General features: G+C 38.3%; 2 protein-coding genes across 9 annotated transcripts; one reads left to right on the top strand and one right to left on the bottom strand.

The window, feature by feature from the left end:
* Positions 1-33,073: 33,073 nt before the first annotated feature.
* LOC115834200 (dynamin-like 120 kDa protein, mitochondrial) lies at positions 33,074-76,756 on the top strand (the record flags this gene model as incomplete). Its single annotated transcript, XM_030808963.1, is given in 23 exon segments — positions 33,074-33,082; positions 33,307-33,403; positions 35,084-35,191; positions 35,688-35,741; positions 36,747-36,814; positions 43,983-44,093; positions 49,195-49,248; positions 53,042-53,146; positions 54,990-55,076; positions 55,741-55,854; positions 60,537-60,617; positions 60,747-60,821; positions 61,148-61,219; positions 61,303-61,402; positions 61,750-61,880; positions 63,328-63,400; positions 63,503-63,575; positions 64,831-64,946; positions 65,836-65,900; positions 66,568-66,644; positions 72,639-72,804; positions 74,845-74,997; positions 76,667-76,756. Coding segments are annotated over 23 exon segments (2,079 nt in total), but the record flags the coding sequence as incomplete, so codon positions are not given.
* Positions 76,757-92,251: 15,495 nt separating this feature from the next.
* Positions 92,252-127,593, bottom strand: LOC100602237 (probable cation-transporting ATPase 13A4). Of its 8 annotated transcripts, none has more exons than XM_030808954.1 (16): positions 127,503-127,584; positions 126,208-126,365; positions 125,095-125,283; positions 122,916-122,977; positions 117,695-117,845; positions 115,993-116,079; positions 115,612-115,765; positions 113,019-113,130; positions 107,155-107,279; positions 101,183-101,346; positions 100,260-100,382; positions 99,397-99,476; positions 97,878-97,920; positions 97,328-97,437; positions 94,570-94,638; positions 92,252-92,810 (listed from the first exon to the last, which is right to left on the bottom strand). In XM_030808954.1, the coding sequence occupies exons 2-16, from the start codon at positions 126,310-126,312 to the stop codon at positions 92,741-92,743; spliced, it is 1,644 nt and encodes a 547-aa protein (XP_030664814.1). In that variant the 5' UTR covers positions 126,313-126,365; positions 127,503-127,584; the 3' UTR covers positions 92,252-92,740. The 8 variants fall into 8 exon arrangements, with proteins under 8 accessions (XP_030664814.1, XP_030664821.1, XP_030664816.1 ...); XM_030808961.1 differs by lacking the exon at positions 126,208-126,365 and adding an exon at positions 99,731-99,787 and having other exon boundaries at positions 92,253-92,810; positions 94,542-94,638; positions 127,503-127,593; XM_030808956.1 differs by lacking the exons at positions 126,208-126,365; positions 127,503-127,584 and adding exons at positions 99,731-99,787; positions 124,447-124,525 and having other exon boundaries at positions 92,253-92,810; positions 94,542-94,638; positions 125,095-125,186.
* Between the last annotated feature and the right edge of the window lie 10,246 nt (positions 127,594-137,839).

Below are 137,839 nucleotides of genomic sequence, written 5' to 3'. Positions count from 1 at the left end.
CTGTAGGGACCAGCCCCACAGGGTCGGTGGGTCTCTCCCTGTGTGCAGCGACGAGAGTGTAGAAATAAAGACACAAGTCAAAGAGATAAAAGAAAAGGCAGCTGGGCCCAGGGGACCACTACCACAAAGATGCGGAGACCGGTAGTGGCCCCGAATGTCTGGCTGCGCTGTTATTTATTGTATACAAAGCAAAAGGGGCAGGGTAAAGAATGTGAGTCTTCTCCAATGATAGGTAAGGTCACGTGGGTCACGTGTCCACTGGACAGGGGGCCCTTCCCTGCCTGGCAGCCGAGGCAGAGAGAGAGAAGACAAAGAGACAGCTTACACCATTATTTCTACATATCAGAGACTATTAGTACTTTCACTAATTTACTACTGCTATCTAGAAGGCAGGGCCAGGTGTACAGGATGGAACATGAAGGCAGACTAGGAGCATGACCACTGAAGCACAGCATCACAGGGAGACGGTTAGGCCTCCGGATAACTGTGGGAAAGCCTGACTGGTGTTAGGCCCTCTACAAGAGGTGGAGGAGCAGAGTCTTCTCTAAACTCCCCCGGGGAAAAGGAGACTCCCTTTCCCAGTCTGCTAAGTAGCGGGTGTTGTTCCTTGACACCTTTTGCTACTGCTAGACCACGGTCCGCCTGGCAACCGGCATCTTCCCAGATGCTGGCGTCACCGCTAGACCAAGGAGCCCTCTGGTGGCCCTGTCCGGGCATAACAGAAGGCTCGCACTCCTGTCTTCTGGTCACACCTCACTATGTCCCCTCAGCTCCTATCTCTGTATGGCTTGGTTTTTCCTAGGTTATGATTATAGAGTGGGGATTATTATAATATTGGCATAAAGAGTAATTACTACCAACTGATGACTAATGATATTCATATATAATCATATCTAAGATCTATATCTGGTATGACTATTCTTGTTTTATATTTTATTATACTGGAACAGCTTGTGTCCTCGGTCTCTTGCCTCGGCGCCTGGGTGGCTTGCCGCCCACAAATAGTAAGATGACAAGAAAAAACAAGATGATAGCTGTAAAAAATATTGTATCAAATAATAGAAGGAGATCTCATATGCAGAGGAGTAGCCTAGTACCTGGCACACTAAATCAGTATTTACTATGCATGTAATCATAATAGTTGTTACAATAGAAAGATCCAAAGGAAGAGTGTGTCTTTGAATTTATTACAGGGACAAGGAAAAAATCAGACAATAAGTTGGCATCTTCAATACAATGAAAGAAGCTTGACCTCTAAGATACAAGCACAGAAAGCAATAAAAATAAGTAAAGGAAATATTTCAAGCTTTATAATTCAAGAGTAAATCCTTAAAACTACTTAAAAAGCAGGAAAAGGCAAAAGTGTCACTGCAAAACAAAATGAAATTTGTGACATGCAGTAGATTGCAGAAAAGGTATAAAAATTGTTCTTTTAAAAAATGATAGAGGATTTATAAACAAAGATTAGAAGCACAATTTTAAAACTACAGCTAGTTCCAGGTGTGGCTGGATAAACTGATTCTTTCCTCCCCTTTCCCCAACCCATCACACTCACACACTCCATATCAGAAAGAAATCATTAAAATAATTTCACTGGAGCTGCGTAGTACACAGAATAACGCTTCACACAAAGAAGTCTGAATCCTAATCAGAAGCTGTGCATGTGGCAAAGGGTAATTAAGTTTGCTGACCAGTTGACCCTAGAATAGGAAAATTATCCTTGATTATCTAGGTAGGCTGATCAAATCACGCGGATGCTTACATGTGGAAAGCGGAGGCGGAAGGGTTAGCATTGGAGTGATGTGGTGTTAGAAAGGTTTGACCAGTCACTGCTGGCTTTGAAGTTAGAAATGAGCCACAAGCAAAGAAATGTGGGTGGCCTCTCAAAACTGGAAAAGGAAAAATACAAAAGGATTCTTCCTAGAGACCCATTTCTTATTTCTGACCTTCAGAACTATAAATTTGTTCTGTTTTAAGCCACTAATTTGGGGTTATTTGTTACAGCAGCAATAGGAAACGAATACAAGCTGGAATAAATTCTACACAGGACACAAGGCTCTTTGCCTGTTACGCTCATTTTCTGCTCCTCATCTCTATACTAATGAGGCTGCCTTCCGTTGGGTCCATTTCATTTTTCTTCTATATATTTTTTTTTACAAAAAAGATACATTTTAAAATGTTTAATGTAAACTTTCAATACATGCAAAGTGAAGAGAAAAGTATAATGAACTCTCATATACCTACTGGCCAGCTTCCATGGTTATTAACATTTTGTGATTCTTGCTTCATCTAACCTCTAACCACTTCCCATCCTCCTCCTGTAATCATTCTTCGTAGCTTTTTAATGTCAAATGTACATATAAAAATCTAAAATTTTAAATGAACGAATCTCCGCTATACATTTTGACAAATGGATGTGTTCATGTAACTGAGACTCCTATCATGATATGGAATGTTTGCATGTTTCTAGAAAGTTCCCCAATGTTCCTCCCCACTCTCCATTATCTATTTTTCCTGGTCTAGAGCATCATATAAATGGATGCTCTAAATCAAGCTTGTCCATCCTGCAGCCTGCAGGCTGCGTGTGGCCCAGGATGGCTTTGAATGCAGCTAAACATAAATTCACAAACTTTGTTACTGTTTCTTAAAACATTATCAGTTTTGACCAGGCACGGTGGCTCACGCCTGTAATCCCAGCACTTTGGGAGGCAAAGGTGCGTGGCTCACTTGAGGTCAGGAGTTTAAGACCAGACTGCCCAACATGGTGAAATGTCATCTCTACAAAAATACAAAAAATTAGCTGGGTGTGGTGGCGGGCACCTGTAATCCCAGCTACTCAGGAGGCCAAGGCAGGAGAATCACTTGAACCTGGGGGGCAGAGGTTGCAGTGAGCTGAGATCGTGTCATTGCACTCCAGCCTGGGCAACAAGAGCAAAACTCTGTCTCAAAAGAAAACAACAACAACAAAAACAAAACAAAAAACATTATCAGGTTTGTTTGTGGGTTTTTTGCAAATTTTTTTTTTTAGCTCATCAGCTATTGTTAGTTTATTTTATGTGTGGCCCAAGACAATTCTTCCAATGTGGCCCAGGGAAGCCAAAAAATTGGACACCCCTGTTCTAAATATTTATATGGTACATTGTTTTTTGAGTTCAGCGCGTCTGTTAGATTCATTCATGTTGTTACATGTATCAGCAGGTCATTCTGTTTGTTGTTGAGGAGTATTTCATTGTGTAAATTTCCTTTCATTTTCTCACTGCTGCACACTTCATTTGGCTTCAGTTTTCAATTACCGTGAAAAAGTCGCTATAAATATGTTTGTACAAGACTTTCCATGAACACGTTTTTACTTCTCCTAGATAAATCCCTGCGAGTGGAATGGTTGGACCAAAGGGGAGGTGTATATTTAACTTTATAAGAAAATGCCAAATATTTTTCCAAAGTGGTTGTGCCATTTTACATTCCTACCATCGGTTATTGACAGTTCTGGTTGCTCCACATCCTCGACAAAATTTTCATTTCTCTGATGACTAATAACATTGAGCACTTTGTGTTCTTTGGCCAAATATATATATAAAATATATATATATCTGTGTATATATACACACATACACACACACCCACACACACACACACACACACACATATCTTCCTTTGTGCAATGTCTGCATTTTTGCCCATTTTAAAATGGATTGTTCATCTTAGTACTGAATTATAAGAATTTCCTATATATCCTGAATATAAATCCTTTGTCAGATATACGTTCTAAAAATATTTTCTTCCAGTTTGAGGTTTGCCTATTCATCTTTTCATTGGTGTTATTTGGTGAGCAGGAGTATTTTAGTTTGATAAAGTCCAATTAATGATTTTTTTTAATTTTATGGTGTTACCTTCTGGGATGTAAGAAATCCTTGCCTATTCCTCTTGGCAAAGATACTGTATTTACTTCAATAAGCTTCATAGTTTTTACTTGTACATTTAGGGCTATGTCCCAGTTTATACAATTTTTGTGCATGCTTACTAGTTTAGTGTATGGTATAAATTTATACTAAATTTTCTGTGTAGTATGTGTATAGTATACATTTCCTATAGGGATATCCAGTTGTTCCAGCACCATTCATTAAAAAGGCTTCTTTCACTGTTGAATGGCTTTGATGATTTTGTCAAAAGCCAATTAACTGCAGAAATAGAGAGCTATTTCTGAACCCTTTATTCTGGTCCATTTATCTATTTGGCCTTATGCCAATGCCACATAGTGTTGATTACAATTGTTTTATAATAAGTATTGAGGTAGGGTAGGTTTATAAATGCTCTGGCATCAATCTGAGCTCTTTGCATTTCTATACACATTTTAGAATATTTTGTTAATTTCTATAGTAAGTGTCTGCTGGGATGGTGTTGTAAATGGATTGAGTATACAGACTAATTTGGGGGAAACTGATCTCTTAACAATACTGAGTCTTCTATTCCATGGACACAGTGTATCTCTCCATTTATTACAGTCTTCAATTTCTTTCAGCAATGTTTTGTGGTTCTCTGTGTTGAGGTTTTGCACATCTTTGGTAAATTTATGGCTAACTATATTACGGGTTTTTAATGCTATTGTGAATGACATTTTTTTCATTTAATTTCAAGGTGATATTAGTTTCCAATGGCTGCTGTAACAAGTGACCTCAAACTGGGTGGGTTAAGACCACAGAAATGTATTCTCTTCACAATCTGAAGATCAGAAGTCTTTAATCTGTATCACTGGGCTAAAATCAAGGTGTTAGCAGGGCTGCATTCCTGCTGGAGGCTCTAAAGGAGAAGTCCTTGTTTGCTTATTCCATCTTCTGGTGGCTACCAGCATTCCTTGGCTTACGCCTGCATCACTCCAAACTCTGCCTCTGTCTTCACATTGCCTTCTGCTCTGAATATGTGTGTGAAAATCTCCCTCTCATTAGAAGATATTGGATGGCATTTAGGGCCTACCTAGATAATCTAGTATAATCTCCCCATTTCAATATCCTTCACTTAATCACATCTGCAAAGACCCTTTTTCCAAGTAAGGTAACATTCACAAGTTCCAAGGATTAAGATCTGATATCTGCACAGGTGTTTTTGCAAGTATATAGAAACACAATTTGCTTACATTGGGTTTGTACTCTGAGGCCCCCCTTAATTCACTACTTCTGGTGTTTGCTTTTTATTAATTTCTTAGGATTTTCTATGTAATCGGTCACATCAGCTGAAAATGTTATGCCTTACATTTCTTGTTCTTGCATTATTGCACTGAATGTAATATATTTAGTCTTAAAAATATAAGTCATAATATACAAAAAGTATAAAAATTATAAAAATTATGGGTTATGCCACAATCCCAAAAATATGGCTTAAACCCATAATCCCAGCACTTTGGGAGGCTGAGGCAAGAGGATCTCTGGAGCCCAGGAGTTCAAGACCAGTCTGGGCAACATAGGAGACCCAGTGTCTGAAAAAAATATATATATTAAAAAATTAGCCAGGCACGGTGACATATGTCTGTAGTCCCATCTACTTAGGACGCTGAAAAGGGCAGACCACTTGAGCCCAGGAGTTCGAGGCTGCAGTGAGCCATGATCACACCACTGCACTCTAGCCTGGGAAACAGGGCAAGACGCTGTCTCAAAATAAATAAATAAACATTATAAAATAATGTGGATTTAATCATTAACAAACAATTTCAAGCTCTTGCACAGTTTCACAAAGGTTAATGTGACCCAAAGCTTCACCTTTATAAAGACAACTCTCAAATCTGTATTGCAGGCCTCGTCTCCCTGTGGAACTCCAAAGCTTGGCTTCTAACTGCCACCTGAATAACCCATTCACACTTCAGCACCAATCATCATTCCCAGCCAGCATTATCCTCCCCTTGTAATCAGCTTTTCTATATTTGTGACTGTTACTAATAATGTCAATTGACTTTGGCTTGAACCCCATTATCTTTTGATTCCTCTTCCTAATTTCTTCATTTAGCTTTTCATTGTTTTAAATACTTCGAAGTATCCTTTCAAAGAATCTCTCACTTCTTCCCATTGCCAGGCTTTGGTTAAGGGCCCTCACGCTTGACTTTCTCAACAGCCCCCTCTCCAGTCTTCCCGACCCTCAGTTTCCCTCTTTACAAATTCATCCTTTTCTGTTTCTCCAGGATTATCTTTTTTGAGCCCACTTTGTGACACTATAGTCTGCCTCTGTGGGTAGTAACTGTTGCTACCCATTACTTGGTCCTCAGCTTGTACTACCTCATATTAATGTTTACCTTTTATGTATGTCTGTCTTCCTAACCAAACCATGGTTAGTTGAGGGTAGGAACTGTGGTTTACTCTTTTTAAAAAAATATATCCTCAGGCCGGGCACGGTGGCTGATGCCTGTAATCCTAGCACTTTGGAAGGTTGAAGCAGGTGGATTACTTGAGGTCAGGAGTTTGAAATCAGCCTGGCCAAAATGGTGAAACCCCATCTCTACTAAAATACAAAAACTTAGCCAGGCATGGTGGCATGCACCTGTAATCCCAGCTACTCAGGAGACTGAGGCAGGAGAATCACTTGAACCTGGGAGGTGGAGGTTACAGTGAGCCGAGATTGCGCCACTGTGCTCCAGCCTGGGCGACAAAGCGAGACTCTGTCTCAAAAAAACAAACAAACAAAAACCAAATATATATGTGTGTGTGTGTGTGTGTGTGTATAATTTGTGTGTGTGTATATATATACATATATATATATGCATTTATATCCTTGACTAGGGTTCATAGGAAGTGACTGTAAATGTTTGTTAATAAGGATTATAACATGCTTTTCTGAGGGCTGGGGAGAGTTTGATAATGATGATGGTGCAAACATGTGTGACTTCAGCTAATTGTTGGCTTCTCCAGGAAACCACAAAGAGTACAGTGTCAAGGAACTTGGAGATCTCCCAGGAAGAACTTTGCAAAAGCTTTTATGTAAAAATTTAAATATAAAACTTATGAAATCAATTTTAAACATTTCCATTTCCATTAACATCTCTCATTACCTTCCTTTCTGAAAATTTCTGATTCGTTGGATAATTCTGAAAAGGGTCCTTTTTCCTGTTAAGGTAAATATTTTGAGTTTTACCTGGTGAATTGCTCAATTCCCAGCTGAACTGGAAAATTTAGTTTAAAGTAGTAAAATTATTTCATGACTTCTGGATCAGAAAAATATTTTTAACATGTTTTTACAAGTAATTAATACACAAGTTCAGACTATAAAAGGGTTTACAATAAATGTAAGCCTCCCTCCCACTCATGACCCACTATCTTCAAGTCCTTCCTTGACTCTGCCCTTCACTAGGGCTTATCAACTCAAATATTTTCATGGGTTAGGCATGTAACATAAACGAGTAATGCAAGTATGTCTGTTGTATAATGTCATATTAAATTGTATTCATATAATTTATTCATATAATTTTACTTGCATACTTGTATACTTGTGTTCTTTTGCCAAAAAAAAAAAAGCTCTTTCTCATTGTTTTGGAAATGGCTGACCCTCTCAGTCCTTCATTTTCTCTCACTTTTGATATTGTAGTCATCCAACAGGTTCTTCCTGCTCACTGCACAGACAAAATCATTTCCCTGAGACCATGGCATTGCAGTAGCAAAAGAGTTTAACTGATTCAAGGCCCGCCTATGCAGGAGAACTGGAGTTGTCACTCAAATCAATCTTCTTGAAGGCTCTGAGGTTGGAGGTTTTTATGGACTATTTAGTGGCCAAAGGGGTAGGGAATGGGTGCTGCTGATTGGTTGGGGATGAAATAATAGGAAAACATTCCATGTGTGCTGAGTCTACCTCTGGGTGGGGCCACAGGATCACTTGAGTCATGAGTCATAAGTCTCGATGGGGTGAGTCTGAAATATACCGCAAAAAAACAGTCTCAGATTCTATAGTAATGATGTTATCTATAGGAGCAACTGGGGAAGTCACAAGATTTGTGACTTCTGGCCACACTGATTCCTGAGCAGTAAGGGACTGTAGAAACTATAGCTATATCTTAGCACAGTTCAGCCCCTCTCATGACCCTATTCTCTTGGCTTTTCTTACAAAGGTGGTTTTTGGTCCCTGAGCAAGGAGGTAGTCAGCTTTAGGAAGGGACTATTATAATCCTTGCTGTCAAGTTAAACTATAAACTACATTCCTCCCCAAAGACCGAGGACAGCTTGGAGGTCAGAAGCAAGATGGAGTCAACTATGTCAGATTCCTCTTACTGTCAAAATTTTGCCAAGGCAGTTTCAATATAAGTAGTAGTTGTTTTTCCTCTTAATTTTTACTAAGAAAAGTAGAAGCACAAGCTTCATGATAAACAGTAATTGATGTGTTCAATTTCAGAAAGATGAAGGAGTGTGAACTACCGGAGAGGACATGAGTGCCTGAAGGATAAAACTACTACTTGGCTCCTGGTTCCAAGACATTTTTTGTATATAAGAATTGAAGGTTGATGTTGTTAGGCATCCTGATATTTTTATATGATTTTTTAAATGTGAAATTTGTTGATTTTTATTTGGCAACAAATGTAGGGTTTATTTGTTTGTTTTTGAGACGGAGTCTCGCTCTGTCGCTCAGGCTGGAGTGCGGTGGCACGATCTCAGCTCACTGCAACCTCTGCCTCCTGGATTCAAGTGATTTTTCTGCCTCAGCCTCCGAGTAGCTGCTGGCTATTTTTTTTATTTTTAGTAGAGACAGGGTTTCACCATATTGGCCAGGCTGGTCTCAAACTCCTGACCTCGTGATCTGCCTTCCTCGGCCTCCCAAAGTGCTGGGATTACAGGCATGAGCTGCCGTGCCCAGCCCAAATGTAGTGTTATTTTTAAAACACTGGATAGGCCAACACTGTCCAAGCGAAACAAAACAGGTCTGTGGGCTGAATTTGGTCCAATGGTGGCAGTTTATTATACAACAGTTTGCCCTTTTGTCATGGCAATACTATGTATATATGGGAGATCATTCCTTATCAGGACTTACAGACCTAAAGCATAGGTTTTCATGGCTAGTACGGATGTAATTTATGTGTCTAGTTCCTATACGTGGACATTTATACTGATTCCAATCTTTTCCCATTTCATACAGCGCAGAAATAAACATCATCACGCCTACATCTTTGCATACGTGGGAATGATTCCACAGGATAAATGCCTAGAAGTAGAACTGCAAAACAAGGGCTTCATAAAACATATGATAACCACATATAAATGGTGAGGGTGGTTAGTTTCTCCTTTTTTTATGGTTAAAGTCTTTTATCCCTAATTTTTCTTTTTTTGTTGTTGTTGTTAAAGTCTCTTGGTTTCTCTTATTTTATTTTCTAAAATAACAAGGAAGTAATGATTACAAAGACACTTTTTGTACAACCCTACAATCCCAGGAAGATCTACAGTTTGCACAGGTTGGTACAGCAAGTTGCTCTCTGGACCTGCCATTGAAACAGTCACCACAATAAATAAAGAAAATTCCAAGAGTCCTGCATTTGGGAAGTTTACTATCAATGGCTAGGTCTACACTTGGTGGTATTGTGAGGGCATGGGTCCAGACTTATGATTCTGACAATTAAGGGAAAAGGAATTGTCTTTATGCTCTGTGTATTTGTGTATGTGTGTGGCATGGGTGGGGGGTGGGTAGTGGGGAGGAGGTGAAAGGTCCCTGAAGTAAAGAGGATGCACAGGACCCTTTTATTTTAGTCCCTAAAAATTGGCTTCATAACCGTTCACAGGCAACATCCCTTTTATGGGCCCTGGTTTCCTTACAAAACATGAAAGGTTTGTGTTGGAAGGGGAAATGAGTATTTAAAGTGATGGAGGAGAGGAGCTCAAGACGGCTGAGATCTGGGCCTGTCCAACATTGAGAAATTTGGGAGGGGAGCCAGCAAAGGAGCCGGGGGAGCAGCAGTTCCGGAGAAAAAGGAGAATGTGACGTCCAGAGAGCCAAGAGAAAAAGTAGTTGAAGGAGTGCTCAGCACTTGGCATCTGAGCTGAATGCTGCCGCAGGCCCACTGGCCACAAACAATAGGGAGCTGGTGGAAGCCTTGACGAGGACCATTTCAACAAACTGGTGGGCTTAAAATCCAGAAGAAAGTTTGTTTAAACAGTTAATGAACAAATCATTTTGACGCCTTTTATAAACCACACAAGCTTATTCCAAACCCGTTACTGGCCTGATTTAAGTCCCTTTCCCATCTGATCCTCAGAGATTCTAAGGGACTTAGCCTATCCATGACTCTTCCTCCTGCTTCTCACCTCCCAAGATTGCCCTAAGGATGTGAAAGTGCTTTCAAACAAGGATGCCCAAGAAAGAAGGGAGGCAAATGTGCAAGAATTAGTTTGTATGACTCTATTACTGTATTTCACCTTGCACTCTCTAGTTTCCTTCGTGCTCCCTCAATATCCAACTCTTAATAAATTCATGGCTCCCGGTGAGCATTCATCAATTCTGATTCCACGCCTTTAGCCCTTCCCGTCCCCGCCCAACTCTCGCTCCCTCCCCTTGCCAAATCTCTAACCTGCAAGGCTAATTCTGAATTCCAAACCGGAAGCAAGAGGGCGGGGCCACGTGAGAGGCGAGGGATTGCGCCAGTCCGTTCCCGATGCACTGTGCGCATGCGCTGGTACTCCGCGGACCGTTCGTGCTGCCCTCCTAGAAAGCGTGAAGCGGTTGTTTCCTTGACGGACTGAGTACGGGTGCCTGTCAGGCTCTTGCGGAAGTCCATGCGCCATTGGGAGGGCCTCGGCCGCGGCTCTGTGCCCTTGCAGCTGAGGGCCTCTTCCTGGGTCATTCCTGGACCGGGAGCCGGGCTGGGGCTCACACGGGGGCTCCGGCGTGGACGACTCGGCGCCTGCGTGACCTCCCCGCCGGCGGAATGTGGCGACTACGTCGGGCCGCTGTGGCCTGGTAAGTGCAGGCTCTAATCTGGCCCCGTTAATTCTGGGGCCTCTTGAGAGTGGGGCTGTCTTATCTCTGTCTCCAAAATGTGCAGATGACTCTCAGGCCAGGCCGAGGGCAGTTGGAGAATTCCCAGATGTTCTTGAGGACCCAGAATGACAGGAGCCCTGGCTGGGCTTACGTCCGGAGCCGGCTTCAATACTGGCCCTTTTCTCTGGCCCTACCCAACCCGAAAATTCTGGACGCCTGTCAATCTTGGCCCGTCTCTATTGTCCTTTTGTCTCTGCCCTTTACGCCCTTGTGTCTTCAGTGTTCTGTCTGTCTCTGGTTGCCTTTTTTGCCTTTTTTTCTGTCCTCTCCCTGCCAGGTTTGGCTCTGTCCACGAGTCACCTTTCTCCACATTTCTCCTAACTCTCGCTGTCTTCTTTTTCTTCCATTTCCACGCCATGTGTACATTGCATCTTCAGGTACCTGGGCTCTTCTCTCGGGTAAAGGGGCGTCCGTCTCTTTCCCTAGCCCGCTGATAGGAGTCAGAACTAGAGCAATGACGCACACGGTGTCAGAGATGGTGATTCGAGATGCCCCTTTCAATAGCAGCTTTTTTCTGTGTTTAGGGAGAGAGACTAGCTTTTTGATGCAAGGTCGTGAACGTGGCACCACCTTTCTAATGTCAATCATTGTTGCCCTGGGGTGGTTTAATTCTAAATACAAAATCATAGAAATCTTTTCATTTTTGTGCGTTACTATATGCATTGTAATGAGATTAAATTGGATTTTATAGGACATTTCGTTCTAGTATCATTAGATACCTTCAAGCTTAGCTCGTTGTTGCAGGCATTTGATAGAAAGTAATATGCATCAAGCAAAATTGGAAAAACGTGGTTTTCCTGAATTAACTTCTAAGCACTTGTTTTGAATTTTTTCCAGATGTTTTTAAGTGGTGTAGATAATTTATCGTGTTTATAAGGAATGGAATGTATTTCTTAGTTTGTTTTTGTTTTGTTTTGAGACAGAGTCTTGCTCTGTCGTCCAGGCTGGAGTGCAGTGGTGCGATCTGGGCTCACTGCAACCTCCGCCTCCCGGGTTCAAGCAATTCTTCTGTCTCCGCCTCTGGAGTAGCTGGAATTACAGGCACGCGCCAGCACGCCTAGCTGATTTTTTGTATTTTTAGTAGAGAGGGGGGTTTCACCATTTTGGCCAGGCTGGTCTCGAACTCCTGACTTCATGTGATCCACCCTCCTCGGCTTCCCAAAGTGTTGGGATTACAGCCGTGAGCCACCGCGCCCGGCCCAATTTGTTTTCTATAGGTTAACTGGAGTCCAAAATGCAGAACTAGATGAGATAACAATAGTTAACGGTGTTAGTCAATTAGAATTATTGCATAGGTATTTTTAATCTCATGGAATTTTAGTCTTTGAGTAAGTTCACAGCCCTTGGTATTAAAGTAAGTTATTTACAACCCTTGCATTTCTACTTCTCAATATTTAGTGAGGAAACATATCTGATTTTCTTTAAATAAAAAGAGAAAAGACTGCAGAAGATAGCATTCTCTATTGGAGCAATTAAGATGTATAGAAAGAACTACAAAGATGGAGTTTTAAAACAAACTGATTTATAAGTGGTATTTATTTAATTGGCTGTCATTGGGCTAAATTATTTCTAAAGTTACCGTGGATGCCATTGAGTCATGGCTTAAAAATGTCTCCTGGTGATGGCACAGTTTAGCTACCTAAAGAAGTAGAAATGTGGGAAGCCAGAAACCCCAAGCTCTGGAGTTTTTCTTTTGCTCTAGTTCCTTTGCATGTTGTGAAAGAATACAGTTAAATTCCTGCTCCCTAACAGATGAGAGCACAAGCATTTCTTTGGACGTACATATATAAATACATGCTCATGGACATGTGAAAAGATCAATACTAACATTTGGGTGCAATAAATAATTGTGTAAAATTATTTTTAAAAGAATTACATATTAGGAAATGATGTATTGATTAAAAGGGATGGTCAATGAACAAGAGAGTACATGATTTCTGGGGGAAACCTATTTTGCATCATATTTGATTTTTAGTTTTGACTGAATATTGAAGTCTATATTCAAAATTCTTTTCCTTTAGAACTGTAAAGGCATTGCTACATTTTCTTCTAATGTAATTGTTTGTTGCTGCTGAGAATTCTTATGACAATCTGATTTTTTCGTCTTCGTGATTATCTTGTTTTTCCCTTCACGGAACCTGTTAGGGTCTTGACTTTATCCTTTATCCTAAATTTCTCAAGGCTTGGACCAGGTGTGGGTTTGGTTTTGTTTTCTTTTGCTACTCATTTGACTTGGCACACTCAGTGGGCCTTTCCCTTTATCTTTTTCATTTCTGAGAAGTTTTTTTCTCTTTTTTTTTATTATGTTCCTTTGATTTTTCCTGTCCTTTTTCTTTCTAGACATCTCTTAGGGGGATAGTGGTCCTCTTAGATTGATCTGTTAAGTCCGTGATTTCCAAAGTAAGATTTGTACTCGTTGTCTGTTAAAAGGAAAAGCATACATATACCCTATGTATATATGCACACTTTTTTATTTTTAAATTATATATGTATCTGTACTAATTATTTACATTGTAAGTCAACCCTAACATAATCTTAAAGGATAAGATACAAATGTACTGCATCTAGAAGCTTCAGTACTTTCTTCCCGAATCCCAGTAGATCTTTTGTTCATCCCACGGGATGCATTCCACCCCCATCCTCCCACTCCCTTTGGATACCACATTACCACAGCTCCGCATCACTTAACTTTCCTTTTATGTTCTTCACCTCTTTTTTTGCATTTTATGTCCTGGGGAATTTCCTTAATTCATTTTATGGTTTTACTGTTGATTTTTTAAATATTGGCCATTGCAACTTTTTTTTTCTTTTCTATTCTTTTCTTCTCTTTCCTCTTCTCTTTCCTCTTCTCTTTTCTTTCTTTTATTTTCTTTCACACAGGGTCTTGGCATATTGTCCAGGCTGGCCTTGAACTCTTGGGGTCAGGTAATCCTCTCACCTTGGCCTCCCAAAATGCCAGGATTACAGGCGTGCGCCACTGCATTTGGCGGCAACTTAATTTTTTTTTAAAATTTTTCCTTTTAGAGGACACCTAGCACTGAGCATTGCAACTTTTCATTCCCATGAACTTTTAAGAACATTTGTTAAACTCTTAAAGACATGTTTAATTCTGTACACTTTCTATTGTTCTTTGATTGCTGTTTTTGAATAACAACAAGTACGCCTTCGCATTTTGATGGTATCCTCTTAATAGTCGCAATAATAGTCCCCTCGGTGCTCTGTATACTCTCAAGTCTTAAATGTTTTGTATGCAGCTGTACATTGACAGTTGAATGGTCTCGCTCCAACTGGATCAGCAAGAACATAAAGAATCGTTTAACTGGTACAGGCTGCGGCTTGTGAATTCCCTATTAACACCAAAGAAGACGTGTGAGACTCCATACTGAAACTAAAGATGACTTGTGATTCCCACACTGAGACCAAATAAGTCTTTATGATGGTGACAGAGAGAGGTGTCAATGCCTAAAGTTTTGGTCAATCTCTCTAATTGAGGGGCTGACCAAAAGGGGGAACTTAACTGTATTAGACATAATTTTGAGAAACATGGGTATGTGGATGGTAATGGAGGAAATGGGTGTAGATGAGATTGCCTAGGGAGAGTGAGAAGTAGGTTAGGTCTAAGCCTTGATGAGTTCCCAACATTTCCAAGGTAGTTGAGGATACTGAAAATGAGTGGCCAGTGAGATAGAGGTAAAACTAGAGACTGCCCAGGGAAGAGGAAGTTTCAACAATGAAGAGGTGTCAACGTTGTCACGTATTGCTGAGAGGTCAGATAAAACCAGAATTGAGCAAAATGGCCATTGGAAGCCCATGGTGCCCTCAGTAAGAGCTGTTTCACTAAAGTGATAGAAATGGAAATCAGGCTGAGCACAGTGGCTCATGCCTGTAATGCCAGCACTTTGGGATGCTGAGGTGGGCAGATCACCTGAGGTTAGGAGTTCGAGACCAGCCTGGCCAACATGGTGAAACCCTGTCTCTACTAAAAATACAAAAATTAGCCGGGTGTGGTGGCAGGCACCTGTAATCCCAGCTACTCAGGAGGCTGAGGCAGGAGAATCGCTTGAGCCCCGGAGGCGGAGGTTGCAGTGAGCAGAGATCGAGCCACTGCACTACAGCCTGGGCGACAGAGCAAGACTTCGTTTCAAAAAAAAAAAAAGGAAATCAGGATGGTTTGGCTTTTTTTTTTTTTTTTTTTTTTTATTTATTTTTATTTTTGAGACGGAGTCTTTCTCTGTCCCCCAGGCTGGAGTGCAGTGGCGCAATCTCGGCTCACTGCAAGCTCCGCCTCCCGGGTTCACGCCGTTCTCCTGCCTCAGCCTCCTGAGTAGCTGGGACTACAGGCGCCTGCCAACACGCCCGGCTAATTTTTTGTATTTTTAGTAGAGACAGGGTTTCACCGTGTTAGCCAGGATGGTCTCGATCTCCTGACCTCGTGATCTGCCCGCCTCGGCGTCCCAAAGTGCTGGGATTACAGGCTTGAGCCACCGCGCCCGGCCGGTTTGGCTTTTATTTTAATAAAATAGCTACAGCAGGGAAATGGGGTACTTTTTTTTCCCTTTTAAGATGAGACATAGCCAGGTGCGGTGGCTCACACCTGTAATCCCAACACTTTGACAGGGAGGGTCACTTGAGCTCAGGAGTTTGAGACCAGCCTGGGCAACATAGCAAGACCTTGTCTCTAGTAAAATTCAAAAAAAAATTAACTGGGCATGCTGGCGCACACCTCTAGTCCCAGCCATTTGTGAAGCTGAGGCAGGAGGATCACACTTGAGCCCAAATAGGCGGGGCTGCAGTGAGCCGTGATAATGCCATTGCACTCCACGTTGGGCAACAGAGCAAGACTTCGTCTCAAAATAAATAATAAATATGGGAGGAGAGATTTTGACTTTAGATTTCCTCAAAGGGCAGGAGGAAAGAGAATTCCAAACAGCAATTCACCTTTAATGGGAGGAAGATCACTTAATTTTACGTGAGGGAGAAGAGGATTGGTGGAGATACAGTAGGTGAACAGTTTTCATATGAGGAAGTTGAACATGTGTCATTCTAATAGCTTCCATTCTCTGTGAAGTAGAGGGCAAGGTCATCTACTGAGAGTTGGGGGAGGTCAAGAGAGATAAGGGGAGATTAGAAGAGCTTGGAGAATGAGAAATGCTCCTAGCAGAGAATGGAAGAATGAATTGCTAAGAGAGATGAAGTAGGATTAAGTAGTTTTGAGCGCCCTGTTGAGATGTGCTTCCAGTTGGGTGTGATTTTCTCCAGTAGTGCTTTATTTCCCTGGATACAGGCAGAGAGAAAAACAATAAGGCTCATGTAGGGTTTGTGTTTTGTTGGACAAGTCAAACAAAATTCAGAGGACGAGAGAGTCTACAATATTTGCAAAAGAGTTATTGAAACGATGAACCGCGTAATCTAAGGGTAAGTGGGCGAATAGATGAGGATGTGAATAGGTAAGGAGAAGAAAGAAATATCAGATTATTGATTATTGACAGTGACTCTCTAATACAGCTATTATGCCATTTTAACCGATCAAGAAACTAAGGCTTTAGGAAATTCATAATTTGCCCTAACTGCGCAGCTAGTAAGCAGTGGAAATGTGATTGGAACCAGAGTTCTTCTGACTCAATAGACTAAATGGATGTAAGGATGTAGTTGAAAGAGGGGTGAGCTAAATGTTGTGGAACCTTGAGCTCTTTCTCTGGTTGATATGCCTCTCTGTAAGTGATAACATGGGTCACACTGGATAAAACCTTGTGGTGATTGGTGACTTTCCTTTGTCCTTCCTCCTGTGCCTAGTCTGGCGAATATCTGCCTTTCCCTTTCCTTTCTCATTGCTGCCACCTAACTTTAGGCTCTTCCCCTTACATCTAGGTAACTGAAATAAGATCACCTTTTCGTTCCCCTTCTGATTTACTTTGACCTAACATTATCTTTACTATTTTCTTTAAATTACTGTTTCATTAGTCTTATTCTACTCAGGAACTCTGTAGTTCCCCATTGCCTACGAAAAAAAGTTGAGCCTCAGCCTTATATTCAGTGACTCTTCAATTGGATGTTCAGTCCAGTTTTACTCCTCCTATGAGCCTTCTATGCCAGCTCCTTGGGTCTCTTGCCCTTTCATTGTCTCATCTCTGCACCCTTCTTTCTCTTTTTTATTTTTTATTTTTTGTACTTTTTTGGTTTTCTTTTTGGTTTCTTTTTTTGTTTTATTTATTAAACCTCCATCACACTTCATCCTATAGAGTTTTGAACCACAGCAAGGTGCAGTATCATCCTGGGGCTCTGGAGGAAGTGGCAGGGAGTCCAAAATGTCACCTTAGCTTCTTATCTGGGGCCACATGTATTTCTGCATCTGCTGCTTCCCACACTCTTGCCCACAAGTGTCGCTTGTGGAAATAATTTGAGATTTACTGTCTGGCTGAGCCTAGTTTCAATCTCTTTTCCACCATTTGCTAATCATTCTACCTCGGGCAAAACATAGTATTAAAAGAAAACTTCAGACAAGTTAAATATGATGGAGTTTAATTGAGCAAAGAAAAAAAATGATTCACAAATTGGGCAGTCTTCAGAATCAGCACAGATTCAGAGAGACTCCAGGGGTGCCTCATGGTCAGAACAAATTTATAGACAGAAAAGGTAAAGTGACCTACAGGAATCAGAACTGAGACATAGAAACAGTGAGATTGGTTACAGCTCGGCGTTTGCCTTATTTGAATGCAGTTTGAACACTCAGCAGTCTATGAGTGGTTGAAGTGTGGCCGCTGGGATTGGCCAACACTCAGCTGTTATTACAGATGCATACTACTAAGTTAGGTTCTTGATTTTGTCTGCCTATTAAGCTAGGTTACAGTTCGTCCACAAGGACTCAAATATAAAAGTACGGAGTCCTTTTCAGGCCATATTTAGTTCGCTTTAACAATTCCCCCCTTTTGTTCAGCCCCTCAATTTAGAGAGATTGACCAAAACTTTAGGCATTGACACCACTCTCTGTCACCATCATAAAGACTTATTTGGTCTCAGTGTGGAACTCACAAGTCGTCTTTAGTTTCAGTATGGAGTCTCACGCGTCTTCTTTGGTGTTAATAGGGAATTCACAAGTCGCGGCTTTGTACCAGCTAAATGATTCTTTATGTTCTTGCTGATCCAGTTGGAGCGAGACCATTCAACTGTCAATGTATAGCTGCATACAAAACATTTAAGACTTGAGAGTACACAGCGCGCCAAGGGGACTGTTATTATGACTGTCAAGAGGACACCATCAAAATGCTAAGGTGTACTCCTTAATAAAAGTTCTTATGAAATGAACTGAACCAAATTAGCCAAGTTAAGGTTCAGACAATAAAAGCAGTTCAGCAGTATTAGGTTCTGATTGGTCAGAGTCTTCATTTGGAGTATGATAGTGATTAAGGATCAAAGTTCGCTGTAAAGTAGCTTGACTTAAAGAGGTACTCATTTTCATTGTTACCTTAGTAATATAAGTCGTAATAACTTGGAAACCTGCTAGAAGAAATATAAAGATTAGAAACCCTTGGAAAACCCAAGCTTGCCATTCACCACTTAGGATGCCTGCAAACCAACTGTTAGTTGCTCCTATAAACATATCATGGGTTCCTTTCTCTTGAGAGATTTCTTTATTGTACTTGGTGGCAGTGTCTAAGGAAACAGCAGTATCAGCCACCTTTTAAATTAAGCTTTCTGTAGTAACAGAATCAGGGGAGAGATAAGTACAAAATTCAGTTTTGTTTAACACCAAACATAGGCCTCCAGCTTGAGCAAAAAGAAGATCTAAGACTGCATGATCTTCCATTAAGTGTTTTTGTTGAATATGTATGTTGTCATGTGCCTTTCTGAGAGTAGCTTCTACCCATCTGAAACCCTGGGAGGTCTGATTGGCTACAAAATCCAAGAATTTTCCCAATATACAAATTAGCTTCAAATTCCGTACAAATGGTACTTCACTACCACAAAGAGTGAGCCCCCAGGAACCCCACTGGAATCTTTCCCTGGTAGAAACTAGCTTCTCCTCCTCTATTTCGAGGCTAGTGCTAATTTCAGTTACTGATCATTTTGGCCTCCAATTATAAAGGCTATCATGAGAATTTTCAGGGGAAGCAATTTGAAAGGCAGGAGTGGGCCAGGCCAGATAACAAGAACGGAACCAACCAAGGAGGCAGAACAGAATATGCGGATTCTCCACAGACCCAATAGAGACCCTCAGGGGTTGGAAAAGGGGGCCACCTAGTTGTGTTTGAGCAGGGATCATTCAGGTTTGTTCGACCATGAATCTGTGTAGCTCCTGAATAACATCCAGTGGGAAATTTACTTTCCTGTGGCCCCTTTGTAGTGTGTTGTAAGGGTGTATAACCACATCTAGTAAAAAGAGACCCTACTGGATATAATCCGGTTACATTATACAAGCAATCACTCGTACTAACATAAGTAATCCCCAGATCTTGAGTACGTGATGCCTGCAAGCACAATATACATGCAGGCATCACTTGGATTGGTTTTTTATATTTGGTGTGATCGATTTATCAGTTGAAAAAGTGTTGTTTTTAGTGAGTGTAGGAAAGCAAGTACTAGTGATGTTTAGAGTATCAAGAATAGCTTTTTATTCCCTTGGGGTTTCAGGGTGACTCACTGGGAAACGTGGAGGGGCACTGACACCCGTGGAATCATTTCTTGATTTTTTGGCATTAGCCCACAAACCCAACAGTTACCCTGGTTTTGTGCTAGAGCATAAGCTCGAGCTGAAGCCATCCACTGATTATGGTCCCACGGATTTTCATGTAAGGAAAAGGAAAGGATTAGGGCAAAAAATAAGGAAAACAGAAGAACACACAAGGCTTTCATGGTGGTAGAGAAGTCTTGATCTGTGATCTAGGGAAAGCTGTCTGCAACCAGGATGCTGTCTGCTTCTGGGAAGAGATTTCCCTGGTCAGCTTTACCTTAAAGTCTCCAACGGGTATATAGTTCCAGGATTCTGAGGGGGCCCTTTTGAGTTGTGAAATGTGGACCCACGGTTCAAAGCCCTGAAGCTTCTCTGCACTGTGGGTGGTGAGAAGGACTTGGTATGGTCCCATCCAATGAGGTTCAAGAGTGATCTTCCTCTGATGTCATTTCCAGAAGGCCCAGTCTCCAGGTTCCAGACCATGGAGGGTTTGATTGTCCTCAGTTGGTGGATCTCAAAATGCTTCCTTTACCTGGCGGAAGTATACTTTGGCATGATACATTAAAGCCTTGCAGTATTTAGTCATATCAGAGTTTAACAGAGCAGGAGAAGCATGAGATGCTATTATTAGGGACATGGCCTCCCAGTGACTATTTCATAAGGGGTCAATTTATGTAACAGGAGTGAATCTGATTGCCATTAAAGCCAAAAGGTAGTACTTTGGCCAAGGCAACTCAATTGATTCAGTTAACTTGGCCAGTTTCAGTTTTCAAATGCCATTTGTTCTTTCAAGCTTTCCTGAAGACTGAGGGTAATAAGGACAATGGTAATGCCACTGTGTCAGTAACACCTTATTTAACTGCTTTATAACTTGCCCAATAAAATGAGTTCCTCTATCACTGGAGATTTTTAGAGGGATCCCCCATAAAGGAAAAACATTTTCTAATAATTTCTTAGCTATGGTCACAGCATCAGCTTTCCTACATGGGAAGGCTTTTATCCAACCAGAAAACATGCAAACTATTACAAGAACATACTGATACCCCATTGAGGGTGGTAACTGAATGAAGTCCATCTGTAAATGTTCAAATGGTCCATCAGGTGGTGGAAATATACTGCCTCAAGTTTTTCTGGGATTATGAGTTTGCCCAGTCAAACATTGATTATAAACCATTCTAGCAATTTCAGAATAGTCACCCCACTAGTATTTTTTGATAATTTGGATCACTTTGTTCCATGATGAGCTGTGGAGAGCTTTCAATAATGGAAGCTTCAAAGATTCAGGAAGGACCAGGCGGCCGTCCGGGCCCTCTGTGAGTCTTTGCTTCCCGTTAAATTTACATCCTTTTAGATACCAATTTTGTTTTTCCAAATCAGATGCGTTGCACTGTTTATTAAATAGGTCATCATAAGGGAAATCGCTTGGATTAATCTTATGGAGTTCATTCAGATTGCATATCTTGATGGTTTCAGCACTAGCTGATTTGGCATAAAAATCTGCTAAAGCATCTCCCTGATATTTGGGTTCATATCTACAAGTGTGAGCTTCAGTCTTAATAACAGCAATTTGCATTTGTAACAGGATAGCAGAAAGGAGCTCATCTGTTTGGAGTCCATTTTTGATGGGGATCCCACTAGAGGTGAGAAACCTTCGTAGTTTCCATATCATGCCAAATCACATACTACTCCAAAGCATATCTACTATCCATAAATATTTACTGACTTTTCCTTAGCTATGTGACATGTTCAGGTAAGGGCAGAAAGTTCTGCAGGTTGGGCTGACTTGACTTGAAGAGTTCCCTTCTCTATTAACTCATTTTGGGTGGTAACAGCATATCCTGCCTGATATTTTTTTTCCTCAGTTTTTGGCATAGGACCCATCAACAAAAAGTATTAATTCAGGATTATCCAGTGGAGTATCTTGTATATCAACACGAGGGGTCACTATTTCTGACACTACACTTATACGGTTGTGGTCTTCACCATCAGGCAGAGATAACAGAGTAGCAGGATTAAGTAGATTACAGCCTTTTAGATGAAGATAAGAAGGAGATAGGAGAAGTAATTCATAAGATGTTAGTCTACTCCCTGAAAAATGCTGGGTTTGATTGGAATTTAATAGATTTTCCACAGCTTGTGGGACTTGCAAATTAAGTTCGTTTCCTAAAACCAGATCTGATGAAGCTTCTACCAGCTTGGCGGCTGCTGCTACTGCTTTTAAACAACTAGGATATGCCTTAGAGGCTGGGCCTAATTGCAGGCTATAGTATGCAGTGGTCCTATGTTTAGCACCGTGTTCCTGATTGTTACATTCATGAACAAACAAAGTGAAAGGTTTAGTGTAATTTGGAAGTCCTAAAGCTGGGGGCTGTTGTAAGGCCAACTTCATTTGGCTAAAAGCCTGCTCATGACTGTCTTCCCAAGGTAAAGGCTCTGGTACAGTATTTTTAGTGAGCTCATACAGTGGTGAAGCTATTAAGGAAAAATTTGGAACCCAGGATCTGCAGTATCCTGCAAGCCTAAGAAAGCCTTTTGTCTTTTGGTTGCAGGTCGAGGAAAACTTTAAATAGGTTTTATCCTCTCAGGTAAGAGGGAAATCCCTTCAGCAGCCAAGTCATGTCCCAAATAGTGGACTTTTTCTTTTGAAAATTGAAGTTTTCGCCAGGCGTGGTGGCTAATGCCTGTAATCCCAGCACTTTGGGAGGCCGAGGCAGGCGGATCACCTGAGATCGGGAGTTCAAGGACAGCCTGACCAACATGGAGAAACCCTGTCTCTACTAAAAATACAAAATTAGCCAGGCATGGTGGCGCATGCCTGTAATCCCAGCTACTCGGGAGGCTGAGGCAGGAGAATTGCTTGAACCCGGGAGGCAGAGGTTGCGGTGAGTCAATATCGTGCCATTGCACTCCAGCCTGGGGCAACAAGAGTGAAACTCCATCTCAAAAAAAAAAGAAAAAATTGAAGTTTTTCCATTGAAGCCTTGTGACCTTTATATGCAAGTTGCTGTGAAAGGTAAACTGAGTCAATTTCCGAGCACTCCTTAATAGGAGAGCATAACAATAAGTTCTCTACATACCGAATGAGAGTAGAACTTTGAGGAAACTGTAGTGTCATTAACTCCTGATGCAGTGCCTGGGGAAAATATGAAGGGGCTTCAGTAAACCCTTGTGGCATTACACTCCAGGTGTACTGCTGATTTTTCCAAGTAAAGGCAAACAAGTATTGACTTTCTTTATGGAATGCTAGAGAAGGCTGAGCCAAGATCTATTACTGTGGACAACTTGGAATCAGTGGGTACACTAGGTTATAAAGTATTAGGATTTGGGACCACAGGAAATCTTGGTATTACAATTTTATTAATTGCCTGTAAATCTGGAACAAAGCTCCAGCCTCATCCATTTTGCTTTTAACTGGTAGGATTAGAGTGTTACAGGGGCTGGTGCATGGAATTATGAGTGCTTGTTTAATTAAATCTTCTACAGTTGGTGAGAGCCCTTGAATTGCTTCAGGTTTTAGTGGATATTGTGGTAATTAGGCAAAGGTTTAGAATGATCTGTTTGTACTTTTATAGGTTCTACACGTTTAATTCTTCCTATATCAGTTGGGGAAGAGGCCCATAAACATTTAGGTGTTTTCGAAAGATCAGGGGTATTACAAAATACCCCTTGAGTTTCGATCTTATCAATTTCTGCCTGTTGACAGCATAACAATTCTGGTTCAGGAGAATCAGGAAAACTCTTAAGATTATTTCTGTTTCTGAGGGAAATTTTAGGGGCCCTTTTAGCTTTGAAAGTAAATCTTGCCCTACCAAGTTTACTGGAGCAGTATCACATAGTAAAAAACTGTTTTTCTGAAAGGGGACTCAGAGTTAATTGGATGGGTTCAGATATGGGAACCTCTTGAACTTGATTTGAAACCCCTGTCACAGAAATGACCTTTTTACTCCGAGGGATTTGTTGGCTTATTAAAGTGGGGTTTATGGTAGATTGAGTAGCGTTGGTATCCATAAGTACTATACACAACTCCCTGTTTATTTTAACCTCAGTTTCCCCATGTTCCTTTAAAGGAATTACAGGGAGCAATCCACTGGAGAATCCCTTGGAGCCTCCTTAAAGTTGATTATTGTCAGGAGGACTAAGGTCTCCTGGGCTCCCTCTAGTGGTGAAACAGTTTGGCCTAGAGGGAGGTTTATCAGCGGACAATCCCTTTTCCAGTGCCCCAGTTGTTTGCAATACAGGCAGACATCTTGGGGTAAAGAACTTCTTGTTCTAGGACCTCTTGATTTGATTTTTTTTAATATAATTTTAAAAATATTTTCCAAAGTGTGACTTAAAAAAATTTTTTTTTATGATACTTTAAGTTTTAGGGTACATGTGCACAACGTGCAGGTTTGTTACATATGTATACATGTGCCATGTTGGTGTGCTGCACCCGTTAACTCGCCATTTACATCAGGTATATCTCCTAATGCTATCCCTCCCCCCTCCCCCCACCCCACAACAGGCCCCAGTGTGTGATGTTCCCCTTCCTGTGTCCAAGTGTTCTCATTGTTCAATTCCCACCTATGAGTGAGAACATGGGGTGTTTGGTTTTTTGTCCTTGCGATAGTTTGCTGAGAATGATGGTTTCCAGCTTCATCCATGTCCCTACAAAGGATCTGAACTCATCATTTTTTATGGCTCCATAGTATTCCATGGTTTATATGTGCCACATTTTCTTAATCCAGTCTATCATTGATGGACATTTGGGTTGGTTCCAAGTCTTTGCTATTGTGAATAGTGCCGCAGTAAACATACATGTGCATGTGTCTTTATAGCAGCATGATTTATAGTCCTTTGGGTATATACCCAGTAATGGGATGGCTGGGTGAAATGGTATTTCTAGTTCTAGATCCCTGAGGGATCACCACACTGACTTCCACAATGGTTGAACTAGTTTACAGTCCCACCAACAGTGTAAAAGTGTTCCTATTTCTCAGCATCCTTTCCAGCACCTGTTGTTTCCTGACGTTTTAATGATGGCCATTCTAACTGGTGTGAGATGGTATCTCATTGTGGTTTTGATTTGCATTTCTCTGATGGCCAGTGATGATGAGCATTTTTTCATGTCTTTTGGCTGCATAAATGTCTTCTTTTGAGAAGTGTCTGTTCATATCCTTCGCTCACTTGTTGATGGGGTTGTTTGTTTTTCTCTTGTAAATTTGTTTGAGTTCTTTGTAGATTCTAGATATTAGCCCTTTGTCAGATGAGAAGTTTGCAAAAATTTTCTTCCATTCTGTAGGTTGCCTGTTCACTCTGATGGTAGTTTCTTTTGCTGTTCAGAAGCTCTTTAGTTTAATTAGATCCCATTTGTCAATTTCGGCTTTTGTTGCCATTGCTTTTGGTGTTTTAGACATGAAGTCCTTGTCCATGCCTATGTCCTGAATGGTATTGCCTAGGTTTTCTTCTAGGGTTTTTATGGTTTTAGGTCTAACATGTAAGTCTTTAACCCATCTTGAATTAATTTTTGTATAAGGTGTAAGGAAGGGATCCAGTTTCAGCTTTCTACATATGGCTAGCCAGTTTTCCCAGCACCATTTATTAAATAGGGAATCGTTTCCCCATTTCTTGTTTTTGTCAGGTTTGTCAAAGACCAGATGGTTGTAGATATGCGGCATTATTTCTGAGGGCTCTGTTCTGTTCTGTTGGTCTGTATCTCTGTTTTGGTACCACTACCATGCTGTTTTGGTTACTGTAGCCTTGTAGTATAGTTTGAAGTCAGGTAGCATGATGCCTCCAGCTTTGTTCTTTTGGCTTAGGATTGACTTGGCGATGCGGGCTCTTTTTTGGTTTCATATGAACTTTAAAGTAGTTTTTTCCAATTCTGTGAAGAAAGTCATTGGTAGCTTGATGGGGATGGCATTGAATCTATAAATTACCCTGGGCAATTTGGCCATTTTCATGATATTGATTCTTCCGACCCATGAGCATGGAATGTTCTTGCATTTGTTTGTATCCTCTTTTATTTCATTGAGCAGTGGTTTGTAGTTCTCCTTGAAGAGGTCCTTCACATCCCTTGTAAGTTGGATTCCTAGGTATTTTATTCTCTTTGAAGCAATTGTGAATGGGAGTTGACTGATGATTTGGCTCTCTGTCTGTTATTGGGGTATAAGAATGCTCTCTTTTCTTCTTTGTTAGTCTTGCTAGTGGTCTATCAATTTTGTTGATCTCTTCAAAAAACCAGCTTCTGGATTCATTGATTTTTTGAAGGTTTTTTTGTGTCTCTGTCTCCTTCAGTTCTGCTCTGATCTTAGTTATTTCTTGCCTTCTGCTGGCTTTTGAATGTGTTTGCTCTTGCTTCTCTAGTTCTTTTAATTGTGACATTAGGGTGTCAATTTTAGATCTTTCCTGCTTTCTCTTGTGGGCATTTAGTGCTATAAATTTCCCTCTACACACTGCTTTGAATGTGTCCCAGAGATTCTGGTATGTTGTGTCTTTGTTCTCGTTGGTTTCAAAGAACATCTTTACTTCTGCCTTCATTTCATTATGTACCCAGTAGTCATTCAGGAGCAGGTTGTTCAGTTTGCATGTAGTTGAGTGGTTTTGAGTGCATTTCTTAATCCTGAGTTCTAGTTTGATTGCACTGTGGTCTGAGAGACAGTTTGTTATAATTTCTATTATTTTACATTTGCTGAGGCGTGCTTTATTTCCAAGTATGTGGTCAATTTTGGAATAAGTGTAGTGTGGTGCTGAGAAGAATGTATATTCTGTTGATTTGGGGTGGAGAGTTCTGTAGATGTCTATTAGGTCCGCTTGGTGCAGAGCTGAGTTCAATTCCTGGATATCCTTGTTAACTTTCTCTCTCGTTGATCTGTCTAATGTTGACAGTGGGGTGTTAAAGTCTCCCATTATTATTGTGTGGGAGTCTAAGTCTCTTTGTAGGTCTCTAAGGCCTTGCTTTATGAATCTGGGTGCTCCTGTATTGGGTGCATATATATTTAGGATAGTTAGCTCTTCTTGTTGAATTGATCCCTTTACCATTGTGTAATGGCCTTCTTTGTCTCTTTTGATCTTTGTTGGTTTAAAGTCTGTTTTATCAGAGACTAGGATTGCAACCCCTGCCTTTTTTTGTTTTCCATTTGCTTGATAGATCTTCCTCCATCCCTTTATTTTGAGCCTATGTGTGTCTCTGCACATGAGATGGGTTTCCTGAATACAGCACACTGATGGGTCTTGACTCTTTATCCAGTTTGCCAATCTGTGTCTTTTAATTGGAGCATTTAGCCCATTTACGTTTAAGGTTAATATTGTTATGTGTGAATTTGATCCTGTCATTATGATGTTAGCTGGTTATTTTGCTCATTAGTTGATGCAGTTTCTCCCTAGCCTCGATGGTCTTTACAATTTGGCATGTTTTTGCAGTGGCTGGTACCAGTTGTTCCTTTCCATGTTTAGTGCTTCCTTCAGGAGCTCTTTTAGGGCAGGCCTGGTGGTGACAGAATCTCTCAGCATTTGCTTGTCTGTAAAGTATTTTATTTCTCCTTCACTTATGAAGCTTAGTTTGGCTGGATATGAAATTCTGGGTTGAAAATTCTTTTCTTTAAGAATGTTGAATATCGGCCCCCACTCTCTTCTGGCTTGTAGAGTTTCTGCCGAGAGATCAGCTGTTAGTCTGATGGGCTTCCCTTTTTGGGTAACCCGACCTTTCTCTCTGGCTGCCCTTAACATTTTTCCTTCATTTCAACTTTGGTGAATCTGACAATTATGTGTCTTGGAGTTGCTCTTCTTGAGGAGTATCTTTGTGGCGTTCTCTGTATTTCCTGAATTTGAATGTTGGCCTGCCTTGCTAGATTGGGGAAGTTCTCCTGGATAATATCCTGCAGAGTGTTTTCCAACTTGGTTCCATTCTCCCTGTCACTTTCAGGTACACCAATCAGACGTAGATTTGGTCTTTTCACATAGTCCCATATTTCTTGGAGGTTTTGTTCGTTTCTTTTTATTCTTTTTTCTCTAAACTTCTCTTCCTGCTTCATTTCATTCATTTGATCTTCCATCACTGATACCCTTTCTTCCAGTTGATCGAATCAGCTACTGAAGCTTGTGCATCCGTCACATAGTTCTCGTGCCTTGGTTTTCAGTTCCATCAGGTCCTTTAAGGACTTCTCTGCATTGGTTATTCTAGTTAGCCATTCATCTAATTTTTTTTCAAGGTTTTTAACTTCTTTGCCATGGGTTCAAACTTCCTCCTTTAGCTCAGAGAAGTTTGATCGTCTGAAGCCTTCTTCTCTCAACTCGTCAAAGTCATTCTCTGTCCAGCTTTGTTCCGTTGCTGGTGAGGAGCTGCGTTCCTTTGGAGAGGAGTGGTGCTCTGATTTTTAGAATTTTCAGTTTTTCTGCTCTGTTTTTTCCCCATCTTTGTGGTTTTATCTACCTTTGGTCTTTGATGATGGTGATCTACAGATGGGTTTTCGTGTGGATGTCCTTTCTATTTGTTAGTTTTCCTTCTAACAGTCAGGACCCTCAGCTGCAGGTCTGTTGGAGTTTGCTGGAGGTCCACTCCAGACCATGTTTGCCCGGGTATCAGCAGCGGAGGATGCAGAACAGCGAATGTTGGTGAACAGGAGTCTACAGAGGCAGGCAGGCCTCCTTGAGCTGTGGTGGGCTCCACCCAGTTCAAGCTTCTGGGTCGCTTTGTTTACCTGCTCAAGCCTCAGCAATGGCGGGCACCCCTCCCCCAGCCTCGCTGCCACCTTGCAGTTTGATCTCAGACTGCTGTGCTAGCAATGAGCGAGGCTCTGCAGGCATAGGACCCTCCGAGCCAGGCGCGGGATATAGTCTCCTGGTGTGCCGTTTGCTAAGACCATCGGAAAAGCGCAGTATTAGGGTAGGAGTGACCCTATTTTCCAGGTGCCGTCTGTCACCCCTTTCCTTGGCTAGGAAAGGGAATTCCCTGACCCCTTGCGTTTCCCGGGTGAGGCGATGCCTTGCCCTGCTTTGGATCATGCTCAGTGCGCTGCACCCGCTGTCCTGCACCCACTGTCCGACAGTCCCCAGTGAGATGAACCCAGTACCTCAGTTGGAAATGCAGAAATCACCCGTCTTCTGCGTCGCTCAAGCTGGGAGCTGTAGACTGGAGCTGTTCCTATTTGGCCATCTTGGAACCGCCCGATTGTGATTTAAAATGAGAACGAGATGGTCCCTTTGGTTCCTCGTCCCTGTAACTGTTGCAATTGAAGGGGCATAAGCTTGTTAGTCTTTTGAGTTTTTTCTCGCTCTAGAGTCCTCTCAAAATGCTCAGCTAGGTTGGGCACGATGGCTCACGCCTGTAATCCCAGCACTTTGGGAGGCCAAGGTGGGAGGATGACGAGGTCAGGAGATGGAGACCATCCTGGCTAAGATGGTGAAATCCCATCTCTACTAAAAATACAAAAATTAGCTGGGCATGGTGGCACACGCCTGTAGTCCCAGCTACTCGGGAGGCTGAGGCAAGAGAATTGCTTGAACCTGGGAGGCGGAGGTTGCAGTGAGCCGAGATTGCGCCACTACACTCTAGGCTGGGTGACAGAGCAGGACTCCACCTCAGAAAAAAAAAAAAAAAAAAAAAAAAGTTCAGCTAAGGCCACCAATTCAGTCACATCTCTAACTTCCCATTGTAACTTATGTTTTTTAGTTAAACTGCTAAGTTCAGGATGGAGTCCATTTATAAGTAAAGCAGTTAATGCTGTTCAGCCCCTGCAGGGAATGCTCCTTGCTGTACTTTGAGCCCAGAATGTTTCACAAATGTTTCTAAGCGACTTCTGTAATCTGAAACTGGTTCATCTTTTCTTTTCTTTTCTTTTTTCTTTTTTTTTTTTTTTTTTTTTGCTTACAAGATTGTATGATGGACCCATTTTTTGTGGAAAAATTTTAGGAACTGAATGTAAAAGGTTTTCAGCGATTTTTCTAGCTATTTTTGGTCCTTCTCGTGAGGAGCTCTTGGAGGGGCCTTTAAAATATCCTCCTCAGGTTTGTCCCATTCTGCTGCTGCCATCCATTTCCAAGCTTCACCAGCCCCCAGTATCATATGAATAAATTGGTAAATTCATGAAGTCCTGGATCATAAGCTCCTATTAGGATTCTAAATTCCTCAGTAAATTTTTGAGACTTTTCCCTTGGACCAGGGAAGTCCTTCACCATAGGGCTAAGCTCAGTTTTAGACCATGGAGTGAAAGTAGTTACAGCAGGCAGGCCTGGCTGATCAGGTCTCACTCTGTAAGACATCTGTGTAACTTCCTTTTTTTTTTTTTTTTTAATCGTCTCCAGGGTGAAAGTGTAATTCAACAAAAAGGTTAGCGGACTCAGAGTATGTAGGTAGAGACGGACAAAGAAGGAACAGTCCAAGTTAGATCAAAGTACAGTCCTCTTTCTTCATGTCCTTGGTCTGTTGCTTAAGCTTTTCATTTGGTTTTTGCAAATAATCTTTTAAGGAGGCACTTTTTAATTCACTTAGTCTTTTGGAGGCTTTTGCGTATCCATGAGAGAATACATCCCACTGTATTTGTGGGGGCTTTGATCCCCTTTTTCTAATATGCCTTGCAAACAAACTATTTTATCCAAATTAAAACTTCTCCATTGTGGCTATCTTAATTCTAAGTTTTTTTTAGTGACGTTAACCCATTTTTCTAAAAATGCACACATTCTGGGCCCATAATTTTTATACATAAAGTTAGCTGGAGTCCCTGAAGATAGAGTCCTAGAATCCTTGGATTGAGATGATCCCATTATTAAATAAGATACCTATCTGAGGCCTCTAACTGAATCCAATCCAGTTAATTATCGAATCCAATTTGATCTTGGATCCAGTCCAGGTTAAGTATTGCTCGAGTAAACTCGGAGAGCTCAAAACACAAGTTAGTGGAGCTCGGAGTCCGAGAGAAAACTCACCCATGACCTCCAGTTACAATCAAGAGACCAGTGAGTGCAACGGGTTCAGCGGGTACCTCGCCAGGTCACCTGGTGTTCCTGGGGGTTGCCGGAGTTTTTCTTCAAATCCCACTTCTGACACCAGATCTGTTAAAGAAAACTTCAGACAAGTTAAATTTGATGGAGTTTAATTGGGCAAAGAAAATAAACACTTTGCAAATCAGGCAGCCTCCAGAATTGAATGCAGTTTGAACACTTAGCAGTCTATTAGTGCTTGAAGTATGGCCACTGGGATTGGCCAACACTCAGCTATTATTACAGATGCCTACTACTCAGGTTTTCGATTTTGTCTGCCTATTATGCTAGGTTATGGTTTGTCCACAAGAATGCAAATATAGAACTATGGAGTCTTTCTCAGGCCATATTTAGTTCGCTTTAACAATACTTAAAAAAAAAAAAACAAATTTGTAAAATAAGGATACTTAACCTTACTGGGTGTTTCTGAGAGTTAACATTTATATAGTTAACGCTATAGTGAAAACAGCTAGTGTAATGTCTGGTATGTATAGGAACACAAGAGATACCGCTTTCCCCATATCCCCATACCATTCTTCACAGCATTGCTCCTGTCTTCCTTGATTCCTCCTCCTTCTTCTGTGTTTTTGTTTTTGTTTTTGTTTTTTTGGAGATGGAGTTTCACTCTGTTGCCCAGGCTGGAGTGCAGTGGTGCGATCTCAGCTCACTGCAACCTCTGCCTCCTGGGTTCAAGTGATTCTCCTGCCTCAGCCTCCTGAATAGCTGGGATTACAGGCACACACCACCACATTCAGCTAATTTTTGTATTTTTAGTAGGGATGGGGTTTCACCATGTTGGCCAGGCTGGTCTTGAACTCCTGACCTCAGGTGATCTGCCCGCCTCAGCCTCCCAAAGTCCTGGGGTTACAGGTGTGAGCCACCATTCCCAGCCTCCTCCTCCTTAAGAAGTTTCCAGTCCCATGTAATTAAAGGAATTAATATTTATTAACTACTTAGAATCAAGACCGGCCCTGATTATTAGTAAGCAGCTAATAGTAAGCAAGCAACTATGTATGCAACTATGAGTGTATGTTAAGATATGGTTGTTGGTAACCTTTCATTCTCTTCAGGAAGAAGTGGGTGGAGCTCTACAGTCAATGTGTACATTTAAATTCTGTTCTCTTTTGAGTTTTTTTGCTACTTTCATTTTTCTGGGGATCCAGGTGCTTGAGTTGGGATTGATTAACTTCCTTAATTCCCACCCCTGTGCTGTCAGGATCGGGAGACATAGATGAAGGTGTTCTAAACTGCTAGAAATTTTTGTTTTTGAAAGCAGAAGTTTGCATGCATTTTTGTTTTCAGCTTTTACTTACAGTGAATAGTAGTTAATAAAATAAGTCCCTGCCTTTTGTCTCTTGGTTTCAATTCCTGAGACCAGGATCACAGCCCACGTATTAGAGTGGAGTCCCACTGCTTTCGTTTGAATCCTGCCTTTATTTCTTACATCAGTGTGACTTTGGGCAAGTTATTTAAGTCTTTGCACCACATTTTCCTCATCTGTGAAATGGGGATAATACTAGTACTTTCTCCATGGGATTATTAGCAGGATTAAATGAGATAGCACATACTGTAACCGTGTCTGGCACATGGTCAGTGGTTAGTAAATGTGAACTCTTGTGTGACATTGTGGTTAGTCACGTACGGGGGGGTGTGTGTTTCCTTTGGTGTGTCGCTCTTTTTATGGCATTTCCTTTGTACTGTTACCCTATCTGATCTTTCTTCCATATTGATTTTTCTTTCAGTGAGGTCTGCCAGTCTTTAGTGAAACACAGCTCTGGAATAAAAGGAAGTTTACCACTACAAAAACTACATCTGGTTTCACGAAGCATTTATCATTCACATCATCCTACCTTAAAGCTTCAACGACCCCAATTAAGGACATCCTTTCAGCAGTTCTCTTCTCTGACAAACCTTCCTTTACGTAAACTGAAATTCTCTCCAATTAAATATGGCTACCAGCCTCGCAGGAATTTTTGGCCAGCAAGATTAGCTACGAGACTCTTAAAACTTCGCTGTCTCATACTAGGATCGGCTGTTGGGGGTGGCTACACAGCCAAACAGGTGAACTTAGCATTCCTACTGGTTTTCCAATTATTATGTCATGATTAAGTTTCTATAGCATAAATCATTTTTCTTTTGTGTAGTGGAATACAATTGGATGTTTAAACATTTGTGTCTCTGCCATGGACTAGATTGTTTTAATGATGCTAATAGGAAGATGCCTTTAGAATCTTAGTTATAATTACAGGAAATTAAAATGGCCTACTGGAAGGAGCACAGGGCTGGGAATAGGAACACCTAGGTTTGATTTTGAGCTTTGACATTTAGTAGCACAGATGTGAAAGTCAGGTGGCATTCTCACACAAGCACTTCTTGGCAGGTCTGGGACCAGAGGCAAGGCTTCCTGTCTCCCAGTCTGTCTTCCTTCTACCCCACAGTACTATTTAGAGCAAAATTATGAAACCTGTTTGAAATAGGAGTATATTCTGAATTTTTACATTTTCCATGTTTAACAGAGGAGTGTTAACGTGTTTTATATGCTCTTTTGCTGAGGCCGCTTACATTTGTTTCTTAAAAGTTTTGCACATAATACATTATTCTTAGATTAATGTGTTTTAATTAAATAATTTTTCTTTACATGTTTATTTGGCATGCGGAGCATCTGATTGACACTCTTTCTTATCTTTTAGACTTTTGATCAGTGGAAAGATATGATACCGGACCTTAGTGAATATAAATGGATTGTGCCTGACATTGTGTGGGAAATTGATGAGTATATCGATTTTGGTTTGTATCATGAACATTAAAATACTTTTTTTGGTCATCTCGAGGAAAGAGAAATAGTTTATTGAGATAGTTTCTTAACTTATGAACCTAATATATCATAGTTTCATTTTAATGATATAAGTAATAGAATATCCATGAAAAAATCTGTACAGAAGAAATACCCAGTAGCCCATCATTTTACCACAGCTGCCACTAACCGTTTGGAGCATTTTCTTTTAATTATACTTACTATATGTGGTTAGTATCTTTTTAACTTATCGGTTGATTGAGACAGGATTTTGCTCTGTCACTCAGGCTGAAGTGCAGTCTTGGAATCATAACTCACTGCAGCCCTGAACTGGGCTTAAGCAGTACTTCCGACTCAGCCTCCCAAGTAGCCGGGACTACATGTGTGTGCCACCATGCCCGACTGATTTTTTAATTTCTTGTAGAGATGGGGTCTCACTGTGTTGCCCATGCTAGTCTCAAATTCCTTAGCTCAAACCTCTCACCTCAGCCTCTCAAAGCGCTGAGATTACAAGTGTGAGCCACTATGCCTGGCTTGAGTTTTTTTCTTTTAATTTTTTTCTTTTCATGAATACTACCACACAATAATATTTTAGTTCCCTTTTTAAAAATTATGTAATCATGGTGACTATACACTTTGGTATTTTGTCTTTTGCTACCTATTTTGTCAGCATTTCCATGCTGCCAAGTAGCCTTTCTATTAATAATATCATTTTCTGCGTTATGTAATGTTGCCCAGAGCATATTTATTGTGACCCACCTAACTAGCTCCTTTTGATTGGATACGTTGGTTATCTCTACTTTTTGTAGCCAAGTTCTTTAAAAGTCTGTTAGTATCCACAGTAATTTCTTCTCTTAGTTGGCCACTGCCCTCCCTTTATCAATAGGTGGATGAGAAAAAAGTATATTGGATAGCTATGATTGCCAGTACTTCATGGTGATCTTTAAGAAATATATTCTCCTCAAATTTTTAAAAAAACTTTGTCAGGTTTCTTAGTTTAGGTGTATGTGGAGGTGGAATTAATCTTTACTTGCACTTATTCACAGAATTTTTTTTTTGTTTGTTTTTGTTTTTTTTTTGAGACGGAGTCTCGCTCTGTCACGCAGGCTGGAGTGCAGTGGCGCGATCTCGGCTCACTGCAAGCTCCGCCTCCCGGCTTCACGCCATTCTCCTGCCTCAGCCTCTCCGAGTAGCTGGGACTACAGGCGCCCGCCACCACGCCCGTCTAATTTTTTGTATTTTTAGTAGAGACTGGGTTTCATGGTGGTCTCGATCTCCTGACCTCGTGATCCGCCCACCTCGGCCTCCCAAAGTGCTAGAATTTATAAAGATAAAACTGTTCCATGTTGATGAATGTATTTGCAAAAAAAGCACACTTTCAAATTGTTCTTCTGATATTAATGAGGAGAGCTTTCAACTTGATGTATTTGCCAGTACCACAGCATAGTGGCTGAGAGCCTGTATTCTGGAGCTAGACTGCCTGGGCTGGAACCCGGGCTCCTCCACTTCCTTGCTGTGTACCTTAGTCTCTCATCTGTAAATGGGGTTGATAATAGTAGCTGTCTTGTAGGGTTGTCATGAGGATTAAACAAGTTAATACTTTAGCCCTTTATAAGAATAGTATCTGACATATTTTCGTAATTTCATACTCTATATGTTTTGATCTTTTCCAGAGAAAATTAGAAAAGCCCTTCCTAATTCAGAAGACCTTGTAAAGTTAGCACCAGACTTTGACAAGATTGTTGAAAGCCTCAGCTTATTGAAGGACTTTTTTACCTCAGGTAAGGAAGAAGCTGTTTGATCTAATTTAAAAATTTAAGAAGCATGGAGGAAAAATACATGGATTATTTGTTAATTCCCATTTTTTTTAAATTAACATATTTAGTACCAATGAAAAACAGGACATTTTTTAAAAAGATAAACACAACATTTTGTTACACAATGGTTTTAATCTTTGTTTAGCCCAGTGAAATGGCAATTCATAAGCACTTAAACATACTTGGCTTTTAGTGAGGGGAAAAAATATCATTTGTTCTTGACAAGTAGATGAGACTTCCTATGTATTTGCTTTTCATAAGTGGTTGGACCAATTTGATGGTTTTAAAACAGATTTAAGTATGATAGACCATAATGAGTAGCATTTATTAAGTTTAATGCTGGCGTATTTGCCCAATTATTGCCCTATTGTAATATGAAATCTGAGATCTCAGACACCTTTGTTTGCTCATTTCTGTTAAATTTTACATTTCTATTTCCCCTTTTGCTGATTTTTCACAGGTCACAAATTGGTTAGTGAAGTCATAGGAGCTTCTGACCTACTTCTCTTGTTAGGTGTGTAAACAGACATTTTTGCTGACCTTAACATGCCTTTTAAATGCTTCTAATAAACTAGTTGCAAATAAAATTGCAGACCAAATTTATAATGCTGCTTATGCTGAATTTTAAAACCCCAGAACTACATTAGGCAAACTCATTATCCTTTAGGTGGAAATAATAATTATTCTGTGATAAAACTAAAATTCTTAAATATGTATGTGTATTATAAGATTAAAGCTATTAAAAGAAAATTTACTTAGCAAAAATATTTTCTTGAAATAGATCTAATTGTTTTTGATAATTGAAATGAAAAGTAATTTTAGTTTGTCTCATCTGCCCTGTCATGGTTGACATTTAAATTTGTTTTCCGGCCGGGTGCGGTGGCTCACGCCTGTAATCCCAGCATTTTGGGAGGCCAAGGCAGGCGGATCATGAGGTCAGGAGATTGAGACCATCCTGGCTAACACGGTGAAACCCCGTCTCTACTAAAAATACAAAAAATTAGCTGGGCGTGGTGGCACGTGCCTGTAGTCCTAGCTACTCAGGAGGCTGAGGCAGGAGAATCGCTTGAACCCAGGAGGCGGAGGTTGCAGTGAGCCAAGATTGTGCCGCTGCACTCCAGCCTGGGTGACAGAGGGAGACTCTGCCTCAAAAAGAAAAAAAAATTGTTTTCCTAGTATATGTGGTCTGTAATGCCAGTGGTATGTGGCTGAACTGTAAGTACTCTCATGTAAAATAATCCTTACCAAAGATTGTCTTATTTTTTTTTGTAATTTTCAGTTATATGTTTTTAATTGTTAGGTTAGACATATGCTGTGATTGCTATAGTTAGTATTTTTTTATTTTCTGCACAGGTTATCAGTCATGTTCCTTAAAATAAGAATAAAGGCGATTTGATTCTTTGAATCTGAGTTGCTCTAAAAATCCATTCACCTTTTCATTGACTTGATGTAATTTGAAATTCAGCTTAGACTCTTGACGTCACTGGAGAGTGTGAAGGGTTGCATATTTATCTTTAAGGTTCTCCGGGAGAAACGGCGTTTAGAGCAACAGATCATGGATCTGAAAGTGACAAGCATTTTAGAAAGGTAAGTTTAAAAGAGAATTGTTCATGTAGGTAGTTTTGAAAGATTTTTTAAAGTTTTTACTTCTTTGGAAGATTTTTAAATGATAACATCTCAGAAGCAAATACAAAAACATCCAAGTAGAGATATTGTTACTAATCTTAGTGCAAAGTACAAGGTTTTACTTGGCAGTTCTGGAAATATAATTGAGAAGCCCATTTCTTTCACATATGTTCTGTGAAACATTAGTTTCGAGGGTTGTCCCCAAGAAAGAGTTGTGTTGTTAAAGTGTGGGGGGAGAAAGGCTCGTTTAGACAAAGCAAGCGGACTTCTTTTCTTCCTAGGACTTCTCATACTGTAATATACTCATGCACATTGTGAATTTCCAAGTAGTCAAAGCATACAGTGGTTTCCCAAATTATTTATCAACAGAACCCTTTTGCTCATGGAACATCGTATAGGGACTAGATTTCACTTTGGGGAAACTAGAAAGGGAATAGGAATTGGGTTATTAGGAAATAAATCAATTCCCTGATATTGATAGTTAACAAAGTTATGTATGGGGTTATTTATGGTATGTGATTTTCAATACATATTCATTAACAAAATCCATATGAAAGTTATAGGAGAATTGCTGAGGTAGAATAACATACTTTGCTCTGTATTTATAATACTCATGTATTTACCTGACGTTTTCTGAGTCCACTTTTTTCATTCTTTTGGAATTGGTAAAATAACTGATTCCTTGAAAGTTTTTTTCTAAATAACACCTAGATAAATAGATTTATAGAAAAAATATTGTATGAATGTTTTAACATTCATGTAATATGGAACATGTAATTTTTATACTGGTGGTTATTATAGTTTTATTACATCAAGGAAATAATTTTATGTTTATTTTGGAAGCAGGAAGAAGAAATAATTTCTATGAGTAGGTTTTCATCTCTTTCCTTGTTCTTCAACCTTGAACTTTTTATATTATATTCCAAATTTTAATTATATTTCAAAAGATTTTTTTTTTTGACTTTTAATTTTATCTTTTGGAGAAAAATGTACGTCAAAATGTATGTACGTGTATTTGCCTTTTGATTTGATCTTTTTTGACACTCTTTTGCATTGACATTATTTTAACCAAAGGACACTCTTGATTGTTCATGCTACTGTGGGAAAAAAAAATAAGTAGAAATTAGCCTAATATTTGTGGCTTATTTTGAGTGAAGGCCTTAGCCCTTAAGGCAATTAAATTTACTGTGGAGAGAAGAGCTAATCTACTGGGGAGAAGGAGCCTTTGTTACAGGGGTGGTAGTGTGGTTCTTTGAGTGACAAGATTTCTGTTTGCCAAACTGGTTAGGAGAGGTCTGTATGTCTGCTTTCTCTCTTATGGCCTAGGATCACTTTGGTGAATGAAAAACCTGTTTCAGGGCCTGACTCAGATAATTCCCTTAAAACCCTGCTAAGGTCATAAAATGAATAATCAGTAATTGAACAGAAGCTCTGCAATAATAGAAAAGAAGCCAGATAATTATTTTTGGAAATTTAATTTTATTTACAGATTTTATTTTATACAATAGACATGGAATTAAATTTATTACATTATGTTCTAATTTACTCTTTGCTTGTTTTAATTTGCTTGTTTGACAATATATGTCCTTGTAAACTATTTCCCTTTAACTTTTTCTCAAGTTTTGGTGCGTATTTTCCCCATTGAAGACTTACCAATTATTTTTTTCAACTGTTATACATACTGAATCTAGAGTTGTAATTAAGCTACTTTCATTACTGGTTAAGTCAAATTGTAGCAAATGCTACTATAAAAATTTACTATCCAAAAATGTATCTCCAGCCCCAACTGATGGTTTCAAATTCTATTATTAATAATATGCAGCATTGTGTTTGCAAAGCTTGGCTGTTTCTTGTGATGCTTGAGAATGATGAGTCACTCAGCTAAACTGACTGATTTTGAGACTTGTGTACAAATTGATGATTGAAGGTTAGCATGCAAAGAGAGGCCTTAGCTTAGCAGTACCTTTTTGACATCACTCTGACGTCACGTTTGAAAATGTGGGCAAGAATCAGAGGTGGTAGGGTGGCCAGGCTTTAGCTGAATACTTTTTGAACTGGTTCAGTCTGAGGGCTGAAAGCCCCAGATTTAAACAGTATTTAGAGTTTGAAGCAGTCAAGTATTAGTTTAATGGTTGTCAGGTTTGTAACAAAGTTTCTGGCTAGACTTCTACTAGAAATGTAAAAGTGTGTGTGAATCAGCTTTTGAAAAAAGTAATAATAATTGGAAAACATTTACAACTAGAACTAAAGAAAAGATTTGTCCTTTCTAATAGGAAAACACGTCTGGGGAAGTGCTGGCAAATAGCAGAACAGTTAGGACCATTCAAAGTCAACTGAAGTGAGAGTGACGGGGAGCTGAGGGGAACGCAGATAGTTTGACTTCAGTCAGAATAAACATGATGAACCGATAACCTGTGATTCCCAGCCTGGGGTTCCTACTGGAGTTTTAGGTGTCCTGGAAAGTTATAATACTGGTCTTCAAAAAGTCTACAGAAAGCATAGATTTCCACATAATGCTGCACAGGCTAATGAATTAATCAAGTTTCTTTGGTTTGGCCTGGATTTATATCCATTCAGTTTGTGGACACTAATGAATTATTTATGTCATGTTGATCAAAAGTTCTGATATGATTTGATTAACGAAACATTGAAAAAAATAGTAAAACCAACCATTTTTAACCTTACACTACTATCTTGAGGTATGATTGACACACATTAAAACCACCTCTTAATAAATGCTTCTTGTTAATCAAAAATTTGAAGACGTATGTCCACTGGAGGAAAAGAGACATAGCCCTTGATGTGAATTGAATATTACTGAGACTTGGAGACCTTCAGAACTACCTGAAGACGAATTGAAGTGCTGCCTGCTTTAGAGAATTGGGCTAATTTAATTTGGGAGTCAGCCGATTGCTGTATATCAGTCATCATATATACCGGTGACAAGACCACTTAGTTCATTCCCTTTTTTAGATTCTGTAAGATTATTGTGTTCCAGTGAGATTGATTTGCAAAATGAGACATTTTATTTTCTGTGCTTTTGTTCTATCATGTTTCTGATTGGTCATAAGCATCTCACAGAAGTAAGAAATATGGCCATTCAGAAGGCAACAAGCACATTTATAATTTATAGAAAATTTTTGAAGGACTTTTTCATGGCCCGAATCATGAAAAGTAGTAGTATTGTTTTAAGTATAATTATTAAATTATAATACATTAATGTTCTTTCTTGCAACGTATTACTCTCATTCTTTTTTTTTTTTTTTTTTTTTTTTTGAGACAGAGTCTCGCCCAGTTGCCTGGCTGGAGTACAGTGGTCTGATTTTGGCTCACTGCAACCTCTGCCTCCCAGGTTCAAGCAATTCTCCTGCCTCAGCCTCCCAAGTAGCTGGGATTACAGGCTCCCGCCACCACGCCTGGCTAATTTTTGTACTTTTAGTAGAGACAGGGTTTCACCAGGTTGGTCAGGATGGTCTCAATCTCTTGACCTCATGGTCCGCCCACCTCGGCCTCCCAAAGTGTTGGGATTACAGGCGTGAGCCACCCAGCCCTCTGATTCTTAATTTTATGGTTTATGTTGTACCTCTCCAGCTGAAGTTATCTCTTTTCTTTTTTCTGCATGTTTAATGTTCACTCATCTTTATAGCACAGCTCAATTGTCACTTCATGAAGCCTTCCATAACCTTTGTAGCTCCATTAATTATATTCTTCTGAGTGTTTAAAACACTTGCCATATGAAACACTATTACTTTGGCTTACATTCTTACTATCTAATCGGCCATTTCTGTTACTAAATCTTTTTCTCAGAGCACCTGGGATAGTCTTGTATCTTAGTAAAATCAGTTGATTGATTCAACTCGGCAGAGTAGAGGCTGATTAAAGTAAATAAATCTGGTTGATGCCAACAAAATTTTGGTCCCCTCAATTTTTTGCTCTCATTACCTGCAAATTCTCCCTGGCCTTCATATTTGGCAACCATTGAGAAGAACAAGGTTGTAAAAGTAGTTCATGTACTTGATATTCTGAATTGGAATTAAGCAATGTTGCTTAAGTAGGATTTGCTTTTCTGGGATTTCTTATGCAACAAATAATGTAGTAACTGGAAACCCAAGTTCAAGGCACTGACAGATTCGATGTCTTCTGAGGACCCTTGGCTTCATAGATGATGTCTTCTCCCTATATCCTCACATAGCAAAAGGGGCCAGGCAGCTCTGGCCTTTTTTTGTAAGACCAGTAACTCCAGAAACCTCATGACCTCATCACCTCCCAAAGGCCCCACCTCTCAATACTATCACATTGTGAGGCTAGGTTTCAACATATGAATTGTGGGGGACAAAAATTCAGACCATAGTATAATATTTCAAGATTACTTAAAATCTTCTCTACCAAACTCATTAACTTTTAGGTTAGCACAGTATTTTCATTTGATATTTTGGTTTCTGGAGTTATTATTAATTTTCTTGATCTGATGTTATAATTAAAAAAAACCAGAACGTTGTACGTGAAATGAGACTGAGATAAGGAAGCTGATTCAGAGATGGAGATTTAAAAAAAGAGAGATGAGAGATTGAGATCTGCAGTGTCAAATTGACAATAGCCAGGAGTCAGGAGACATTAAGAGACTATATCATCTGTGATTGTTAATGATTATTTATTGTTATTTATAAATACTACTGTATTTTATATATATATATATTGTTTTAAAAATTATTTTTGTGCCATTTCTTCAAAGAAAAAATGTCTAAGCTTGGGAAAATATTTATTGAAAAATGTGGTTTGTACATCTGAGGAGTGTATCTTGCACAGTAGGTGTGTAGATTTCTTCCTCTTCCTGTTCCACATGGCCTTAGCTTAGAGGCTGTGTGGCCATCACTTGGTATTTAGGGTAAGACTGGTGCACAAAAGCAAAGACAGGTAACCTTGGTATAAGTGTAGTATCATGTAAATAGCTTTTCTATGTCTAATTCTTGTTTTCTTCCTACTTTTTCAGGAGGTCAATTTCAGTTCAAGTATCTTTACATAATAGTGCTTCAGTAACAGGCGTGGAAGGAAAGAGACATGTCTCTAGAGTGTTTTCTTGAAATCTAATAATAGATGATTGGAGTATTTACCATGCAGTTGTGTATATACATAAGCAGTGAATTTGAGAGGAATTTTTAAGCTATAAATAAAAAAGCATTGTGTGCCTCATGGACGCAAGTAAGAAATGTGGAATATGGCTGATCCAAAGGGAATGAGTTATCTCAATTGATTAATCACAGTCAGTTACAGATTGAACTCTTTGTTCTACTCTTTGCCCCCTTCTCACTATTGCACTTGACTAGTCTTAAAAAAGAAAGAAATGTGGAATATTTTCTCACTACTTTGGGATTTTATAAATTAGAATACTAGTGGTATGTAAATACAGCAGGTACACTACTATATAAACCAACATAGGAAGCCTTCTTTAAAGGGAATTGTTTGAGAAATTTGAACACTTGAATGATTTGAATAAAGGATTGTGATAAATGATCAAATGAAAGAAAATAAATCAGGTTACTCTTCTCTCTGCTTGATAAAGCAATGATTTTTTTTTAAAGGTAAAAATTATGAGAATGATGAGGATAGTAGTTAGCATTGTCTTTCTTTGATAGGTTTGTTAATGATCATAAAACTGATTTATTTAAAGACATGTCTTTTTATAACTATATTTTATACTATTGTATCTGGAAACAAATATTGAATTTCATTTGTCATGTGGAAGAAATGAACTAGTTATAACCTTTGATTTACAGTAAATCAACAAGTTTCATTTATTGTCTAATATTCGCAATGATCACAGCCTAATGTATCAAAACTAACAGAATAAAAATTCTCCAAATTATATCCAGATTTTAAGACACTTTCTAATTATATAAAATAAAATATTTTGGGCAGTCATTTTTTTTAACTCTGAAACTATTTAAAACTCCTAATTTAGAATATCTTAATAAATACCCATTTTCCTCTTTTTATTTTTATAACTTGGTAAAAATTGAGTCCATCGTTTTCCCAGAACGCTGTTCTTAAACAAATGGTTACCTCATTCACTAGAACTTTACTTTTCTTAGGATTTCTAATTAAGAAAACATTAGGCCTGTAACATTGTCAAATCTTGGTTGTCTTTCCTCCACATTTTTTGAGGTCGATTATCTAATAGGCCATCAATTAATAAAGCTATGCAGAAAATGACATGTATTTTAGTATCATGCCACATGTGAATATCCTGTATTAAAAATTGTATCAATATAGTATAATTATGAAATGGAATGAATTTTAGAAATAGAAAAGGTGATTTTTTGTGCATAGGTCCAAACTGTGTTTTGTTTTCATTTCAAAATTTCATAATAACTATATTGTCTCCATATCTTAATTGTGTTTTTTTATAGCACTTGTTTAGTAATTTGTATGTGCTTGGCTGTATTCTCAGAGGCTGTTTCTATTTAATGTTGTCAAAACAGCTCATAAAAAGTGAAAATTCGGTCAGACTAGTTATTTGATATTATATATGAAATCAAAACAACCTGAAACATTATCTTTTAATTTAAATAAAGAACCCTAAATTTTAATCAAATGTATGCAAAGGCACATAGAATATATGACTTAATGTAAAACCTTGATTAAATTGATGCTGGAAACCTGTTCCTAGGGACCTTTACTTGAATAAATGAAATATCAAGAAAAAATACTTAAGAATAATAATTTAATAAGTAAGTAAGCTATTATGATCTTCAATCAGTCCTGAGAGAATCATCATTGAGAATTAGAAAATTTAGACCAGTAAGATCAACACTGTTAAAAAAAAAAAATCAGTATTTTTTTCTGCATATTTTTTATAAATCTGGCTCATTTTATTTAGCAGTTATTATTGCACTTTCCTTTTCACTTTTTAAACTATGCTGTTTTGTTTTTCTGAGACATCTGATTTACTGAGGAGGAAAATGGAAATGCAGTACAGAGCCCAAGGGTATGACGGCTTTAAATGAGTTTCCATTTCTGTTTTAAGTTAACCATCCCTCCCTATCTTACATCTGTTCCTTTGTTGCGCCCTTTGGTTTAACATTGTTTTCCTCCCCAATTTCCTCTTCTCCTCATTGTGAACTCATGGCAGGGTCTGCTTGGTGAGCTCATTCTCTTACAACAACAAATTCAAGAGCATGAAGAGGAAGCGCGCAGAGCTGCTGGCCAATATAGCACGAGCTATGCCCAACAGAAGCGCAAGGTGATGGATGGTTTAAGGGGGCTGCCGATACCTTCACACTAATCAGCCATTTCTGCCAAGATCATGTCGCCATAATCCGTTCATGGACTCCAAATATAAGAAATTAATCTGACAAAGTAAAAATATAAAAGATGCATCATATAAATATGTAACTTTTCTGGAGTGGGTAGTATAGGAAAAGCCAAAAGTAACAAATTCAAGCAGAGGAATTTTGGTTTCTGAAAATTAGGTTGTCTGTAGGGTCCCTGTATTTATATTTAGAACAAAATTAGGAGTTGCTGTTTATATGGTCCAGTTATTGAGTCACCCTAGGTTTGTAGGCATCTTACCTACCTACTTGCTCCCCAAGTTTTTATTTCTAAAATGAAAAGCATTGCTGTAGATGACCAGTTCACACTAAAGAATAACATTTATTTATTTGTTTTAGCTAAAGTATATGGGCAGGGAACATTCATATTCTTATAGAAGAAAATTATTTTGACTTTTGTGCAAAAGGATGTAGTTCTTATACACTTTGACAAACCATTGTGTACATTTTTCACATTAATCAAAGTCAGCACAAATAAATTTTCACCTTGGACCACTGAGGGTTTGAACACTGGAAATTTGATGTAATTCTGGTTGCTAAAGAACAAATTCCAATAAAAGCGTAAGTCTATACCAATATGTGGCTGTTGGTGCAATCAGCAGGTCCGTAAAAATACGATTTTGATGGTTAGGTAATCCTACAACGTAGATCCCAAAGTTCATGTTTGGAAGAGACTTTTAGGTCAAAGTGAAATAAGTGTAATGAACTTTATACTCTGAGATCTTGAAATCAGCTAATTATGTTACATCTTATTAGATCAGAAAAGTTTTGAAGTTATATACAAACCCTAGTCAGGAAAAAAGATTCAGTCATGTAATTCTTATACATTCTACTATTTAAATCAACCAATATTATAGATTATGATTTAGTGCAGTAATTCTGCTGGCTAACCTTATCTCATTTGGTGGTGGTTAATACTTCAGAGTACTCACCATAGTTTCATTTATTTTTTCAGCATCACTTCCTGGTTTTTCTCAATTCCATGGCTGTGGAATCAATTCCTATGTATATTTAGCTTCGGTGAGCAAAAACATAGCTAGAAAAAGAAAAGAAGTGAGTTTCCTCCCTGGTTAAATTAAAGTCGATGTGTTAAGCCAAGGAGGACTTATTTTGAACGGTACTTTAACAATCCCTGTTCTGTATACTGTGAATATATCATTTAAATAGCCTAATAAATTGGATGCTTAGGCTGAGCCACCCATACTTTAGTTTTGTTACAGAAAGAAGGGAGAGGAGCAAGTACGTTCATGTATGTTACTTAGAAATAAGAATGTAGCTGTAGTTACACGTTGTTTTTAAGTTTTTTTTGTAAGACAACTTGAAATGAGTCCCATAGGCCTGCTATTTAACATTCTAAGATATGACTTAAGATTAATGATGAGCTTTTGAATCTGACAATTCAAGAGATATCCATAATGAATACTGATTCATTTTCTACGTTGCTGAAAGCTAATGTTCATTTTAAGCCTACTTTAGTAAGCTTTATTTGGGCTTAGAGATGTTATTCCCCTTTCTGATATTTATTGGGTTATCTGTTTAACCCTTTTATATCTCCCTTTCCCAATTTGTAAATTAGAGACTGGCCAGACTTTTTACCCTGAGTAGAGCACCAAACACGGCTTGTTCCTGCCCACACCGTAGTTACCTTCAGGGGGAGTGAATGGGACTTTAAAAGCAATTTATGCTCTTTTATAGTGTAATTATCCCTCTTACTATCCCGAAAGACTGTACCTTACAATATCCTCCACTCCTTTCCCCCTGTAGTTACTACGAGATGACTTTTCGGTTCTTCACTGCCATCATGATCAAAATCCTAATTCACGAGATTTTTATCATTCCAGGCATGTGAGGTTTACTTGATGCATAAAACCACAAGTACTTTTTGTTGTTTTTTAATTGTTTTTTCTCTCTTATCTTCTTGAAAGTCTAAGTAGATCATCATTTTTGATGTCTTATTAGTAGCAACTAATAAATTTTCCCTGTATCTTCTCAGCAAAAGAACTCAAGCAGAGACAGAAGATTAGAACTACCATTGGTAGTTTTGCCTCCTATGGATATGTTCACATACATAGGACCTTTTTATATATGTATTTCAGAATTTCAGAATGGCCTCAATGGCTTAATAGGAAGAAATACTTGAAATTTGTAAATTAGGGCTTGGTTTTGTGAGGAGCTAGTAAAGGTTTTTCTCTTTCAGCTTTAGCTTATTTCTGCGGAGGATTCCGCTCTTTCTCCATCAGTTTCATAGCCCTGGAATTGTAGAAAAGCTCTGGTTTCAAGACCATTGATATCCATTTCTGTCAGGGTGAGTTTTAAATTTATTTCATGATGCGAACAATGTATTGAACAACAGGGCATGAACTTGTTCTCGTTGTAAGTGGCTGAATTTTATCAGTAAAGCACATCAAAATTACCCCAATTGCTAGTTAAGACCTAGAGTGACAGATTGAAAATAGCTTGTGTTATTCTCTTAAGAAAATATGTAAAGATTATCATCTCATCAATCTTTAATGTTTGTTTTATAAATCTAAATGTCTTTATCTTGTTTCCTAGGAAATATTAGGTCTAATATTTTACTTTACCACCAGCTGTCTTTTATTTTACTCTTTTTTTGAGACGGAGTTTCGCTCTTGTTGTTCAGGCTGGAGTGCAGTGGCACTATCTCAGCTCAGTGCAACCTCTGCCTGCCGGGTTCAAGTGATTGTCCTGCCTCAGCTTCCCGAGTAGCTGGGATTACAGGCAGATGCCACCACACCGGGCTAATTTTGTATTTTTAGTAGAGACGGGGTTTCTTCATGTTGGTCAGGCCGGTCTCGAACTCCCAACCTCAGGTGATCTGCTTGCCTCAGCCTCCCAAAGTGCTGGGATTACAGGCGTCAGCCACTGCGCCTGGCCAGCTGTCTTTTAATATAACATTATGATTAATTGTGATGTTCCATTAAACTAAGTGGAGAGGAAACATGCTGGTAAATAATGCGTGAGTTATTCCTTGTACCGGAAAGGCAAATGACACATTTTATCCTAAAATTCAAATGTATAAACATCTTCACAGTTGTGATCATTAAATACTACTAATCTAGCATAGAAATTATATTTGTAATATTCTACTAACCTTATATCATTTTAACTTTTTATATAACTTTTTTATTTCACCAAATTAAGTTAACCTTTTGTAGCCCTCGGCTTATACTGAACATCCTAACTTTTCTGTTTAATTGTATTAGTTTTTAAGTTATTGCCCCAGATGTCAAGTAATGCTGGATTTTCTATAATAATTTAGGATATATTGCATGAAGTCAGTATTTACATTTAAAACTAAAACAATTTATACTAATACAGTTTATACATTTCACACTAATTTAGCTACAGTTGGATAAATATTTAATGGAACAAAGTAAATCAAAGTACCTTTTAAAATGAATTGGAAATTAAATCCACATAACAATTTTTTGTGACCACACTGTTACGGTGTGATGGCCACATGATCGTAATGTGGAATTCTTTCTTTCTTCACTGGCTTTCAAGATTCTGTTCTTTAGTTTGTGGGCTCCTCTCCAACTTGCTTGTCTCCTCACGGTTTAGGCGACTGTTTATAATTCTTGTCCATCCTACATAAACACACACAGTCAAAATGAAAAAAAGCTTCTATCAGCAGATCTGTGCTTGCTGTACAGAAATGGGAAAACAATTGAAGTTTGCATTATCTTTTTTCTAATTACCAGATCATTTTTGGAGCTATTTAGGCATAGGCTTTTAAGGAAAAAAGAAAAAAAGAGTGTACCTTTTGTTTCTAGCAAGGGTTGTTATCTATATTATTGAAATGAAAAATTGGGAAAATTATGATAAAGTATTTAGAAATAGGAATTAAAATCTTAAAATAACTTCATAGCATGGATAAGACTTATTAATGTCTACCTCAATAAGCAAATCATTTAAAATTTTTGCATGTATATTTGCTGCCATGATGTGTTGTGATTGCTTAAATAACCAATAAATGAAGAACAACAAGGATTTAAATGAAGAGAAATATGGATTTAACTATTTTCTCCTGTGAAATAAGTTCATATTTACAAGTTTTGATTTTCAGAAATTAGACAATTATTTTTAAAGGCTGGGATGACAACTTCTGCCTCTTACCAAGAAGTCAAAGCACAGTTATGTGAATTCGTCATAAATCACATCATTTTTATTATATTTGATTATTATATTTTGTATTTATAATTGTATTGTGACTACTTTAAAACCTGTTACATAATTGTTTTTAATATTTTATTTTAGAATTATTAGCATTAATAACAATTTGAAGTAGTTTACACAATACCTGTGAATTTTATTTTTGTTTTATATTGAAATTAATTTTAGTTGCTGTACTTGGCTTCATTGCTATGGATGCATTCTGTGTATTACGAGTTAGCAGATCTTTCCTTGGAATTGAATTTAAAAGCAAGCATTTGGCTCCACTTAAATCTCTGAAAATGCAACTTGTTCTTTGCATTTATTACATAATTCGCTACTTATGGTACAGAAATGGATACAATACAGAAATATTTCCTTATAAGATACACTGTGACCAATGAGCTTTTTAAATAGCTGTAAATAGTAACATGTATTTGACTTTTCAAAACACATTTCTGGAGGGATATCAGTGGTTTATTTCCCCAAACATGAGTCCCTATGCTTTAGTACAAAACAACTTCTGAAGAATTTAGTAACCATATGTGTTGATCTCTTATTTTTCTAACTAGGCTTTCATAAGAAATGACTAGAATAGCAACAGGAAAATGATTGCCTTTTAAGGTTTTTGTTTCTCAATGTAAAATTTTGGTGAACCATTTTTATTGATAAATACAGGTATTTTTACTTTCTTAAATCACTTGATTTAAAATTACTTTGATTAAATATGCATATAAAGTCAGTTGTTTTTAACTCTCAATACTTATCAAAAAAATTTAACTTGCTGTACATTCTGAATAAACCTAATTCTATTCAACTAAAATTATTTTAAACATTTAGGTGTCAGACAAAGAGAAAATTGACCAACTTCAGGAAGAACTTCTGCACACTCAGGTAATCGCGATGACTAAGAAAAACTAGGGACTTTTAAAAATTATATTCGAATATAACTTTGGTGATATGGACATTTATTTTTTCAACAGAGCAAAATTTGGAATGTTTAATGATAGAACCTTATTATCGATAGATGTAAAAGCTAATTGAGAAATAAGGAATAAAGACAGAACTAGATAAGTATGGAGTTAACTCATTTATATGTAAAAACCTATTTTGAGTGAATCTTATGCCCAAAAGGGAGAAAGTGGCTTGACCTTGTATAAACTTATGCTTTTATTTTTACATTGATCAGCTAATACAGTTAAAGAAATTTGAGTTGAGTCTACCACATCGTTCTAGTGGACTCTCAGGAAACTTTTACTTTGCTTCGCAAGTCTGAAAGCAGTCAGACAATGCTTATCTAAAGCTCTTTCTGGCACTGCTTAGAAAAGCTATTTTCTTATAGTTGGTGATAAAATTATTACTTTAAGGACGTATTTTGAGCAATGTAATGAGTAGGTAACATTCTAGTACAAAATTACCCTATCACAGCCGGGTGCGGTGGCTCATGCCTGTAATCCCAGCACTTTGGGAGGCCGAAGCGGGTGGATCACGAGGTCAGGAGATCGAGACCATCCTGGCTAACACAGTGAAACCACCCTTCTCTACTAAAAATACAAAAAATTAGCCAGGTGGGGTGGTGGGTGCCTGTAGTCCCAGCTACTCGGGAGGCTGAGGCAGGAGAATGGCGTGAACCCAGGAGGCGGAGCTTGCAGTGAGCCCAGATGGCGCCACTGCACTCCAGCCTGGGCGACAGAGCGAGACTCCATCTCAAAAAAAAAAAAAAAAAAATTACCCTATCACTCAATCATCAGTTTTTCTATGTAGGTGACACTGACATGCATTAATTAACTTATTTTTTAAAGTTCAAAGAGTTACTATCAGCTGGGCATGGTGGGTCATGCATGTAATCCCAGCACTTTGGGAGGCTGAGGCAGGAGGATCGCTTGAGCCCAGGAGTTTGAGACCAGCTTGGGCAACCCGGAGAAACCCCGTATCTACAAAAAATTTTTAAAAAATTAGCCATGTGTGGTGGTTTGTGCCTGTAGTCCCAGCAGCTGAGAGGCTAAGGCAGGAGGATCACTTGAGTCCCAGGAGGTCAAGGCTACTGTGAGCCATGATTGCTCCCTGGCCAATAGAGCAAGACCTTGTCTGGAAGAAAAAAAAAAGAAAAGAAAAAGAAAAAGTTAATCTTGGATCTCTTTTTTGTGAAAAAGTGAAACAGCTACAAGTTGAGTATCTCTTATCTGAGATGCTTGGGGCCAGCGTGTTTTGGATTTCAGATTTTTGAATTAGGGATAATCAGTCAGTATTATGTTTTGAGTCCCAGGTTTCTTTGGTATCTATTTATTGAGTCTCAAACCTCACTATATGCTAGACCCAACTGTGCTCTAGAAAGAGCACTATATCTATGTTTTCAAGGCTTCCTAGCCAGGTGATTCCAATCTGCAACCAGGGGTAAGAATCACTGGTCACAAAGCATAGCCTCTGGAGCACATAAGAAATGCACATTCTTGACCCCATCCCATACCTACTGAAGAATCAGAAACTCTGGGATGAAATTCGGCAATCTGTTTTTAAACGCCCTCAAGGTAATTCTGCTGCATTCTAAAGTTTGAGAATTATTGTTCTAGAGCTTTCAGAGACAGCCCAATAGCACATCTCTTCAGGATGGCTGCAAATTGGCATCTGTACCAAAATGTTTCCATCCCCAGAAAATGTAGACATCTGTACCAAAATGTTTCCATCCCCAGAAAATGTAGACCCCAAAATTGATTTTGTGTTTACAAAGAAATGAGCCACTGGAAATTCTACCCTCTTATATATCCCTTGATATAAACCCTTCAATTTATGCAATTGTAATTGTCAGCCATGAGGCACTGATAGACTGTCTTATGGAGAATTCACTGGGTTATCTGTATCAATGATGTCCAATAGAAATATCCAAGCCACTTGTGTAATTTTTAATTTTTACATTTAAAAAGGGTTAAAAGAAATGTGGAATTCGTTTTAATAATATATTTAACCCAGTCTATCCCAGATAGTATCATTTCAACATGTGATCAGTATAAAAAATATTAATGAGGTATTTTACACATACAGCACAATCTCATTTCAGACCAGCCACATTTCAGGTACTTGATAACTACATGTGGCTAGTAGCTGCCATATTAAACAACACAGATCTGATCCTTAGATGCTACCAGAATTTTGTTATATATACTATTCCTAGATATAAATGAATAAGTTTATGTAAAAATATGTTTATAGTAGAGTCTAGCCAGTAGTTCTACCTGTCTCATACTATGTATGTGTTCAATTATGTATGCAGTCTTTTAATTTGGCTTGAGTTGGACTTGCTGTAAGGATAGAACCATGATTTCCTGTGAATTACTTTGTTCTTGAAAGATTCCAATAAGCTAAAAGAATTATAAGGAATATTTTCTATTATAAAAGGCATATTATAAGTTGGACATAAACATTCTGCTGGTTGTAGGAAGGGGTTATTTTAATAGTTTTCTCTATATTGTTAATGTTTAGAGAAGAAATAAAAGCTGGGAAGACAAATTAGAAAGGATCAAATTTATTTGAGAAGGAAAATGTGTAGATAAGCAACTACTTACCAAAAAAAAACCTGTTTAGACATATTAGTCTTCTTTAAAAATCTGTTTTTATATCATTCTTTTTGGTTTCTTTTTTTTTTTTTGTAAGGAGTTGCTTGGCTACACATTTTCCTTCTCAAATAAATTTGATCCTTTCTAATTTGTCTTTCCAGCTTTTTTTGTCTTCGCCAGTCTGGAGTGCAGTGGTGCAATCTTGGCTGACTGCAACCTCCGCCTCCCGGGTTCAAGCGATTCTCCTGCCTCAGCCTCCCTAGCAGCTGGGACTACAGGCGCCCGCCACGACGCCTGGCTAATTTTTAGTAGAGACAGGGTTTCACCATGTTGGCCAGGATGGTCTCGATCTCTTGGCATCGTGATCCGTCTGCCTCGGCCTCTCAAAGTGCTGGGATTACAGGCGTGAGCCTCCACGCCCAGCCTATATCATACTTTTAAATATTAATATATTATCTCTGGACATGGAAACATAACAAAACATAGAAGAGTTTGAGCCTCTGACAGACCTCTATTCAAAACCCTGCTCCTCTACCAGGCAACCTTGGTCAGGCTCTCAGATATTCCTCGCTCTTTATTCCTAGTCTGTGTAATTCCTGCTTTATGGGGTTTTTGTGAAGGCTAAGGGAGTTAATGCATTTGCAACACTTACTAATGAGTCTGTCACATAATGCATGCTTGGGTACTGCTAGCTGTTATTATTTTATAGCATCTTAATTAAAACCTAAAATAATGTCAAGAAAGGGAAGAATTTGAATTTGTGTTAAATGGCCCTGTAATGTGAAGACTTAAAATTTTGATATAATAGGAAATATTCCCTTTTAGAATGTACTTAAGAACTGCTTTTTTAATTCTTACATTTTTACTATTTCAAAATAATTTTTTCAATGTGAGTAGCAAGGAATTTTCCAAATGAAATTATTAATTATGATAGAAAATTACAATGATTTCCACTGTTTGTAAGAGATAATAGTCATTGTTTATTTTATTCCCGATGTTTTCTAGATGCTTTTAAAATGTAATACATTTTAAATAGGAGATATGACTTCAAGATTTTGGAAGATTTTAATTTAGACTTAATACTATTTGATAACCCATCTTTTTCTTATATAGTTACACTTATTATTTTGTTGCAGTTAAAGTATCAGAGAATTTTGGAACGATTAGAAAAGGAGAACAAAGAATTGAGAAAATTAGTATTGCAGAAAGATGACAAAGGCATTCATCATAGAAAGCTTAAGGTATTCTAAGTTTATCTTGTTTAATCTCAAAATTTTACCGCTTAACATTGTGTGTTCATCAGTACCAGTTTTTAAGGAGCTGTAAAGTGTGCTGTCATCCTTTCTAATCTAATGTCCTTGGAGGATGGAGGGTCTCTTCCTGTATTAAGACATTTTAAAAGTTGTAGTCTCCAAATACTTGTTTTATACTATGCCCATAAAATCTTTACACTTTTAAGAGCTATTTCACGTGAATCAGTTTATTTTTCTGAAATATCTAGTTTATTTCTAGGCTTAACTTTTACATAAAATTTTATATAAAATCAGAATTGTTAATTGATGGACATGTAAGTGACTTATCATCATTGCTTTACTTGTATGCCAGTGAATGATTAGACCATTTTCTTCAGTTTTTAAAAAAATTAACACTTTTCTTCTAAGGAGAGCTTTCTTAGGCATTTTAAAGAATTTTTGAAAAAGTACATGCTGGTATTATTATCATGAGCACATTGGTAAGCTTATTTATCAATGAATCGAGTCTTACTATTCCCACCAAACTAACCACATGTGCTAAATTGAATTGAAACAATTATTTAACTTAAATCTCATATAAGTAAGCAGAGTTTATATGTAGCAAAACTGCAGTAAGTCATGGTGTATACATTCTGTAGTCAAGGTCCAAAGATAATACAGTTCTAGCTTAACAAACATGCATTAGTAGCTTTGACTGTAAATCATGACTGCACAAAACAGATAACATGACTATTTACAAGTGGCACTTAGAACTGAGAAAAGTCATTTCCAAGTGCTAACATATGTAGAGTTTACCTCAGAAACAGTATTTTCTCTCATAAAATGCAGTGGCAATTAACATTTTTTGTTTATTTTTAGGTGGGTGGATTGGCAGTTGCTTGCCATTTAATTTTTTCTAGGGATTAAGAAATGAAAGGAACCTTAAGGCATCATTTTGCTCCTGCCTTAGCATTAAAACTTATCCATAATTATTAAATGCTTGATGATACCCCTTTTTTTAGGCCTATTTATTTTACTTATAATTTATTTTATTTGTAGTTTACTTATTTTGTAATTTATTTAAGTAATTTATTTTATTTTGTAATTTATTTATTTATAATTTATTTATTTATAATTTATAATTTATTATAATATATAATTTATATAATTTATTTATTTATAATTTTTTTATTATTTTAATTTGTAATTTATTTGTAATAATTTCAAATAATTACATGAAGCTTGTTACACGCAATGCAAAGCACCACGTTCAACTCTGATTCTACAGCAAGAAACGATACAGGATATTTGCCCTTTTGCTACACTCATATTTCAGCCTGCCCACTTGTCAGCGGATACTTAACCACCCTTACCGGTTTAACAGTCTTCCTGGTTTATCCTTCATTCAGATGCTTGCTTGCACGTGCTCTCTGTCCTCTCTCCTGTTTCTCTCTCATGCATGCCTCAAACTTGGCAAAGAATAATTTCATTGTCAGTTGGTTACCTGACCACCTTATTTTGCCTTTTTGGTGTTAATGGTCTTTTCTTGCATTCAGTATTAGCTCATCAGTATTAAGTAATAATTTCCATCTTACTTAATTAGAATGTTAGGAAATCCTGAATTAATTAACTTTATTAAATCATTGTATCTAAATAAACTGAATGAGAAATGGACTTTTAATCTGTACTATTTTAGTTTTTACTATGAAGATGTATTTATGTAATTTGAGAAAACGATACAATGATTATGGAAAAACAATTCGAATTTATCACTTTTTTCTCTTGACATATCTGTTATATTTTTTTCTTTACTTTGACTGTTTTATATTATAACTTTTTAAAATTTTTACAGAAATCCTTGATTGACATGTATTCTGAAGTTCTTGATGTTCTCTCTGATTATGATGCCAGTTATAATACACAAGATCATTTGCCACGGGTACGTGAAAAATTGATAGTGAACTTGCCAATTAGCAAAAAAAGCAGCAGCTTAGCTTCTTAAAAATTATGTGTATATATGTACACATACACATATATACATACTAGATGTAGGCTTTTTTTTAAATATAATCTTGTATATTCCAAGTAATGTCTTAAGCAATATTATTTGACTATTTTAGTTCATTATAAATATTAATAAATATAAGTACATTATATTTATGAGTTACTATATGTGTTATGAAGGAAGATATTTGGCTTTATATAGTCATAATATTAGTAATATTTAAATACTGAACAGTGGATTAAATTAGCCATATGTGTGAAATTTAATAGAATTGAAAATGTGTTTTTAAACAGTAAACTAGCTATGGAAAAGATTTATGGAAAGTTGATAACCTGGATTTAGAAATACTGGTTTAAATTAGCACAAGTTTTTAAAATAAAAATTAGGCTATAAACAGTTTATCCATTTATAGTTTTGCTGTTCCTATTTTCAGTGTGCACACATGTATCAATCAGCATTTTTTTTACAGATTTTAAAATACTTTTTCACCTGTAGAAATTTTAAAAGACTAAAACACTCAGAGCAGCATTACAAATAGGATTTAATTTTAATTTGGTATCAGAAAAATATGAATAAGTGTTCTTTGTTTTGTGGGAAGGTTGTTGTGGTTGGAGATCAGAGTGCTGGAAAGACTAGTGTGTTGGAAATGATTGCCCAAGCTCGAATATTCCCGAGAGGATCTGGGGAGATGATGACACGTTCGCCAGTTAAGGTAAGAAAACAGGCCATCTCAGTGAGGTTCCCTAGGAGAGTAACTGCTTCAGTGAGACCTGTTCATTGTGCTGAAATGAAGACTTTTCACCAAAGAAAGAATTGATACATCGTGTTTGGAATAATCCCTAGTGTGGAAATCAGTAGGAGGCACAGCCAGGAGGCCAGTGTGGCAGGAGCTGAGTGAGGGGAGAGTGGTAGCAGAGGATGACAGAGACCCACTTGGGAGGCCTTCGGATTTTGTTCTGAATAAGATAAGAGAGAAGTTAAGGAGTCAATGAATATAGATAATTTTCTAGTTTTATTGTGACAAAAGAGCAGAGAAATGAGGCAGTAGCAATTGAATATTGTTGGATTAAGGGAAGGTTTTTAACCCTTTTCCTGTTTAGAAAAAAAAAGTGCAGCTCAACACCAATGCTCATTTAATTTTACGTAAACACACTCTCTGAAGCTGAAGCAAATCTGACTAATTTTCAATGTGAAAATAAAATATAAAAACTGTTCTTAGAGTTATTTCTAAACAGTACTAACATCAGAATCGTCTCAATCATCAGAATGTCTGTTTTTTAAAAGTCAGATTTATCAAATTAATCTTCGGCCAACAACTTTTTGAGAATGATGTAAACATCATACATAGGAATTCTGCATTTTCTAGGATTTGACATTTTCAACTATTGAAAATTACTGTATTTTGTAAATGGTCATACCGTTACTAAAAACAGAATGCTTGAAATAGAATGATGTCTTTTGTTTCCAAAGTCAGTATACTAGAGCTATGTGAAAATAATCATAAAAGCGAGATATTTTACGGCAGAGTTATGTTTGGGGCAAATGCTGCAGCTGCAAGCACTGCTGGCAAATATTGTCAGAGCAAGTGGGAAAAGGGTTAAAGATGTTTATATGCCGATTATAATGATCTAAGAAAGGGAGGGAAATGATGCAAGGGAGAGGGAAAATTGCAAGAGCAAAGTTACCGAGGTGAAGGAGCTTGTGACTTGGTGTACTAGTCCATATCTAGGAGCACTGACAATTTCTCCATGGTCACAGGAAGAAGGTATGGGGCTGCAGAGTCTTTCATTGAACAGATACTGACAGAATGCTTAATATGTACTAGCAGCATTCTAGGCAATATGTTGGTAAACAGCAACAACAAAGAAGATCCTTGCCATAATGGACGGTATGTTCTAGTAGAGGGAGACAGACAATAGATAATAAATATAATACATAACTGTATAGTATGTTAGAAGGCAATAGTGTTGTACAAAAAGAAAAAGCAGAACCAGGCAAGGAGAATGGGGGTGCCCCAGAGTATTCATAGATTGCATTGATAAGGTGGCATTTGAACCAAGATTTGCAGAAAGTGAGGGAGTAGTCCTGAGGATATCCTGTGTTCAGCAAGGAGAATAGCTGATGCAAAGCCTCTGAGGTGGTTGTGCGGCTGTCGTGTTCAAGGAACAACACAGAGGCCTGTGTGGTCAGGTCGGGGTGAAGAGCTAGCCATGGTCGGGGCAAATGATGACGTTAGAGGAATAATGAAGAGCAGGGAGGAACAGATCAATAAGGCCTTATAGGCCATTGTACAGACCTCCGTTTTATTTTAAGTAATATGGAGAGCCAGTGCAGGATTTCGAGCAAAGTAACAACAGTGCCTTTTAAAAGGCTGCTCTTTTGAAAATAGTTGTAGCCAAGATGTAGAACCAGGGAGTCCAGGCTACTGGAGTATCCAGGTGATACTTGGGCTAGGGAAGTAGCAGTGAAAGTGGTAAGAAATGGATAGATTACAAATGTATTTTAAAGGTAGAATTAACAGGATTTCTTGACAGGTTTGATATGGAGAGGGGAGAGAAGAAAAGCAATGGGGAGAAAGAGAGAGAGTGTCAATCATCAATGATGGCTCCAGGGTCTTTAGCCTGAACAAATTAAAGGATGTAGTTTGCATGGAAGTCTGTCAGTGGATCAGGTTTGGGGGAAGAAGATCAGGAGTTCCATTTTGGACTTGCTGAGTGGTGATAACAAGCAGTTGGGTATGCAAGTTTAGACAGACGTCTGGGCCAGAGACATGTATTTAGGAGTCATGATCAACTATCTAAAAGTAGTATTTAAAGTCATGATCTTACTGGAGAAGATCTTCAAGGGAGTGAGTAGAGAGAAGACACAGAAGCAAGCAGTATATTCTGGGCACTCTGAACATTAAGATGTTGAGGGAAGAGAAAATAACAAAGGAATGTGTGAAGGCCCAACCAGTATAGTAAGAGGCAAAGCAGAGCAGGGCAGTGCGCTCAAAGTCAGGTAAACAAAAAGAAAATATGGAGGAGGAGGGAGTGCTCAGTGAGGTCACATGCTGCTGATCCATCAAGGAAGGCGAACATAGAAACCAGTCATTGAATTCACCAGTGGAGGCAAGAAAGGGGAACGTGTGGAAGTTTCCTTCTGATTGCTTCTGCTTACTCAGTGAAATACTAAGCCAGATGATCAGCTGTTAATTAGAAAGGAGAAGAGATTAAAGACTGAGGCAGGAAGAACAAGCGAAGTCTTTTAACAGATTGTGGTGACTCTAGGAGTGAATCAGTGGTGAAAGTCAAGTGATATTAGGATTACTGAGTTGGACTGAAGTCCCTTTCAGTTCTGTCGACATAAATTTTAAATGAATCATTATGATTGTGTTTTGTTTTTTTCATGTTCAGCTGGTGGGGGTAGGTGTAGAATAATGGGAAGATTGAAATTACCAAGAATTATGGCAAGAATAGTGGGAGAAAGACAGTGAGGCTGATGCTGAAATCTTCAAGAAATGAAATCTGTTTACAAGTGCAACAGGATATGGGCAGCCTAGTGTGATTCATCCAGATTGCACTTTCGTGGGTCTAGCTATGGATTGAATCGTGTTATGGGTTACTAGTTCTGTGTGTGGTACTGTGTGCATGTACCAGACTTTACATATCCATTTTACTATCGATGGGAATTTGGGGTACATCTAACCTAGAGATAAAAACAAAATGAACCTCAGACTACACCTCATATCCTGTTCAATAATCAGTTGTAAAAACATGGGAAAGAAACCTACCTTTTACATTGTTACTAGCACCCTAATTGTAGAAGCTGTGGATGATACTTCAAGAAGGAATTAATTAACACCCTGGCAGGCAGGGTGTGAACAGGTTTCCTTGAAACAGATGAGGCTGGTCTCGTTCCGGTTTGTCATTAGTCCCTTACTGTTTACTAGAGCTTCTCCTTGACCAACCCTGAATTCCAGTTTTTTGTTTCCCCAGAGCAGTGAAAGTGCCAACATCCCAGCTTAGCATTTTAACCTCCTTAGCAGCTTCTTTCTGCTTGGTTTCTTAATATGTGAAAGCTGTGAAAGGAAACTGTGCACAGGATGTTGGGTTTTGTTTTGGAGGTTTATTTCTGCAGTTCATTTTTCTTTGGGATTGTGGCACCTTAAGACGTGACTGCTTGATAACTCGGAATTCCAATCTTGTCTACTCAACCCAGTGAAACTGCTATACATTTTAAGTTTTTCTCTTGGGCCTTTGCCATGTGCTACAAATCAGCAAATCCTCTGATGGAAATAGCTGAACAGCTTTCAAAGAGCTGTTTCTTGTTTTTTAATTTAGCCTGTTTAGCTAATCTCAGTAGAAGGAATTGTATTTTTAAAGTAAAATGACTAGAGAGAAGCTAGAAAAGTGTCAATTAGGCGTTTAGAAGTTCTTGTGAAACCACTGACTGTTAATATACATTGCTATAACATTTCTTGGCTGGGCGCGGTGGCTCATGCCTGTAATCCCAGCACTTTGGGAGGCTGAGGAGGGTGCATCACCTGAGGTCAAGAGTTCAAGACCAGCCTGGCCAACATGGCGAAACCCTGTCTCTACTAAAAATACAAAAAACTAGCCAGGCGTGATGGCGGGCATCTGTAATCCCAGCTACTCGGGAGGCTGAGGCAGGAGAATCACTTGAAACCGGGAAGTGGAGGTTGCAGTGAGCCGAGATCACGCCACTGCACTCCAGCCTGGGCGACAGAATGAGACTCCGTCTCAAAACAAACAAAAAAAACAAACAAAACAAAATTTCTTACCCAAATATCACTCCTTGAGTGAAGCCTGTCATAGCTCCCTTATCATCAGTTCCATTCTCTTCTGTGGCACCCTAGGTTTTGTCACTCTCTTCTATTATGTCTGTGTCTATTTCTCCCAGCATGTAATGAGGTCTAAAACCGGGACAGTCAGCTCTGTGTTTCCCCACCTGCAACACCTGATGCATAGTTCACTCTCTATAGAGGTTGAATGAATGAATTGTCCTTTACCTAAATTCATCTTTGAGGTTAAATGCAAGGTTTTCTTTTAGTGTTTCAAGTTTTAGAGAGATGATTTTGGGCTTAGTGCTGTGTATAGCATTGACTGGGGAAAGAAAGAGGCAGCAGCATTTTAGGTCATAAGCGATATAAAGGAACCAGCATTCTTGTTGGGAAATCACAACATGTATGACATATATACAAACAATACAAATACAAAATTATTGTCGTCTCAGAACTACCATGTTGACAGCTTCAGGGGGTGCACCAGCAGTAGTGTGAAGGGACTCTTGGATTTGTGCAATGCAGTCGCCCTGTCTAGACCACATAAGGGCTGTGGGAATTAATATTACTTATAAATACATCATTACATCTCAGTTTTCTATTACTATCAGGTGACTCTCAGTGAAGGTCCTCACCATGTGGCCCTATTTAAAGATAGTTCTCGGGAGTTTGATCTTACCAAAGAAGAAGATGTAAGTAAAGTTCATCTAAGGTTGCTATGTGTAATTTTATAACCCGGATGAGCTTATAAAAGACAGTGAAAGAATATTTGTGAATTAAGATTTTCTTAGATTTTCTTAGGATTTTGTGTTTTCCATTAGCTTGCAGCATTAAGACATGAAATAGAACTTCGAATGAGGAAAAATGTGAAAGAAGGCTGTACCGTTAGCCCTGAGGTAAGGGCTGCAATTCATTTCAGTCACATTTTATGGAAATTAAATGTTTATGATTTCAAATAAATCATAATCTTGGTATTGATGTTTAGATTGCTGCTGTTCCAAGATATGTAGAGCTTTTTAAAAAAAATTCCAAATAATGTATCATTTTGTGGGTAATTTTCCAGAATAATTACTTTTAGGATCAGAGAAAGAATACCATTTTTGTGAACATCTTATCTGAATGGATGAGATATAGAATTTTCAGAATGTATTTCACCAAAAAAAATTCTTAACAAATTCCCCCCAAAATTTAGCATTATTTTATTTTTATTTTTCCTGAGTAGACCATATCCTTAAATGTAAAAGGCCCTGGACTACAGAGGATGGTGCTTGTTGACTTACCAGGTGTGATTAATGTAAGTATATACAAAACATGTATTTTATTTTATTCCTATTGTGTGAAGCATTTATAATGACATTTAAAACCTTTTTCTTTAAGACTGTGACATCAGGCATGGCTCCTGACACAAAGGAAACTATTTTCAGTATCAGCAAAGCTTACATGCAGAATCCTAATGCCATCATACTATGTATTCAAGGTAAATCATATCGAAAGATTTTAATGTACTGATATGTTTTCTTCTTTAGCAATCCAAGCTTTGCATTAAATAGTTTGTGTTATGTAAACATACAAGATAAATGCACTTTTGCCTTCTCTTCGTATTCATTTTATTAGTAAATTAAATTAAAGTTGAAATTATTTTGATAAATTTTACATAAGCATCATTGAAATTTTTATTGGCTAGGATTTCTTTTTAGTAAATAACGTAAATGTATTAAAATCTTTCTTGCTATAATGTAGACACAGGGGTATACTTTGTGCTAAGTTTTAAAAGTCTACTTTACAGCTTAAAATTCCACAGTGTCATTTTTTTATTTTCTTCAGATGGATCTGTGGATGCTGAACGCAGTATTGTTACAGACTTGGTCAGTCAAATGGACCCTCATGGAAGGAGAACCATATTCGTTTTGACTAAAGTAGACCTGGCAGAGAAAAATGTAGCCAGTCCAAGCAGGGTGAGGTCAAATTTTTTGTTGAGAGAATAGATTCTTTGTAAAAGCTCCAGCTGTGATAGGGATTTGTTATTTAAAAAAAAAAAAAAAAGAACACCTTACAACTAAGATTTATTACAATGAAAGGATAAAGCAAATCACAAAAGGAAATGGTACATGATATGAAAGTCTGAAGGAAACCAGGCTCACGTTTCCACTAGTTCACTCCCGGTAGACTCACACAGGGCACATTTAATTCCTCCAGCAACAAGCTGCTTGTTAGAGACTCAGCTCCTAAGGTTTTCATTGGAGGTTAGTCGTTTCGGCATCCTCATGGACCAAAATTATTTCATACTCCCAAAGGGAAAGCATATGTTACAATTAAACCACATTACTTGAGTAGTGAGCCACTGTTATATAGGGAGAGGTTTATATCAGTGTAGGGAACTGTTTACCAGTTAAGTTTTCAGATACCAGCCAAAGGCAGGCAGGCCTTTTTAAGGATAGTAGTCTCAGGCCTGCTGTGTTAACCCTTTTCTAGGTAGCCACCATAACCTCTGCTCTGCCTTCTTTTTAAGGGTAAGGCCTGCCATGGTATTGATGGTTCTGACATGGAGAAGGGGAGAAGTGAGGTAGAAACAAATTTCTGTGGTCTCCTCCCCATCTTTCTTCATTCCTTTCATTTCTTTCAACTCTAGGATAGTGAGTTTATATTTCTTCTGAGATGCAACTGAAGCTTATTTCAGTCCTTTTTGTATAAAAGAGTCAGCATTAGCTTAGGTGTAACTTGTCTTAAAGGAGGGATTCTCATCCCATTATTAATCTGAATGGGCTTCAGGGGGTAGAAACTCTAACATATGTGAAAGGTCTCTGTGCAAATATGCATTTTTCTGGGTACATAGTCTATGGTTTTTTTTTTTTTTTTTATCACGTTTAGAAATGGATTTTTGATTCTAAAAGGGTTGAGAATCAGTGAATCCAAATATTAAAGAAGAAGGTGGCAGGGGAGGAAGGAGTAAAAGAAGACAATCCAGCTTGGTTAGAATTTAGATATTTGAAGAGAGTATGGAAAAATAATAATAGCTACCATTTATTGAGTGCTTCATGCCTGGCACTGTATCATATTGTCCCATAATCTCACCAACCTTTTTGAAAAAAATTAAGTTGTTTACTTAAGGTCGCATAACTGCTAGGCAGCAGAGCAGGAATTCAAACTAAGGTCTGTCTGACTTTAAAGAACTACACATCATTCCAGGTTTTCGATATGTGTGTTTTAATAATACATTTTCAATATAGTAAAATTAAGTGTATTTTTTTCAAATAGCAATGGAAAAACATTTTAAATGCTTTTGTGCAGATTTATTTAACTATATACATGTATAGCATTATTTTACTTTCTAAATTGTATATTATGCTTTTAAAACTTATGTAAACTATATCTCACATTAATTTTTCCCACTTTTAAAAATAGATTCAGCAGATAATTGAAGGAAAGCTCTTCCCAATGAAAGCTTTAGGTTATTTTGCTGTTGTAACAGGAAAAGGTATGCAAAGATGGATTATAATAACTTATTTTTAGTTTATGTTGTTTTCAAATAATAAAGAGTAATTTTGTTGGTGAAAATTTGACCATCATTCTTCCCCAGGGAACAGCTCTGAAAGCATTGAAGCTATAAGAGAATATGAAGAAGAGTTTTTTCAGAATTCAAAGCTCCTGAAGTAGGTATCTTGTTAAAACGTTTAAACATTTTACAGTAGGAGAGTAGCTTAAATCGAACTGTTTTCACTTAAAAGATCAGGTTTTATAACCATTAGTTTAACATCGGATTTCTAGGATTTTTCCCAAATAGTGAACTGTATCTAATAAACAAGTCCTTAGCTACTTTTTGACAGAATTGAGAGCAGTTTATCACATGGTACAATACATACTGGCATGCTTCCTTGGATGTGGGCACCAAAAGACAACATAGATATCTGCCTCTTACTTTATTTTACTTATAAAGTGGTTTTAGAAAATTGACACTTTCACTTTTAAATATGTGTACATATTTCTCTTACAGTATTAGGGAAGGTTGGAGTGGGGTTGTCAAAGAAGTATCCCTAGACAGATATTGACAGGAGATAAGATAAGCAAAAAGAGCTAAAGGCCAGTTGTATTACTGTATACTAAAACTTTATATGTCGAGTTTCTGGAAATAGAAAAGTGTGTTTGTTCCTAGGTTAGTATGGTAAGTCAAGATAGTTCTTGCAAACCATAATCTTACATGCTTTGGGAGTGCGCTGACAACACGTAGAACTGTGCTGTCTAATGTGGTATCACTAGTTTTGTGTAGTTATTAAAGTTTAAATTAGTTGGAATTAAATTAATTTTTGGAAGATGGCTTTCTTCATGTTCTTTTTAAAGGCATGGTGGCTCATGCCTGTAATCCCAGTACTTTCAGAGGCCAAGGCGGGCAGATCACTCGAGGTCAGGAGTTTGAGACCAGTCTGTCCAACATGGTGAAACCCCAGCTCTACTAAAAATAAAAAAAAAAATTAGCTGGGCATGGCGGTGGGCACCTGTAACCCCAGCTACTCAGGAGGGAGAATCGCTTGAACCCCGAGGGGGTTGGGGGCAGAAGTTGTAGTGACCCAAGATCACGCCACTGCACTCCAGCCTGGACGACAGTGCGAGATTCCAGCTCAAAAAAATAATAATAATAAAATATAACATTAAATTTAAATTAGTTAAAATTCAATAAAATTAAAAATACAGTTCCTCAGTTAAACTAGCCACACATTTCAAGGGCTCAGTAATCCAGTGTGCCAGTAGCTACCATATTGGAATGTTTTCCCTCATCACATAAATTTTGATTAAACAGCGCTGGTATAAAAGGTAAGAGTGGCTGTTAGCAAGCACATTCACAGACTTGGTGGTAGTGTTGTCCTTTTTGTCATTTTAATATAGTTTAGCTCTTGTTATTTTTTTTAATAGGACAAGCATGCTAAAGGCACACCAAGTGACTACAAGAAATTTAAGCCTTGCAGTATCAGACTGCTTTTGGAAAATGGTACGAGAGTCCGTTGAACAACAGGCTGATAGTTTCAAAGGTAAGTTGGAGTTTTTAAAGAAGCAAGCAAATTAAGACATTTTATTAGCTGGCAACCTTGAGCATCCATATGATTCTATACTACTTTCCTTTAACAGTTGCTTGGTAGTTCATTTACAATTAGACAATATCTGGAAAATAGAAGAATACAAACCTTCAGTTGTTATACAAGAACAAGATTTTTCCTTTCAGAGGAAACATCTCTAGGAACACATTTGCAGAGTTCAAACAGATGAGAACGTTTGCTAGTGCTTGGAAGTACACAATAAACTATAGAGACTTCAGATTCACCCTGTTAAGGGCGAAGAGAGCAGATGTATTGGGAAGCAGAGCCCTCTGGACTTTATTTACGTGGTACCCTTTCCTGAATCCCACACTTTCCTGCTCAGTGTCTTTTATCTGAAGAGAATATATTTGCTTTCTCTTTTCCCATATGTAAATCCTACCTGATCCTACCTATTTATCCCAGTTAGTCCCTCTGCAACCTTGTATAACTTTTATTTCCATTTTACAGAAGAGAGAACAGAAGACAATAACTTACCCAAATAACTTATCCAGTGTCACACAGCATGGGTAATAGGCCCGGGATTTGGCTGTTGGTGGTACAACTGCAGAGTCCATTCTCTCAGCAGCTCTATGGTACTAAACTACTTCAGCTGTGTGCTAATGGATTTAACATGGAGAAACTAGAATCAGGGAGAATAGTTTTGAAAGCTATTGCAAAAATGAAATTCTGACATGTTGAGATCCCAGAGTATTAAGGGGTCATAGAAGTTCAGTTAATTCACTCTCAGAAATTCAGTTAATACAAAGGATATGTATTTTAACCACTTTAACCACTACATCTGGAAAGGAGAGTCATCAAACTTGAACTTTTCCTTCTTCCTCAGCAACACGTTTTAACCTTGAAACTGAATGGAAGAATAACTATCCTCGCCTGCGGGAACTTGACCAGGTAATATTTGGATACTCATGTATTTTGTATATATCTTAATTTAATGTTGTGTGCTAACTAAATTTATGTTGAGAGAAACATCTGATAAGCTAAATTACTTTGGTTTTGACTGTAACTACTAATTTGTAAGAATACATCTCTAGGAGCAGTTATCTCTTACAATAATTTAAATTATTTATTATATAAGATTAAAAATGGATTATAAGATGTCAGAACAAGTGTTGAAAGTGTTTTCTGAGAAGGTAATGAATATGCTTTAAAGGTTTTGTAGAATTCGTGTATTCATGTAATTTAGTGGGAATTAAACATTGTTTTTCCTTGATTTTAAAATCCCCATTAGTTAATAAAACACACCATTAATATACAGTTACTGATGTACTAAATTAATACGTATTGATGCTTTCACGTAACGTGAACAAGTGTTATGTGAAAAACTGCATTCAAAATTGAGAAGGTAGATATTAATGTCAGTTTCTTTGTCCTTATCTGGATAATGGCATTCCTAAAAAAAAACACTGGAAGTGCATTTTTGCTAGTCATGTATATTTAAACCCAAATTCAGCCTAGTAGCCTGTCAAAAACCTCCCTTTGGTTATCTCTGAAAATCATGATGGGGTAAATTTACTGTCTTACGGAAATCTTACTTACTTGTATTTATATTGCCTAGAATGAACTATTTGAAAAAGCTAAAAATGAAATCCTTGATGAAGTTATCAGTCTGAGCCAGGTTACACCAAAACATTGGTAAGTATTTGATATTAGTCTCTTTTCTGAAAGACTTTACTATACAGGTTATAATGAAATGCTAAAACTTAGATTGATAAAGCAGTGATTTATTGTGGCCTTGGCTCATAGGCAAAAACGTAATAGTGTATTTTTTTGGCAATATCTAACTACTTTTGTAGTCTAACCAGTTGAATTTCTGGAAGATGACTTTCTTCATAATCTTTTTAAATCTTGATTTTCTTTGCCTTTTCTTTATCTATACTTAATAAATACATAATCATGATTTCTGTAAAATCATTTGGGCAAAAGTTTCGTCAAATTGTACTTTAGGTAAATATCAACCTGTCAAAATTGGTTTATAAAGGGAGGTTAGTATATATGTTCAGGTTCTCCATTCTCAGTAAGAACAGTTAGTGCTTTCTGTAACATGTGGTTGATATGTTGTATCCAAATCACATTTTGAACTTAATGCTATTAATACTTGAAATTTTTAAAAATAGCAAGTAAATGCACCTTTTTGAAAAATTTTTATGTTAATCTTTTCTAAGGCAAACTATTACCTTCAGTTTATATTTTATGTAAGTTTGGCCATTCCTAAATTCAGTGGAATGAGACACAGTAAAACAAGCTATGTATAAATAGCCTTGACATTTTTGTAGTCACATGTTAATTAAAAAATTCCTCATGCAGAAATTATCTTTCTAATGAAGACTGTGGTATTTTTAAGAATTTATTTTTAGAGCAGAACTATCCTCACTGCCTTTCATTGTAAATATTTTCTGTACCTAGTCTATTCACTCAGTTAAAGGTTATCAAAAGTGAGCATAGATAGTAGTATCTGGTCTGTACATTTGAATTCAACATCACTAGTTTCCTCATTTCCGTCGTTTCTTCCTCAGTGGTGAAACCTCTTCTGTCTTCAAGTAGTCCGCATTTGCCTGTTTTTAATCTCCATTCCTTATCCAAAAAAAGAGATCTAATTTTATCTATTCTTGTTGATTAATCAAACATTGTTATGACACAACTTATGTTTGTTTATTTTTATCTTAGCCCAGTTCCATGGCTTTGTGTCAGTCAGCTTTGAAGTTTACAAAGAGATATATAGGTTTACAGATTGAATATAATACTAGTTGCCTTGCTAGGTTGTATGAGGGTATTTAATGTATATAAAAGTGATATGTAAACTGTAACAACTAATAATGCTGTTTATGGGGAGAAAATGTGGTCCTTCTATAAATTAATTTTTGGTATCATCAAATGGAAAGGTTAGTTTTGTTTGGACAGAGCAACCCTGAAATCAAAGTATTTCTTCACTAAAGTGAGCCTTGAAGATAAATGTAATTTATTTAATACAAAGGTAACTGAAGAGAATTGTGAAGGGACAGTGAACGCATACCACCAGATTGCCCATTGAAAAGGCAAGGGTCAGAACTAGGACATCTGGCTGCTAGAGATTGATTTGTGTAAACTGCTGGATCATATATGATTCTCTGTTTTTTTCAGACTGTAGAGGCTGAAAAAATGTTATGTTAACACAAATATAAATCAGAACAGCAGGTCCAAGCCTTAGCTGTTCATACCATATTGAATTCAAGTGCGTTACACCCCAGATATTTTCCAAATATTTTATTATTGTGACATGGTTGATGTTCTCTTGAAGTTTTTATTGGTATCTTTTTGCTGAATAATCCTATGTGATATTTTACGACAGTGCCTAAAATGTTTACATTTATTTAAGTCATAAGACTGTTTGATCTATATTTGGTTATCTGGAAAGTGTTAAAAGCATTTTATGTCATAACATGACAGTTTGTTATTTACTTGTAGACATTCCACTGTCCTTCAGTTAAGTTTTAGGAAGGTTATTAGGGGTATAGATTTGACATATAATACATTATAGTAGGAAATAGGCTCTCAGCATTTTTACACTGTGCCTGGTTTTCAAGAAGGAATCACTGACATTCAGAAGGAGATATCTAGATATCATTAACATCATGTGACCATCAATGTAGACATATCTTTTCTTGAAGGATAGCTGGCTAGCTTCACAGAAATACATTTTTTCTGAAAATGTTACTATGGTACATTTTTAGAAATTCTCGGACTTCAGAAATCAAAGATTTGCAATATCATAATTTGAAATTTAAAACATGAATAAGTGTTAAGGCAGAGGCAGGAATATGGTAAGAGCCAGGAGATGAGAACAAGAAAGGCGACACAGGTAGCTGTGTCCTGTGGCTTTAACATAAATGGGGGCAAGAGGCAGGAGATAAAACAGTAGATGTAAGCAAAATATTGGGTTAATTAGCCATATTCAGAAGCTTAGCATGTATTCCATAAGCAGTGGGGGGAGGGTGGTCACTGAAGAGGATTAGGTCGGGTTTGCATTTTAGAAAGGTCTTTGTAGTAGGCAAAATGGAATACGGGCAGAGAAAACTGTAAGCAAGGAGGCAGTTGGCTGTTGCAATAATTTAGGCAAGATGTGATCGCGGCTTAAACTTGGGTAGTGAGTGGTAATACAGGTAGAGAAGAGACACTTGTGAGATACTTGAGAGGTTACCTAAAAGATAGAATTGACAGTATTTAGTGATGGTTTGTGTAGATAATGAAGAGTCTATTAAATAACGAGTATGTTTATGTTCAGTAATTACATTGCTAGGAATATATGCAAATTATGATATATTTGACAAAGATGAACACATAAGACCTTTCACCTTGGCTTTTTAAATAAATGTGAAGAAATGGAAAGCAATTTATGTTTCCCATTTGGGATTATGTAGTATTTGGTTTATATAGAGCAGATTACTGCTCTATGGATAGGAGTGGCCTTTGAAAAGTATAGGATGTTGACATGGAAAACTACAATATACTTTTAGATTTAAAAAAAGGATTTATAAAACAGTATGTATAATTATGAACCACTTGTGTAAATGCACCCACACAAATAGTTAACGCAGATGTAATTTTTTAAATAATAAAGCCATAAATAGTGGTTATCTCATAAAAGAGGAACTATGGGGTACTTCTTACATTTTCTGTGTTGGTTGAAATTATTATATGGAGTATAATAGTCCTCTACTTTAAAATTAAAAAAAGATCCATTTTAAAAAGTATTTCATTAATTAAAATGGAATGTAGGTAAAGTTTCTGTAAAGAAGGCAATAAAACTATTACCTTTGTTATATTTTTTAAATTATATTTTGTGTATTAGTAGAAGTTATCCCTGGTTGATGGCAAAACCTGGAATAGAGAAGTCACCTACAATAACACAGAATATAGTCCAGCCACAGTGGCTCATGCCTGTAATCCCAGCACTTTGGGAGGCCCCCATGGGCGGATCACTTGAGCTGAGGAGTTCAAGACCAACCTGGGCAACATGCTGAAAACCCTGTCTCTAATAAAAATACAAAAATTAGCCAGGCATGGTGGTGCACACTTGTAATCCTGTCTACTTGGGTGGCTGAAGCAGGAGAATGGCTTGAACCCAGTAAGTGGAGGTTGCAGTGAGCCGAGATTGCGCCACTGCACGGCAGCCGGGGTGACAGAGTAAGATCCTGTCTGAAAACAAACAAACGAAAACATAGAATGTAGGCTGGGAAAATTGTTAGATGATAGCAGCAAGCGTAACTGGATGGAGTGGCTTCACAGTATAAGGGTTTTTATATGAACGTTGAGAACTGATGGTTCAGAAGACAGACTGGGGTGAAGAGGACTTGGCTTCTACTTTCTAACTCTGAAGGCCATTCAACTACTGAATAGCTTCCTCTCAGCAGAATTTGAGGACAGAGGACAATCACTTTCCTTAAGGAAAGGTTTGGAGATAAAAAGAATAGGAAAAGAGAATGAGAGTGTAAAATGATTTGTCATTATAGGTTATTATAGGAGCACAACAGAAATTGTTGCGATGGAGGGGAGCAGTGGGAGTCTGGGACGGAGGACAGCAGCTTGACGATGAAAGGCAGGAGAGGCTGGGCAAGGAGAAGTGGTAACAGCTGCCTCCGTGGATGTCAAAGCAGCAACCTCCGTTGAGAAAGTTGCCTTTAGCTTCTCGGGATTTGGTAATCAGGAGTTTAAAAAGGGTGTCAGGGATATGGATTCCTGGCCCACAGACTCCAGGGAAAAATAACAGACTATGTGTCTTCTGAAGCAGGACGAGAAAAAAGCCCTGGAGGTCAGAGGCTGGATCCTGGTCTTCAGTTCAACTTTCAGTAGTCTCGAGATTGTGTTTAAAGTGGTATCTGAAGAGGAGGCCCTGACAGGCTGCTTTTCTTCATCTCGCTCCTTAAATTCTCCCACTCTCTGTCATTCACTCAGTGACTAAATTGTCTTTGTCCTTTTGGGCCCCAGTCGTATATCCTCCTCAGACTCTGTTTTCTTTACTGGTTGTACCTGGAAAGTGACCTGAAAGTTAGCAGTGGGAAACCAGGATCTGTGTTGATGGATTCAGTAGACTTCATTTTACACCAAATGTTTGGTCAATAGTCTTGGAGGGTAGGAGATGTTGACTCTCCTCACCAGAGAAGTTCAGCTGGGCTGTTGGACAGCAGGATGTTTCTGCTACCCTGAGATTTGTGATTATATCCTAAAGGGTTGAGGTTACTCTTAAGAAGGATCCCTTGATAAGCAGAGTTTTTATATTGTATTCTATTATGATATAAGTTTATTACCCAAAGAAATATTTTCTTGAGATTTCAAATTAAAATAGTTATTTTTTTTTATTAGTGACCCATGTTCTTTTAAGATGTCTTTCAAGGCAGAATTTTCAGCATGATTATGCATCTTTTACATTGTTACCTTAATCATGAATTACTGAAAAATTTTATCTAACAGCATTCTATAACATCTCTATGCTGTGATCTGATAAGTTGTCGTATTTATACCAAGAAGTTTTCAGTCTCAGACTTTCCCATAAACACATGAAGTATGTGTTAATACTAGGCAGATAAGTGTGCGTGAAAAGATGCTCGAAATTATTAGTCATTAGAGAAATACAATGTAAAACCACAGTGACCACTACAAACTTACTAAAATGGCTAAAATTTTAAATGACAGACTATACCAAGTGTTGACAAGGATGTAGAGGATCTAGAACTCTCATTCTCTGCTAGTGGAAATGTAAAATGAGGCAAATATTTTGGGGAAAAAAAAACATTAAACATGTAATTACCATATGATCCAAACATTCCACTCTTAGGTATTTACCTAAGAGGAATGAAAGCGTGTGTCCATAAGAAAGACTTATACGTGAATTCTCACAGCAGCTTTATTTGTAATAGCCAAAAGCTGGAAACAGCCTAAGTGTCTATCAACACATGAATGGATAAACACATTCATGCAACAGAATACTACACAGAAATAAAACGAAGTGAAATATTGCTAGATGCGGTGGCTCACACTTGTAATCCCAACACTTTGGGAGGCCAAGGCAAGAGGATTGCTTGAGACCAGGAGTTCAAGACCAGCCTCAGCAACATGGTGAGACCCCCATCTCTACAAAATTTTAAAAAGTTAGCCAGGCATAATGGTGTCCACCTGTAGTCCCAGCAACTCGGGAGGATAAGATGGGAGGATGGCTTGAGCCCAGGAGGTTGAGGCTGCAGTGAGCCATGAATGTGCCATTGTACTCCATCCAGTCTGGGCAACTAAGCAAGACCCTGTCTCAAAAAAAAGAAAGTGAAATATTAATACATACAACAGCATGATGAACCTCAAAACAATTATGCTGAGTGGAAGAAGAAGGAAAAAGAGTATATGCCACATGATTGCATTTATATAAATTTCTAGAAAATACAAACTAATCACAGTGACAGAAAGCAGTTCCAGTGGTTACAACTTTTGAGGATGATGGATGCGTTCATTATCTTGACTGCTGTGATTTACAGGTATATACACATGTGAAAACTTATCAAAACTTTAAATATGTACAGTTTATTATAAGTTAATGATACTTCACTCAAGCTGTTTTTAAAAACTATATTTAGATTTGGTGCTTTTGATACTTTTTTATTTCAGGGAGGAAATCCTTCAACAATCTTTGTGGGAAAGAGTATCAACTCATGTGATTGAAAACATCTACCTTCCAGCTGCACAGACCATGAATTCAGGAACTTTTAATACCACAGTGGATATCAAGCTTAAACAGTGGACTGATAAACAACTTCCTAATAAAGCAGTAGAGGTTAGGATATAATTTAATTAAATGGGTAAGAAGCATTATCTGAAGGGAGTAGGAGCTGTGAATTTTAGATTTTATTCCCATCACAGCCTCTATCTTTCTTTTGGGTCTTTATATCTCATTTATTCTTTATTCCTCATCTCTGTTTTGGAACTAACCTTAATGTTGCTACCAGTTACTAAAGTTATAAAAATTTACTAATTAATTGGTATGGTGTTGGCCTGAGGGTATTCGTACTTCTTCCAAAGACAATATTTAACAGCAAATTTTGCTTGAATGTGAAATATTTGCTTGAATATTTGCTTGAATGTGAAATATTTTGAACATTTTCTGTGGATTCTGTGGATTATAGAGATTCTGTAAAGAAAACACTTAATAGATCAAGCATTTCATCTGAGCTCAGTTATACTTAAATTATCATTTTCTTAGTTAGGATCCTGACCGAAGATTAAACTAGGATTTAAAAAAAAAAAAAAACAACTACCTTAAAGAATCTATTTCTGCTGCCATGTATCTTGGCTTTATCACTTAATAGCTGTATGATCCTTTACCTAGTTGCTTAACTTCCCTTTGTGTTTTTTCATCTATAAAATGGTGACAATAATGTTGCTTACCTCACAGGGTTGTTGTAAGGATTAAATAAGTAATTATATGTAAAATACTTAGACAATGCCCAGCCCATGGTAACTGCTCAGGAAATGGACCTGCTGTTACCATGGTCATCATCATCTGAACTGATCCGTCATGTACATCACCCGGTAAACAGTGATTGTCCAAGCTAAGAGTCAGTGTGTCCTGTGCTTCTGTGTGAGGCTGCTCACAATATTGAAGTCAATGTTAACAGTAATTTCGTGTTTCACACCTATCTTAAAGGCAGTGTCAGTTTCTAATTATTCAGATGTGATTTCACCCCTTTCCTATCTTGCTCCAGTCTTGACTTCCTTACCTCTGTTCTCAATTTCTTCAAGCCCCTTCTAAGAACTCAAGCAGCCTCCCTGCCTAAGTTGCACATTGCTGAGCCCTGGCAGTTCTTGACACATTTACCCGTGAAGAAATTAGAGAGCTGCTGCTACCCCTTCAGTAGCTCTCATTGCTGGCACTAACATTTTTTCTGCACCCTGTCCCATGATAGGATATTTTCACATCCTAAGGTTCAAGCAGTGGAAGTGGTTATGAAAGCATCAATTTTTCTTTCCACTGCTGCTTTCTGTCCCTCAGCACCAGGTGTCATGGAAAGAATGTAGATCTGGTGAGGTGGTCAGGAAACATGGATCTTAATACTCGCCCCACCACTCACTCCATATTTTTGGACAGTCACTTTCTTTTTTAAAATGAGAGAGAGCTAAAATCCAGCATGAAAAAGCCCACTTAGTTATAAGCAGATTTTGTTCTTCATTATTTTTGACACTGTGCTCTTCCTTTCGCCGTTCAGATCATTAGGAGTTAGCTATAATACAAAGCTGAATACTCTTCAGCTGTGTTTGAAAGTGTTGGTGCATTGCTTCATATCTTTGCTTAAAGACAAAGCTATGAAGATGACTGAATCATTAAGACATTTAAAACTTTTTGCAGTGTGAAAGAAGCAGGCAAACTCATGTCTTAGAGGTTGAAATAAATAAATGAACTAACCTGGGTGGCAGGCTTAGAATACATACCTTATCTTGAAGAGACAGCCCTGTTCAGCTACAGTAGGTGGTGTCATGTAGGAATATGGGTATACCCTTCTCAGTTAGTTCAAGAGAAGCTGTAAATGCAGACTTTTATATGAAATCTCTCAATTTTTAAATATCGGCAAGCAATTTTAAAAATGAGAACCACTATACATGTCTAGGAAAACATATCAGGAAGCCATATCTGTCCCCAGCAACCCGTGTGAGACCTCTACATCATAGTTTATATTTGCCTTTTTGTTAATGTAGTTTTCATGTATATTTTCTGAAAAGCTGCTCACATCTGTTTGGCTTGAGCTCATGTGTTATTTTTCATGTTAACCATTAAAGTATGTAGTAATAATACAGCTTTTTTTCTTTCAAATAATTCTAGGTTGCTTGGGAGACCCTACAAGAAGAATTTTCCCGCTTCATGACAGAACCCAAAGGGAAAGAGCATGATGACATATTTGATAAACTTAAAGAGGCCGTTAAGGAAGAAAGTATTAAATGACACAAGTGGAATGACTTTGCGGAGGACAGCTTGGTATGTTGTTTGTATACTGGGGTATCAGCCTCATATTTTTATATAACTTCTCAAATTGATACTTTTTCATAGGAGACTTTTTATATGACTAAATTACATTCTGAATTAAAAATAATGAAGAAACAGATTTGTGATCTGTAATCTGCCCTTTAATATTTCCCTGCCCTTCTAAAATCACCTGTTGCTGCTTCTTTCATGGCTATCATTTCAGAAAAAAGTAAAACTTTGCAGTAAACAGACTCCGATAAACTTCTACAGATTGTCATCTATTAGCCATATTATGGGCCTGTCTGTAGATAGGTGCTTCTAATTTCACCCTCTGTGATAATAAAAGGAACTAAATGCATTGGTTTTCAGTGGATTATAAAATGTTAGATGCCTAAAATCATAACACCAGCTACCATGTATTGAATGCTTACTATGTGCCAGGAACTCTGCTAGGTATTTTGCAAGCATTATTTGATTTAATTCTTAACCACTCCTATTATTGTCATTGACAGAGCTGGGATTCAGGCCCCTCTCTAATGGCAAAGCCTGGTTCCTGACACCACCTGAAAAATCTTTTATGTAGAATGCTCTCACTACCAAAATCAAATCTGTTAAGTGCCTGCTGTGCTCAGAGAGTTGCTAGAGGTGTTGTTGAATTACAGGATTGAGCGATTTTCTGGGAAAATGCAGAGCTGGTTGTAATTATAATTTTTATTTTAAAGAAGTGTTTGTCTTTATGGCCGGGCGTGGTGGCTCACACCTGGAATCCCAGCACTTTGGGAGGCCGAGGTGGGTGGATCACCTGAGGTCGGGAGTTCGAGACCAGCCTGACCAACATGGAGAAACCCCGTCTCTATTGAAAATACAAAATCAACCGGGCGTGGTGGTGCATGCCTGTAATCCCAGCTACTCAGGAGGCTGAGGCAGGAGAATTGCTTGAACCTGGGAAGGGGAGGTTGCGGTGAGCCGAGATTGTGCCATTGCACTCCAGCCTAGGCAACAAGAGCAAAACTCCGTTTTGAGAAAAAAAAAAAAAAAAAAAAAAAAAAAAAAAAAAAACACAAGAAAAAAAAACTGTATTTATGCTTGTTAAATGCCTTATTAAGACTGGCTTACTGAGAAAATAGCTTCATTTTTATTCATCCAAAAATTATAAAATTTGGAAGCCAATTTTCAACTGTAATAACTTTTATGATGGTATAGAACTTTTAAATGTCTACCTTATTACTTTTTTCATTGCTGTTAACACTGGGAATAATGGTTATTAATTTTTTTCTCCTCATTTTTGAAAAGGCTAACATATAGGTTATATGGCAAAAAGGAGCGATGAACATGATCTGAATTATTAAGCCCTGAATTTTAGGTTTCTAGATGTTGCATTTCATGTAGTTAAATTTGTAATATTTTGTATAATGTAAATGTGTAATATTACCCACGCACCCCATATGGTTAGCTTGTTTAATTTGGGCCAGGAGAGAATCTCCACTCTTTATTTTTTAGATAGCAAGCTGACAAATAAGCAGGCAAGTAAAAGGAGCTTATGCATTTTTATAGGAAGGATATATTTTTATGCTGGTTTATATACATCGTTATTTTTCCATATTTACTGTCAATTTGAATAAAACTACTAAAATGATGAGATGTAAAACAAGTTGGCTTTTTCTCTTCTTGTTATTTTTAGAGGGTTATTCAACACAATGCTTTGGAAGAACGATCCATATCTGATAAACAGCAGTGGGATGCAGCTATTTATTTTATGGAAGAGGCTCTGCAGGCTCGTCTCAAAGATAGTAAGTAGAGACACAGCTTATTGAGTTCTGAGTTCACAGTGGTGAAGGAGTCATCCAACCTTAGTGAACATTTGTAGAAATATATTGAACATTTCAAAGTCTTTGTCATTAATACTATAGTCGAATATTATTTGTGGAATTTTTTTAGTCAACTGCTTTGTAGCTACTAAAACCAGTGAATAAAATGGACACATGATGCTTATATGCACTTATATTCTATAAAGCTATAATGCAGAATATTTTAGTGTGTTTGCTACTGTACTTACAGGAATTTTATAAGCAATTACACTTTTAGGTATCATAAACACATATATAATTAAACTCTTACACATGTGCCATATCAGTCATGTGGGTTTTTTCCTGTATTTCAACTGCCTTCATATTGATATAGCACTTTGAAATAGTTAAGAAAGCAAGACCATTATTAGTTATAATTTGTGTATGTGTAAGTGATAAAATTCTTGATAAATTATTTTTTTTTTTCTAGCTGAAAATGCAATTGAAAACATGGTGGGTCCAGACTGGAAAAAGAGGTGGTTATACTGGAAGAATCGGACCCAAGAACAGGTAAAAATAAACAAGTCTCTAGTCTTAATGATGATATAATTTTGTTCATTTTAATTCAGGCTTTAAAATATAACCTTTTTGTGGCTCTAGACCAGTCTCAGGAATTTTAAATGTTTTATATCATACTTTCTAAAATATAATGAATCTTTAGAATAAAGAATAAACTACATAAGAAAGTTTTTTTTAAGTGAAATAGCCATGTTGTTAAAAGAGAAGAGATGAAACATGCCCCTTTTGTGGTTGATTACTTTGTTCATTTCAATTCCCTGTTTGAGGTAAAAAGGAAGATTAAAGTTATGAACAGGCCAGGCACGGTGGCTCATTCCTGTAATCACAACCCTTTGGGAGGCCAAGTCAGAGGAATCGCTTGAGTTCAGGAGTTCGAGACCAGCCTGGCAACATAGCAAGACCTCCTCTTTACTAAAAGTCAAAAAAAATTAGCCAGGTGTGGTGGCACATACCTGTTATCCCAGCTACTAGTGAGGCTGAGGTGGGAAGGATTGCTTGAGCCTGGGAGATTGAAGCTGCAGGGAAAAAAACTCGTGAATAGAAAAAAATGGTAAGGTTTTCAGAGGATGTACAATGAATATGACTGGCGGGAAAAGATAACAATTTTTCTTGCCTTATTTTATTATCTGTATCTACCATTAAAGTCCCTATCCCTCACCTCCACCCCCGTTCCTTTCTGATTTTTATAGCTTCTTTTCCTATCTAGCATTCAGTCTTATACAGCATCCAATCCATTTTCTTTTCTTGTTTGTTCCTTGAATTCATTTAGAGAAAGGAGATCAAGTAATGGAAAAATAGAGGAGACAAAAAGAGAATAAAAATTGACCAAATGAGATGTCCCTATTTATTTTATATTTTCATTTTCATTTTAAATACTGTTAATTGTATAATCTATATCCTATTTTTTTCCTAGTTTCCAACATTTCTTGTTTCATAAGTTCTCTATCAGATGTGAGTCTCAACTTTCCTCAAAATAATGAAGAGACAGTCTTCTCTTTCTCTGTGTTTTTTTACTATTTTTTTGGTAATGACTTTTGTGAAAAATGAGCCATGAAGAGACTGAAGAGAAGCTGAGGAAGCAGTTAGTGACTGGGTCATGCGTGTGTTCAGGGTGCATTGGTTATCTCTGCTCTACAGATGGGCTGAGAGGAGGAGGTCTGTCAGAAGAGAATTTCTAGAGATCCATCCAAGGTTTCTGACTTTGATAGAGGAAGATGCATTGATTAGAAAGAGCTGCTGTAAGGGAGATAAACTGCAAAAGAAAAATGGTATCTGGCCTTCAAGACTTAGTGATATTAGGCCTAAAGTCTCTAGAACAATCGGTGGCAGAACTTGCCTCAGCAACTGACTGGTGGTAAATGTGCTTTGGCCAAACACTCTGAAAGAAATGATTCCTGCTCGTAAGTTATTTTTGTCAGGAACTTAAACCCATAGGGGAATCCCTTCAAGAGAAGTAAAGGAATTCGCTTTAAAGTCAGTGCAAAGGGTCTGTAAGCCTAGAAGAGGAATCTGGAAACCCTTTAGAGAAGAGCCTTCTCCCCGCAGGATTTCAGGGCAGCATGTGTGAGACCCAGGCTGACTGTAGAACAGAGGCCATAATTTGGAATATAGAAGGGAGGGGCGTGTGAATCACCCGGGGAGGTGTTTATGTATATTGTTTTGTTTTTTCCTTCAAAAGCTAGCCTCATGTCAGACTACTGAGTCAAGCTCTCCTTCTCTGTCCTTTCTATCCCTCCCACTCCCAGTTGAAAACAAGTGTTTTCAACCTCATACCTGGAGGTTACAGTGAGACATAGATTCTAGAAGAGCTGGAGAATATCCCTAGGTCTCACATTGTAAGTTTACTTAGCTGAATGACAGGATTTGGCAGGAAAAGAAACTTAAAGATGAGAAATCCATTCTCTGAAAAGTATTTTGTGCTTTTGTGTTTCTTTTGTTTGTTTTCTAGGAAAATTCATCTCTTTGAAACATTCTCGCCTTGTTTAAGTCAAACTAACGGAAATTTTGGTCAGGATAGATCCAAGAGTAGTTCTCTCTTCTTTTTTTTTTTCTTTTTCTTTTTCATCTTTTTTTTTTTTATTATTATACTTTAGGTTTTAGGGTACATGTGCACAATGTGCAGGTTTGTTACATATGTATCCATGTGCCATGTTGATTTCCTGCACCCATTAACTCGTCATTTAGCATTAGGTATATCTCCTAATGCTGTCCCTCCCCCCTCCCCCCACCCCACAACAGTCCCCGGAGTGTGATGTTCCCCTTCCTGTGTCCATGAGTTCTCATTGTTCAATTCCCACCCATGAGTGAGAACACGCGGTGTTTGGTTTTTTGTCCTTGCAATAGTTTACTGAGAATGATGTTTTCCAGTTTCATCCATGTCCCTACAAAGGACACGAACTCATCATTTTTTATGGCTGCATAGTATTCCATGGTGTATATGTGCCACATTTTCTTAATCCAGTCTATCGTTGTTGGACATTTGGGTTGGTTCCAACTCTTTGCTATTGTGAATAGTGCCGCAATAAACATACGTGTGCATGTGTCTTTATAGCAGCATGATTTATAGTCCTTTGGGTATATACCCAGCAATGGGATGGCTGGGTCAAATGGTATTTCTAGTTCTAGATCCCTGAGGAATCGCCACACTGACTTCCACAATGGTTGAACTAGTTTACAGTCCCACCAACAGTGTAAAAGTGTTCCTATTTCTCCACATCCTCTCCAGCACCTGTTTGAGTACTCAAAGTACTCAAAGGAAAGTTTACAGCAATAAATGCCTACATGAATAAAGAAGAAATAACAAACAACAACCTAATGTTGAACCTCAAGGAAGTAGAAGAACAACAACAAACTAAACCCAATATTAGTAGAAAGAAAGAAATAATAAAGATAAAGCAGTAACAAATGAAATTGACCTAAAAGCAACATAAAAGATAAGCAAAACAGAGTTGGTTTTCTGAGGAGATAAACAAAATCAACAAACCATAGCCAGACTAAGAAAAAAAGAGAGAAGAGTAAAATAAATAAAATCAGAGGTAAAGGATACATCACAACTAATAACACAGAAATGCAAAGTATCATAAGAGACTATTATGAGCAACTGTATGCCAACAAATTAGAAAATCTAGAATAAATGGATAAATTCCTGGACACATACAACTTACCAAGAATGAATCATGAAGAAACAGAAAACATGAACAGACCAATAATTAGTAACAAGATTGAATTAGTAATACAACTTTTGCAATCAAAAAATGTTCAGTACCTGATGGCTTCTCCACTGAATTCTACCAAACATTTAATGAAGAACTAATATCAATTCTATTCAAACTATCCCTAAACATTGTAAAGGAGCAAATACTTCCAAACTCATTCTATGAGTCCCCCACTACAAGGACACAATAAAAAAGGGCGAATATTTCTAGTAAATATAGATGTAAAAAACAAAATCCTCAGCAAAATACTAGCAAACTGAATTTAACAACATGTTAAAAAGGTAATTCACCATGATCAAGTGGGATTCACCCCAAGATGCAAGGATGGTTCAACATATCAAATCAATAAACATGATACATTACATCGATAGGATGAAGGACAAAAACCATATAATCATTTCAACAGATTCAGAAAAAGCATTTAACAATATTCAAAATTCTCTTCTGCTAAAAACTCTGAACAAATTAAGCATAGAAGAAATGCACCTAAATGCAATAAAGGCATGTATGACAAATCCACAACTAAAATCATACTAAATGGGGAAAAGTTAAAAGCTTTTCCTTTAAAATCTGGGACAAGAAAAGGATGCCCACTTTTGCCACTTCTGTTCAACATAGTACTGGAAGTCCTAGCCAGAGCAACTAGGCAAGAGAAAAAAAAGAGACATTCAAATTGGGAAGGAGAAAGTCAAATTGTCCCTGTTTGGTGGTGGTATGCTCTTATACATAGATAACCCTAAAGACTCCACCAGAAAACTAATAGAACTAATAAATAAATTCAGTAAATTTTTAGAACCCAAAATCAACATAGAAAAATCAGTAGCTTTTATATAGGCTAATAGTGAATTATCTATAAAAGAAATAAAGAAGACAATGCCACTTTCAATAGCTACACCACAAAAAGTAAGATGCCTAGAAATAAATTTAACCAAGGAGGTGAAAAATCTCTATACTGGAAACTATAAAACACTGGTGAAAAAAAAATGGAAGCTAACACACATACATGAAAAGACATCCCATGATAATTGATTGGAAGAATTAATATTGTTGAAATATCCCTGCTACCTAAAACAATCTACAGATGCAATCCAATCTCTATCAAAACACCAAAGAAATTTTTCACAGAAATAGAAAAAAAATCCTAAAATGTATAGGGACCACAAAAGACCTTGAATAACCAAAGCACTCTTCAGCAAAAAGAATAATGCCAGAGGCCTCACATATCCTTGACTTTAAAATATACTGCAAAACTACAGTAACTAAAACAGCTTGGTATTGGTATAAAATAGACACATAGACCAATGGGACAGAATAGAGATTCCAGAAATAAATAAAAACATCTACAGTCAATTGATTTTGGACAAAGGTACAAAGAACACACATTAGGGAAAGCACTGTATCGTCAATGAATAGTGCTGAGAAAATTGGTTATCGATGCAGAAGAATGAACTAGACCCCTATCTCTCACCAAATATGAAAATTAACTCAAAGTGGATTAAAAACTTAAATGTAAAACTCGAAACTATGAAACTACTAAACAAAAACATGTGAAAAATGCTTCATGGTTTTGATTTGGGCAAGAATTTTTTTGCTAAAACCCTAAAAGCATAAGCAACAAAAGTAAAAATAGACAAATGGGGATTACAAAAAACTAAAAACATTCTGCACAACAAAGGAAACAGTTAACAGATTAAAGAGACAACCTACATAATGGAAGAAAATATTTCTAAACTATGCAATATAATATAATAGCCCCTGACAAGGGGTTAATATCCAGATTATATCAGGAACTCAAAAAAAACTCAACAGCAAAAAATAATAATAAAATAATTCAATTAAAAAATGGACAAAATACCTGACTAGACATTTCTCCAAAAAATACCATGGAAATAGGTATGCCATATGCCAACAGTATATGAAAAAATGTTCAACGTCATTACTATCAGGGAAATGCAAATCAAAACCACAGTGAGATATAATCTCACTCCAGTTAGAACAGCTATTATCAAAAAGACAAAAAATAATAAATATTAGTGAGAATGTAAAGAAAAGAGAACCCTTACATACTGTTGGTCCAAATGTAGATTAATACAGCCATTAAAGAAAATAGCATGGAGGTTCCCTTAAAAATTAAAAATAGAACTACCATATGATCTAGCAATCCCACTACTGGGTATATATCCAAAGAAAATAACATCAGTATGTCAAAGAAATATCTGCAGTCCTGTGTTTATTGCAGCCCTATTCATAATAGCCAAAACATGGAATTGCCCTAAGGGTATATCAACAGGTGAATGAATAAAGAACATGTGGTATACATGATGGAATACTATTCAGCCTTAAAAAAGAAGGAAGTCTTGTCAATTGCAACAACATGAATGAAGCTTGAGGACATTGTGCTAAGTGAAAGAAGCCAGACACAGAAGGACAAATTCCACATGACCTCACTCATTTGTAGAATCAAAAAAAGTTGATCTCATAGAAGTAGAGAGTAGAATAGTGGTTTCTTAAGGCTGGAAATAACAGAGATAGAGAGGAGAAGGGGACGGAGAGAAGGTTGTCACTACGTACAAAGTTATAGTTCAATAGGAGGAATAAGTTCTATTGTTCCATTGCACAGTAGGATGATTATCATTAACAATTGCACGCTTTATATTCCAAAATTGCTAAAAGAGAATTCTGAATGTTCTCACTACAAAAATGATAAATGTGCAAAGTGATAAATATGCTAATTACCATGATTTTATTATTACACAATGTATACATGTATTGAAACATCACATTGTACCTCATAAATATGTACAAATAACGTGTTAATTAAAAATAAGTTGTAACTTTTAAAAAGAAAAAGGAAATAAAATCATCCAATTGGAAGAAAGAAGTAAAACCATCTCTATGCACTGATGACAAGAGCCTACATACTGAAAATCTTAAGAAACTCACAAGAAAGCTGATAAAATTAATAATTGAATACAGCAGTGTTTCAGGGCAGAAGATCAACACAAAAAACAATCATTGTGTTTCTATACACCAGCAGTGAACAATTCAAAGATAAACTTAAAAAAACAATTCTATTTCCAAAAAATGAAATACCTAGAGATAAACTTAACCAAGAAAGAGAAAGGCTTCCACATTGAAAACTACAAAACTTTGTTGAAAGAAATTAAAGATGACATAAACAAATGGAAAAACCCATTAAAATCTCATGTTAATGGATTGGAAGACTCAATATTATTAAGATGTCTGTACTATCCAAAGTGATCTACAGATTTGATGCAATCTCTATCAAAATTTAAATAGTTATTTTTAGAGAAATGGAGTCAGTCCTCAAATTTATATGAAATTATAAGGGTCCCTAAATCGTTTCTAAAAATCTTGAAAAGAAAAATAGCATTGAAGGACTCACACTTCCTAAATCCAAACTCAGTAACCAAACCAGTTTGGTGCTAACATGAAGAAATACATGTAGACCAATGGAATAGAATTGAGGGTCCAGGCCGGGCGCAGTGGCTCACGCTTGTAATCCCAGCACTTTGGGAGGCCGAGGTGGGCGGATCACGAGGTCAGGAGATCGAGACCACGGTGAAATCCCGTCTCTACTAAAAATACAAAAAGTTAGCCGGGCGTGGTGGCGGGCGCCTGTAGTCCCAGCTACTCAGAGAGGCTGAGGCAGGCGAATGGCGTGAACCCGGGAGGCGGAGCTTGCAGTGAGCCGAGATTGCACCACTGCACTCCAGCCTGGACGACAGAGCGCGACTCCGTCTCAAAAAAAAAAAAAAAAAAAAAAAAAAAAAGAATTGAGGGTCCAGAAATAAGCCCATACATCTATGGCCAATTGATTTCAAAATGCATATTAATACCATTTAATGAAGGAAAGAATAGTCTCTTCAACAAGCTGGGACAACCAGATTTCCACATACAAAGTAAGGAAGTTCGACCTCTACTTCATACCACATGTAAAAATTAACACAAAAAATGGATCAATGACCTAAATGTAAGAGTTAACAACATAAAATACTTAGAAGAAACTTAGGGAGAAATATTCATAACCTTGAATTTGGCATTGGATTCTTAGATATAGCACCAAATACATGAACAAACAAATACATAAATAAATAAATAGGACTCCATTAAAATTAAAAACTTGGACATTATTTAAAAAGTGAAAAGATAACATAGGAGAAAATATTTGTGATTTTATGTCTTATAAGGGTTTAATATCCACGATATATGAAGAACTGCTAGAACTCAATGTGCAAAAATCACAAGCATTCTTATACACCAGTAACAGAGAAACAGCCAAATCATGAGTGAACTCCCATTCACAATTGCTTCAAAGAGAATAAAATACCTAGGAATCCAACTTACAAGGGATGTGAAGGATCTCTTCAAGAAGAACTACAAACCACTGCTCAATGAAATAAAAGAAGACACAAACAAATGGAAAACACTCCATGGTCATGGATAGGAAGAATCAATATCATGAAAATGGCCACACTGCCCAAGGTAATTTATAGATTTAATGCCATCCCAATCAAGCTACCAATGACTTTCATAGAATTGGAAGAAACTACTTTAAAGTTCATATGTAACCAAAAAAGAGCCCGCATTGCCAAGACAATCTTAAGCCAAAAGAACAAAGCTGGAGGCATCATACTATCTGACTTCAAACTATACTACAAGGCTACAGTAACCAAAACAGCATGGTACTGGTACCAAAACAGAGATATAGACCAATGGAACAGAACAGAGGCCTCAGAAAGGATACCACACATCTACAACCATCTGATCTTTGGCAAACCTGACAAAAACAAGAAATGGGGAAAGGATTCCCTATTTAATAAATGGTGCTGGGAAAACTGGCTAGCCATAGATAGAAAGCTGAAATTGGATCCCTTCCTTACACCTTACACAAAATTTAATTCACGATGGATTAAAGACTTAAATGTTAGACCTAAAACCATAAAAACTCTAGAAGAAAACCTAGGCAGTACCATTCAGGACATAGGCATGGGCAGGGACTTCATGTCTAAAACACCAAAAGCAATGGCAACAAAAGCCAAAATTGACAAATGGGATCTAATTAAACTAAAGAGCTTCTGCACAGCAAAAGAAACTACCATCAGAATGAACAGGCAACCTACAGAATGGGAGAAAATTTTTCCAATCTACTCATCTGACAAAGGGCTAATATCCAGAATCTACAAAGAACTCAAACAAATTTACAAGAAAAAAACAACCCCATTAAAAAGTGGGCAAAGGATATGAACAGACACTTCTCAAAAGAAGACATTTATGCAGCCAACAGACTGGCTCATCATCACTGGCCATCAGAGAAATGCAAATCAAAACCACAATGAGATATACCATCTCACACCAGTTAGAATGGCCATCATTAAAAAGTCAGGAAACAACAGGTGCTGGAGAGGATGTGGAGAAATAGGAACACTTTTACACTGTTGGTGGGACTGTAAACTGGTTCAACCATTGTGGAAGACAGTGTGGCGATTCCTCAAGGATCTAGAACTAGAAATACCATTTGACCCAGCCATCCCATTACTGGGTATATACCCAAAGGATTATAAATCATGCTGCTATAAAGACACATGCACGTGTATGTTTATTGCGGCAGTATTCACAATAGCAAAGACTTGGAACCAACCCAAATGTCCATCAATGATAGACTGGATTAACAAAATGTGGCACATATATACCATAGAATACTATGCAGCCATAAAAAAGGATGAGTTCACGTCCTTTGTAGGGCCATGGATGAAGCTGGAAAACATCATTCTCAGCAAACTATTGCAGGGACAAAAAACCAAACACCGCGTGTTCTCACTCATAGGTAGGAATTGAACAATGAGGACTCTTGGACACAGGAAGGGGAATATCACACACCTGGGCCTGTCATGGGGTGGGGGGAGGGGGGAGGGATAGCATTAGGAGATATACCTAATGTAAATGACGAGTTAATGGGGGCAGCACACCAACATGGCACATGTATACATATGTAACAAACCTGCACGTTGTGCACATGTACCCTAGAACTTAAGGTATAATAATAATAAAAAAAACCCCAGAAGACAAAAATTCAATTAGGAAATGGTCAAAGGACCTGAATAAACATTTCTCTGAAGAAGACATGTAAATGGCTGATGAGCACATGACTATATGTTCACTATTATTAGTCATTAGAGAAATGCAAGTCAAAATCATAATAAGATATCACCCCAAACCTATTAGGATGGTTAAAATAATCTTTGACCATTAAATAACAAGAGCTGATGAGGCTGTGAAGCAATTAGACCCCTTATATATTGCTAGTGAGAATGTGAAATGATGCAGTCATTAGGAAAATAGTTTGGTGGTTCCTTGAAAAGTTAAATATATGATTAACATATGACCCAGATTCCACTTTATACCCAAAAGAGTTGAAAACAGGGACTTAAAATGTTATTTTATGCAAATGTTCATTGCAGCATTATTCACAACAACCTGTGGGTGGGAGCACCCAAGTCCATCAACAAATAAATGGATAGATAAAATGTGATATATACATATAATGGAATATTATTCAGCTATAAAAACGAATTAAGTTCTGATGCATGTTACAAAATGGATTATACTAAAGAAACCAGATACAATGGTACAAACCGCCTGACTTCATTTATATGAAATATATTGAATAGGCAAATTCATAGACAAAAAATAGATTAGAGTTAACCATGGGTTGGAGGGAGAAAGGATGGGGAGTTATTGCTTAATGGATAGAGTATCTGAGGTGCTGAAAAACTTTTGAAAATATATAGTGGTGATGATTGCAAACACTGTGAATGTAATTCATGTCCGTAAATTATACACATAAAAAAATAAAAATGACAAATTTTATGTTATATAATTTTACCACAAGAAAAAAATTAAAATGAAAATAAGATGCACTATATAGAAGACATAATTCTAATTTCTTAATTTATATAGAAAAAACACTGGACAGAAATACATCAAAATGCTTTAATTGGTTAGCTCTGGATAGTAAGATAAAAATAGGTTTTTCTCTGTTATATCTTGAAATGTTTTCCATCTTTCACAGTGAATATATGTTAACAACATATACACTTAATATATGTTAAACAGAAAAGAATCAAGTTGTTTAACAAAAAATAGAGAAAATCCTAAAGGCACTTGTTATGGAGAAGAGAACAATCACAGAATAAATGAGAGCTGTTTCCAAATTCTTTCAAATAGAATTTTCTGTTCAAAATAAATTTCAAACAGAAGGACTGTTCTGGAGAAAAAATTAAACTCTTCTGTGACACCTCAAATGGCAAAACTGGGATGGATGAAAGTTACACATTTAGAGAGAAATTTGGCTTCGTGTGAAGGGGAACTCTGCTAACAAAGTTAACAAAGCCTGTACGAGGTTGTTCTTTCAATAGATTTAACAAATATTTAACAAGCTCCTTTAATATGTCAGAAGTATTGGAATTACAGCATGGATCAATACAGACTAAATGTTGTTCTCATGAAACACACATTCTGGATGAGGAGAAGCAGGCAAAAAGCTAATGAAAACAAAGATAAATATAGTAACTTCGGATTGTGGAAAGTACTGTGAAAACATAAAGCAGAGTTGTGTGATAGAGAACTGGCTTGTTCACTATTAAAGTGATCTTTCTGAAGAAGTGACATTTGAGCTCAAATATGAATAATGAAAAAAAGTCAAAGACATATAAAGATCCAAGGGGAGAGTATTTTAGGCAAAAGGAATAGCCAATGCAAGGGTACTTGAGTTGACCACAGCTTGACAATGTACTAGAGACAGTAAGACCAGTGCAGTAGTCACATCAGTGAGTGGCAATGCGGGTAGAGGTGAAGTTGGTGAAGTAGTCAGGAGCCCAATCATGTAGGACTTGAACTGAGTCAAAATGGGAAGCCATTGGAGCATTTTAAGCAATAGAATGAATAATAAAATTTATATTTAAAAACAACACTCTTACTATTGTGTAAATGGGAGTGAGGAGAGGGCAGCAACAGTGGAAGCAAGATCAGCTATAAAGTTGTTACAGTAATGCACAAGAGAGCTGGCATTGCTTAGTGACTAATGATGGCAGCTACATTGAAAATGGAGGGGGGGAATCAGAGTATGTTTTGGCGGCAGTGCCAACAGAAATTTCAAATGTATAGGATGCGATGGGTGAAGAAACGGGAAAAATAAAGGATGACTCTAGTTCTTTGACTTGAACAACTAGGTAGATAATAGTGCAATTCCAGTAGAATGTAAGCTCCATAAGGAAAGAAACCTTGTTTTGTTTCACTGATGTATTATCCCAAGTTCCTAGATCAGTAAGTAGCACAAACTAGGGACCCAGTAAGTACATAATGATTATACTGAATATCAGATCTGGGGGAATTAAGAGTTCTGTTTGAGAATGTGAAGTTTAATTCCTATTAAATATCCATGGTTAGACGCAGAGTAGCTACATTTCCAGAGCTTTGGATAGACATCAAGGCTGGAGATATAAATTTGAAATTCATCAGCAGATAGATAATATTAAAGTCATGGGGCTGGTTGAGATTACTTATGGAGATGGTATAGGCTGAAAAGACAGCGGATCCAAGAACAAGACTTGAAATATTCTAAAGTTAGAGAACAAGTAAAGGAGCAGGGATCAGCAAAAGAGATGGGGAAGCTGTATTCATTAAGGTGGTAGGTAATCCAGGAATGTGTGTAGCATGAACGTCAAAAGAAACCTCCAGAGGAAAGAGAGTGCTGTTGAGAAAGTCAAAGATAACAGAGAGAGAGAAGGGGCTCCTGTTGCTGATAGCAAGGAAGTCATTGGTCGACCCTGATAGAGCAGTGTCAGGGAGGTGCAGTTGAAGTATAGAGAGGGGTTGCTCCACTTAGCAAGTTCTTTTGAGTGTTTACACAAGTTTTTAAAATAAATTGGCATGATAGCTGTTAAGATTATGATGACAAGATATAAAGATTATGATGAGAAGATATAAAGACCGTGAGGCAAGTAGAAGAGGCAATTAAAGACTTGCATCTTTGTAATGTGTCAGTAATGTACAGTCAGACAATGGTGGCTGTAGCTGGTTCATATTGGCTCATAAGGGCAAATTGCTGCTACATTTCAAGGCAGTTATTCAAAACAGCCATTATTAAAAGTAAATTTTATAAATGTGCAATTAATAATATATGTATTAAACCAAAGAAAATGAATACTCAAAACTGATAATGCTCTCATTATCTTGTACATTTTAGTATTATCTATGTCCTTGAGGTTAATAGACTTAAAAATGTGCCACATCTATAGCCATTACATTGTGAATATTTTTTAAACTGAGGAAATATGATTCAACAGGTAAGTTTCCCATACCACTGATGAATGATTGAAGCTTTAATGTAAGTGTTTGTTGTTTTGCTTTTGTCTTACTAGTCCAGCTAAAGGAAAATCTCAACCAACATTCATGTTGGAACTAATTCAGTTATCAATTGTAACTATAGATTGATTATGGACACAAGTGTTTGGCAAAACTCAAAGAAAGCATTTCGTGACAATCAATTGGCTAAATGAAATTTGCAATAAAGAGTATTTTATATTTGGCCGAGCGCAGTGGCTCACACCTGTAATCTCAACACTTTGGGAGGCCGAGGCGGGTGGATCACTTGAGGTTGGGAGTTCGAGACCAGCCTGCTCAACGTGGCGAAACCCCATCTCTACTAAAAGTACAAAAATTAGCCAGGCATGGTGGCATGCACCTGTAATTCCATGTACTCGGGAGGCTGAGGCATGAGAATCACTTGTACCTGGGAGCTAGATGTTGCATTGGGCTGAGATCATGCCACTGCACTCCAGCCTTGGTGATGGAGTGAGATTCTGTCTCAAAAAAAAAAGAGTATTGTATATTTTACTATTATTTGCAAATTGCTCACTACACATTTCTTTTCAGTAAAGTTACTTGTTTCCATATATGCGTGTGTGTGTGTGTATGTTTACTATATATAAATCTGTTTCCAAATATATAGGGGTGTGTGTATATGTATATATATATATTTATATATACACACATATATGTTTCCCATATATATATGTTTCCATTATATATATGAAAACAAGTAAATATATATTATATGTATATTCAAACTTTTTTGGAGAGCAACATGTTAAACATTTGCAAGTATACCACTGCCGCCCACTGAACAACCGCATAAGCCCAAAATTCAAATTCACGCCCGGATGTTAGAATCTGGCTAATGGAAATGGAATGGTAGTAGAATTAGGGATGAGAATGGAGAAAGTGGGTACACATAACTGTTTGGGAAGTTTAAGAATAAAGGAGGCAGTAGCTAGTGGTAGATTCAGGGTCAAATAAGAATTTTTAAAAGAAAGAAGATATGAGAATGTATTATATGTCATCACTGGGAATGATCTAGTAAACAAGAGAATGGTTGATAATAATGGAGAAATAGATTATTAGAGGAATAAAATCCTTGAGAAGGTTGGAGGAAGTAGGAGTAAAAGCATAAATGGACCACTACTAACCTATTAGAATGGCCAAAATCCAGAACGCTAACAAAACTAAATGCTGGTGAGTATGTGAAGCAACAAGGACTCTAAATCATTGGTAGTAGAAATGCAAACTAGTATAGCTGTTTGGAAAGACAGTTTAGAGGTTTCTTACAAAACAAAACTTATTCTTACTACATAATCCTTTACCCAGTGGAAATGAAAACTTATTTACACTTAAAAATCTGCACATGGATGTTTATAGCAGCTTTATTTACAGTTGCCCAAACTTGGAAGCAACTAAGATATCCTTCGGTAGGCGAATGAATAAATAAACTGTGGTACACCCAGACAATGGAGTATTATTCAGCACTAAAAAGAAATGAACTATCAAACTATGAAAAGACATAGTGGAACCTTAAATGCATATTACTACGTGAAGAAAAGCCCATCTGAAAAGCCTATATATAATTCCAACTATATAACATTCTAGAAAAGCCAAACAAACCTGCACGTTGTGCACATGTACCCTAGAACTGAAAGTATAATACAAAAAAAAAAAGAAAGAAAAGAAAGGCCAAAACTACTGAGACTGTAAAAGATCACAGTGGGTGCCAGGAGCTTTGGGGAAGAGGGGAAGATGGCTAGGCAGAGCAAAGAGGATTTTTAGGGCAGTGAAAATACTCTGTGTGATAATATAATGATGGATATATGTCATTATACATATGTTCAAACCCATAAAATGTGCAAGACCAGGAATGAACTGTAATGTAAACTATGGACTTTGGATAGTAATGTTATTATTAATTGTTTCTCACGAAATGCTTTCATTGAGTTTTGCCAAACTCTTGTGTCCGTAATCAACCTATGATTGCAATTGATGACTGAATTAGTTTCAATATGAATGTTGGTTGAGATTTTCCTTTAGCTGAGCTAGTAAGACAAAAGCAAAACAACAAAGACATGCCAAAACTTCAATCATTCATCAATGGAAGTTCATCAGTTACAACAAATATACCACTTTGTGAGGAATGTTGATAGCAGCAGAGGCTATGCATGTGTTTGGGAAGGAAGTACATGGGAAATCTCTGTACCTTCCTCTCATTTTTGTTGTGAATCTAAGACAGCCCTAAAAAAGAACGAAGTGAAAAATAAAAAAGTTTTCCATTGCAGGGACATTAGGGAGACAATTTATTCATTAGAAGGTGGAGGGTAAGAGAGGTATAATGGCAAGATTACCTTCAAGCTTCATTCTAAATCCTGAGAGGCTAAGATTTAGGTATGAGAAATATAAAAGCCATTTGGCTTCTATAAATTGGGTACATTTTAACTATAACTGTATCTAAAAGCACTCTGGAGTTAGTGTTCCTGATTTTCAAGCTGCTTTTTTCATTTTAAGTGTTTAGTGACCATTTATAGAAGTTCCACATTTTGCAGAAAACAGCAAAATAACGAGCAAGCTTTTCTTTTGCTAATACTTTCTTGCAATACTTAAAAATGAGGATTCTATTTCCTCTCTGTGTATATATTTGGGAATAAGTTCCAGATCATTGCTGCTGTTGCAGCTGCTGTTCCTCACGGTAGACAAATCTTTCCAAGGCAGAGGGAGGGCAGCTGAGGGTAGCACCTCTGGTAAGAAAGTTTTAAAATGTCTTACTTGTTACACCAATAAGAGTTGTAATGGCCAGATCCTGGAACAGAAACTGGTAATTTGAAAGGCTGTTTGTCTCCTGAAAATAAAAAGAAAGCAGATCAAAAAAGTTGTGACCTTCTGGATGAAATTAGATATTGATTACATTTGTTTTCTCACTGTGACATAGGGTTTTTCAAGTAAATTACTGTGGAGATGCCGTGGTCGGGGTCTGGTTGAGTTTGTGAGTGATGGTGTTGGTTGAAGTAATCAGAGCCAAACCTGTGAAACCCTCTCTATCCAGCCTATCATCATGTGCTTTCAGGGTGGGATTGTTTGTGCATCCTTATCACTTTGTTGAGGAGGACATCTTCCCCTACCAGATTCATCTCTGCTCTCTTTTCTACTTGTTAACAGAAAATTTAGGATTTCATTTCACACAATAAAAAAATACATCCCCAAGTGACAAATGTGTGGTAACCTTACATAAATTTTACTAATGGAAAATAAGAATAAGTAAACTCACTATTTGCATTCTTGAATGTTTTTAGACAAAATGTTAGAAAATTCTAGCAAAGCATCTTAATACTCTAGAGGAAAAAGTGCTCAGATCTTACTGATTTTAAGAAACTCACTTTCTTGCTCCCCACCCCTTAGTGGAAAGGAGATAATGTTCAATGTTTAATTCTACGTTTGAGTATAATTTGGGAATTCTAAAATAGAGCCCAATTTCCAGAAATAGCCTATCCTTCTCTAGCCCATTTATCAGTGAGTAGGAAAAGATATAGTTTATCTGAGAGAAACAGAACTAAAACCTTTAACCCAGGAAAAAGAAGGCAGTATATAAAGATGAATCTGGGTATCTGCCACACAGATACCCACATGAACTTTCTTTTCTTGGTGTTGGTTAATAGGGCAATCTCACATGTTGAGTTCACAGACGATGTGCATGTTTTTTTCTCTTTTTATATCTTGTTAAATAACAAAAGTGATCACAAGACCTATGTATTTTTTGTGGTATGATATGCCAGTTTTCACATCCCTATATTCAGGGAACCAGTGGCATGCTGGCTTATACTAACACTTAAAAGTCAATTGCTAAATTTTCAGAGATGTTGTGAGCTGGTTGTTAAACAAAGCCAATATAAAAACTTAAATTATACAAGTGTACCATTAAATAAGTTATACTAAAACCAAAGTTAATATTCAAAGCTCAGCACTTTCTAAATATTTTTCTACATTTTACTTCTGTCTGTACCCTTAAGGTTATTTACAACTCTTGTATCTATATGGGGCAAGTACTATAGAATCATATGCTACTGTACGTCTTTCCCCACTTCATGTTCAGTGACAATGGGCAGATAGCTTGAAACTGGTTATGGTAGGAGTATTTACACCACTGAAATGGGCAAACATTAATAATCAGGTCTTTCCTTTTTCATGCTAAATGAAGCATTTAGCAGCACCCCAATGCAGAGAACCAATTCTTTAGTGAGTGGTAGACTAGGGTACAGCCACATTGGAATTAAGAAGACAAAGACCTTGTCCAATCAGGTAAAAGTAGCAGCAAGAGAAAAAGCAATATATTCAGTTATGATCTCAGCTATTACTAGATAAAAGGTTTCTATATCAGAGAATTGACATCAGCAACTTTTCCTGTACAAATCTGTCTATTTGTGATTTACTTTAAAAATTCTTAAGGATATTTTTGGAGGGGCTATTGTTGCTCAGATATCCTATTTGCACTCTATTTGAGAGGCATTGTAAATTGAGAGTGCACCGCTCCTTGTTTTAGTTCACACTAACCAAGAGGCTAAGTCCCAAGTCATACCCAGTAGAGCAGCAGAACGCCAACATACTGAATCATGCTGTACAGAGCCATGTACTTAAACATGCAAAAGGAGGTAACGAGAGCTGCACGTCCTTCCCTGTGTAAGAAAAGAAATGATAAAGACATGAAAGTAATGAAGAGACACAAGGTCAGTCATTCTGTACTGTTCAGCTAAGCTCAGGAGAAAAAAAATCAAAAGTCATTATACGACTGTTTGTCTGAAAATGGACAGCCCCGAGCTCGTGGATGCTGGCTGTCAGTAAACTAAACAACCCAATTTTCAAGAAAGGCCAATTCCAGGCCAAGGTCCAAGGGCCTTGATCTGGTGATGGAGTCCAGATTTACAGTTGCTCTTGTCCTTTCAGCAGGCATTGTTTTAGCTCCTCAACTCAGATCAGTGGAGCTAGTGCCAGATCTTCTACCTATTCACTAATGTGATGCAGAAGATCATTTCCCTTGTCTCAGTTTCTTCATCTGTGAACTAACAGATTTAAATAAAATTCCAGATTCAGGGGTTATTTTCATACAGGAGCTTCAGGAGCTTGGCAAACATTTGATTCAAATTTCATTTTGGCAGTCCCAACTTTTTCTAAAACTGGACCAAAACAGTATACACACTCAAATTAGTCATATATCAAATTGAAATAGGCTGGAAAGGATGAGCATTTTCATTTGTGTTACTGTTGATTGATTTGAATAAATAGTACACATTTAAAGCATGAAACAGATGACATATGAAATGTCACTTTTATCTTCTATTTCATTCGGGGAAAAATAGAGTTTAAGTTACACTTTTTAAATTTAAATTATACTTTTTTTTTTTTTGGCAGAGTCTTGCTTAGTCACCCAGGCTGGAGTACAGTGGCATGATGTCAGCTCACTGCAACCTCCGCCTCCCAGGTTCAAGTGATTCTCCCGCCTCAGCCTCCTGAGTAGCTGGGACAACAGGCATGTGCCACCAGGTCTAGCTAAATTTTTTTTTTGTATTTTTAATAGAGACTGGGTTTCACCATGTTGGCCAGGCTGGTCTCGAACTCCTGACCTCAGTGATCCACCCACCTCGGCCTCCCAAAGTGCTGGGATTACAGCCATGAGTCACCGCGCCCAGCCTAGATCATACTTCTTTAAGTTTAAACTCATGCCCATTATGATGTCCTGGGGTGTTAAAACCTGATCCTCAAACCAGGTTTTTTTCTGTATCAGAGTTTTGCTGTGACATTTCCTCTGCCCAGAGGTAGTTTCTCCTTAGAGAGGTTTTCTCACACCACCCCATCTGAAGCAGCTGCTTCTACCTATATAGCCATCTTATTCCCTTTTGCCCTTTTTATTTCCTGGACAGCACCTATCAAAATCAGTAGGTATCATCCTTATCTCCCTTAGTTTCTGGCACTTAATGCCTACTCACTAAATATTTGTCAAATGCATGAATAAATAAAAAATTGGGAGGACCTAGCCAAATTACTATTTTCATGTGGTGGAAATAGTATATCTGTAGATAAAATACATTTGAATAAAATTAATTCTTTTTTTTTTTTTTTTTTTTGAGACGGAGTCTCGCTCTGTCGCCCAGGCTGGAGTGCAGTGGCGCAATCTCGGCTCACTGCAAGCTCCGCCTCCCGGGTTCACGCCATTCTCCTGCCTCAGCCTCTCGGAGTAGCTGGGACTACAGGCGCCCGCCACCACGCCCGGCTAATTTTTTTTGTATTTTTAATAGAGACGGGGTTTCACCGTGGTCTCGATCTCCTGACCTCGTGATCCGCCCGCCTCGGCCTCCCAAAGTGCTGGGATTACAAGCGTGAGCCACCGCGCCCGGCCTGAATAAAATTAATTCTAAAACAATCTCTAACCTCATATGGTTGTATGAGCTTGGGCACATCAATTAAATTTTCTGAACTTCAATTTTTTTGTTTGTTAAAAAAAAAATAGCCATTTCTGCATCTCCAGGCTGTTTTGAAGTGTGAGATAGTAGGCATTATAGCATTTTTAAACTAGAAACACATGTCAGTTACAATAACCAAGAGCAGCCACCATGCTCACTATCTCTATCATTCAAATATAATGGAGCAGAAGTACATTTTCGGCAGGGTGGTGGGGGGCATCAAAGCAAATTTTAGTGAGAGCAGCAAAAGCCAATAAAGTTTTTTTTTTTGTTTTTTTTTTTTGAGACAGAGATTTGCTTTGTTGCCTAGGCTGGAGTGCAGTGGCACGATCTTGGCTCACTGTAAGCTCCGCCTCCCAGGTTCACGCCATTCTCCTGCCCCAGCCTCCCAGTAGCTGGGACTGTAGGCGCCTGCCACCATGCCCAGCTAATTTTTTTGTATTTTTAGTAGAAATGGGGTTTCACCATGTTAGCCAGGATGGTCTTGATCTCCTGACCTCGTGATCTGCCCACCTCGGCCTCCCAAAGTGCTGGGATTACAGGCGTGAGCCACCGCGCCCGGCCAAAGATTTTGAAAACTTTATTTTTCAAATAAAAATTGAAAAGGAGATAGATACATTTGAAAAATGAGGATGACTGACACTTTCAAAGCAATGACAAGTTCCAGATTCCAATCTTCTAAGAATAATGTAATCAGTGAATTCACTGGAAATGCCACTGCTCTCCCAGTGTTATTTTTAACTTCTGGAAAATCCATCTGGAAGTAGAATGCTTGACAGCATTCTTCCACAAAGCGCCCTCCACACCCAGGGACACCAAGTTTCTCTAGTCTTTCCCAGGCAGAACAATGTGATTTGCACCAGAAGTCAAGAGAGAGAAAACGAGGTTTGAGGAAGCGCCTACTTACCTGATAAGGTGAGGTACGCACTCAATGTTTGGAGTTTTGGAAGTGAAAGGTGAGGCCACAGATGCCTCCTGCTCTGATAATGAGATGCCCACATGAGCCATTTTCAGAGCCTGCAAGCAAAGAATCAGCTTACTCCTCACATAGACTCATGTACATCTCTACTAAAGCCTCATAAGAAAAGGCCAGTTAAGCTGGCCACAAGGTGGTTTGTGTGCCCAAACTCTAACCAAGAGACTTAACCCTGCCTGGAACATAAGAAAAAGGTGGCATTAGATACCTAGCCAAAGAAATGAGAACTCCAGAACAAAATTCTACCCCATGTAGCCTAAACTAACCATTGAATCAACATGTGACTTTGGTCAAAAGCCTCCCAATGCAACAGTTTATCCATCGAGAGGAATGTAAATGGTATATATGCCAGGAGTATACCTCTAAAGGGCTTGAGGATAAATGAATGTGAGATTATGACTACACACACTGGCAGCTACTCTAAAGGGCTTAAGTGTAATCGAATGTGAGATTATGGCCACACAAACTGGTAGCTACTTACCCCACAGTCATTGGCTCCATCACCACACATACCTACAAAGTAACTAAGAGGGAACCACATTAATTGTAGATGAGATCCAAGCTATCTTGCTAATTTCTCTAATTAAAAAAACAAAGTGACCATCATTACTTGGGGTTCAAACTCATTATTTAAGGGAATTTTCCTAAGAGTCTAGTTTGACTGAAAAAAGTGTGATTCAGCAGTTTATACAATGGATTTAGAAATTCAGAACGTGATTCCTGACTGTGTTTCATGTAGACACCACACGTCACTGCGCAGGGAGAGCTTTCTCAACTGTGAGACAGAGATGCTCGCAATTCTATGATGTAAGTATGGCATGGCAGAGAGGGCACAGTATTTGAAACCAGATGTAGATTTTGATCTGGTCATCTTACCATTTTCACTATTATTATTCCCATCATTATTATTATTTTGCCTACAAAGGGCTATGAGTATTAAATGAGGTGCTGTATGGGAAAGTACTTATAAAGTCTAAAATGATAACAAGTCATACTTGTGTGTGCTATTAATACTAGCATGAGAGGAAATCCACCCTGTCAACAGTCACTCAACTCAAGTACGTAATGCCAGGCCTAGAAGTTGAAGAAAGAAAACACATCCCTGTCTCAGAATGGCTTTTTGAGGCTGGGTGAATACTCTCTTGAATCACTGACAAGGATTATGGAGAGCCAGCTTTTTAAATTATGAGCATTCTGACAGCATTCATAGAACATGCTATACTTTTCTTCCACACTGCCATGTGGAGGGAACTCGTTGACTTCCTAGGTTTCAGCCACGTTGAAAAGACAGGGTTTTCTGAGCCAAGAAGCTAGCCTGATAAAGGAATCAAATGAATAGGAGGGCAGAGTAGAAATGAGTAGGAGTCGGAGTCATGTTGTTGTGACCCGGTGACCAAGGTGGAGAAAGCTTCTGGTACTCCGTGGGGTTCTATTAACAGGAAACAAAGGGTCCCAAATGATGGGCACTTCATTTGGACTGCCCATTCTGTCTAGGAATGGAGACCCTTTGTGTTAGAAGAGAATAATTTTTCTGACTTAGGGTGGAAAAATGATTTGAAACACAAATATTTTAGTATTTTTAGTGTTACATGAATCTCTTGTCACATGAATGTCCCTATATCATCATTGTGATGACAGCATATACAAATAAAGTCTAAATTCTCATTGTCCCTCCAGGAGCTGTGCTCAAGCCACCTTTCCATTCTTATTTCTCCCCTTAGATTCTAGTCCAGTGATTCTCAACATTGAATGCAAAATTGACTTACGTGAAAAAAGATACTGATTTTTCAAGCCCCATATAAACAACTGAATCAGGATCTCTGAATGGTGAGATCCCCTGGTATTGCTATTTTTTCCAAAGCTCCCAAGTGATTATCTCATGCAGCCAGAGGAAGGACCACTGCCCTTGCCAAACTGAGTGACTCCCTGTACCTCTTCCACTCCCCCTGACTGTTATGCCTCCATGCAGTTCATGCCACCTGCACTGGCAAAGAACCTACTCCAGTTTCTGAAATTCTTCCACCAGACTGGCCTTCTGCCCAGGAGACATTCTTGCAAAGATGGTCCCATTGATCAGTATCTGTAAGGAACGCAAAATGGGGATATGTTTTATCAAGTCAGCTGGTTGTACACGAAATAATTAATAACAGAACGTTGACTGCATCATGACACTTATGATGAAGAAAAAAAAAGTTTCCAATGGGCCTTCCTTTGGATTCTAAGACAAACATTGAGGGTTTGGTCATCAGATAAGTGATCAGTGAAAAACACAAAATCAGTAAAGATAATTACTTAACAAAAAATATTTTATGAAAATGGCCTACAGGAATTTACCTCAACTGTCATGGGGAATGTGGTCCTGAAAAATCTTGAGCTTAACGGAACCTTGAACTGCAAAACAGCAAGAGGTTGAGGGACAACTATATATCTAAAACTTACCTTCCCCCACTAAAGCTTTAAGTTTGACCCTCTTGAGTACAGAGGTCTTCTATCAAAAAACTAATGGCATTCCTTTATTCTTGGTCTGCCTTCCAGTATAATTGCAGGGTTTCCACTATACTTTGAGACCCCTTACCATGGCAATATAGTGACAGCCACCCAAAATCATCAGCATAATTCAAGAAATCACTGATACTTCAATCCTATAGATGGTGGAAAATTGACTAATCAAGTTTATTTATTTCAAACCTAGTAGGAAATGAGACAATAGTATCCTCTGCAATAATATCTGTCTCTCTTAAGATACAGAAAACTCACTGAGTATATTTTACCTGTCTCAAGATTTGAAATAATTTAGGATCATGCTCTGTAAATGACATCATCAGCATTTTCACAGGGAGATTGTCACCCTCTTAGAACTTACCTTTGGCAGTAGGCTGCTGAAATGCTGACTTATAACATGAAAGGATTTTCCAGTTAGGGCAAAATGGTAACTTCCTTCTCTGCCATTATCAGAGACTTCATCCCTGATGTTAATGTAATTGTCCTACAAAGCAAGACACAGTTATTTTAGACTCTTTCATTTGACAGAGTGGTTAGAACCACAAGCATATCTGAGAGAAGATAATGAAGACAGACCAGGATCTATCTGTAGAAGTCACTCTGATTCCTCAGAGAAGCATTGTTTTTGCTGGATCAATCTTTGCACATCACAGACAACTAGTGAATAGGAGCATAACACTTACTCATGTCCTGTTTTCATCGTGATTTGATCTTGGTGAGTCCCAGAGAAGAGCACATTTCACACATATCAAGTGTAAAATACAAAAGCACTGCAGCTTAACAAATTTCTCCCTGAAATGGGAACTTACTATTTTTTCATACTTAGGGAACTAATATTGTTCTACAAGGACACAATGGAGATAGAATACTGACAGACTGGAGATAAATGAATGAAACTTTTTCTCACCCTGAAAACATAGTCTGATTTTCTGATACACAGAGCAGCATCTCTCCCAAAGACTAGATCCCCTTTGAACCCAGTGGGGTGATTGACAAGCAAGGGGAAAGGGAGAAAATGGATTCAGCTCCACTCACTATATTCTTTCTCATATAGGGACAACCACTTTTTTAAGGTTAAAAGATGGATTATTTCCAGCACACAGGAAAGCACTATACCTTCAATCTCCATATGAAAAGTATGGAAAAACCAATGTAATTGAGTTCGTTCAAAAGCATGAATGCTAGACATTTGGAAGCATATGTTGACTCTAAGTCAAACCTGCTCAGTCACCAACACTGTGAGATACATTGATAATGTGGCAGAAGGTCTGTGTTCAGGAGTACCTGATTCCCATATGTAATGTGTTTCTTCTCTTCTACTAATGTCCAAGATATAGATGCTGATGAGGACCCGGTGGTTTCATTTGCCTCAATGAGAATGACCTTCTGGCTTTCAGAAACCATTCCAGATTTTCTGGCCACTGTTATTGCAGTCTGAAGATTGTCACCTAGAGGAAAGGAGGAGTATCTCAAGATGAGGTTGACAAGATTGAATTAATTCATGCAGAGCCTTGAAAACCAGAGCAGGGAGTTCAGTCCTTATTTCAGGTATGAAGAGAAATGATCTCTAATATCTTTTTCAGCCCTGACCTTCTGTGACTCCATGATCCCTTTTCTGGTTCTTACTGCTTTTCGTCAGGTTACTTCATGATCTACCAGTGTATTTTTGCCAGACGGGGAAAAAATAAAAAAGCAAAATTCAAATCTATTTTCATCATTTGTTAGCAGCTTTGCAAATGTTTAGGCAAATCCTCTGGTTTAGTAGAGTATCTGGTGGTTCCACCTCCAGGCAAAATGGAGTAAGCCCACTAGGATCTATCTCTCCCACTGATTACAATGGAAAACTATGAACAAAAACCAAGAAGCAACTCCCCAAGGACTTTGAAAAGTAAACAAAAGCAGGCAGACGGCGGGAGGGAGTCAAATTTGGAGAAGCAACCTACAAGGGGATGAGTTTCTTGGCATTTTTTCTCTTCCCTATTCCATATTTGACTGGTGTGTGGGCCTCAATTAAAAAGCTGTTTGGGCAGTAGAACTCCAAAAGACACCCAGTCTTTCTGGCCAGAAGAGCCAGGAAAAGGGACCCTTGTAGGCTAAAGGGCATGGGTGGAATCCTGGAAAGGAGACAGCCAGACACGGGAACTAATTCAGTATATGAATTAAGTAAGTCCCAAGTTCAGCCTAGAGCTGTGCGTGTGTGGACCAGGTCCAAAAAAAGATAACAAAAACTTCAGGAATTGAACTATGATATAAATCACCCCCACTTGTGAGAGTAACCTCTGAGTGAGGCAGACCCAGACATCACAGCAAAAGATTTTATATTTTAGCTAAGATTGAAACTGCCACCTACAACAGGAAAGATAGAACTTATGGTTGATTGCTAGCCAAAACAAACAAACAAACAAGAAAACTGTCAACATTCTCCAGAAGATTTTAACAGGATTCAAAGTTTCATAACATAATATTCAAAATGTTCGGGATATTCAATATGAAAAATCTGGAAAATCTGGCCAATTCTCAAGAAAAGCCACAACAGTTGCCAATCCATAGATAGCCTAGATGTTGGAAGTATCAGATAATGGTTTTTAAAGCAGCTATTGTAAGCCCCCTTCATGTGGTAACTGTTAATATTCTTGAAATAAGTGGAAAGATAGAAGTTCTCAACAAGAAAATATAAACTGTGGGAAAAAACCAAATGGATACTTTAGAATTAAAAAATATAATATCTGAAATTTAAAAAAATCACTGAATGTACTCAATAGCAGAATAGATCAATGGAAATTATACAACCTGAAGAGCAGAGAGAAAAAATCATTTTAGTGAACAGACTCAAATCTATCAAAATAATTCATATTCATGTCATTAGAGTCCAAGAAGGAGAGGAAAAAAGGTTGAAAAAGAAAAAAAAATTGACAAAATAATAGGAGAAATTTTCCCAAGTATGATAAAACACTTAAATTTACAGATTCAAGAAGCTCAGTGAATTCCAAACAAGATAAACTTAGTGAGAATCACAACCAGACATATAGTAATCAAACTGCTAAAAATCAAAGATAAACAAAAAAAGCAGTTAGAGAAAACTGCTTACATTACATATAAGAAAACAATAATTCAAATTATCACAGATTTCTCATCAAAAATATGGAGAGAAGAAAATAGTGGAACAACATCTTTGAAGTGCTGACTTCATCTTTCACTTTGAAGTGTCAACTCTGACTCCTATAGCTTCTAGAAATATCCTTCAGGAATAAAGGAGAAATAAAGACTTTTATCAGATGAACGAAAATTGAAGATAATTTGTTGACAGTGGACATGCTCAAAAAATAAACAACAACAACAAAAGCTACAGGGTTCTTCAGATTGAAAGGAAATGATACCAGACGTTAACTTGTAACTTAAGGAATGAAAACATTGAAACAGAAATGATAATGATCTGGGTAAATATAAAAGTCTAATTTTCTTTACTCATGTTCTTTAACTCTTCCCTGTTGAAAGTAAAGACTATCACATTATCTGGTGGGGGGTTTCAACACATGTCATACTTATGACAATAATAACATAAAGAAGAGAAAGCAAGAGACATTCCTGGTTATAAGGCTTCTTGAAAGGAGAGGTATGTATGTTGTGATGCCTAGAGCAACCATTAAAAATTAATCATATAACATCTGGCTGGCTATCCTTAACATAGCTTCTCCCAGGTTCCTACCAAACTACGTAGAAGATCCTCAAAAGAGCTGAAGTGGTGGGAAGGAGCTATCTGAGGCTGGAAGGATACAGGGAGCCCTGAGCGCTCATAGGCTTCCTCCATGCTCCACAGCAGGCCCCTGACAGCCTGTCTGCTTTTTGCCCTCTACCACCTGTGAGAGATCCAGTGTTCGGGATAAACAGCCCAGGCCTGAGCTCCAATCATCTGACAGAAAAATCTAACCACCTGTCTAAGAAATCAGAGACACCGGACAGGAAAAGATCAGGAGAAACAATCAGAGAGCATGACTAGGGAAGTCAAGAAGCTGCTGGAGACAGATGAAACCTGCTTTAAAAATAAAGCAGGCTGGGCGCGGTGGTTCACACCTATAATCCCAGCACTTTGGGAGGCCGAGGCAGGCGGATCATGAGGTCAAGAGATCGAGACCATCCTGGCCAACGTGGTGAAACCCTGTCTCTACTAAAAATATAAAAATTAGTCAGGCGTTGTGTTGTGTGCCTGTAATCCCAGCTACTTGGGAGGCTGAGGCAGGAAAATCACTTGAACCCGGGAGGCAGAGGTTGCAGCGAGCCGAGATCGCACCACGGCACTCCAGCCCTGGCAACACAGTGAGACTCTGTCTCAAAAAAATATATAAAAAATAAATAAATAAAGCACTGGCTGGGCACGGGGGCTCATGCCCATAATCCCAGCCCTTTGGGAGGCCAGGGCGGTAGGATCACCTGAGGTCAGGAGTTTGAGACCATCCTGGCCAACATGGTGAAACCCTATCTCTACTAAAATTACAAAAATTAGCTGGGCGTGGTGGTGCACACCTGTAGTCCCAGCTACTTGGGAGGCTGAGGCAGGAGAATCGCTTGAACCCGGGAGGCGGAGGTTGCAGTGAGCTGAGATCATGTCACTGCACTCCAGCCTGGTGACAGAGCAAGACTCCATCTCAAAAAATAAAAATAAATAATAAATAAGGAGAGCCCTTAAGAAAACTCAAATCCCACCCTACACACGATTTAAGAACTGAACAATTCAAAAGGGGATTTGAAAAAGATAATGAGCATTGTTGAGACCTGAGATTGTGGTTTAAACAAACTGGGTGCAAAAAAAGAAAGTCTTAAAGCAAAATTATAAAAATATACAATCTAAAGCAAGGCACAGTGGTACATGCCTGCAGTTCCAGTTACTAAGAAGGCTTAGGCAGGAGGATCGCTTAAGTCCAGGAGATCAAGGCTGAAGTGAGCTATGATCCTGCCACTGCACTCTAGCCTGGGCAACAGAGCAAGACTCTGTCTCTAAAAAATAAATAAATAAATAAATAAATAAGACAACTACAAGAAAAAAGATAGACTGAGAGGATAGATAAAAATGGAAATACCAGGAGTAAAAATGGAAAGACAGAGAACAGAGGCAAAAATTAAATAAACAATAGGGAATTATTTTCTGGCAGGAAGAAAGACTAAAAAGTGCTGTCCAGGTTTCTCCCACTCCGATCTCTCCTCGATTCCGGGGAAGTCTGGTTCTGATCACTGGTTTCCAGGGATTGATTCTAAAGCCTTGGGTCACAGAAGGAAGCAACAAGAAACTCTAATCAACTCAAAACTTTTTAAGTAAATGAGTCATCATAAAATTGGTCCATTCAGAGGATAGAGTTGAGTCCATTAAGTTACTGTCACAAGGGGTTGTGTATTTGGTGATTCAGTTATATAAACCAATGTTCTTGCTATAAATATGATACTTTTCATAATCTGTTTTATCATATGTATAACATTCAAAGTGTCAGATATTATGATGACTTAATAATAAAGATGTCAAAAGATGGTAAAAAATCTAAGTCAAGGATAGATTATGAGAATGTGTCATCTAAGTGCTAAATACAGATTTTTGAAATGGAAGGGTCACAGTGTAAGGGAAATCCTAACCAGCAGTAAATGAACTCAGCAACTTCAAAAAGTTGGACTGGGGTGTTAGAAAGGGAGAAAGTAAAAACAGTCCAAGATCCTCTTGGATTGTGGAGAGTAGAACAGGGGACAGAGAAGTACAAAAGAGGAAATAAAAGTTTTTCTAAAAGTGCTGTCCATGTTCCAGACTAAGTTAATGAAATAAAGGAAACACAAAGGTAAATATTTCTAAATTCCAAAGTTAAAAGTTTATGGGCAGAAAAGAATAAGTTACTTACAATAGACTCTCACTGGACTTGTCATGAGCAATATCAGAAGCCAGAAGGCAAAGGAATAGCCTCTACATACAGATCATTAAGAAAAAAGAACAATAATTCAAGAATATTATATCTGAGCAAGATGTCATTCATGTGTCAGAGCAAAGAAAGATATTCAAGCATATGTAAGAAATCAAAGAGCACCCCTCCATTCCATCCAAGGGCAGTATTTCAGGGAAAAAAATTTGTAAACAAGCAAGCAAAGAAATAGAGCAGAAATTTCAATATGAGAAAAGAGGAAGTAAAGAGAGAGGGTGGAGAAGGATGAACACTTGTACATTAATCTAAGTCAAGGATAGATTATGAGAATGTGTCATCTAAGTGCTAAATACAGATTTTTGAAATGGAAGGGTCACAGTGTAAGGGAAATCCTAACCAGCAGTAAATGAACTCAGCAACTTCAAAAAGTTGGACTGGGGTGTTAGAAAGGGAGAAAGTAAAAACAGTCCAAGATCCTCTTGGATTGTGGAGAGTAGAACAGGGGACAGAGAAGTACAAAAGAGGAAATAAAAGTATTCTAGAGTTTGCAACTGTAGAATTGGGTTCAGGTGAAATGGGAACAGAAAATGTGTGCTGTGATGGGGAATAATATATCTTTCCGACATAAATGATAGAGTTAAAAGCATCTGACTACAAGACCAGGGAAAAGAAAGGGAACACACCCCAAAAATATGAACATGAATTCATTAGGAAATCATTTATTTACCTCTAGTCTCTTTCCCAATTAAAAAATTATAGCATCAGTGTGAAATTTCATTAATAAAGTCACACTTAATTTCATTAAGAAATTTCACACATTTCTCTTGAGTGATTTATTCTCATTGCTCTCTTTTTTGAATGATTTGGAGTTGGGATTGGGAGTAGAGAGGACATCATTTTCTTAAATTTCTAGAATCGTGGATTTTATGATTGATGAGCCTTCGACATATTTTAGACCCCATCAACTGAGGATGCTTCTTCTTCTAGCATTTGACAATAAAAATCACCTTTGCCTGGCTCATGTCTTCTTGCCATTCAGGTCTTATTTCAAATGTCACATCTCGGAGAGGCCTCTCTTAACCATCTCATCTAAAACAGATGGTCAAACATTTTCCTGCATTATCCTATTTGTGTACCTCGAAACGCTGATACTATTTGACTGATTGGTTGATTTTCTCTCATTCCACTCACATGGAAACTCAGGCAAAGCAGTAACTGTGCCTTTTTGTTGCCCATCTCCAGCACCTGGAATGGTGTCTGGCCCAGAGTAGGTAGTCAACAATATTTATTAAATGAGTGAGTGAACCATGTCTATTTCCACATCAAATTCATACTGTTTTCACCGTATACTTTGTTTTATACCTGTGATCATCACAGTCCTTATCCGGGCTGAGATGAGCTCTTCCAAGACAGGTTTTGTCTCTTCCTTCAATCGGTTCTCCAAGATCAGCAGCCCCAGAAATATCAGGTCTGATTCTACTGTCTCCCTGAAAATACATATATAGATGTATTGAACAGAAATAACACATATTACAGCTTTTTTTTTTTTGAGACGGAGTGTTGCTCTGTCATCCAGGCTGGAGGATAGTGGTTCAAGTCATTCTCCTGCATCAGCTTCCCACTGGGATTATAGGTGCCCACCACCACGCCCGGCTAATTTTTATATTTTTAATAGAGACAGGGTTTCACCATGTTGGCCAGGCTGGTCTTGAACTCCCGAATTCAAGTGATTCATCCACCTCAGCCTCCCAAAGTGCTGGAATTATAGGCGTAAGCCACCGCACCCAGCCACATTATAGCTTTCTTACAGGAAGTAAAACAAAAAGACCCCTGTCATAGTGGTTCCATTCACTCATTCAAGCACTGTTAGGTGCTGATTAGGGACAGGAGTGATCCAGAAAGAGAACAGAAGGGGACACAAAGGCTCTGGAGACATTTCCTCTAACTGAATGAAGAGGAAGAGAGTGTTTATTAAGCAAAAGCTTTGCTTTAACCTTTGCAGAAAATGAGCTGAAAGCCCGTAAGGGTCTCCTCCATCTGCTGTGACTATCCTGATTTTCATTGCCTCACCTGTTACCCACAAAGGGGAGTTTTAGTTCTGGCACAAAGCATGAAAAATAAGGGAGGTGCAAAGAAAAATAAAATAAAATGCCAGTTTCTCCAGCAGGCAAGTCTATAATCAATATTATTTTAGCCCCAGGAGATATGAGGTCATAATCTCAACAAACAGGCCTCTCTATTCAGGTCAAGCTCATCCCTTTCTTTCTCCACCAGCTGGTAGCAATGATCTTCTGCATCAAGCGTGAATGTTTCTGCAAAAAGGTGCAGCCTTCAAGGCTCCTATCCACCCCAAGAATATTTTCAGGGATATTCTACAGCACTGAGTGCAGGGAATACATTCAGGATCAGGAGTTCAAAGATTCTTCCATCATTTATTTATCTTAGACACAGATCGAGAGCAAGACACCAGCACTGCCTAACTCTGGCTGAAATACAGATGAAAGTGGCACCCACTCAGACTCCTTGCCTGTCTCAATAGTGGGTCTCACATCAGCTACGGTCATGAACTAGCATTAGTGATGCCCCCAGCAAACCGCTAAAGCCTCCATGGAGCCACAGGAAGTGGACACAGTTTGAACTACTCACCTCAGAGCAGGCTTGAAAGAATGGCACTTCCCATTTTCTGAACCTATCATTTAAATCTCTCTATGATCTGGTTCCAAACTATCTTTCCAGCTTCAGCTATCACTGAACTTCTCATCCACCCTCATTTCCAGCCAAGTTGAACCACTAGCCATGGGTTTTCTGTCTACTTAACCATCTCTAGACATTTGCTTTAGACTGCTGTAAGACATTTGTCCTTACTTCATAGAAAAGGCTGTAATTTCCCCATGATCTGCTATTGAAACCCTCCCGATGTTCTGAGCCTCGTGCCTTGTCCCCCACAAAGGCTTCCTCAGATAGAAATCATTGCTCCCGGACGGGTGCGGTGGCTCACGCCTGTAATCCCAGCACTTTGGGAGGCCGAGGTGGACGGATCACCTGAGGTCAGGAGTTTGAGACCAGCCTGACCAACATGGAGAAATCCCATCCCTACTAAAAATACAAGATTAGCAGGGCATGGTGCCAGGCACCTGTAATCCCAGCTACTCGGGAGGCTGAGACAGGAGAATTACTTGAACCAGGAGGTGGAGTGAGCTGAGATCACACCATTGCACTTCAGCCTGGGCAACAAAAACAAAACCTGTCTCACAAAAAAAAAAAAGAAAAAGGAATAATTGCTCCCTTGGCATATTACTTATATTTCACTGTAACTCACATTTTATTTGCCTACGTTTTATTCTTGGGCTTCTGCCTTGTCACACTGTCTCAGCTCCTTGGGAACAATCCCACCTGATTCAATGCTGTGCTCAACACCACCCATGTGGTGCCCAACACACAGCAAGTGCCCAGCAAATGTGTGCCTAGTTGAAATGCTCTGAGGCCTGTTGGGACCATTTTTTGCCAGGTAATCTATGGAAATTCCTCATCCAGAAATTTTACTGAGTTCAAGGAACAGCACTGAGAAAAAGTGGCAGAGAATATGCAGAGACTGTAGTAGCAGAGACTGGGAAAAGTATTATAACAGATGTCCAAATCAGAGTCCCATGGAGTCAGAGAGGAGGGTGCTATCGTTTCTGGGTGGAGTGATTAGAGAAGGCTGCCTGTAGAAGACGATATTTAATCTGGTGTTTGAAGGATAACTTGGTTGATGCCTGATTGGGAGCTTATAGGGTAAATGCACCTGATAGCAATAACTACTTAGCATACCCTTAGAATGACCCTCTATGGCAGATGCACCTGAATGTATGTTCCAAGCTAGGAAATCTGGCTGTGGCCAACCCGGAGATTTGTTCCTTGTCTCTGAGGAACTTCTGAGCCCCCGTCCCGTCTAGTGGAACATGTGCCAGGCCATAAAGGGAGCTGAGGCCCTGAGGTGTGAGGTGGATGAAGGTTGCTGGGTGGAGGTCATTAAGGAATCAAGTGAAAATGCTATACAAACTGCATGATGTTTGCAGGCAGCGGTGGTTTTCCTGCACAGCTCACCACCACTGGAGTATAGGAAGGCAGATACGTTGTCCACTTTGCTGCCACTGGACTGTTTCTATATGTAAGGTGGTTCTCCTGTCCAGCCGGCTGTTGTGGGACTCTCTCCCCTGTAGGTGAGCCCCTAATAAAACCCCATGCCTCCTTTGCTGGCTCTGGGTCTCTTCTTCAGCCTCTTGAACCTGGTGCCTTCCCTCTTGAAGTGCATGGGGGTTTGGCATAATAGGTCTTCCAGTCTTTCTCATGGTGCTGGTACTCAGGCCCCAGGCCTTGGTTATTTCTGCAGACGACATGACCTGAGCCAACCACAAAGTGCCAGATTAGGCCAGGAAAATGGCTGCAGGGTCAAACATCTGCCGTAGCCTATGGCTACCTTGGCGCTAGTATTTCTAGTTCCTCTGGCTTATGGCCTTTGTATGGTTCAAGGCACAATAATCAGGAGGCTGGAGTTCTAATGTCAGCCCTACCACTGCCTTGCTGTGTGAGCATGACTAAATCACTTTCTTTGCCTGGTAAACAAGTTCTTCCTTTCATGAGCATTTAATCTGAACCAAAATAATTAAAAGGAGTAATTCCTTAAGGGGTCTTGAGCTCTGAAACTTGGAATGGCATTCTATCTCTTCTGGCTTCCTGCACAGATATTATGCCTCCTCCTGAAGTATCTAAAGATAATAAAGAATAAGTGTAATATATAGAAAGCACTGTCATCCCTGTGATTACATTTCATGTTCTTAAAATCCATGTGATTTTTCAAGGATGAAATATGCATAAAGTGGGCCAATAATCTTTGAAGAGATTATGATACCAATGCTGGAAGCACCCTGAGTAACCACACACAAAAAAACCCCAAACAACAGCAAGAATGTTCCATCCTAATCAGGAGTTCACAAAGGATAATTGAATTAATGTAGCTATGTGTATACATGGTGGTGATGTGCTTTAAGACAGGAGAGGCAAATTGATGACCTAAGATCAAATCCTAGTTGAGAATTTGTGATTTGTGTTTAGACCATACAAGATTTTAAAAAGTTAGAATTTCAGTACCTTTAACCAGGACATGTACTGTCCTGCACGCCACAGCCCTCACTATTCCCCATTGTTCATGTGTCTCCACAGTAAGTGCTTTGTTATGTGCATGCATTTCAAACCATGAGTTTGCAACTTGTAATATGCAAATATCATATTATGACAATGAGAAGCAGCTGCATGGTAGCCAGACTCTTACCATAGCTCTGGGCAACAGCCTGTCAGGAAACCAAGTTCAGTTCCCAATTCTGCTCTGTCCCTTCCCTTCCCTGGACCCAAGTTTCCTCTCCTTCAAAATGTGATATCCAATCTCAAAGTTTATTTTTAGCTCCCTTACTTGAGTGACCCTGAACTAAGTCGATCAAATTACAACAAATATACAGAATTGTAGTAGCCACCGTTTCAGGGGTAGCATGAAACTGGCCCCCCGGGAAGAATGGTCCAACAAGCCCAGGAGACGAACACAATGAGCCACTTCCCACTCTGGGCCTCATTTTACCCATTCACAAAGTGAGAGGCTTGGGTCACAGCAGTCCTTCTAAGCAGGAACAGTCCTCCCTCTAGAGGACATTGTGGAATTTTTTTTTTTTTTTTTTTTTACGTCTATGCAAGACTTTCTGCAAAGACCTAGGCACAATGAATAATTATCCCGCATCCCACATGCCTTTTGAATATCCTACTGGACATTCATGAACACTGTAAAAAATTATTATACTTTCATAAGTATAATAATATACTTTAGGCTTATACGGTATATATTTCACTATTATTATATAATATACTGTACTATTATTATATATATATATTACTATATTATATTAAACAATTACAAAATTGTTTATTAAAATTTCTCTAGTTTATATGTGTTACATATAAACACAAAGTATTTTTCACACATATTCTTTTGAATTTTGCAGAAATGGAACTACCTGTACTATATAAATTGGGAGGAGATTGTACTGTTTTCTTCAGAGTTTTACCAAGACTTGTTAACCACTTCACAGTCACCTTGCTGGCGGCAGGACTGAGGTATTTGAGTCTGCGATACATAACACACCTGTATCAGTCTGTATTTGTAGAGGTTGCAGCCTCAATTATTCTATACGCAGGTACAAGCAACTTGTTACTTCATTTTGTGTTAGTGGAGTCAGCTGAGGATTTATTAACTATCACCTCTGTGAAACATTATGTGTTTTGCTTTTATTTTTACTATATAATGGGTCATTATATATTTTTACAAAGAATATGTGCAGATAATATGTGAATTTTATTTTAGAATATTAAGAGCTAAAAAATATAGTTACAAGAGAGTGTCGACTCTGATTAGATTGAAACAAATAGGTTAGACTTTCCAAATGTAAAATGCTAAATTTAAAAATGAGCCTAGATTAGCTCCGTAACAGCATAAGCAGTGGCGGCTGACATTGAGTGTTAGAAATGACATGAAAGGTGAAATAAACGTGATACCTGAAAAGAGTAGAATTAAAAAAAATAAAATTGAACTCATAAATACTGCAGTTTTGGAGCTGTTAAGCATCTCTATTTTAATCCTAAAATGTAAAATTTAATCTATAGGTTAAAATCTTTCTCTAGTATGGCACCTCAGAAGTTTTCCTTGTTTTTTTTTTTGTAGATGTCACCAAGATTATATCATCTAAGCTGCATTTATTTGTTTCATTAAGCTGCGTATTTCCTATCAAAAATTTTTTCTGGTAAATGTTATGTTTCATAACTCCCAACCAATCCACCAACTATAATTTTTTTAAAATGGGGGCATGACCACAATTTCAATTTCTGAAACGCCGATTATATTCCTATGTCTGTTTTCATAAAGCTGTAAAAATCACATCATATTATACATCTTATGTGACTGTTTCTCACAAAATCCCCCAGTGAGTGTTCACATGATCTTTGGGATTTAGGCAGGGCAGGGATCACTATGTCCCTATTTACCAGTGTTCAGACACATGTTATGCACACAAATTCAGCAAGCTACATTGCTCCGTCCACCACCCAGAGCCCCTGAGTCCATCCCAGTCTAATGCACTTGACATTCCAACCTGGCACATCTCTCCATCAGACCTTTCTGCTTTATCAAAATCATCCCCATTTACCTCGTCAAGGTAGCAGTGTGGTGGTCATTTTCCAGCTTCTTGTAGGCCAGTGCTATGACTCGAAAGCCCTGGGTTGTGTAAATCTGAAGTTCGCTAACAAAACTAGTGGGTACTGTTTAGAAAGAAACACAAGGTTAGTATGCAGTATTTACTTAGGCAGTACTGGCAAAGAAATTCTTTACAAACATCCAACTTTTGCCCAAGAAAACACACCTCTACAAAGATAGGTAAACAAGTCAGTTGAAAATTCTAAACATAACTACATTTTCAGGGTTGACCTCTTCAGATGTAGTGAAGCTAAAATGAGAAGGAAGCATTTGAAAAAAGAAAAAAAAAGATAGGAAAAGTGTAAAATTCTTTTTTCTTCAGTTTAACCAACAGACATTTATTGAGAATCTACTATCTGCCAGGCATTGGCTATGCAGAGAAGAAATCACAAGCTCTACACCCAGAAATTAGACTTTACACCTACAACTATCAGATCTTTGACAAACCTGACAAAAATAAGCATGGGGAAAGGCTTCCCTATTCAATAAATGGTCCTGGAATAACTGGCTAGCTATACACAGAAGATTGAAACTGGACCCCTTCCTTACACCATATACAAAAATTAACTCTACATGGATTAAAGACTTTTAAAACCTAAAACCATAAAAGCCTGGAAGACAGCCTAGGCAATACCATTTTGGATATAGGCACGGGCAAAGATTTCATGACAAAGATGCCAAAAACAATTGCAACAAAAGCAAAAAATGACAAATGGGATCCAATTAAACTAAAGAGCTTCTGCACAGCAAAAGAAACTGTCAACAAGTAAACATACAACCTACAGAACAGGAGAAAATTTTTGCAAACTATGCATCCAACAAAGGCCTAATATCCAGCATCTATAAGGAACTTAAAATTTACAAGAAGAAAAAAACAAACAACCTCATTAAAAAGTGGGCAAAGGATATGAATGCTTTTCAAAAGAAGACATACATGAGACCAATAGTCATGCGAAAAAAAAAAAAAGCTCAACATCACTGATCATTAAAGAAATGCAAATCAAAACCACAATGAGATACCATCTCAAACCACTCAGAATGGTGATTATTAAAAAGTCAAAGAACAGCAGATGCTGGTGAGGTTGTAGAGAGAAAGAAGTGCTTAACTGTTGGTGGGAGTGTAAATTAGTTAAACCACTGTGGAAGAAAATGCAGTGATACCTCAAAGTCCTAAAGACAGAAATACCATTCAGCACAGAAATCCCATTACTGGGTATATAGCCAAAGACAGGTAAATCATTCTATTATAAAGCTGCACATGCATATATATGTTTATTGCAGCACTATTCACAATAGCAAAGACATGGAATCAACCTAAATACCCATCAATGGTAGACTGGATAAAGAAAATGTGGTACATATACATGATGGAATACTAGGCAGCCATGAAAAAAGAATGAGATCATGTCCTTTGCAGGGACCTGGATGGAGCTGGAGGCCATTGTCCTTAGCAAGCTAACATTGGAACATAAAACCAAACTTATCTGTGGGAGCTAAATAATGAGAACACATAGACATATGGGGGGAACAACACATACTGGGGCCTATTGGAGGGTGAAGGGTGGGAGGAGGGAGAGGATCAGGAAAAATAACTAATGGGTACTAGGCTTAATACCTGGACAGTGAATTAATCTGTACAAGAAACCCCCATGACACAAGTTTACCTACGTAACAAACCTGCACATGTACCACTGAACTTAAAATATAGGTTAAAAAAAAGAATGAAATTGAAAAAAAATCTCAAGTTCTGCTCTAAGGATTTCTGTCTAATTGAGTTACAGCCAGCAGACTAACAATGCAATCAAATGAGATCATTGCTATGCCCAGGCCATTGCAGCATGCTATGGAAAGCGTTTGGTGGTGTATATACCAGCCTGGGAGGAGGTGGTTCAGTAAAGAAGGATTCTGGGGCTGAGGGAGAATCATGAGCTTAGGCATGGAGGCATGAGAGTAAGCTGTGAAGAGTTAGTTCAGCTCAGGAAAGCACAGGATGAGGAGTGGTAAGGCCCATCTGGAAAGTTCACTGGGAGTTCAAACCTGAAAGCCTTATATATGATCCTAAAGAAATTTGAGATTATACTGGAGCCTATGAGAGCAACTAAAATAATCGCGAGGTGAAAAATCTGGTCACAGTACAGAGGGCACATCAAAGTTGGGGAGACTGGAGGCAGAGGGTCAATCCACCAACTATTGAAGTGATCAGGAATGATGCATGAGCATCAAGCTCATCAAGCATGAGCAGATGCAGTGAAGGACCATGGATTAGCAACTGATGAGACAAAGGCACTAAGGGAGAGCAAGAAATCAGAGATGACACCTAAATGGGGTGGTGGCGGGGGATGGTGGTACCATGCACCAAAATAGGAAACTGGGAAATACAGGAAATGAGAAAGACACCATTGGTTTTCGTATTGAATTTGGAATGCCAGTGAGCCACCCAATTGGTGATGACCCATAGGCAATTGAATTAATAGATCAAATGCTTTGGGGACATATTTATCTGGAGATACAGATTTGCCAGGTGTAATCCAAGTCAAGTTACAGACCTGTCTCAGGTTGGCAAAAGCTGGCCACCCTCTCTGGTGCACCTTTCATGAATGCCAGTCGGTCACCTCCCATCTCTTGGACAATGACTGTCATTCTCTGCAGTGCCGATGAAAATGGGAACTGATGCAGGATGGCGATTCCTTCCACTGGGACCTGGTTGAGGGATGGGGAAAGGAGAGGAACATGCTGATATAGCTTCTAGCTACTGGGAATTAACCACTCCTTCCGTAATCTTTATTTTAACAAATAAGGGGGAAGGTCTCACCCATTTTCACACCTGAAATTCAAAGACACATCTGTGACCTTTCAAAAACTAGGGGCCAGAAGCGAGTTTCTCTTTGAGTTTGGGTGTTGTGCGGTGAAGAGCAAGCAGGGCTTACCTGGCTGGCTGTTCTGCAGGGCTTAACTACCATGGCATGTGCCGGCACTCCCTTGATGTGGAAATCGTCCCCAGAAAAAGCCATTTCCTATTTCACAAATAGGATATTTCATTGCAGAGATTTATTTACTGTTTGCCCACTGATGCTATGCTTGAACCCTCCCCTTGAGAAAATCTTCAGACCACCTCAGTGTGTTTTCCGTGTCTCTTCCCTCAGAGGTGAACCAGATTTATTTCGCCACAGAAAAAAAAAATGCATTGAAAATGCTGCACAACTTGAAGGGCAGACACTTTTGAATTATTCATGCAATTTATCTTGTTTTCTCTGTTGGAATGTGCTGTGTAAAGGCTCATTCTCCAATTCTGAAGAGCCTAGCTTGAGAGTCATGAGCATGAAGGGCCAGACTTCTTTTGCGTGAAGCAAGCACCTTTCTGTCATTCTTTTCCTGCACTTCACGGCTCTTCCTGCCCTTGCATGTCTGTCTAATTTGGATGGACGGTTCTCAGGGCTGGGGTAGGGAAGGGCAGAGACTGTGATATACATGGTTAATAATCAGTAATTGCTATAATAATGACCCTAAATTATAGTCAAAGGGACATTTTACCCAAAGACAACACAGTGCTTTGTAATCATCTCATTGAGTGGCTGACAAGGTCCCAGAGAGGAAACTGCAATCCCTATTTAAAGATATGGAATCAGTAACCCAGAAAAGATGGAGGATTGGCAAAGTTATATTAGATTGCTATGAAATAATGCTCCAGGAGATTTGGAAGGGACCCTGAAGATTGTCTCTTTCAGTGGTGCTCAAAGCGTGCCACCAGAGGCGAGAGCTATATGCAGCTCAGGAGAAAGGAAGGGATTATAGCTAAGTAGTCGGGGATGCAGGTCCCTTAATCCTCATCTTTAGATCCTACCTTTTATTGCAACTGGAGTAACTCCAGCTATTTAGTCTTTAGAGTGTTTCTGGAGAATGTTTCCTTTTACGAGAAGATTCCAGATTGTTTGTCTTGTTTTGTGTTACATGGACACCACTGGTCTAATTCAACTTCATTTTATGGTCATGAGAGCCGAAGCCCCAACATGAGAGATAGCTTAATGGGATTCAGCAGTCAGTTAGAGCAGAGCCAAAACTAGAATCGGAAAAGCCAGATTCCTGAACTACACCGTTGGCTCTTCAATCTAGTTTAGAGTCTCAACAAAAGCTCTTTAGTGGTTTTCTTTTTTGTTCCTTCTAGTCTTGGAAATAAAATCAATACTAAATTAATAGAAATAAGACTTATAGTCACCATGAATCTCTGAGTTGTCCTGAGCACTGGAGACAGCAATGTTTTCTGATCCCCATATTCTGGAAAGTCTTTGAAACCAGACAATGCTCGGAGAACAGCACAGAGAGACAAGAAATAATTGCATAATAAGTACAATTATATTAATATGATCGAACCTTTAATATTTGCCAGGCATAGTGTCAAGGATTTTTTTAATGTATCATCTCATTTAATCCTCGCAATCTCATTATGTAGATGCTATTATTAGCTTCATTGTACAGATGAGGAAACCAGCCTTAGATTAGTTTGTGCTTCATTACCAAATGTACTCCACATTGGAAACCTCACCTTTTATAAAAACTAGATAGCTCTGATATTGCCTATGTTGCTCTGGCATTGAAGAAGCTTCTCAGATTCTCTGAGGAGCAGAGGCTTACCCAGGTGGTGGCTTCAAACATTTTGAGGTCCAGAGGGTCTCCCTGGATGGTCCCATCAAGAAGGATCAGAGAGTGGCAGCTGGCCATCGCCGCATACAGTGGGCCCCATGGCAAAGCCTGGCCCGAGGCAAAGCTGTGAACTTCCTGAAAGCTTCAGGAGAAAAGGAAATGGGTTTCCATTCCATCGCCTCATGCCAAAACAGAGCATCTTGGAGGTGAACAAACATCTTTATAAAAACTAATTTAATATGCTTTGTTGCATTAATAGCCACTCTCCAATCCTCTCACATTAACAGTGCTTCATTCAACCAAGTAAGTTCACTAAGCATGAGAAAGGTCTCTGAGTTGTTTCTTTTTATTTTGGATACAGGGTCTCACTCTATCACTCTGTCACCCAGGCTGGAGGAGGACGGTGGCGTGATCTCGATTCACTGCAACCTCTGTCTCCCAGGTTCTAGTGATTCTCCTGCCTCAGCCTCCTGAGTAGCTAGAATTACAGGCAGCCACCACCATGTCAGGCTAATTTTTTGTATTTTTAGCAAAGATGGGGTTTCACCATGTTGGCCAGGCTGGTCTTAAACTCCCGACCTCAGCTAACCCACCTGCGTCGGCCTCCCAAAGTGCTGAGATTACAGGCGTGAGGCACCGTGCCCGTCTAAAAACATTTTTCAAAATAACATTGCATCCCCCTCTTCCACCTTAGCCTCTTGTGTCCATATCCCAACCATTATCCCCATCATCTCATTTTAGATGAGAACATAGTCTCATCTAAAAAGCTATTAAAATACAACTCAAATGTTATATGCAGGGTTCCTTCACTAATTCAGAGTGGAGGCCATTAAGTTCGGCTTTGGCATCACAAGAAGAATGTCGTCTGCAGCTTGGTTAGTCACAGCCCCTTCTCAAATGTGCAGCACAGGCGTTGGTTCTCAAAGCAGCTTATCCTATTTGGAGGACGTCTGAACAATGGAAGCTTCATCCTACATCGGGGCAAAATCTGCTCCTGGGAACCAGTAAGTGTCCACTTGCTCCCCCTCCTCCACATGCCAACTTCTTTCAAACTTATGGATCAACTCTGCCGTCCCCCTTTACCCTCTCCCTCTGGTGTTGCACAGGAACCTCTAGCTGTTCCTCTAATAACGGTTTTATCAGGCCTCCCTCTCGCCTTCCTTATTCTTCTTTTTTGGAAAAGTTCCTATTTGCCATTGTCTGATCCTGGAGACCACATTTCAAGGCAGACAATTACTTCTGATAATATGGACCCTGCATTTATTTAAAGATAACCTTAAGTTGCTGTAGCCCTTTGTTTTGAAAGCAAACATATCGCAATGTTAACTCACAATTCAGCCACATGGCTTCCTGGCTTTTGCATTCAAGCTTCCTTTTGTCACACTAAGAGTTCAAAATGTCCTGGCTTCATATTGACCCTGTTAGTTATATTCATTATTATGTATTGAAAGAGCAACTCATCTTGGTGGTTCACCGCATACCCGATGGTATTTTAGTAAATATCTAAAAGGAAGAGACCACCAGCAGTATAGTTAACACAGAAACTTAAACTCACACTGAAAAGCAAAATACAGATCAGAAAAAAAATCTTATTTTTACTATGAGCCGTACACTGTCACTAGTCTGTAATTCTGAGTATATAATTCTGCACTCCAGAGGACAGGGCCAGACTCTGGTTAGCACAGCAAATACATAAAGCTCTCCATCATTCCTGTCTGCGCATTTTCATCTGAGTGTTTCCTCCATCATTCCCGTCTGCGCATTTTCATCTCAGTGTTTCCTCCATCATTCCCGTCCGCACATTTTCATCTGAGTGTTTCCTCCATCATTCCCGTCCGCGCATTTTCATCTGAGTGTTTCCTCTATCATTCCCGTCCGCGCATTTTCATCTCAGTGTTTCCTCTATCATTCCCGTCCGCGCATTTTCATCTCAGTGTTTCCTCCATCATTCCCGTCCGCGCATTTTCATCTCAGTGTTTCCTCCATCATTCCCGTCCGCGCATTTTCATCTCAGTGTTTCCTCCATCATTCCCGACCGCGCATTTTCATCTCAGTGTTTCCTCCATCATTCCCGTCCGCGCATTTTCATCTCAGTGTTTCCTCCATCATTCCCGTCCGCGCATTTCCATCTCAGTGTTCCTCCATCGTTCCCGTCCGCGCATTTCCATCTCAGTGTTTCCTCCATCTTCCGTCCGCGTTTTCATCTCAGTGTTTCCTCCATCGTTCCCGTCCGCGCGTTTTCATCTCAGTGTTTCCTCCATCGTTCCCGTCCGCGCGTTTTCATCTCAGTGTTTCCTCCATCGTTCCCGTCCGCGCGTTTTCATCTCAGTGTTTCCTCCATCGTTCCCGTCCGCGCGTTTTCATCTCAGTGTTTCCTCCATCGTTCCGTCCGCGCGTTTTCATCTCAGTGTTTCCTCCATCGTTCCCGTCCGCGCGTTTCATTTTCCATTCTTCACCAGTGTTTCCTCCATCGTTCCCGTCCGCGCGTTTTCATCTCAGTGTTTCCTCCATCGTTCCCGTCCGCGCGTTTTCATCTCAGTGTTTCCTCCATCGTTCCCGTCCGCGCGTTTTCATCTCAGTGTTTCCTCCATCGTTCCCGTCCGCGCGTTTTCATCTCAGTGTTTCCTCCATCGTTCCCGTCCGCGCGTTTTCATCTCAGTGTTTCCTCCATCGTTCCCGTCCGCGCGTTTTCATCTCAGTGTTTCCTCCATCGTTCCCGTCCGCGCGTTTTCATCTCAGTGTTTCCTCCATCGTTCCCGTCCCGCGTTTTCATCTCAGTTTCCCATCGTTCCGTCCGCGCGTTTTCATCTCAGTTGTTTTCCTCCATCGTTCCCGTCCCGTCCGCGCGTTTTCATCTCAGTGTTTCCTCATCGTTCCCGTCCGCGCGTTTTCATCTCAGTGTTTCCTCCATCGTTCCCGTCCGCGCGTTTTCATCTCAGTGTTTCCTCCATCGTTCCCGTCCGCGCGTTTTCATCTCAGTGTTTCCTCCATCGTTCCCGTCCGCGCGTTTTCATCTCAGTGTTTCCTCCATCGTTCCCGTCCGCGCGTTTTCATCTCAGTGTTTCCTCCATCGTTCCCGTCCGCGCATTTTCATTTCTCAGTGGTTTTCCTCTATCGTTCCCGTCCGCGCATTTTCATCTGAGTGTTTCCTCTATCTTTCCCGTCCGTGCATTTTCATCTCAGTGTTTCTTCTATCGTTCCTGTCCGCGCATTTTCATCTCAGTGTTTCCTCTATCGTTCCTGTCCGTGCATTTTCATCTGAGTGTTTCTGGTTATCAATCCCTGATAGCCTTTAATAGTTCTTAAAGTATCTGGCACAACAATCAGGGCTTTTTGGAAAGGAAGAAATATCAGTGATGAGCTCACCTTTAACAAGAAGGTATTTAATAGCCTGTAAGTCAGGTGCTCACTTCTTACCTGGAATTAATTCTGTTTTGTTTCATTTTATTAATTAAATTTGTCATTTTTTAATTTTAAATTGTTTTAATCATTGGAATTCAACTTTGGTTGGAAGGAAGGAAGGGAGGGAGGGAGGGAGGGAAGGAGGGAGGGAGGGAGGGGAATGAATCATTTACCTAAACATTATATTAATTGTTATTACTTAAATGTAACAAGTCACTTTTAGAAACAGAAAGTTTCCAAAGTTTTAGGAATAATTTGGTGTCAATCGAATAAGAAGAACATTCAAAAGATGGAACATATTGAGTTCATTTTAGATAAGCAATTACTGTGCACCTACTATTTGTGCCTAGTACAGAGCTACAGCACTAGGGATGCAAATCTAAATAAGAACAAGACTGCTCTCAAGATGCTCACATATTTGAATAAATGTACACATATTTTGTAGAGGCTGAAACAGAAAAACACTAATGAACCATGAGACAAAGTATATATCCAAATCTATCCTGTAGGAAAAATGAAAGAACTCTAGAGTTTAACACTTTAAGAGGCTTCTTCTGTACACTAAAGTGGTTAGAAGCATGAGGAATTTTTTTAATCACTTTTTTAATCCAGGAATTAGACTTGTTTCTAGATAGCATTTTAATATGACAATTATTAAACTATGTGTAATTAACATTTTATGGATAAATTACCTGTCATAATGCAAAAGAACCACAAAGAACCTTTCATGTACAAAACGCTTTGTGATTTAAGTTATAAGTGTTAGAGGAAAAAACTTTCATTTTCAAACAAAACATAAATGTCAAGTGCATCAGAGATTTCATGTTCTGATTCCACGGGAGTTCGTAGTGAGTTGAAAAAGCGGGCAGAGACGCAAACTCAAACATGGCCACAAGAGGGCCACAGACGAGGGCTGTGCAAATCTTTGCCACACCATGCTGAGAACTGCCAAAACTGTCTTCTTGCTAGGAAAAAGGAGTTTCGGCAGGGCGCGGTGGCTCATGCCTGTAATCCCAGCAGTTCAGGAGGCCAAGGTGGGTGGATCACCTGAGGTCAGGAGTTTAAGACCAGCCTGGCCAACATGGTGAAACCCTGTCCCTACTAAAAGTAGAAAAATTAGCCAGGAATGTTGGCAGGCACCTGCAATCTCAGCTACTCGGGAGGCTGAGGGAGGAGAATTGCTTGAACCCAGGAGGCGGAGGTTGCAATGCACCAAGATCACGCCACTGCACTCCAGCCTGGGCGACAAGAGCGAAATTCTGTCTCAAAAAAAAAAAAAAAAGAAAGAAAGAAAAAGAAAAAAGAGTTTCCCAGCAGCCAGAAAGTAGAGTTCTCAAAATTAGAATACCAAGAAAAATGAGTACGCTAGCTACGGTTCTACAAATGTTCCTCTTCCTGAAATTCAGGGTACAAAAGTAAGAGCAGTGTTCTTCCTCCTGGCACATCAAGAGGATTCAGCTTGAACAAAGAATGTTACCTCCTTAAAGGACAGTGTCCTGGTAATGTCTAAATTACTTATACTGGGTCAACTTCATGCTGGAAGCAAATTATATTTTAGCAAGGATTTGAATGCAGTGTCAAAGCTTCATCTCCCAGACTTGTGAGTGGCATGGGACTGGGTTGGGATGGGGGGAAATGTGTGTGTTTTAGTGAGGCTTTGAAGAATTCAAGATGAGAAGTTAAAAGAAGATACTTTGGCAATCATTGTCCACCAAAGCCAAATTCCAAATGTCTCCATTAGTGATTTCAAGAGAAAACATGGAATTTTGGAAAAAGAGACACTAGAATGCATTTAGTCCAAGGTACTCACCCATTCCTATCACAGGACACGACTCCCCAGAGGTCCAAGCCATCCCTTGTTAAGGTGCCTGTCTAAACAGAAACAAATGCTCCATTTACTCTGAAGATCCAGGCAAGGTGTGGTGGCTCATGCCTGTAATCCCAGCACTACGGGAGGCTGAGGCAGGAGGATCACTCGAACTCAGGAGTTTGAGACCAGCCTGGGCAACGTAACAAAACCACCTCCCTACTTTAAAAAAAAAAAAAAAAAAAAAAAAATCCAGTGGCCCCAAGTGAAGACTCCATAGTGCAGATAAATAAGGTATTTTTGTAATGAGAAAATACTTCACAAACATATTAACAAGATCAGCACTTCAAGGAGGGGCACAATGGGTGGGTCTCTGGAGTGCCCGTTGGAAGCGTTGATGAGCTTATGCCAGTTGTCTAACAAGCTGGCACTTAATCTTTTTGAACTTTAGTGTCCTCCATAACAACAACAAAAAAGTATCTTCCTCACAACTTCAGAGGATTGTTTTGAGGATCTAACAGTAGACTGAATGGATGGGAAAGTCCTCAATATAAAATGGGTGAGTCCTAGTTTCATAGCAGAAGTTTAAAATATGTCATTAAAATAAGGAATAGAGTGAAATTTTTACCTACAGGGCACTGTGTGTGAAAAGACTTGAAAGAAATGGTTTGCTATTTGGAAAAAAAAAAAAAAAAGGTGGTGGTATTTCTCTCAGTGCAATATAATGGTTAAGAATTCGGGTTAGGTTTAAACACCAGTTGTGTGACCAGAGGAAATTAATCCCTCTAAATATAAGAGCTCTTATCTGTAACATGGTCATAATCTCAGAGAGTTGTGGTGAAGATTAAATGGGATAACATAAAGTGTTTCATTTAATATCTAGCATACAGTAAGAGCTAATAATAATCATAATTATTCATAATTATTGCTCATTTTTTATACAAATTCAGGTCACAATTATCTCTCCCACTCCTGTTTCTTTTTCCAACTCCAAGGATATAATCTCATAAATAAAATGTCCTTTCTTACATTGCTAGTTTGATCACAAAATAATATAAAAATAGTGGCAAGAGTCATGTTGACTTTCTGTTCTTGGTAGATCTTTCTGATATTCCAATAATTATAAAATACAGCCCTGAGCCCATTAATTCTCAACTATCAAAACCTTCAGTGTACTGTTGAATGAATATAGCTTCAGTTTGGGAAAATAAAAGAAGTTCTCAAAATGAATAGTAGTGATGGTTGCAGAACAGTGAGAAGGTACTTAATGCCAGTGAACAGTACACTTCAAAATGGCTAAAATAGTAAATTTCATGTTACATTTATTTTACCACATTTAAAAAGTAAATTAAAAAAAGAAGTCAACGACAGCAACAAAAGCCTTCAATAACTCTCCACTGCTTAAAATATATGTAAACAATTTCTTAGCCAGACATTCAAGGTCCACAGACAGCCTCTCCCATGACCAACCTACTGTTCTAGTCAAAACCACACTCTCAGGCTTTGCTGCCTCCAGGCCTCTACCCATGCTCACCTGTTCACAATGCCCTGAAAGGCATTCCATCTTATTCTCTCACAACTCCCACCTTCACCCCAGCATATGTGTGTGCAGACTAGATAAATACAGTAAAAAGACAGTAGAATAAGAGGCTGGTTGGGAATAACTGGCAAATAATCAAGGGTAATTTTAAGCAATAAACTACAGACGGGAAAATACAGCAAGAGTTTGATATGAGTCTCACAGTAAGGCACAGTTTAATAAACCCCTCCTTTTTATCGTTCATTAATTCAATCAATATTTAACTGCACACTAACTATATGCCAGGCAATATTCTTAGCATCAAGGATACAGCAGTGATGATAGTAAAGGGTTTAAATTTTCTTCTTTGTATGAAGGTTTTGACTGCAGAGAAACAGGATGCTATTTTAGTTGCTTTTCATAGGATATTGAAGCTGGAAGGACCCAAAAAGATTCTCCTATTTAGTACCCACTTCTCCTCTAAACCTTGGACTCTGCGAGCTCAAGAGACATATCTTTCCCAGATCATGCATCTAACCAGGGATAAAATGAAGACAGGCACCCACATTCTATGTCTCCTGCCTTGCAAGGGGGTAAAAGTAGATATACATGATGACAGCAATGATAAAAATGACGATAAGAATAAGGATGAAACACACATACCTTGTCAAAGCAGACGAGGTTTAACTGTCCACATACATTGATCCTCTGGGGGCTAATGCAGAAGATGCCTCTCTTCTTCAGCCTCCTCTGGGCATAAATAATGCCTGTGGTCAGAGCAGCAGGTAGAGCAGGAGGAACCGCAATTGTGATGACGTCAAGGGCTTTCCTCACCACCTCCCCTGGAGGTTCCTGGACGACAGTCATTCTTTAATTATTACAGACAAATCTCTGATGAACAGCATATGACTCTTTGCCTTTTTTTTTTTTTTTTGAGGCAGAGTTTCGCTCTTGTCGCCCAGGCTGGAATACAGTGGTGCGATCTCGGCTCATTGCAACCTCCACCTCCTGGGTTCAAGCGATTCTCCTGCCTCAGCCTCCCGAGTAGCTGGGATTACAGGCACACGCCACCTGGCTAATTTTTGTATTTTTAGTAGAGACAGGGTTTGCCATGTTGGCCAGGCTGGTTTCGAACTCCTGACCTCAGGAGATCCACCTGCCTTGGCCTCCCAAAGTGCTGGGATTACAGACGTGAGCCACCATGCCCAGCCTTCCTTCTTTGTGTTTACTTTTTTAGGTCAAATTTCAAGAAATGATATCAGTGGGTTAAAGGCATGACCATGTTTATAGCTCTCACTATCTTTCCCCAAATAGCAATAAAAAAACCCAGGTGATTTATATTGTTACCAACAAAGAATAACGTACTAGTCTGCCATGACCTCACCAAACCTGGGTGTCTGATTTTATTTAAAATCCCTCGCTCAGTAGCTCTAAAAATGCTACTTTATTGAAATAAATATATTCTCAGATTGAAAAGGAAGAATGGTATAAAGTATGAGGAAAAGAGAAGTACATTGATATATCAATAAATAAATTGTTTTATCTCACTATCCCATGAAACCTGTTTGTTATTATGGAACTTAGTGATCAATTGCTGCCTGGGATCTGGAAGTCTATACGCAAGCTTCAGCGCTTGGCTTTGTTTCCCAGGTTTGTAAACCACATCCTAGGTTAAGGCCAACATGTACAGTACAAAATATATACATATATATATAGAGAGAGAGAGATAGATAGATGAGTATGTGTGCATTTAATAAAACAGCAAAGACAGCTTACCCCGCTAAGCACATAGACACACAGAGTATAGATCATCCCAATGGTGGCTGTTCCTACAAGGCATAGGAGGAACCTGATGGCATCCCTGTACAACTTAAAATTCATTGGCTTGGGGTAGAGAATGGATCTCACAAGGTCTCCCTTTGCAGTGTTGAATCCTGGAAAAACAAACACACACCCCACAAGCTCAGGATGACCAACACTACTGCTAGTGCTCTTCCAAACCTCAACACTGCCTTTGTTTTTCTCTACTGATATTTGAACAGTGTTTAAGCTCAAAGGCAATTGAAAGATAACTAGAAAAATACATAAATGCTAGAACGGAAATCTCTATCTCAGAGCCCAGTACTCTCTCTGGCCTTCCTTCCCTCTACTTCCAATTTCAATGCATCCTGGAGGTAGAAAACCCCCGTACTGGGTGCGCAGCACAGCTTTGCCAAATAGCATTTTATTTTAAGAAAATGACTCAAATGTGTGCACGCACTCGCATGTCACTTGAATTAAAATTTAGTGGTCCAGTAAATACTGATGGACTCACTTTTCTAGTACTTTGCAATGTTAAATTTTCAGTTTCTAGCCCACCCTAGGAGGAACCTGGGATTCAGGATGAGAAGCCCTGAGTTCTAGGTCCAGTTCTGTCAATCGCTGGCTGTGGTATATTTTAGGTTCATTCGAATTGTGTGGCCTCAGCCTATTCATGGACATAGTAGAAACAGAAAGCATTTCTGCTCTGCTAGTTAAATATAGTGAAAATAGTTTACATACTGCAAAGCACATACATAATAATTATTGCTATCAGTACTATCATTTTTACTAACAGGTATATGCCATAGTTCAATTGGTATTTAAAATATATGGATTTATAGATATTTGATGTGTTTTGTACCTGTAGGTAAGACTTCTCCTTATCTATGGGTACAAAAAAAATGGAAAGAATGAATAAGACCTACTAATTGATAGTACAAAGGGTGACTATAGTCAATAATAACTTAATTGTATATTTTTAAATAACTTAAAATGTGTAATTGGATTGTTTGTAACTCAAAGGACAAATGCTTGAGGGAATAGATACCCAATTCTCCATGATGCGCTTATTTCACGTTGCAGGCCTGTGTCAAAACATCTCAGGTATCCCATAAGTATATATACAGCTACTACATACCCACAAAAATTAAAAATTAAAAAAATATGATTATAAAGAAAAAACAGCTTCTCTTTACCTAATAAATTTAAGGCACTAGACAAACTGGGCAAAAATATACCATTAAAAATAAGAAAAAGGAGGTGATGCTAACCAGTCTGCAGTACCACGGCTCTCACGGTCCCAGAGCGAGCTGCCTTGGCCTGGATAACCTCTGTTCCACAGAAGAGGACATGCCGTTTGTAATCCACTTCACTCTGTGTTTTCCAGGGCAGAGAACTATCCATCTTGGGTAACGGAGTTTTGGTGACTGGAATACTTTCTCCTACAGAAAACAAGCATCTTGTTTTGTGAGGCAGGATGGCTTCCCTCATTTAAATCATGCCTGCACCCACTCATCATACAACAGACTTTTTTTTTGTGAGCCTACCATGTGGCGGAGACAACCCTAGGTATTGGGGATACAAGCATAAACATAGTTCCTACTTCTAAGAGGTCTGTAGTTTAGAACAGGAGACAGATATGTAAACTAATAAGTACAATACAGTATTATAAATACTTTGGGTACTGTACATCGAACACAGATGTCAAGATAGCTGGAAATAACTATTTAGGGAACCACGAGCTGTGCAGTCAAGAATGTGGAGTGTGGAGAATAAAGGGCCATGAGAGCTATCTAGGAGCTAACGCATTGAGAACCCTAAGTGTCCACAGATACGTCTAAAGGCACTGGCGGGCTGGGCACAGTGGCTCATGCCTGTAATCCCAGCACTTTGGGAGGCCCAGGAGGGTGGATCACTTGAGGTCAGGAGTTCAAGACCAGCCTGGCCAACATCATGAAACTCCGCCTCTACTAAAAATACAAAAATTAGCCAGGCGTGGTGGTGCACAGCTGTAATTCCAGCTACTTGATGGAGGCTGAGATGAGAGGATCGCTTGAACCCGGGAGGCAGAGATTGCAGTGAGCCAAGATCAAGCCACTGCACTCCAACCTGGGTGACAGAGTGAGTGAGACTCTGTCTCAAAAATAAAGAAATTTAAAGAGTCCACTGCATTTGGCAAGTGGGACTTTGGCAACTTTTACCAGTGCAGTGGGAGGGGCCTGTTGCAGAGGCTTGAAGTGCTAATACAAGGTAATGAATGAAGCCGTGAGATAACTACGGCCTGTTCTAAGGAACAAGTTTCTAAAGTCTTCTGCTGGTCGCTGCAGAGTGGTCAATAGAAAGTCGGAGTTGCATTACGGTATATTAAGGCTACTTTCATTAGGAAAGTGGTACTTGGCACTGCAGAAGCCCCAGCATTACAGGATTTTGATGAATCTATGGATTTTTGAGGGAAAAGAACCTGCCTTGCCATGGTCTGCGACACATTTATTCTTTGTAAGGTAACATAGGAAGAAGGTGTGTATACTTGTCTCCATTACCTGTCTTTCTGGGCTGCCTGAGAGAAATGGATTTGATCTGAACTTGAATGGGAACCATGTTACACCAATGAGAGTGCGTTCACAGCCTCTGTGTATTCACAGCCTCTCATTTCGTCTCCGAGAAACACTTTATGATTCTTCTTTATCTTATAGCAGTGTCAGCCAAACCTCATCATTATGCTACGTGAGTGAGAAATCAAGGCAGTGTAACCTGAAGCAAGTCACCTCTCTGGACTTCAGTTGCTATGCCTGTGATATGTGATAACCTCACAGGTCCCACCCAGCTCCAGCATTGCTATTTGTAAATGAACTACGGTTAGTCCAAAACACCCAATGTGTATTTTGGAAGCAGCAGGTTTACCAAATGCTGCATCATGAATTTCTTAACATTTTCAAGCCAGGCCAGGAAGAATTTGGATGACCCCTGTGGGTTTCAGGATGTCACTGATGATTTTCAAACCCTCCAAGTTTAAATAAAAACATGTTTTATTTAAAATAAATAAACATAAAAGTCACAGACAATTCTGAAAGATGTAATGATCTCTACAATCTTTTAAGGTAAATGAGAGGGTTGTAATAATATTTTGTTCAAGAAAGAAATACTAAACACTGAAAAACTTATTATTGTATTAAACTTAACACATAGAAAGAGCTTTAATTTGAACCCTCAGATCCATTCACAGCAGGACTAAGTAAGATTTGTGGAAACAGGAAGGTCCCATAGCAGCCAGTGCTTTACAGCCAGCCATTGTCATTCAGGTAGAGGAGGAGTAGGGACCATAGCAGCGTGGAGTGTGGGCCAGCCCACAGAGGTTGTCAGCTGTGGCGATGGAACTGTACCTGTCAGCATGCCTTCATCCACCACACAGCTGCCTTCAATCAGAACGGCATCACACGGCATTAGCACTTTGTTCCCCGTCAAAATTAATAAATCTCCAGGCACCAGGACGCGTGATTCCAGCTCTTGAACTCCAGCTCAAAGTGGGAGGAGACAGAGTTGAGCCATGTTATTTTCCCACAAAAATATAATCCAACATCTATTTAACTTGGATATCAATCAAAAAGCAACCAAGGCATTTTTTTTAGAAAGGAGAACATTCCTCAACATTGATTCAAAATTTGAAAAAAAAAGTAACAAATTAGACTACATAAAATAAAAATCTTTGTGTTGCAAAATAATAAGAAAAACTGATGACAAATTCAGACACAAATCTGAAACTTACATTACAGATAAAAGGTTAATATTCCCAGCTGAGCACAGTGGCTCATGCCTATAATCCCAGCACTTTCGGAGCCCAATGCGGGAGAATCACTGGAGCCTAGGTGTTTGAGACCAACATGGACAACACAGCGGGAGCCCCATCTTCACCAAAAAATAACAAATAAAAAACTTAGCCAGGCATGGTGACACAGACCTGTACTCCCAGCTACTCGGGAGGCTGAGGTGGGAAGATAGCTTAAATTTAAGCTCAGGAGGTCGAGACTGTAGTGAGTGATGATCGTGCCACTGCACTGCAGCCTGGGTGACAGGGCAAGACCCTGCCTCAAAAAAAAAAATCCTAATAGATAAAGAGTTCCTTTTAAAAAAAGATATCCAGCAAATAACTGTATACCAAAATTTCTAGATATTGTCACTTCACACACACACAAACACAAACACAAACACAAGTGGTGTGTTAAGTGTCTGCAAAGCTGTTCATTCTTACCCATGATAAGAGAAATGAAAGTTCTTCCCTCCTTCCTGATTGCCTGCCTGCCTGCCTTTACCTCCTTTCTTCCTTATTCAGTCTTAAAGCTATTAGGGCCTGTGCAAGATAGCATTCCTGCAGGGGGCTGGGTGGGGTGGGCTGGCAGCCTGCTCTGGGGTATTGGAGCCTAAGCAGGATGGAAGGGTGTTTACGTGACCTGGTACAGGGTGTCAGAGCTTCAGCAGGGACAGAAGGGCCCCCATGGTGGCAGTGGCTTGCTGTGAGATGTTGGGACCCGAGCAAGGTGAAAAGGGCATTTACATAGAGTGGGATGAGGGGCAGTGGGAGCATCAGCGGTGATGAAAGACGGGTTGCATCCAGGGAGAAATGGTACAATAAGCACAGTAGTCTCCTTTGATCTCCAGTTGAACTTTCTGTGGTTTCGATTACCTGCAGTCAACTGCAGTCAGAAAATATTAAGTGGACAATCCCAGAAATAAACAATGTGTAAGTTTTTCAACTGTGCACCATTCTGAGTAGAGTGATTAAATCTAGTGCTATGCGCTCCATCCCACCCGGAACAGAATCCATGCTTTATACACTCCCTGCTGGTCAGTCACCTGGGTATTACATTGCCTGTTGCAGTACTCCTGTGTTTGTTTCAGGTTACCCATATTTTACTACTTGTGCCCCAAAGCACAAGAGTAGTAATGCTCGCAATTCAGTTATGTCAAAGAGAAGAAGCAATGTGCTTCCTTTAAGTGAAAAGGTGAACGTTCTCGACTCAAGAAAGAAAACAAAACTGTATGCTGAGGTTGCTAAGATCTACAGTAAGAATGAATCAACTATCTGTGAAGTTGTGAAGAAGGAAAAAGAAATTTGTGCTAGTTGTGCGTCGCACCTCAAACTGCAAACGTTACAACCACAGTGTGTAAGTGCTTAGATAAAATGGTAAAGGCATTAAATGTGTGGGTGGAAGACAGGAACAGAAATGTGTTCCAAATGACAGTGATCAGACTCAGTACTACCCGTGGTTTCAGGCATCTACCTGGGGTCTTGGAATGTACCTCCCGCAGATAAGAGGGGACTTCTGTAGATATAATGAGATTAATCAGCCAGGTTTCTCACTGAAGAAATGAAGTTACAAATAGAGAAAGAGATACAACTACAATAAACCCTGTGGTAGATTCCAATGAAAGATATCAATGTACTAGATAGAGAGAAATAATATAGATGTAAATACGTGTGATTATAAGAATATATAAATATGTTTGCTATTCTTCTTGTTTATACACCAACAGTAATGAGCACATCCAGACTCAAATTTTGGTTTCTAAATTCCCTTTCTCCCAGTAAAAATGTTTCCTTAGAGAAAGGACTGAGTACAGGCTGGCCAAGAAAAGTATAATGTAAGCTAGAACACCTTGTTGTGCCATTAAGTAAAGAAATGCTCAAAGAATGATGGGGACATATTACAAAAATATCAAAGCCAACTTTAAAGGGCTCTCACTGCCTAAATCTGTAACAATTTGAACATCAAAGTAAATAATGATAAGAAAGAACTATAACCATCAAATAAAATAGGGATTTATGAGTCCATAATGACTTAAGTAAATGAATAAATAAATAAGGAGAAGAGACAGATTTTCCTTGTAGCAAAATGGCGATTAATTAATGTAGAAGGAGAGATAACATTAGAAAAGTCATCATGTGGCAACTATCAAAGTAATAATTAATTTGGTCAAGAAACATCAATGTATACTAAAACTAGTGGGTGAAAAATTGATGAAGATGGTTTATTTATATCATCTCAAAGTGTCTCTCAACAAAATAACCATTAATTACAAAGAGGAAAAGAATAAATTTGCAATGGAGAAACCTGGCAGACACCATTTAATTAAGTAATATAAATTAACGTCACCAGTAATAGGACAAATTGCAATTATGTACCATCTGAGAGGAAGCTAGTGAAAACACAGCATCATGTTGTGATATTCCAGCCAAAAATGCATAACTTGAATTTAACCATGAGGCAATATCAGAAAATTCAAACTGAAGGACATTCTATAAAATAACCAGAGTCAGAAGAGTCAAAGTCACAGAATTCAAATAAAAATTGAAGATTAAAGAGACATGGCAAACAACAGCATTGTGTAATTCTGTATCTCTTTTCTATTAGAACATTATTGAGACAACTGGCAAAACATGAACGAGGTCTGACCATTAGTTGGGAGAAATGCGTCAATATTAACTTCCTGGTTGCACAGTCCTTCGTGTAGGAAAATGTCTTTGTCTTTCAGAAATACACAGTAGAGGCTGGGCATGGTGGCTCATGCCTGTAATCCCAGCACTTTGGGAGGCTGAGGCGGGTGGATCACGAGGTCTGGAGTTTGCAATCAGCCTGGCCAACATGTTGAAACCCCGTCTGTACTAAAAATACAAAAAATGAGCCAGGCATGGTGGCACGTGCCTGTAGTCCCAGCTACTCGGGAGGCTGAGGCAGGAGAAGTGCTTGAACCCTGGAGGCGGAGGTTGCAGTGAGCCCAGATCACGCCACTGCACTGCACTCCAGCCTGGTGACAGAGCAAGACACCGTCTCAAAAAAAAAAAAAAAAAAAAAAAGAAGAAAGAAAGAAATACACAGTAGACCCCATCTGTACAAAAAATACAAAAATTAGCCAGGCATGGTGGTGCACACTGGAAGCTGAGGCAGGAGGATTACTTGGGCCCAGGAGATCGAGGCTGTAGTGAGGCTATGACTGCACCATTGCACTCCAGCTGGGCAACAGAGCAAGTCCCTGTCAAGACAGAGAGAGAGAGAGAAGAAAAAAGAGAGAGAGAAAGAAGGGAAGGAAGGAAGGAAGGGAGAGAGACAGAAAGAAAGAAAGAGAGAAAGAAAGAGAGAGAGAGAAGAAAGAAAGAAAGAAAGAAAGAAAGAAAGAAAGAAAGAAAGAAAGAAAGAAAGAAAGAAAAGGAAGGAAGGAAGGAAGGAAGGAAGGAAGGAAGGAAGGAAGGAAGGAAGGAAGGAAGGAAGGGAACACATGAAAGGATGTGCGGGTCATGATCATGGAGCTACATGTCGGTGACTTATTCTCAAAAAGTTCTAGAAAAAAAGTTATTTAAACTATTCTTACAACTTTTTTGTAAGTTTTAAATTACTTTCTAAAAAAGAGAGTGAGACATATGTATGAGATAACATTGCTCACCTTATGATTAGAAAAATGTGCAAAATTTCCAGCACATTCTATTGGCAAGGCTGCGAGGAATCAGTCACTGACACATTTCTGGTGCAAATGCAAACTGGCACAATCTCTATGGAGAGAAATTTTGGCAATATTTTTCTAGCAAAAGTACATAAGCACTTATTTCTTAACCTAGCAATTTTACTTCTCAGAATCTGTGCCGAAGATATACTGGCAAAAATATGAAAAGACATATGTACAAAGCTTTTTATTACAGCACTATTTCTAGTAGTAAAAAACTGAGAAATTTTTTTTCAATAGAGGATTGACTGAATAAACAATGGCTCCTCCACACAAGAGAGTACCATGCAGCTGAAATAATGAATGAAGAATATCTGTATATACTAAATGGTCCCTGGGAAACATAGTTACATATGTAAAATATACACAGCAGGAAATACAGTTAAATATGTTTGATATACCTCTGTTCATCTAGAAAACAGTAGTATAAGTATATATCCTGTTTTGTATATGTAATATATAGCTATGAATATTATATATAATCTATTTATATTTTTAAATGTAAGAATAAATAAAAAACAAAGTGATGATTATAGAGAGAATGAGGACATAAGTCAGAAAGCAGAGGGATAGGAACCAGACTCCCTGGAATATCTTCTGTCTTACAGATTTGACTTTCAAACCATGTAGATATTTTCTATATCTATACAAAATAATACAAATATAAATTTGAAAAGCTAACACTAAAATCTAAAGCAAAAGGAGCAAAATAAACCTATCAAGTTGCTGGCATAACCAACAGAAAACTATTTTGAGTGACTTTAATGAACAATGTATAATTTGACTGTACATTTCTAATGGGATGTTACAAACGGGGAAAAAAAGAATTCTAAAAACATCTTAAATTGTTTTTAGGAATTATATTAATGCTGAGTGCATTGGTTTGTCACTCTGAGGTTATTATATACAATGGGGTAAAGCAAAAGAGTAATCTCTTCCTGTCATTGAGAATCAGAACTTTGAGTATAGAGAAAAGAGAAACACAAGTACAATGAATAAAGTAAAGTAAAAAGCCCATAGTTCTAAACTTGAATTGGAAATTATAAGGTCAGTATAACTACGAATTCTAAACTTGAATTGGAAGTTATGAGGTCAGTATGACCTCATAATGCATTTTATCTTAAAAAATTATTTCCTAAGTATGTTTTCTAAAACCACCTAGAAACAATGACTAACACCATTAAAATTAGTGAGTACTTGCAACATTCTTATTGAGGTTTATAAGCACTGTATCTGGTACTGCTACTTCACCGTCCATTTTTATGTATGGAGATGGCTTCTTTCTTTAAACCTCATAAGCCACACTCTGCTAGCTTCAGACTTTTCTTCTGTAGTTTTCTTACCTCTCTCAGCCTTCATAGAATTAAAGAGTTAGGGCCTGACTCTGGATTAGGCTTTGTCTTACAGAAAAATGACTGGTTTGAGCTTCTATTCAGACCACTACAACTTTCTCCACATCCACAATAAGGTTGCTTCGCTTTTGATCATTTGTGTGTTCACTTTTGGAGCAGTGCTTTTAATTTCCTTCAAAAACTTTTCCTTTGCATTCACAACCTGGCTAACTGGTGCAAGAGTCCCAGCTTTCAGTGTATCTCAGCTTTCAACATGTCTTCCTCACTCAGCTTAATCATTTCTAGCTTTATTTGAAAATCAGAAACATGTAACTCTTCCTTTTGCTAGAACACTTAGAAACCAGGGTAGGGTTATTTATTGATCTAATTTTAATACTGTTGAGTCACAGGGAGTAGGGAGGCCTGAAGAAAGAGAGAGAGAGATGGGAATGGCCAGTTGGTGAACGTCTAACACCGATTAAGTTTGCTATCTTACATAAGCGTGGTTCATAGTGCCCCAAAACAATTATCATAGTAATATCAAATATCACTGATCACAGATTGCCATAACAGATATAATCACAACGAAAAAGTCTGAAGTATTTCCAGAGTTACCAACACGTGACACAGAGATATGAAGACAGCACACACTTTTAGAAAAATGGCACGGATAGAGTTGCTCAATGTAGGACTGTCAGAAATCTTCAGTTGGAAAAAAAAATGCAGTATCTTTGAAGCACAATAAAGCAAGGGGCAATAAAACAAAGCGTGCTTGTATATGTATCATAAGTATGTCTACACACGTACTTGATTCTATTGAGGAAATCTGAACATTGCCTGTATAACTATTTTAAAATTATGAGGTTTTCAAAGATGTGATAAAGGAATTAAAAAGACTCTTTATATTTTAGAGCTATATGCTGAAATATTTCCAAATAAAATATAATATCTGGGATAGTTCCAAAATAATCTAGGGTGGAGAGTTAATAGAACAGATGAAAAAAAAGATTCATTAAGTTGATAATTATTTAATCTGTGTGACAGGTACGTGAGGTTTTATTATAGTATTCTCTCTACAGTTGTATATGTTCAAAGTGTTTTATCATAAAAAGTATGGACAAAAAAATGACCAATTATATTTTTAAAAGGTAAAAATTCACTTCCAACCAAGAAAGAATAAAAAGGACCAGAATTATCTTCCCACGGAAACAACCATATAATATATATGAAACAATGGGTTTTAGACAAAAGAGATGGGAAACAAATAAAGGTGTTCTACATTTGCCATGCTTACTGTCTTTAAAGAGTTTCCAAGCCACTATGCAGAGAAGGGAAACCAGACCAAGTCCAGATGACTACTGAGTTCAGAACACAAAGATGAGCATCGATGGAGATCTTGGGAGCTTGAGTTCATAGAGCAGAGTGCTGGGGAGGTAACTGTCCAGGGGAGAGCCATGAAGATCTGCCGAGGGTCTCTCCTTAGTGTGAAGCAAACTACTGATCAGCATGTTTACATGATGGAACTACTAGCAAATGAACAACTGAACATTTACATTTTAAAATATCATTTACAATAGCATTAAAAATATGAATTACTTAAAAATAAATCTGAGAAAAAATATGTAAGACCACACACTGAAAACTGCAAAACACTGCCAAAGAAATCAAAGACCTAAACAAATGAAGCAGTGTTATATTCATAGAGCAAAAGATTGAAATATGTTACTATGTCAATTTTCCATAAATGTATCTATAGGTTCAACACAATCCCAATAAAAGTCCCAACATTTTTTATGCCTACATCAAAAAGTCTGGTAGAGCACAAATAGACAATCTAAGGTTACACCTCAAGGAACTGGAGAAACAAGAATAAACCATACCCAAACTCAGCAGAAGAAAATAAATAACCAAGATCAGAGCAGAACTAAATGAAATTGAAACAACAACAAAAAAAGCCCACAACAGATAAATTAAACAAAAAGCTGGTTATTTGAAAAGATAAATAAAATTGATGGACCATTAGTGAGATTAACCAAGAAAAGAAGACAGAAGATCCAAATAAGCTCAATTAGAAACAAAACAAGAGATATTACAACTGATAACACAGCAACACAAAAGATCATTCAAGGATACTATGAACATCTTTATGCAAATAAACTAGAAAATCTAGAGGAGATGGATAAATTCCTGGAAATATACAACCCTCCTAGGTTAAACCAGGAAAAATGTGAACAGACCAATAACAAGCAGCAAGATTAAAATGGTATTTAAAAAGTTACCAAGAAAAAAAAAGTCCAGGACCAGACGGATTCACAGCTGAATTCTATCAGACATTCAAAGAAAAATTGGTATCAATTCTATTGACACTATTCCACAGGATAGAAAAAGAGGAAATCCTCCCTAAATCATTTTTTGAAGCCAGTATCACCCGAATACCAAAACCAGGGAAGGACATAACAAAAAAAGAAAACTACAGATCAATGTCCCTGACGAACATAGAAGCAAAAATCCTCAACAAAATATTAGCTAACTGAATCCAGCAGCATATCAAAAAGATAATCCACCATGATCAAGTGGGTTTCATACCAAGAATGCAGGTATGATTTAACATCCATAAGTCAATAAATGTGATACACCACATAAAGAAAATTGAAAACAAAATCACATGATCATCTCAATGGATGCAGAAAAAGCATTTGACAAAATCCAGCATCCCTTTATTATTAAAACCCTCAGCAAAATTGGCATAGAAGGGACATACCTTAAGGTAATAAAAGCCACCTATG

Source organism: Nomascus leucogenys, unplaced genomic scaffold (genome assembly GCF_006542625.1).
Source record: "Nomascus leucogenys isolate Asia unplaced genomic scaffold, Asia_NLE_v1 000523F_271578_qpd_obj, whole genome shotgun sequence".
Classification (NCBI taxonomy): Eukaryota; Metazoa; Chordata; class Mammalia; order Primates; family Hylobatidae; genus Nomascus; species Nomascus leucogenys.
The sequence above is the reverse complement of the archived record's forward strand: the minus strand, read 5'-3'. Positions and strand labels throughout refer to the sequence as shown.

Excerpts from the sequence above, each read along its gene's own strand:
- LOC100602237 (XM_030808954.1), bottom strand. The coding sequence starts at position 126,312 with ATGAATTTTAAGTTGTACAGGGATGCCATCAGGTTCCTCCTATGCCTT. Across the intron at positions 101,347-107,154 it reads AAGGACTGTGATGATCACAG|GTGACAATCTTCAGACTGCA; the intron begins GTATAAAACAAA and ends CCTTTCCTCTAG. Across the intron at positions 97,438-97,877 it reads ATGGAGCCAATGACTGTGGG|GCTCTGAAAATGGCTCATGT; the intron begins GTAAGTAGCTAC and ends CTTTGCTTGCAG.